Source organism: Kryptolebias marmoratus, linkage group LG9, assembly GCF_001649575.2.
Source record: "Kryptolebias marmoratus isolate JLee-2015 linkage group LG9, ASM164957v2, whole genome shotgun sequence".
NCBI lineage: Eukaryota > Metazoa > Chordata > Actinopteri > Cyprinodontiformes > Rivulidae > Kryptolebias > Kryptolebias marmoratus.
This window is the reverse complement of record NC_051438.1, coordinates 28871684-29015862: the sequence shown is the minus strand read 5'-3', so window position 1 is coordinate 29015862 and position 144179 is coordinate 28871684. Positions and strand designations below refer to the sequence as shown.

At 38.8% G+C, this 144179-nt stretch overlaps 2 protein-coding genes across 4 annotated transcripts; both read right to left on the bottom strand.

Annotated features, from left to right (window-relative positions):
• Window positions 1-4368: 4368 nt before the first annotated feature.
• Window positions 4369-20628, bottom strand: mtnr1al (melatonin receptor type 1A like). The gene is made up of 2 exons (XM_017429749.3): window positions 20176-20628; window positions 4369-6574 (listed from the first exon to the last, which is right to left on the bottom strand). Exons 1-2 carry the CDS (start codon window positions 20456-20458, stop codon window positions 5805-5807), a joined length of 1053 nt encoding a protein of 350 aa, XP_017285238.1. The 5' UTR covers window positions 20459-20628; the 3' UTR covers window positions 4369-5804.
• A 13988-nt stretch (window positions 20629-34616) lies between these two features.
• On the bottom strand, window positions 34617-131506 carry fat2 (FAT atypical cadherin 2). Of its 3 annotated transcripts, none has more exons than XM_017429751.3 (29): window positions 131300-131506; window positions 114250-117519; window positions 111729-112040; window positions 102973-103031; window positions 101862-102173; window positions 99178-99388; window positions 88842-88981; window positions 88090-88152; window positions 86627-86839; window positions 85821-86031; window positions 81545-85212; window positions 80103-80496; window positions 78488-78687; window positions 77953-78106; window positions 76972-77205; window positions 73648-74037; window positions 66878-67089; window positions 65655-65792; window positions 65436-65579; window positions 61420-61617; window positions 59748-60348; window positions 59464-59664; window positions 55255-55412; window positions 50359-50800; window positions 48256-48409; window positions 44961-45060; window positions 44731-44879; window positions 44179-44438; window positions 34617-37472 (listed from the first exon to the last, which is right to left on the bottom strand). In XM_017429751.3, the coding sequence occupies exons 2-29, from the start codon at window positions 117488-117490 to the stop codon at window positions 36976-36978; spliced, it is 13056 nt and encodes a 4351-aa protein (XP_017285240.1). In that variant the 5' UTR covers window positions 117491-117519; window positions 131300-131506; the 3' UTR covers window positions 34617-36975. The 3 variants fall into 3 exon arrangements, with proteins under 3 accessions (XP_017285240.1, XP_037833544.1, XP_017285239.1); XM_017429750.3 differs by having other exon boundaries at window positions 36976-37472; window positions 44179-44453; XM_037977616.1 differs by lacking the exon at window positions 131300-131506 and having other exon boundaries at window positions 44179-44453; window positions 114250-117490.
• Between the last annotated feature and the right edge of the window lie 12673 nt (window positions 131507-144179).

Genomic DNA, 144179 nt, shown 5'->3' with positions numbered 1-144179 from the left:
AGGGCCGACTGAGCCGATTATTCAACTCTTCCCATCAGGTGCTTTTTGTAAAGACAGCCTAACATCCTCTGTTTTACTTTCTAATTGTCTGTTTTCACTTCCATCCCTTCTCGTCTCCTGTTATCCTTCTCCTCATGTGTCTTCTGATTGTTTTTCTCCTCTCTTTGCCTCCTGATGGAGTCGGAGGCTGACTTGCAGTGTTGCCCCCAGCGACAGCTTGCCTGTCAGATTCTTCTGTTTCTGCAGCGCCTTCAGAGAAGACGGGATGCTGGGATGAGGTTTGCTCAGGTGTGTGAGTGTACCTGAGGAGGAACCCGACAGCCGTGAGGTTCATGTTGACTAAGAATCACAGAGAAACATGAGGAAGTTTGATTCTTGTTCGTCTTTATCTGTCAGCAGCCCGTCTGCGGCTGTAGACACTAAAACACATCGTGCATGTGGATGTTTTCTCTGCAGAATGAAAGAGTGAAACAAAGCAAAGAGGAAGTCGATTCACAGTGAATTTCCTTTATTAAGACAGGTTTTTTTCAGGGCTCGGTGAGTTTCTTTTGTCTCAACATTACAGACATTCAGATGAAACATTCTCCATGGCGATGTGCAAAACGGTGAACGAAAGGAAAACAGTTCTGTTCTCAGACTGAATACTCTTAAAGCTGGATCTCACCGGCTGCAGCTGCTGGCGACAAACTGCAAACTGTTCATGACCGAGTTTCCAAAATGTCTCAGTTTCCTCATGAGAGTCGCAGGGCCTCGCCCACAGGGACGTCTGATCTCATCTCATTTCACCAGGTGGGATCCTGGATCCACAGATTTTATCATTTTTAAGAAGAAAAAGCTCAACAGACCAGCAGCTCGTCTGTCTGATTTCTCACGAGTCTCTCCAGAACTTAAAATGCTTCTTGGACGTCTTCAGAGGTCATTTTCACCAGACAAAGTCACAAAACAGTCGCAGAATCGTTGTGGCCATCTTGAACCCTTCTGAGTTTAATTTGAAAGAAATAAGAGACAACTTTGGGAGGGGTTGGAGACCTATGAAGCTAAATTGTGACTAAATGGAGACAAAAACAACAAGAATCTGATAATGTTGGTGCCCTGAAAGCACAAGAAAATGAGAAACAAACTGCACACATATTGTGACAATTTGTGACTAATTTGCAACAAAATAATTTGCACCACATTTGGGGAAACGTATGCAAACTTCTGGTAAAGTTTGCTCAAATTTTGTATTAATTTAGGTAAAAATCTGGATTTTTTCTTTCACTCTTGTGTCTCCAACTTGTCACCATCAGCCACAGCCCAGAGAGATACAGTCTTTAGCTTCTTTTCTGACTGGAAAACTCCAAGCCCACAAAAACACAATGAGATTCACTGCGTTCATTTTTGGCACTAAAAATATATAAATAATCTGTTAATGCACATAGCAACAAACAAACAGACATCTGTTCTTATTAAATCCTCTGTAGGGCAAATAAATTAGCTTTTGGTTTCATTAAAAGACTAATCAGCTCAAACTGATGCTCTCTTCTCTGCAGAATGTGTGAAAGTTAATTCACTTCTATCTTTTGCTGGGAAACTCAAACTCAAGAAGGTAATCAGGGAAATAATTCCCACCTTGATGAGCATTTGATTGCATGGTACACAGATTGACAGGTGTGTTCATTTTCTGTTCAAACTTCTTCATTCAAAAATAAAAGGTGCAGTTTTAAATAAATAAAAAGACATTTGGATTCTTGCATGGATACAACTGTGTGGTAAATATAAATAAATATGAAGCTGATTAGCTCAAAGACCAGACTTTGCCTGGTTTTAAGTAAAAATCAGAGTTAGAAGAAGAGTTCACTTCAGTTTTCTCTGATGCACTTCATTTAAAAAATGTTAAATGAATGTTTTAAGACAAAGGCAACCAAAGTGCAGATGTAGTTAATGTTCTTTAATCATTTGGTTCTCACTGAAATAAACTGGGCTGAAGAAACGCTCTGAAAACATGAGCTGTAACAAAGGTGTTAAGGCTGGTCCATAAAGTGTGTTTCCTCTGTATTTGTTTAGATGTAAAGTTGGTGTTTTCACTGTAAAGTTTGCCATAAAAACCAGGACTGGAGCCAACGACAGTTTGGCGGGAATGAGCCCGACTTCACGTCCAGCTGCTGGCCTCGCTGCCCATTTAGGTGTCCTTATTGGAGCTTTAAACCAGAAACTAAACTGCTCCCAGAGCAGCTGGAGCCACAAACACACATTCAGTAAAATGAGGCTGAAGCAGACAAATAATCACAGCAGCAACACTCCTCATCAACAGAAATAAATCAACTTTTATCATCCCAGGAGTGTGAAACACAGTGATGTGGTCAAAGTACCGTTCAGAACAACAGTTTAATCTCATTTCCTGTTTGTTTTATTCTTTTTTTTTTAATTATAATGCTTAATATTCACATTTGAAATCAATGTTTTCACTGCTGGGAGGAGACTGAGCTCAGACTGATCTCTGTTTTTATACATTTTGGTAACTGATCAGTTTAATGTGTGAAGAATTGTTGGACTTTTTCTCACAATATTGCTTCAAAGATACGAGAACATTTTTAATGAATGTTTGTTAGAAGTAGAAACAGCTGGGCAGATGTGAAGTTTTGGATATAAATCTAAGGACCCATTTTATTTCCCATCTATGAAATGAGATTAAATAAGGAAAACTGAAGCTGTGGCCACTTTCAGACTCAAGTAAAGGCACGGTGCAGCAGCTCATTAACGAGGCTCATTGAGATATATATTTATAAAATACTGTCCAGACAGTTTAAAAGACTCAGACATGCTTTTACTGGCAGATCTATGTTTGCATTTGGTTAAAGGAACCATCTCACTGAGCTGAGACTGTTGGAGACTAGTTTGAGACTCTAAATTTAAAAAAAAAAGCAGACAGATTTTCTGTTGCAGCCTCAGTGAATTTTGAATGTTTTTATCAAACAGTTTTTTCAATCATGACTTACTCTTCTGTGCACAGATCGGAAAACTGCCTTCTTGGCCGTGCACATTATTAAACTTTTGTTTTTGCATTATTAACATAACACCCTAACAACTTGCTGATTGGTTGGGCTGAAACCTGTTCACCCTAATCAGGAGTTTTGTTTATTTGCCTGCTAGGTTTTAAATGCCAGTCTTTACTGTTGTTTTTACGGACACACAAGGTCCTCACACCCTTATAGTGTTATTTGACCTGACAGTCACACTATTATTAAAAGCTAAAAGCCAAAGTTTATTTTCCAGTGCTTCATCGTGATCAGACCCGAACCTCGTAGGGCAGCTGGAGGTGAGATGGAGGACAGGGATGAGGCCCACGGTTCCAGATCACCACTGTTAATACTTCATCTGCAATAACTTCACCGTTTTACGTACCATTTGGTTTTGTTTAGGGACCAAAATGAGCCCACTTGGTTAAGTTTATGAAGCTTGTGATCAGAGTATTTATCTGTGGAACGCCACCGCTGAGAAAATGTGGAAGCAGGCTCATATTTTGTGTTGTCAGCTTAAAGGATTAACACAGTGAGCTGTGATGTTGGCCTCTGGATACAGCTGGAAGCCAAGAATTGATGCAAAAGGTCACCTTTTTTCTTAAAAAAAAAACCCACTGGAATATGGTGGATAAACTAATATTTCCTAGAAAACATTATTAGTTTTGACTGGACAAATCCTAGAAATTTAAGAAATTGTGCCTTTACTTTAAATTTATTTTAAAAATCCTGATAAAACTTCATCATGACGACTGATTCTTGCTGCAGCAACAAAAACCAAACATCTTGGCATCATTTTACTCTGGTGTTTTGACAGCTGCAGAGTCTGGGAGGACACCCAGAATATTTCAGATTAAAAAGATGCTGTAAGGAGAGAAACTCTTGGACAATGAAGGAAGCTCATCTTTCAGTGACGCAGAAGTTGATCCCAAAGTGAAGTTCAATATTTAAACTTTTATTTAAATTTTATAAACAGCATATATGAGGCCATAATTCAGTTATTGCTTTTCTGCATTAAAAAAAACAGGCTTGTGTTGCTAATATCAATCTTTAGACATTTTTCTGGTCCTGTGATCGGAGGTTTGAGAGTTTTAATTTGTTCACATTACAGATTTCTCCAGATTTACCGTCCAGAGAGACCCTACGTTCTTCATCACACGTCTTAGTTTCTGTATTTCTGTTTCCTCCAGATTCCTCTAATCCAGGGGTGTCCAATCCTGGTCCTCAGGGCCACTATCCTGCATGTTTTACCTGTTCCTCTGCTCCAACCCACCTGATTTGAATCAATGGGTGATTAACAGGCTTCTGCAGAACATGAAGAGGTGATTTAACCTCTGAATCAGGTGTTGGAGCAGAGAAACAAGGAAAACCTGCAGGATGGAGACCCTGAGGACCAGGATTGGACACCACTGATCTAATCTTATAAATCATCTATTAGCCTCACTGACCACCTTTAATCTGGGGTTTTACTTTTCTGCTTAAAATTAGACAGTAAATTAAAAATCAGGGTTATGTTTATGTTTGGGTTTAAATCTTATTAATGGTTTTGTACGACCGTAGACACGCACACTAACTCTTTATGACGAATTGTAAACAGCGTTCATGAGGAAGTGTCCAAAATGTCTCCAGTCATTCCGGAGGATCCAGGTGAGTCAGGCGGCCTCGCTCTTGGAGCTGTGTTGGGCTTTTTACCTCAACTTTAACTTGTTTTCAGTAAATACAGTTTGGGGCTCCTTGCAGTGTGAGTGCAAGGCTGAAACAATAAAAACCAAAATAATAAAAAATGAGTATTCACCAAACTGATGCTGATTTGTCTCTCCAACCATTCCGAACCCAGAGAGATGGCTGCTCAACTGATTTCCTGTTGATTTGGTAAAACACAGATTTATTGTTTTATTGTCAGGAGATGAAGTTTGTAGGAACCAGCCTGCTCTTTGTGACACCAGTGAATTTTACTTGAGTCTCTGATTGTGGCATTTTTATTTTAAAAACACTAATTTTCACACTTTGTTTTGATGTTCCAAACCATAAAATAACCAAACCTGTGAACGCTGCCATTTTTGTAGTTTATTATGAGAAACTGTAGGTTCAGATGAAGTTTCCTTCAGGTACAGGAGGGGAAGTTCATCACTTCAGATCTCTGTTATTCTTTTAGTTAGTTTTTAAATTTGGCTCAGTGAATGTTTGACAGTCACCTTCAGTCAAAGTTTATCTTTGGTCAAATGGCTCGTCCCTTTAAAAAACTTAGTTTTTTTGTAAATTAAGTCAACTCAGGGGGTGAACGTTAGAGTTTGAGTTACATTTTGGTGTTCTTATTGTCTTTAAATTCAACGATTCTTAATTTCCCCCAGAAGCCCCCGTTTGTTCTGTTCAAACTCACAGAACTGCAGAAATTCAGCAGCACGTTTTGCATTAAAATGAATCATGATCACAAGATCTTTTATATCCCAACATCCAAATGAAGTATGACGCTGGTTTAAAACTAAAGCAAACGTAAAGTTTGTAATTTTGACAATAACTCATGACCCTGTTACCAAAGACAGTCATGAAAAAATGTATTACTAAGTTTGCACCAAACTCTGGACTCTTTCTGGCTCTCTTAAAGTCCCAGTTTCCCTGAAGGCATCACTGATAACTCATTTATTTCACTTTTCCTCCTCCAGCTGTTAAGTTTTCTTCTTTTCACAGCATTTCATTTTCTTTCCCCCATTAATTAGTCCTGTTTTGTTTTCTGTTGCTCATGGCTTTTTATTTGTGTTTTCTTGTCAGTGAAGTTAAAAATGAACCTTTTTCCCACGTTTCATCTCAGCAGTGGAACTTGAAGATAATCAGGACGATCCTTTTGTACTCCTTCCTGAAGTTGTGGTTCAGGACGCCGTAGACGACGGCGTTGAGGCAGCTGTTGAAGTAGGCCATGAAGTAGCTGGCTGTGAACAGCCACTCCGGTATGTTCCTGCTCAGCCTGGAGTCCAGCGCCACCGCCAGGCCGATCAGATTCAGCGGCGCCCAACACACAGCAAAGAGCACGAAAACCACGAACATGGTCAGGAAGTTGCGGAGGTCGTGCGGCTTGATTTTGGGCCTCGAGTCCGGCTTGACCCTCCGCCTTACCTGAATGACCAGGATCCAGATGCGCAGGTAGCAGTAGGTGACGATGGCGATGGGCAGGATGAAGTGCACCACCACCACTGTGATGGTGTACAGCGAGCTGACTGACTGCGCAAACGTGCAGGAATAAACCCGCGGGTCGTACTGCAAGGACTCCACGAACCAGTTGGGCACGATGGCGAGGACGGTGAGCGTCCAGACGAGCAGGACGTAGCACATGGTGTTGCTGTTGGAGAACAGTTTGTCGTATTTCAGGTTGTGGCAGATGTAGCAGTAGCGATTGATGGCGATCCCAGTGATGTTAAAGATGGAGCCGATGACGCTGAGGCCCATGAGGAAACCGCTGATCTGGCAGTGGATGTAGCCTGCGATCCAGCCATTGTGGAAAATGGCGGTCAGGACCAGAGGGTACGGATAGATGGCAACCACCAAGTCGGCGAGGGCCAGGCTCACCACAAAGGCATTTCCTGCCAAAACACAAGCAACAAAATGAGCATGAAAAAAGTCACCTGATTAAACATTTACACTGTTTCCTGTGTCTGTTTTTCTTTTTTACAATCTGCTCCTACTTTGAGCTATTTGAGCCAATCATCTCAAAACCTTCAGCTCATTCAGCAGATCATTGGTGACTTTTGGTTTTTGTAACTTTTATAAATCCTTTAACTTTATTTACAAATAAAGACAGAAATAAATTGAGATCTCTTTAAAACATTGTCCTCTGCTTCAGTGCACTGGTTTTATTTTTGTCTAATGCTACTTTTAGCTTCAGCTAATGTTCAGCTTCTTTTAGCTTCAACAACTCAGTTTCAGCTTCTTCAGAAAGTTTTAACAAAGTTATTCAGCTCTCAACAATAACTCTGTCATATCATGATCCAGCTGCAAAAATCTGCAGAAAGGAATAAAATATTTGGGAGCTGCTTGAAATCAGTTGAGACATTGTTAACATTTCTTTATTTTTTTTCACTCTGCAAAAACAACAAACATCTGTTCGCTGATTCTCCAGTGAGAGACTGAAACTGTAATTTAAAAACTTTCCAACTGTACTGGACCAAAACAATTTTTATTTTTCTTCAGTTGCATTTTCCTCTCCTGGGAAATATGATGGGATTTTAACTGACTGTTTAACACACTGTGTGTGTGTGTGTGTGTGTGTGTGTGTGTGTGTGTGTGTGGTGTTAAGGATGGGGAGAAGCCTGGGATGGTGGACCTCATTATGATCTTCACCTCTGTAGCATTTCTGTCAGCAAAAAGTATTTATTTATTTATTTATTTGTGAGCTTTGTTTTTTCTGTTGAATCGCTGATAAGGGATGGAAAAAGTGTAACAAAAACTAGTAAAATTCGTTTGTCTCTAATTTTGCATAAAAAAGTGGAATCTTAAATCAGAAGAAGAGCTGATCTGCAGGATGAAGTGGATCTGTGATTTTTGAGGCGACCTGGACGCGACCTGCAGCAGAAACCTCTTCAGGACTCGGGACGGTTTCATAAACGGATCTTTTTCATGGCTCCGTCAGTGAAAGACAAAGCACAGTTCACTCGGAGCTGCAGGTAAATGTTAAACTCCTAAATCAGAGCCTCAAATTTCATTTTCCCCTGTGGGACAGAGACCTTCGCAGCACATCGGCGGGTGAAAAGAATACAGTATTTGTGGAGCAAACCTACCTGCAACTGTAGACGGCAACCCCCCCCGGGAGCAACAACAGTACATGAGGTGTGAACAAAGTGTGTGTTTGAGTGGCTTAACGTGATTAAAATGCACATCGTGGTTCTGAATGACGGTCGTATTCATTAAACCATGATGGCGATAAAGACTTTAAAGCAGCACTGATGAGGTTTGGAGATTAAAGATCTGAATGGTATTAAAAAGAGCTGAAAGCTGCTTGAAGTTCTTCTTGAAAATGTGTTTTTTCTAAAAGTCAGAAAAAAATTCTCATGACAAAACCTTAAATCTGATCAGTTCCCATTAAAACTGTGTTGGACCCAAAGCAGCCCTTGGATCTTGACTGGACTAACGGTAATTATGCACCGACTGAACTGTCAGGATGAGCTGAAACCCGCCCGCTCACCGTTCAGCAGCTGCTGTAAGAAATATGTTTGGGCTGAAGCTTTTATCAAAGTGCAAACAGAGGGAGTGTGGCCATTAACCTTGTTAAACCTGAATTCAGTGTTTATCAACCCATGGCTCCATCTTCATTACGAGGACACCTGATTGTTAATATTCCGGATGATGCTCGTTTGTCTGCTGCACATCACAGGTTTGGAGGGAAGAGCGGAAACTGGGGACTTGTTAACCACCAGTCGATTCGGATTAGTTGGTGGTTCTGTCTTTATTACTCCGTTTGCCCTTGGCAGGAAAAAAAAACACCAACAACAAAAGAAACCTCCGTTTACTGGAGGTAAATATTAATGAGGCAGAAAGAATAATTGTGTTGGTTAACGGTTCAATTCTCTGTGTGGTTCAGTGATTTATTAGAGAATGATGGTCCCTAAAGTCGCCCGAATAGAAATGTCAGCTCTTTACAGTTACACTGAATAATAAAACAAAAGCTTTGTGGACTATCAGCATTCAGTATCTTACCTGTAGCAGACAACAGTCAGAAGGATTTTAGTTAGAAAAATCAGAGAGAAATTCAGTTATTCAGAGCAGAAAAGTGACCTAAAATAAATCCAAACTTTCCATCAAATACTTCATTTAATATTTACACCTTTTCGTATCGGACAGTTGTTTACTTTCTCACTGTTTCCTTTATAGAAATACTTTCTATTGTCTATTGTCTTTATTCTACTCCTGCCTGGAGGGGGCGGGGCCTATAAATCCAAGCTGAAGCACAGCAGAGAGTAAAGGGGCGGGGCCTATAAGCTGAAGCGTGGTTCCAGGAAGTTGCATTTACAAAAACGTTTGAAGTTACAGTTTCAAAAGTGTTAAATGTTTGAACAAACCTTCCTAACGAAGATGTTTTAGAGCCTTTTATAAGAAAGTTCTAGTCCTGCCTTTTCTACTTTTAAACTTCTGATGAATTTAATTTGTTTTAACATTTTTTGACTCCATGATAGATTTAGAGCCTGATCCTGTGTCACATTTCATTCTGATCACAACCAGGATGGTTTGAGACTCACCTTAGTTCCATTTTAAAATGTTATAAGTTTCATTGTTAAGTTGTTATTATTTTAACAGCAGTAATATTTATAAAACTTAAGGCTTTTCCCCTCAGCATTTAGAGTTTTTTCCAGTGTTTGCCACGTCCTTCTAAGTGATTGTACACCAAAGTACTTGTCTGATAAATAAATCAGTCTTATGCTAATCAACCTGTTCATTAAGACAAATGAAGACATCAGCTGGAAAGATTTTTATCAGTTGTGTGATCTTTGCCTCGTGAAGGTGCTGGAAAGTTACAGTAGTTTCAAAGTTATTGGTTTTCACACATTGAAATGCAAATGTATGCATGGAGTGACACCAGAATCTAATCAGATAACCGGCTCTGTTCCATCGTGAAGCTGTGAACTCTTCTTTTAGTGTTCCCGAGTTCACATGTTCGTCCCACACAAACAGGCCGATGCCAGCAGGGGGGAACTCGTGGTAACTGCACAGGGTTGGTTTGGAAATGTGAGTGTTTTAGCTGTTCCTCCCGGCGGAGTCGGCAGCTCTGACGGCTGCTGCTGGAGCCGTGGTGAAGTCAACACCCTCAGACACATTCCAGGTCACAGTCTGGAGGTAAAAATAGCCCCCCTCTTTGTCACCTGACGTCTTTTTGGACGTGGAATCCTGCACAGAGCCCGGAGTCTGGGGTTAGAAAAGTGAAGCTGGAAGCACCTAAAGAGCCATCTGATGCAAATCTAAGAAATACTGCCTGTCAACGCGGAACTCCTTCAGTGCTTTCAATTGGTTTCCATTTTTACTCATCCTAAAGAACCTAAAAAACAACTTTTACTTTAACTGATTAAATAAAATGGTCTCAAAGGTTTAGAGGACGTTAGGCTGAGAAGATGACAGAAGCAAAGATGAAGCTGCTTGGTCTGTTTTTGAGCTGTTGGAAAGATTGTAGACCTGAAATATTCTGTTTGCAGCTGTGATAACTAAAAAATCAAATTTTATAGGCCCATCTTTTATTTAAATGTGTTAAAATTTAACAAAATGAGGTTTAGGTTATTTGTTACAAAATACAAACTAATTCTAAGAGTGTTCTTGTGTTTTATCCTGCAGAAAATTGAAGTAAAAGCAGGCCTGTTGGTCAACCTGTAAGTTTGATTATTCTTTTAAAGTATGTCCTCATTGCCCCACTCCTGTTTGCAGTTTTTCACTCAAGTGTGGAGTCTCTTTGTGCACGGGGCAGCTGGAGCCACAGACAGAATACTTCCGCTTACAGGCAATTTGTATAATTACAGTGGCTCTTATTTCCTAAATAACCACTCAGTGAGAAGGGTTAAAGTGTCGTAATTAAACCATTTTAAGGAAACTTTTTTAACTCGAGGGCTCAGTCATAAAAAGTTCACTTCCTGCAAGCTGCTACAGCGGCCAATCAAATACAAGTGTGCACACTTGTGCTGGAGGAGTTTGTGACATTTTTACATTTGACTTCATGACAAAAAACTCGAATAAGTTAAAAAATCTATTAGTAATCTCAGTCTGCTCCTAAAACTGGACTTGTATCTCCGTGGCATTGTGAATGAGGGAGTTAATTCTGGTTGCTCCTTTTATGAAACAAATAATGAGGTACATGAGTTTTAACACCCTTTAATTGCTGCACATCACAGCGGGACGTCAGATCAGGCGGATGTAACCAAATGAACGAGGTGCATCAGCAGAGCCGCGGCGAGCCGAAGCCGCCGACGCTTTACGGCGTTTTGATGATGATGGCTTCAGCAATTAGGTGAAACATTAAGCAAAGCTTAAGAGGGTCGTAAAGAAACAGATGAAAATCCTAATAAAACAAAGCTAATAAAACATTTTTTTTACACATAATCAAAACTCTACAGTGTAGTTTTGCTGGATCAAATATTAAAATTCAAAATTTAACAAGAATAAAAACTCTTCTGTAATACAGATGCTCGTTGCTCAGCTGGAGTCTGTAAAAGGTTAAATAAAAACTGACTTTTGAGGACATCTGCAATAGATTTTAAAAAGCTGAAACAGAAAAAGTAGGCTGCACAGTCGAGGAGTTGTTACTGCTGCCTTGCTGCAGGAGCGTTCTGGGTTCAGTTCCTGGGTTTAGTTTCTGCATGTCGGGCTGACTGACCTCTCTAAATCTGCCTCATGTGTAAATCAGAGCCACAGACTGAATGTCAGGTCCTGCCGACCTGCTGGAGGTGCACCCTGCCTCTCATCCACTGAATGCTGGAGATCAGCACCAGCTTCTGGTGATCCTGAACAGGATCAAGCATTTACAGGAGGAGCCTGAAAACATCTAAAAACTTCTAAACCCCGGACAACTTGAAATCAAATCATCAACATTCATAATCCACCAAAAGCATGAAAGGGTATAAAAGAAATCCACAAAGTCTCTTCTCAGTGGAACATCTACATACTCAGAGCCTCAGGTTGCAGCCACATTAATCATAACTCAAAGCATGGACTTCAGACCTCTGAAGGTTTGCTGTAACATCTGCCTCAAACTGTCAGCAGCAGGTTCTGCAGGTCCTGCAGGTTCTGCAGATCCTTCATGGGCTGCACTTTTTTGTCTGAAACTTTCAGCAGAAACGAGCAGAATGAGATCTGGAGAAGTGAGATCATTCTGTCCAAACAGCTTCATACACCAACTGCAGAGCTCTGTGCACGCCTCTCTATCAGGACCAGCTTCAACCTTCCAACAGCTGTTTGGGTCAGACGAGCTGTTTCACCTCTCCTGCGTCTGTATGAACCCAGGAAATTGTTTGTCCTCCTTGTATCATCAGAGCGGACATGCAGGGAGACGTGTGATGATCCTGATCCTCCTGTCAGCAGTCACGCTGCTGCAGACAGTGTTTGCATCAATTATGGAGGTGAAAACATGAAAATATTATTAAAATGTCTTTTTTCTGCTTCCTGTCATGTCAGACTTGTAAATATGTGTGAAGCCAACTCTAAGGCTGTAATTATGTCTGAGAAGCTCTTTTCTAAAAGCTGTTAAGTGTCTGAAAACACATTATTAGATTTCACATCAGCCACACTGTTATTTTTGGTAATTAAACTTAAATATAATTGATCAAGTTTAATTAAACTCCTTTAGAATTGATGTATTATTAAGTATCTGTAAACTTTGAATCAGGAAATTCTGCAACACGAATGAATGATGACTGTTTTAACAAGTGGCTCATCATTAATTAATTGCTTTTTAAAGATGCTAAAGGTACTTTATTAAGAAAATGAACAGTCTTGTGGATTTAGACACATTTGATTGAAATGTCTGGAAAGTAGGAGAGACTGAAATGTCACAAGATTGTGCTTTTTTCTGTAATTTTAAGGTGAAATGTTAGAAATGTTCTTTGTTTCTTTGAATTCCACTCAACTGTTTGTTCTGACTAATAATTAGGATATAATAATAATTAGGTCAGGGAATGATATCAGAGAAATTTGGAGGAACTTTGGGAAAGAATCCAAGAATCCAACCAGACTGATAAACTGAGGCAGGTCAGAAATAATTAAACTACAGATGTTGAGAAAAGAAACATGCAGTAATTTTACTGATTCACTGAAAAAAAAAAACATCTACAGTTTAATATTTCTTCATGTTGCTCCTGACAACCTCATGATTATTTACAACATTTTGAAATATATGACCTCAGTAATTATAGGATAGAATTCTCTCATTTTATTAGGAATGGTTCAGGTTGTTTATGTTAAAGATTATAAATAAAGTACAAAACTTTCTTTTTCTTTCTTTCTAGTCAACTTTCAGAGGTAATCATGTATCTGCCTGTGTCTTTGTTTGAATACCTGCTGGTTGTAATTTAGCAAAACTTTCAAAAAGTAATCATTGGCTGTAAATCTACAACTGATTAATAACCAGATTCAAGATGGCCACCACAGCTAGTAGTAGTAGCTGAGAGTCCCCCCACACTGACAGTTTGTTTAAAACTTTAGCATGGAAGGTAAAACACTTTCCTTCATCCTCATTTAGAAAACTTCTGAAGCAAAGACAAAATCTTTATACCTGAATCTTTGGGATTTATTTGTTTTTACAGTGGGAGAACTCCACACAACTCCCCTGACGGAGAAAACAAAACTTTTTGCAGAATGTGCAATAAAATAAAGCCACAACAAGCAGACGGATTTGACCTGGATGGAATCGGAGGCACACTGAAGAAGCAAACTGCGGAGAAACATTTGAATGTTTGGAGCAGATTCTGGTCTCAGAGTTAAAGACGAGCCGTGCTGCCTCCAGCAGACGGAGTTACAGCGAATGATGAAGCATCTGAGCCTGTAAAGGAAATTAGATGAAATAAATCACAGCTCTGTGGTGTCTGACCCCTGGAGCTACGACGGCGTGACGAGGTCTGAGATCAGGTCAGCCTCGTTAGACGTGATGTCAGGAGGAAACGGGAGGCCGTGGCTCCGTGTTGTAAAAGCTGCAGCTCGCGCCCTCACACCACCTCGCACATCTGCTGGCTTGTTGTTGTCATCACAGCATCTGTCCTCTGCTCTCTGTGGATCAGAGCTTTACAGCCAAAAGTTGCACCAAAGTCCTCTGCAGCGCCGACGATCGGAACGCAGAGCAGATGTTTATTTCTGCTAACAATTAGGTTGCTTTTTTATTTTGAGTACATGTTTTCCTGATTTTATTAAATATGTTTGTAATAAGGGCTAAGATTTACTTTTTATTGCGGGTCTGATTTTTGTTATGTTTGAATAATTTTGAAGTATATGAACTTCCTATATTAATTAGTGTTTTTTGACAACATCCAAGTGGTTGCTTTTGCAAATATCAATTTAAAATTAAAGGATCCTTGAAGGGATGCATGCTGTCTGCTGCCTTTCATGCCAACATTTACAGAGCTGCAGCCATGTTGGTTAAACCTTTGAAATGTTTGCAGAATCTCATGCAAAATTATGAAATCTCACATAATCTGTTATGTACTGAAAATGATCTCAGCGCTCAGACTACGAGTTAGGAATGACTCTCAGCTACTATCACACCACATTTTAGCTACATATCTGTAACATTACTTCAGTTAAAGTCATGTGTTTGGTAAGGCTGCTTGGCTGTGGCAGCCATCTTGAATGGGACAGACACCAACAGTTAATCAGGTGTAGATGCACAACTAATTATTACTTCCTGTCATTCAAATTCCTCCAATGGTTCATGAAATATTTTGCTAACGGGACACCACCCCAGTGAGCAGTGATGAGATTTTACTGAAACTCTCAGAAGGTAATCATGGAATGAACATCTACAGCTCATCAACTCTGAGGTAATCTTAATCAAGATGGCTGCTTAGTAACACTGAGGTAGTAGCTGAGAGTCATTCCCAACAGACATTTTACTTTAACTCGTCTCAAAGATGCAGTTTCAAGCTTCACATCTGCAGAATTCAAAAGGTGAATTATCTAAACAGCCCGAGGAAGTTTCTATAAATATTTCTTGCGTCCGGCGGCCAGCTGCGACCTTACCGGGGAGAAGCAGTCACCCAAAACTAAAGCTGTAAAGCTTTAATGACGGGCTCCCTGTGCACATCTCCGACACATCCGTTACAATCCACAGCAGGATGCAAACAACAACAACAACAACTAAACAATCTGAATCTGATGAGGCGTTTCAAATGTTTCAGTTGGAATCAGCATCTATGTGGGACAGCAGCATTAAAATTGTAAAAACAAAACTTTAAAACATGGTTTTTAAAGCTCATTCATTTTGCATCAACAGCAATTACAGCAGATTTAAACCCAGACTCCGAGCAGAAACATTTAAATGCTGATTTACTCTGTGACCTTTTATATTTATTGTAATGGAGGAACTCATTTACCCCGTTTCCAAAACGGAATAATACTGGTTTAGTGTGTAAATTTGTTCATATTCTACAGTTTGTTTTAAATTTCACCAAATTTTATTTCAGTATGTAGTAATTTACCTAATTCAAACTTTATTTATTCTGTTTACAACAAGCTGATTTTGTTCTGAGTGTTTTTCATTAAAGTATTTTTATTTTGAGGAACAGAAACTTTATTTACTCAAAGTTTGTTTGTACAAACAAACAACCCAACTTAAAGTTTCAGTTAGGATGTGTAAAAATCACCATTTTTGTTTTTGTGTTGTGCCGTTGGCTTTGAGCCTTACAGAAATAACACATTTTTATATAAATTATGATTATAATAACATAAGCAGGTTTCAGAATCACACAGTAAACATGTTTAGTTCATAATGTAAAGCTGAGGAACAGGGTAAATTAAAGGGCTAGCATTCAGCTTCAAGCCAGAGTTTTAAACTAAAATCAAACAACAGGAAGAGGAAGAGCACTTCCTGGATTAATGTGTCTGAATGCGTTTTTTTGACGTGATAAACACAAACTTCTGTGTCAGGAAACTAAAATGTCTTATTTCTACAGCAGCCCTCTGGACCAGTAAACTCTGTTTCCAACACATTGAACCAGAACCGTGTTGTTCAGGAATCAAACAGATTCGAGTCAAACACGGAGTCCTTTTAAAGAAACGGTGGCTCCTCAGGAGCTGCACCTGCAGGGAATCTGCAATCAGCAGGACTCCGCCTCTGAGGCTTCATCAAACACTCAGTTTGGTTTTAAACCCCAACAATTATTTTCATGGGATATTTAACTTCACAAAATAAACTGGTTCCCAGTCATCTTCATATAAATAACCAATAAATGGATTTTCTTTTTAATCTGCAGGCCTAATTGAAGCTCTGCAGGCTTTAGAGGTGGAGTCCTGCTGATGTCAGATTAACTGCAGGTGCAGAACTAATGATGGACCGCTCCTTTAAAAGGACTTCATGCTTGGTTCAAACCTGTTTGACTCTCTGGGGAAGGCATGTGGGGCTGATTAGTTTTTACTGGAAAAAACAAAGACATTTTAATCATTTGAAGGGGTTTCTTGACGATCTTATGTTGAGAAATGATGGAGTTGTAGTTGTTTTGGTCAATTCTTGAAAATATAAACTCACACAATCTGAGTCTGTGTTGGGAATAACTCTCAGATACGACCACATCATATTTTACCTTAATATCTGCAGAACTGACTAAATTACAGCCAACCTGTTTCTCCATACATGCTGTCCGATAAGATCTTTAAAATAAAAAGATTTAAATGATTTTATGATGGTGGATTCATGTCTTCCAAAACTAATCATCGCAGCAGTCTGTGTGTTTGCTCATGTTTCTATAAATCTGATCATCAACTCTTGACCACCTTCTGCACGAGCAGAGATTTACATAAAAACCTCTGCTGACTAAGAGCTTCAGGCCTCAATCAGACACAACTCCAGTGACGTGTGGAGATGAGAATGAAAGTCAAAGAAGAATCATGAGATTATTTAACGAGTAAATCCCATCAGTCGGTGGCGTTTCCGTGTCAGACCCAACTTCCTGTTGTTTTCCAGCTGTCAGAATCAGCACAACACTTGGGTGTGAGTGACACCACCCGCATTCACAAGCCTTAAATCTGATCCAAACCTGAGGCGAGGAAGATGTAAATATGAAAGAATTCAGGATAAAGTGTTCTCCTGTTCCTCTGCAGCAAATTAGGTTTAAAATTACTGTCGATGCACAAAGCATTAGCTGATAATTCAAAACAAATATTAACCAATTTCTTACTGAAAAGCCTGTCAAAACTCGTAGTTGTATTTGATGTAAAAGGTTTGTTTGCAAGAAGCAAGACTTAAAGCATTTTTTCTGCTGGATGCCAGCAGGGGGCAGTAATCTGCTGAGAAACAGCTCGCAGCTACAAAGGAATAATAGAAGAAAAATACAGAAATAGTTGGGATATGCTCAGAAAACGAGATTTAGTGTTGCCAGATGTACAATAATTATCGTATTTATGGGATAGTTTAAGGGTCTACACAATATACCAGAAATAGTTTTTAAAAAACCCAAATATACGATACTTTTAGCCTTTCTGTGCACCATAAAAACTTTTTTCACATGAACACCCATACATCATACTACTACCCAGACCATGTGCTCACAACCTTCCCACCCTCCTGTGCCAGTTTGCCAATCACAACACACATTATTTATTGTTTTTGTTTTTTTGTATGGCTAAGACTGTATTTTTTATGAATCACAACTATATATCTATATATACAGCTCCATTTTATAAAATTTAACCTTTGATTGTGACACTTTATGTTTAGATAATCTTTTATTTGGATTCTGTGACGCTCAGAGGTGCCAGTAAAGGACAGAGATTTCAGAAATGCAGACTTATTGATGGATCTGGATGACATTTTGAGTTCATCACATTCCCAGTCTTCTATGGATTACTCCTCCGCCTCCTGATCGACTGATCAATGGAAGCAGTCGGAGTCATTCAAATTGATTGCCAGCTGGACACAGCTTGTAGTTTCAGAGTTTAATTTGGCGGGTTCGGGCAGCAAGCCAGCGATGCTAAACACAAAGCTGTCCTGCTCCTCCTCCTCCTCCTCCTCCTCCTCATTTCTGATTTCACGGTGAGCTGAGCACCGGTCTCTGAATCAGCGCTGACAGTATCTGTTTGTTCAAATGTAAACAATTACAGATTTAATTCTGTTGCCAGAATATTTCAGCAGGTTCTCAGGTGTTGTTTTTGTGCAGATGGAATGAAGGTGTGCGGATTAATACCAGTATGCTGTCAGTTCTGTGCAGATCTGCTGACAGCGACGTGATGAAGGCTAACAGCACTTCAGTGATGATGTGTGTCAGAAGAGACAGATAAGAGAGAGGAGGGAAGAAATGTTGGAACTGAGCAGAGAAGGGAAGGGGAGAGTGGTTAAAAAGAGTTGGAGAGTCATTGAAAAAAGGGGAAATGGAACACCTGAGAGAAAAGGTGAACAGAAGAGTCTTAAAAAGATGAATCAAACGGAAAGGAGAAGAAATGGAAAGGCAGGAGGTGAATTGAAAGGAGACTTGGGGAGATGGAGAACCTGAAGGAACAAAGGAAAGACGGGAAGGACAAAAGATGAGAGGACAGGAAGGAAGGGGTGGATATCTGAGGATGAGGCGAAACAAATACATGAAACAGGCGAACAGTTCAGTTTTCTGCCTTCGGCTTGTTGTTTTCCACTCTGGGATTTCAGGAGAATTGTCTGGAACATTTAGGATAACTGAGGGCTGCACAATATATCCCAAATTTATGGTCATCGCAAATCAATAAAGCAAAGAACTGCAAGAAAAGCAGTTATGTTTCAACCGTTTATTCACGTTTTGTTATTTGGACAATCCAAAGAACTCACTGGCCTTGATGCCCACACTTGGTTTAGACGGGAGAGAAAATGTGAGTTTATCACAACTGATGTCGCTACTGCAATCTTAAACAAAAATACCACACATTGTAAGCTTTTAATATTTTACAGCCCTATAAAAATATGAACTTTTAGTCTTTAAAAATGAATAATCTGAGTTGCAGATTTCTAATATTTTCTGAACCTCTGCCAGTCTTCAAACCCTGATTATTGTGATTCTGAAAGATTTATTTCAAGTTTACCAACAGTCTTAACATGTAGTTTATAAAAACATGAGAAGCAGCTTCAAACATCTGTTGATTAGACTGAAAACAGTTGTGTAGCTTTTTATGAATTTGGTGTTTAACCTTCATTCGTTCCAACTTCTGGAAAAAAAAAACATTTTGACTTTTTTATGAGGGGTGATCCAAAGTTGAGTTGGGGATGAAAACAAAAATTAGAAATTAGTAGTAGGTGTGAAAGTTCCTCTGAGATACTCTTTTGCATGAAGCATTTAAGTGAGATTTTATTTTTTAAAAAGCAGCTGGATCCAGGAGAAGTTCTGATCTTAGGAAGAAATTTCACATCTGCCAAATTCTCTGCTTTTTATGAGCTTTGATTTTAAAGATGTGATCACACAACAGGTGTGCAGCTCACACATCTTATCAGTAAAAAGTGCATAAATTTGTTAGTAATACCTGAACACACAAATGTTACTGGTGTACAAGTTTCCACGCTCACCTCTGCTTCTTGTGCTTTTATTTTTGGTGTTTATGGATCAGATCTTAATGTTTTAGTCAGAATTTTTAAGGAAACGCTTCTTTAAATCATAGGTGGAAATGTGAGCTGGAGAATGAGGGTAACTTTTTGCCCATGTCCGCCGCTGTACAACCTCCCGTTAATCTCCATTTACACAGATTGGGTCAAGTGCTTCACTAAGTGCCTCTTCATTTGAGCTTTCAGGGCAGAGATGTCGAGAAGCTGCATGACCTTTCAAAAGAACGTCCATCTGAGATTTATTTAACAGAAAAAGCAGGTTTGGTGAAATAATTTTGCTCAAACTTAAGCCTCACAACAAGCCCGACATGAAAAGAACTGATCAATATGCAGATATTGTCACACGAACCAATTAGCAGGTGAGAAGCTTTGATGAGCGCTTTTACTTCAGATGCAGAAACGTGCTGCAGAGTTCCAGATAACAATTAGAGTTGGTTTAATTTGGCATGCATGTGTGATTGCTCATGATGATTTGCTATTTTCATGCTCCGAGGTGTTTGTGAAGATTCACAATCAGGATGGGATTACAGAGCACATGTAACAAATTTATTACAGCGGCTGAAATCTAAATACTGGGACAGGAGTTTGAACTGTGAGCTGGATCACCTGCAGCTCTCAGCTGCTCAAAATGTTTCCTGCAGCAGAGAGGAGGGAAAGTTTAAAGGCTGCAGATCCAGAAAAGCTGAAGTGAGCAGATGAAGCAGCATCATTTTGATATAAAACACTTCAATAATTAAATCATATTAGTTACTAATTTACAGCAATGAAATTTTATTTTAAAAAGTTTTCTTGTCATAGGAGTTGATTTTATGTAGTTTTCTTTGTTAAAAGAACATCACAGGAAACAAGTTGGTGAAGAAAGATTTCTTCCTAATCTCTTGATTAATTGCTGAGCCAACTGAGGTTAATCTGAGCTGATGCTGCTGTCGAACACCTGGACAACATCTGTACCTGCTTTCCTGAGTTTCCTGTTCCTGAACACGGACACGATGACCAGCAGGTTCCCGATAACATCCACTACGATGGTGGTGATGAGGACGCCGGCCAGCACGGTGGCCACCCAGGGGAAGGCGTGGTGCTGCTGGCCCGGGGCCCCCTCCTGCCCCCCCGCCGGCGTGGAGTTGCGGGGCTCCAGGGTCCCTTCCACCATGGAGGGCTCATGGTCCTCCAAGGACATCAGTTGCGGGAGGTGCCGCGGGTCGACGAGTCGCATCGGGTCGGGTCCATTCAGCATGACGCGCGGGGGTCAGAGCTTCAAGCCGCGCGCATGGCTGCGCGCACGGATCCGAGGCGGCTTGTCCTTTAAGCGCCGAGGTGTCCAAAGAAGACGGCATGGCAGGACATTTTACAGGCAGGGGCCATTCAGTGTGTCGACCTCAGGGAGGGAACCTGCGCGTGACAGCCGGCTCTGAGGCTTCATTCATAAATCCTGATCCTGATCCGGGTTCAGATGTGCGCTCTGCCTGCTTCATTCAGCAAACTGCTTCATCTCAGCATCTGAGTCCGCCTGCAGGTTTTACGCGCCTTTAAGCGTCCAACCACATCCGCGCTTTCTCTCCTCTTCATCTCTCTCCGCGCGCTGATGCTCGTGAGTGCGCACGTGCTTCTGATATTTAGCGTCATCCTGAGGGGGAAGCGTTTCCCACAGACAGGTAAACACAAAGCATCTAAACACCTGAAATCTGATGCAAACATTCACTTTCAGAAAAAGCTGAAAAACATGAATGAGCAGCAGTTACAGAACTTATTGACAAAATCATATTCTAACAAAATATTTACTTTTAAAACCATATTTTTTATTTAACCTTCATTTATAAACGTTCTCCTCTTCCACAGAGTCCTGGTCAAGATAAATACAAACCAAGAATAATCCTATAAAAGTCTCAATACAAGACAGCTGAAGCTGAACTGTTTGGCCATGATAACAATCGTTTCATTTTCAGGGAAAAAGGTTGAAATTTGTAAATCTGAGGACACCATCCCAACTGTGAAGTACGGGGGTGGCAGCATCATGCTGTGGGGTGTTTTGCTGCTGGAGGGATTGGTGCTCTTCACCACACAGATGGCTTCATGAGGAAAGAACATTTTATATCTTTTTTCAGAACTGCATGAAGCTCTAGTGTAAAAACAGTAAAGTTGAGTGATACGAGTTTGAGCTTCTTTGTCCCTGAACATACGACATTAAGTGGAAAAGATGTTTTCCAAACAATACTTTTTACCCCTGGTTACAAATTAATCTGAGGGCTAAAAAGAAAATATTTAAAGCATTTTATTCCTCATATCCCCAGTCTGTTTAGTGGTGCTTTGTTTTCTGTTTTACCTGAGGCACGCCTCGCATTCCTCCAACATGTAGAGAAACTCACTCCATGTTTTATCACCTTTTATTTCCTAAAACACGTCCCCTCCAGAGCTGCAGACATAAATAATCAGCCTTTAGCTGCAGAGTGTGGGCTCGACTGTGTGTTAAGTGGCCGTGATGACATATTAGATTAAAAATATCATAGATTACAAAGACTACTGTTAACTCACTGCTGAGTGCTTCAGACACACAGGGATAAGATATTTGTCTCTCGGGTGACAGCAGGCACTTAAAGTTAATGTGGCTTTTTATTTAAAACTGCTCTTTACTGTAATCTCCTCTTAAAGAAGGCAAGAAAGTCACTTTGATCCCAAACTACCTTGTTTTGATGAATTATTCTGTCGTCACCTGTTACCGCTGACTTTCATCATCTCCGTCTGAACCATATGAGGATGACTACGCAGGTTTATTGGACTTTTACTTGATGCTGTTTTGATTTCCTGGATTTGTCTATAATGCCACAGAGATCCCTGTTTTCTGCGTTAGACCAGAAAGACAAATGGATAAGGAAAGTTTGGAAACTTTGTGTTGAATAGTAACAGTCCCTGGTTGGGGTTTAAATAAGAAAATGTAATAATTCATATTTCGTCCCTGAAGAGGAGCCATGACAGCAAACTATAACTTCTGTAAACATCTGGGAATGTAGGATCCATAAGTCCAAACGTCATGCAGTTATGACAGATAACTGATGCAGCCATGGTAAAGCATGTTGCTTTAACTTCTTCATATTTGCAGGAAATTAAGTTTTTTTATTTTAGCACAGAGGAGTGACTGTCACAGCTTTTGGATGATGGATGTGAAAACAAAGGTTTGGCCTCATCCACCTGATTTTGATGAAGATGCATCAGTTTTTTATTTGATTCTGAGCCTCTGAACTCCCAAAAGATTAGCTTCCCACAAGATTGTAACTTAGTCCCACATATAATTTTCTTTGGTGCAGATGATATAAATTATTCATCTTCTGGTGCTCAAAGGGGTTTCTAGGGTTGGCTAAAAGTTTGTTTTTAACTGGCGTTCTTGGCCAGAGACATGTGTTTGTGCCACTGGGTGTTGTGAAACTTCACTGATAAATCACTGATATCATATTAATCTCTTTTCCTTTTTCTAATTTCATTTGTCTAATCTCTGCAGCAAAGATAAAATATGTCCAAAAATACTAATAAAGATTAAAAACCGTGTGAATAAAATCCATAAATACAGCCAGCACGTAGTTTAATCTAAAGCAGGTACATGCAAATAATTTGTGACAAACTGCAAATAATTTAGAGTTTGTATCTAATAAAAATAGAACAAATTCATTGTTTATCATTTTAACAATGACACTTTTATTGCTTAAAATAAAATAGTAAGATAAGTTGTTTGTTATTCGAGAAAGTCCTTCAGAATTTAAGTTCTCTGTAATGTAAGAAAATGTTTAAAATTTATCTCTAGAAGCTTTTAGTTGTTAGTGGAAATAAAAAAGGAGCTGAAATGCAATAAAAAGTCATCAATGAGGCCTTCCATAATGACCTTTAACCTCTTTAGATAAGTTGACAACCTGACCTCGCAGCCAGTTTAGTATTTTAGTAACAGATATCCCATATTTCTAATAAAACAGGGTTTAATATGCTTAATAACTAATAAAATGCAGAATGAGTTAATGGCACTGTTTCCTTTTTAGCTGATTTTCTTCTTAAACTTGATCACATGACCAATCCTAAACCATAAACAACAACACTGTTTTATTTTTATTTTTTTGCAGCAAACTTAAACTACAAGTGTTTTAAAATTTATTGGTAATCATAATAAAAATATGAGAAACACCAGGCATCAGATTCTTGGGATGTTTCCTGACTTCCTTGTTCTGAAGGCTGTCTTGTTGAAACTTTTCCTTAGTGAAGTTTCAGATAAAAAGCTCAAGCAACAATAGAAATAGCTTTTATCTTTTTACCTGAACAGAACCTTAAATAGCCCAGAGATTTAGGAGACCTATAAATAACTCCACAGCACCTGGGATGGAGGACAAAACGAGGAGCTAGATGTGGACCACCGGCATCGGTCCGATGAAGAGGCAGGAACTGGGTAGAAAAAGACAAGATGGCGCCTGAAGAATCTGAATCATTTATTTCCACATGAAATGTAACATTTCATCCAAGCAGGGCAAAGAGCTCCCGTCTCACTCATCTGACGTGCACTTTGTTGGAGCCTGAAACTCACGTCTCTGCCGTGAATAATGAGTGTGTGTGTGAGCATGAACACACAGCTGAAATCTGAAAACACACCTGTGTTTCTGTGGGATGCTTGATCAAACACAGTGAAGCGTGTTTTATTGCTGTAAACTGGAAGCTCCATCAGTGAAGAAAAGCTGGTTGTTTCTGAACATATTCCATCTCTCCATGCATCACGCATAAATCAGCCCGTCACTGATTTCAGCGCACGTTCACAGCCAGCGTACCCGTGGAGGTTTATTTGGACCCTAAAGGCATTCTCTCCCTGAGCCGAGTCTGAAAAGGAGAAAAGGAGGAATTGATATGATGGGCAGCAGTCGGACACGATGGTGGAAATGTTCATTTTATTTGACTAAAGAGAAAAATATTTGGATTCTTATTCTAAAGTTTTGTTTCTTCTCAGTCAATAAAGGAAAAAAGTTGTTTCTTTCATCTCTGGATGTTTTTTATTTTCACTTTATTTAGAAAAACTCTGGGTGCCAGGTTTAGTTGGTGTTGAGCACTTTGAAAGCATTAGAATAATAAAAGACTGCTTCCTAACATGCAGATACTAAGTGGAGGTTAGTGATTGTCTCATCTGTATTTCTTTTTATTTACTTTAGCTAAATGTTTTATGACAGATTATAGAGACCCAAGTGTTCACAAGCCAAAATGTAAAATTATCCTGAGGCTTTTTGTCTGTAAGTTTATTTGTTCAGTTTATTAGTCGCTCTCTTCCTTGATTCAGATATTTATTCTGAGTTCGGCTCGTTCCAGCTGACGTTTTCTCCCGGTGGTGCTGATCATTTCTTCCCTCAGGTTTCCCGGGTCCAGTTTTTTTTACACACCTGCAGCGTCACCCTCTCAGGATGAACCGGCGCTGTGGAGGTCGACGGTTCTCTTCCTGACATCTTGACTGATTCTTTTCATTTTTCACAGGATGTCACAGAAGTAAAGCAGCTTTTGGTCGTCCTAAAATATGCTACTTGTATGGAAGCTGTAAGAAAAGAAGAATAAAGTTGTAGTAGAGACTAGAAAACACCATAAATAAGTCAAATATGTCACATTGTTACATATCTTAACCCACTCCTTTATCTGGACTTGGGAAAATGGACCTAAAGTCAAAGAAAAAAGTTAGTTTTTTATTTAGTTATGGTTTAGTTCTCTAGTCTGGTTTATTTATACTCATTATTTACAAGTTGTATAACTTTGCCTGAACCAGTGTTGGATTAAGCGGCTGCAGTCTTAGATGAGATTTATTAGCAGTTTGGACGCAGAGGGGTGACGCTGCGCCGGGCCCACAGCAGAACCTGCTGCTTGTTGACAAGATAAAGAACATTACATGCTTTTATAGCAGACTTTAAGTCTCCAGTAACACCAGAAACAAGTTTCTAGATCTGTTGCTTTTGTGAGGAAAACAAAGTCACTAGCGGGGTCTGAATACTCGCTAACTTTAGCCACAAAGTCACAAAACACCTGCTTTTTATCTGCTCATCAGCCAGCTGCTCTCTCTCTACAATCACACCTCAGTGTTTATATAATCCTCCTGCTTTCGTTGACATTTGTTGGATCCTGCTGTTTGTTAGCTCCTGGTGGTTCTGCTCATCCAGCCTCTGCTTCCTCCTTGGTATGTTTTTGTTGCTGCCTTGTTTATGTTCTCTGTCCTCATCACGCCAACCTGATATCCTTAAAACCTTTGCTGCTGGATTCTTCAGCTCTTTCAACAGGAGCAATGAAAAGTTGAAGTTGACTAAAGTGACCTTTTTTGCAGAAATGCTATAACTGTTCTTTAAATCTCAAATGTTTTTTTCCCCTAAGTTTAAATAATAACAGTCTGATTAGCTGCCATGTTTGAAACAAACAAACAAATGTTGATTAAAAGCCCAGCCTTCCAGAGCTCTCACATGAGGGGGAAAAACAACATTTTAGGATATTTTTATTTATGCTCCCTGAAAATAAATGACAGAAAGCAACAAAGTATGAAATTATTGGTTATGAAAGCCTTCATTTGTGCCTCTCTGAGTTTGGATTTGGCTCTTTTCTTAGAACGCACCAATCCACAGTCCCAGATTTCTGCTCCAATCAGTGTTCCCGAAGGACAGCAAAACATACGGGCAACTAATTGCAACCCTGTTATGCAGAAACATACGATGGAAGCGCTGGAAATTCTTCCCACCATTTGCACCGCTTGGCATTTTTTCATTTGAATTAATGAGGTGCAGATTTTGAATCCAGTTCTTGCATCCAGATGGTGTTAGGGGCACAAGGAGCCAGTCTGTAATCAAAAGCCAATGATTCCTTCATTTTCCATACCTGCTTTATCCTGCTCAGGGTCACTGGAGCCCGTCCAGGGCGTACCGGCTCCTTGGATATCTGCAGGAGGAGGCGGGGTCAATCCAGGACAGACAGCCGGTCCAGCATGGAGTCACATCCATGCATATTTACTAACATTAATATAGACTCTCTGCAAACCTGCAGCCAAGATCTGGAGAGGCTGGGAGGCGACAGGGTTAACCACTTTTCCCTAAGAGCCCAAAAGGTCAAAGTTGAGAGGAGGCGTTTTTGGGTGTTGGTTCAAACAAACTGGCCTGTGTGGTGTTTGTTGGTCCACAGTGGACTTTGACTGTATTTTTATGTAATTCAGGACATTTTTGCTGCAGTAAATCCCTTGTTGTTTCCATTGTTTTCAGTGCTATAGCCACAAAACAATGAGGTGCATTTTAGACCAATATTCCCAGAAATATCTGCAGCTAGAGTATTGAGCTGTGAATTAGGTTTTTATTTTCCACCTTTGACTCTTTCCCTTTTATTCCCTCCGGGGTTGTTACTGTTCAATGGCTGTGTTGTTTTCCAAATATTCGATGAAGCCCTGCAGTGAAGCTCTGATTTAAATCGCATGTGTGTGCAGGTATACACGTGCTCCGATAGTTACACGCCACTCTGAGGCTCTTTGGTCACATCAGGGATTTGTATCCAGGAACCAGAGCAGTCCAGGTTTATGAACAATCATTTTCAAACACCTAAAAGACACTTTTTATATCTGGGTTGAGATGAGCAGAACCAATATCTGCATATTCATGACAGTCATCATTTTATAAATTATTCATCTTTGGTTTTAAAAAAAACATATAATCAGGTGTGTGGATTTTTTTAATCCTTCATTGCCACACCAGGCACGTGTACGTACTTATCCCTCTGTAATAAAACTCAAGGAAAAACATGAATGAGTAATGAATAGATGTGAGAAGTCCTGCAGCATTCAGAGTCACCTTATCACATGTCCGGCAGTGATCTGCACCAATAAATGAGCAGAAAGTAGTTTTGTTTTACTTTTGGAGCTGTTTGAAAGTCTCACGGTGGTTCACATCTCCATATGACTTTGCATTTTCACGTGACGTAAATTAACATTTTTTCCAGCCGTTTTTTCTTGCTGGTAATAACCAGCAGTTAACACATATTTTTATTTATGCAGAGGAGAGTTTATGCCCACCGGAGAAACATTGAGCTCATTATATTTACTCCTCTTTACCTTTTAGTTTTGGTCTCCAAGGGAAACACCTGTCTCTCTTTAGCTAAAAAATGCTCCATGGTGTTCACCTGTTCGTCTCTAACTGCCTTCCTGCTGTTCGGTGCTCGCAAGCCTTTTGTTCAGAGGGGGGGTCTTTGTATGAAGCTTCCTGCTGTGGCTGAAAATGATGCTGCGAGCGGCTGATCAATGAGCTGAAACGTGGTTTAATGCTCGCTCGATTTTTAGATGAGTCACTTGAAACGGGGCTGAAAAACATTTATCATAAACTTTTCTGCTGCTTGATGCCGTTAATGTTTTATCCTTCTGTTTATTTTTTGAAATATCACTTCTGTGATATGATTATTACAACCCCAACTCTGAAAAAGTTGAGAAATAGTGTTAAATGTAAACAAAATGCAATGATTTGCAAATCTTATAAACTTATATTTTACTCACAACAGAACACAGGAAACATACTCGATGCTGAAACTAAGAAATTGTACAAATTTTGGAAAGACAAGACCACTTTGACATTTCTGAAGGCAACAAAAGTTAGAGTCAAGTTTCCCACTGTGAAGCATCCCCTCTTCTTTTAAAAACTGTCTGTAAAAGTTTAGGAAGGTCCAGTTTGGGTTCTACACACAGACAGTTTCCATTAAGCTGACGACCAAAAGATATTTTAGATGCAATCATACAGAGAAAGCATTAAAAAACTCCAGCTCTTTAATATGAAGAACCCTCAGTTTAAAGGGCTGAGATGTAAAAGAACTAATGACCATAACCATAAATAAAGTTTAAATATTTAATACTTTGTTGGGGATCCTTTGAAGCTCATGGAGATCAAAGAAAGTTTGGTCCTTTGTGAAGTTCTGTCAGATCTGTTTGATCAGCCCGAGATCAGATGAGTCATTCCAGATTATTTCATTTACTTAAAAAAATCCTGAGGTGCTGTTGCAGTTTTTTTATTATCCATTTAAACTATTAATTATTTTACTGTATTATTTTTCACTTCAGAGCTGCTTCTGTCTTTTTAACATGATGAATCAACACCAGATTATTGGAAGCTATCACACAGTTTCAGTGGGTTTTATGTTCAGATCTGGCTTTTTAAGATGTTTTTCAGCAAAGTTTGCCTGACCTTTATGAATGCTTTCACTTTGTATTTGCTTTTTAAAGTCTTCTCTTGTAGATAAAGAAATGTCTACTTCCTGGAGAGGGAAACCTTTATTGTAGGAACATAGAACCATAAATTCTGTACCTGTTATGTTCCCTGTAGGTACAGTAACAACTTCATGTTACAGCTTGGTCCCCATAGATACCAGCTGTGTAACAGATACGTATCCATAAGTACCCAGTACATACTTTGTGAGTACAGGATAAAACATCACTTCATAACAGCCCATATTCACAAGGAACATACTTAGTATGCAGGCTGTGAGTTTCAAGTAAAAAGTCACCTCATAATACAGCCTGGTGTCTGTAGGTATTAGAAATGTACACAAGTACATACAGGTATGCACCCAGTAAGTACTAAGTATATACCCTGTAATAACTCGGTAAATACCAGGCAAGTCTGTAAGTATTTACCTTGTAAATACAGAGTAAAATGTCACTTTATAATGCAACCCAGTCCCCCTAGGTACCAGGGTACACAGTAAATACACAGTAAATACACAGTAAGTACACAGTTAGTGTGTACCAAGTATGCACCTGGCTGTATTATGTATTGCTACCAATTTTAGCACTTTTTTCTGTTAAAGATGTTATGGTAAATGCTTTAAAGTTGCACAAAACCCATATTTTCTTTAAATAAACCAACATTTATGACATGGAGGTTCTGAAACTAACTGCAACAACTCATTAACAAAAAGAGACACACCTGCTCATGTTTACCTTCCTGCTGTCCTGTTAGAAACAATAAACTCAAACTTCTCAGGAAGAGTAGAAATGGTCACCCTGCAGGATATGGATCAATATCATCCATCTGTTGGGATTAATAACAACTAAAATGTGATAATCTGTGGTAAGTTTGGATCTATGTTAGCACTCAATGAGCTGAAGGCAGATGGAAAAATATTCAGCTTGTTGTTGTTTTTTATGTTTATATGAATTAAAAAAAATGTTCAGGAGTTTGGCTTTGATTTAAAAACAGCATCTTGTAGTTTTACAGCCTGAATATGGTGTTTTACTTGCACTGAGATCACCTTTAATAATCCAGATCAAAGCAACGGGTTTCGAATGTTACCGCCCATGTTTGAATCAATTCCAGATATTTTACTTGAGAAAAAATCTGCACCTGTCCATGAAATAACTTTAAATTATCACTAATTTCTAAGCTTTTCTCTTCAAGTTTGTCAGCAAAAAGCCTTTAATGAAAGAAGTCAAAATATTTCTTTTTTCCCCACTTAGTGTTGATTATTCTTTGAGGTAAAACCTTGTCAGTACTTGTGGATTTAATATGCTCAGGTTAGAAAAGCCCACCACGTTCCTTCATCTCGTTTTAAACTCTGCGCTTCTTCAGCTGCTGCAAACGAGGAGCCAAAAACCTTTTTACATGTCAGCTGTCAGAAGACTGGAAGTGGATATTCTGTGTCACTGTAAACAGAACTCAACCAGCTGGTTTTAACACGGCAGCAGTAAATTATAAATGTACACATGTAATACAAACAGGCCGAACAAAGGAAGCACTGAAGCACCCAAAACAGCAAAAATGTTTTTATTTTGGGATTGAACCAAGAAGTTTGGTCACCTGTAAGATATCAGTAATGGATTAGGCATAAATCACACTTCAAATATGATGTTTTGGGTAATAAAAACTAGGTTCTACAAATTACAGGTTATTATTTTTTGTTTCATACAAACTTTTAGTTTTAATTTCTGCTGTTTAGCTCACAAAATACATGAAAAACACGACGTTCTTAAACTGATCTTTTTGGAAAAAAAATTGGCTCTTTGATCAAGATTTAGGACAATTAAGAATCTGCAGCTTCAAAGTAAGAATAAAAAGAAAATAAACATCTTTGTGTATATTCTAGTACCCATCACAATGAGAATATTTTCTCATTTATAAGTTAAATGATCTCAAACTCTTTGTATGAATTTGCTGTGGTGGTAATGGGGTAAAAATGAACACAAACTCAGACACATATTTGGTCATTTTTGTCACGATCGGTGGAGATGACGGAGACAAACCCGGTGTGCAGATTCATCTTAAAGAAAACTAATTTATTTAACTAAAGAACAAACCAAAACAAAAGCTGACGGGGCAGCAAACAAATAGAAACATAAACTAAATCAAAACTAAGTAGAAAGTGAACATAAACAAGCGCAGGAACAGGAACAGGAACAGAACCAGGAACCAGGAACAAGACGGAAACATGTAACAAACAACAGACAAACAACAGACTAACAGCAAACAAACATCAAACAATGGACCAGTGAGGTATGGGAAGAATGACCGGGCTTTTAAGACTGGGGATAATGAGGTGAATGGGAACAGGTGCAATGATTACTGAGTCGGGACAGGTGAAGATGGGCGTGGCTGACAGAGAAGTGAATGACTGAGGGAGAGTGAAAATGAACATGAGACAGAATGAAAAGCAAATACAACCAAATAACACAAAAGAAACCACAAAAAACAAAGAACTAAAATCAAAATAAAACAAAAACAAAACCCAGAAAAAAGCCAAATCACCACAATTTTCAGTTTTTGACACTCAGTTATATGCTTTCTGTCACATAAACAGCATTTTTATTTTATTAATTTGTGCCGTTTATAACAGTTTGTTTATGACGTTCATATTAACTTTAAAACTGTTGCTTGAAATTGATTTTGAACATCTAGAATGACAAAAAAAGAGTAACTGTGTGAATATTTCCAGCCTGATTTGTATATTTGAGGGTAGTAAACATTTTTCTGCTGCGATCTGAAGCAGCTCGGGCGCACAGCGGGTTGCTATATTTGCCAAGCAGTAAACATTCAAGGCCTGGGGTCTCAGTGGAGGAGGCTTTTATTTTTCTTGTTTAGTGGAATAGCCTGATATAATTCCTCTGTGCTGCAGAGTCTAAAAACTGTTGGACTTGGCTTTCCTTTCATAAACATTACATCGTGAAGCACAAAATGTTGAGGGAAGCAGCACAAGCGGCTCCGGACCGAAGTCCCAGGCAAACGGACTTCTTTCTTCTTCCAGGTTTCCAGGGAGCCGGTTTCCAGCAGAACTTGGGCGAGAGGCTGGGGACATCCTGGACAGGTCCAAAGCTCATCAGAGGACCACACAGAAACAACCACTCACACTTTTTCTTGCACCTAGTGACATTTTATCACAGCCAGTCAACCAAACATGGATGTTTTTAGACTGTGGGAGGAAACTGGAGCACTGAAGGGATTTGGTTACAATGTGTGGGTGAAATATAAATATATATGGAGTAGTGTAGATGTGCTAAAAACACTGTTAACTTTCTTTACCTGCTCCTTTGTTCAGGCTCACGGGGAGCTGGCGTCTGTCTCTGGCGGCCATTGTGTGAGACACAGAGGACACCCTGGACGGATCACAAGTCCCTCGCAGGGCCACATGGAGACAAAAAAACATTCACCCTCTCACTCACACCTGGGGACAGTTTTAGATTCATCAGTTAGTCCAACATGAATGTTTTTGGTCTGTGGAAAGAAATCAAATTAAAGCCGGAGAAAACCTACTTGTGCAAAAGGAGAACATGTAAACTCCACACACACTCCGACCTCTGCTCTGTCGGGACAGTGCTCACAAAACACAAATACACACACACACACACACACACACACTCACCTACACACACATGCACGCAGAAAAACGCTTGTTGTAAGTAAATAACAGAGATGACACCTAAGGTACTGAAATAATTAAAGCTGTTTGAGGTCTCATCAAATATCATTCACACAGATGCTTACAGAACACTAAAACACACGAAAACCCAGCAGATCCACAACACACACACACACACACACACACACACACACACACACACACACACACACTAGATGTCTGATCATTAGTCTTCCAGGCGGAACCAATAAAAATACTTGTAACAAGGCTTGATAGAAGTGTGTAATAATGTGTTTACTTGTATTTCATTTATAAAAAGATGTAAACTTGAAACAAGTATCTGAAATATAACAACACATAAACAGACTTCACTACTGCAGCAATTATGAGTCTAATCTAAAATATCAGTGGCTCACAAAGGATGATTTCACTTAAAAATAGTTTAGAATTTTACCCCACACGTGTTAATTGTTGGTGGTAAAATGAGAGCTGTCTTTCGCTGATGTCCACACAATTTATAAGACACAAAACATCCCGAAAACTATGAAAAATACAAACGCAGGGTTTGCATTTGCAATGACTGCATTGTTACACAATCTTACACAAACTGCAAGCTTTCCCATTGTTTAGCTGAATGTTATTGGATGCATTCGTGAAAAAAGTTCCCTGTCCCACAAGCCTTTTGTTATTTTTTGGCACTTTCAACAAACTCTTATTGCATTTGAGAAAATATGCTCAAATAAATATCATTTTGGAAAATCCCTAATTTATGTTGCATCCAGCTGAGCTTGTTGGTTTAGAAAATAATGTGATTCTAGTCCTGCAGACTTCTTTTGGTAAGACATTTGATGGTGGCAAGCGATAACTACAGATCCTAGTGTTGGGTATGATAATGATAATGAGCTAGAAGTTCACCCCCTTCTGGAATACAGTTAAATCTTACTGCCTGAGGGGAAGCAGTGGGAGATGGGAGAATAAAGCAGCCCTGAGTGAAAACTGTCAGTTTATAAATCAGCATTTTAATTTGCAGTCAGCATTGTGGAGCGCGCTCAGTCCGTCTGTTACAATGTGAGATTTGATTCTGCTAAATGCTGAGAAAGAGTCAATAAAAAGCAATCATTTAAAATTAGTTCCACCACCATCCAGGAACCCATTAAAGCCTGCCTGTGACCTCCTGAGCACCGCCTGCCTGCATCCAATTCTGCTTGAGCCGCACCAAAAAACGAGCACTACAATCATGGAGGGATTTTACTGCAAGAGACAAGTAACCTCATGAAGTTCAGGCTTCACAAAGATGGAGGTTTTCTTTTTTCCCTACTCTCCCCCACAGAGCTGAAAAAGCTTGTCGTTATCATCATGTGGAATGGAGCCTCCTGATTCTCAGAAAGTCCTCTCCAGAAGTGACAAAAGAGCGCCGCAGTCCGAGAAAGCTTTTCAGCCCGAGGTGAACTGTTCAATTTCATTCAGCCAGAATGCAAAAAAACGTTTAACCTTGTTAAAAAGTAACAGGATAGCGCACGCTTTGACCATGTCTAAAGGCTCAGAGTGAAGAAAGTATGAAGCTGTAATCACAGAAAGCTAAAAGTGTTGCTTTAGAGTAAAATGTGTCTGAACACAACCAACGGCTGCATCAAGTTCTGCTGCAGAACCCGGAGAACAAAATGACATTTGTAGTCATTCTCCTTTTGTGTGTGCACATAAATCTTTGGGATTTAAACATAACCATGTCAGTGCTTTGGTCCTTTTTTCCCTCTTTCTGTGTGTATTTAAAAGCAAAAACTGTTTTTATTTTCGCTCCTGTTTTGATGGTTTCATCTGTATCGTCTGTCCTGCTGCTTTTAGTTTTTAGCTCATGTTTTGTTGCTTTTATTTACTCAGTTTCAGCCTCTGTAGCAGATTTCAACAAAGTTATACACCATGCAGCATTCCCATTATATTTCCACAGAAATGCAATTTCTTTAGTTGCATTTACCATTTTCCAAAAACTATCTTTATCTGAAACATTTCACTACTGCCAAAATCTTAAAATTCTGGTTATTTGATTGTTGTTTTTATTTATAGATCTTCACTAAGGTGAAAGATTTATTGACTGTTTGGTACAGATGTTAGTGCATGAGTGCAAACAGCACGATATTTACTAAACTGTCATATTGTGTTTTTGTAATAATATATATTTAAAATGAACTCTGTGCTTAAAACGTTTGCATCAGACAGTTACATACAGTAGTTGTCTGGTGTTGGAAAATGGTTCTGTAATACGTTCTTGTGACTAATTTTGGATTAGACTGCATTTCTTTTATCTACAGCAGGATGTTTCCACAAAAAGCCATCGATGCTTGTTGTCCTACTGAGGAGTCGATGGTTCAATCCCTGGCGCCTGTGAGCCGAAGTATTCCCGGGCACTGAGTCTGATATATCTGAAAGTCTGATGATTTTAGGTGTTTTATTCACATTATCTTTACAGTTTTATGAAACAAAAGAAGATGCATCTTAAAAAAAATCTCTTACAGAGAAATAACAGAAAAAACATGGAAGTCCACATTGATACAAAAATAAACTATTAATCAAACCAAAATATTTCTAACATACATTCAAGTGGTGTGTATTCTGCACAACAGCAACACAGAATTTTATTTACATCATGATATCTGACTATAGCATCTCTTTAATACAAATGAAATGTTAATGCAGGTAAAACAGCAATCAGTGTCCAGCCTCCAGACAGGAGTGGACATAAAACCAGTGTAGGACAAGATTAAAGTGTTCAGAGTCACAAAATCTGCAACTTTCTAAAAGTTTGCATGAGTTAGATGTAACAGTTGAAAGTTTGTTGGAGAAAACAAGGACGAGTTAAATCATAACTGTCAATCCTTTTGTGCCAAAAACAACAACTCATGATCTTCTAAATTAAAATGTTGTCGTTTAAAAGAATGTTTTAAATCTTGAAGGTACAAAAAAACGTCATTTGATACAGAAAACTGTTAAAGAGGGGCTGTTTTTCTAGAAATTCTAAAGGTATTTTCAGTTTTTATTGGTAATTTTGGTCTACCAAGAGTTGAAAAAAAAAAATTCAGGTTTAAAAACCAGACTGGTGATAAATAATAATGAATAAAAACTGGTCCAAATCTGCCTGTCTTCATCTCTAAAGTGAACAACCAGCAGATTGGATCATAAATGTGGTGGTGGACACAAAACGAGTCGGGGTGGGCTGTAAAATAATGTGCAAGGCCAAGAATGCAGTTTTGCAAACCATTTGCATGAAAGTAACCTCAAATGCTCCATGGTCGCTTGGTTGCAAACAATCAGAGTTCAGTGAGAAAATTTACATATTTTCACACAATTTTGAGGGATTTTTTTGTCTCCCATCAGTTCAGTGAGATGCCACCTTTACGGTTCATCAGATATTCTCAGTAAATGTGTAAAACAGTTAAAGGATCCAATAAATCATTGTTTTCACAATGTAAAACTCTTACTTGCAGAAGTAAGGAAAGTCATGACCAAATCGATGTTAGCTTCATGTTTACGTATCAGATAAGTCGAATAACTTCAACTTAATTGTGCGGCTCAGCTGAAGCTTACTGCGTCTAATTTATTGTAAAGAACACATCCTTCTCCTGATTCTTTGTTGTTTTTATAATTAACATTTGGTTCTTAAATGTAAAACTGTTGAACAAACTCTGATGGTCTTTTTGAACTTTTTGAAGAATGTAATAAATGAGTTAAATTTTTACAAGGATATAATTTCAGATAATTATCCTGTTTCATTTAAATGGCTCATCTTCTATTAAAAAATACTTTTGGGAAATATGAAGGACAGTCGAAATAATTTAATACTAAAATCTATAGTTCCTGCAGAGAAAGGTTTGTCAATAAAAGTGAAATTGACGTATTTTTTGAAGAATATGTGAAAACTGTAACCAGTCCAACAGTTGAGGATAGAAACTGCTGCTCTGGTTAAGCTTTCACTTTTTAATGTGCTGTTTGCAGCACAACCAGCTTTTACCTTAAACAAGATTTTTTCTATTTTTATTCAAAGAAATATCTGAGTGTTGTATCTTTTTGCACCATTTAAAATGGCTGCATAGGCTTTTCTTTACTGCTGCAGAAACTTCCTGATTCCCATTACCATCAAGGACAGCAGCACTGCTGAGAACCGGTTCATCACAAACACAATCTGGAATCTGTTCTGCTCTCATTAAAACCAGAAATAAGGTGGACTCCAAATCTGCAGAATCTATATTGTAACACATTTAAAAACACATCTACTTCACAAACAAATCTGCATTAAGTCACCTTTAATACATTGAAACCTGTGTTTTATTGGTATTAATGCAGTTGGAAAATATATATGAGCACAAATGCTGACATAGTGCAAAGCAGAGTGCAGACACTTTGTACAAAGTAGCTGCCTTGTCAGAGAAATGCAAGAACTGATGTGGTACACGTTCGTCTCCTGAGAGGCAGATTCCAGTCCCGCTGAAGATTAAAAAGTCTTATTTTGTCTTATTTTGATTTCCAAACAGTGCACAGACAAGTCAGTAATACTGCTCCTAATTTCCCGACCCCACGGAGTCGGTGAGCGCTCCTGGCAGAGTCTCTTCTACAAAAAGATGAACTTCTGCTGAACCTCTCCTGCAGAGGTAATTGAAGCGTCTTGAATTAGCTCCATCCGCACCGACATGGTGAGACGACATTGCTCTAAAAGTCACACAAATCAAAGATGTCTGAGCTGATTTTACCTTGTGCTTTCTTGTTCATTAGACTGCAGGGTAAAAGAAAAAGATTTGATCTCATAATAAGGCTCCTAAGCTCAGTTGGTGTAGAGATCCATCTCAGAAATGTTGAACACTAAGCTGCCTTGGAGTGGAGGGATAGTTGGGTAGTATAGGTGTTGCTTTAAAACATGACCTCTTCACAGCTTCCATAATCACTCCCCACCATGCTTGTCCCGTCGTAGTGACACGGGTTCTGCCCTGCGGCTCGAGTTTGAGGCTGGGCGGCGTTCGGTGCTGAAGGCGGGCTGGCCTGCTCTGCGTAAGACGGCATGGCCACGCTGAGACGCATGCTGAGCCTCTTGTAGCCTCCTGTGACGTTGTCGAGGCTGCGTGTGTGCTGCGTGGGGTAGTAGCTGATGGCGGTGTACTCGTTCGGACACTGAGAGCTGGGGAGAGGAAGCCCGTCCGGACCCAAGAAGTCGTCCAGATTCTGGTTGCTGTAGCACGGGGGCAGGGGTGCGCGGCGGTCACAGCGGTCCAGTGGGAATGGGAACCCACCAAACCGAGAGTTCCTGCGAGAATCCACAGTAGACGTGGAGTAGCTGTCCTCTACAATGTCAAACTGGGGGAACTCCTGGACCGTTGGACGTCCATAGTAGTCCGGGTCAGCTGGGTAGACTGGGGACAAAACATGATGTAGAGAAAGTTACAAATACTACTGAAACAAAGCAAATTCTTTTAGTGCTGTTGCATTGGGAAGCTGCAACAGTAATCTTTACTTTTATAATCAAGAGCAATACACACATGTACTTACAGAGTACATACCAGTACACGAAGGATGCATCATTCATTACTTCTAATTTTTAACAAGTGATTCTCTTAAACCTGAAGTAATCATTAGTGATCACATGCATGAAGGTGTGAATTAAAGTGAAAATCACAGGGACGCCTGCATGAATGTGACCAAAAACCAGGCTTACAAAGACTCTAATGACCCTCAGGAGGGAATAACCTGCATGGGATTTCAGCTGGCATTAAGACAACACCTCGAAGCTCTACACTTTTCCTTTGAATTGAAAAAGTTCCTTGAATGAAAGCAAAACGTCTTCAACTACAGACCCTGTTTACACGTAAACGATCTCCTGCAATTGTTATAGATTTTTTTCAATGTTAATTATGAAAACATAAGTTGCTTTTTAGGCAAGAACACAAAATAATTTTGAGTCTGATGTCGTTTCCACACCAGCTCACTGCCATGTGTAAACGGGGCCACAGAAACTCTGAGGATGTGTTTTAACAAAGTTTGCATCCAGTATAAATGGGTCCTTGAAGCAAATATACAGCTGGGCAAGAAAAGCAATAAGCCAAAAATATCAACAATAATCAACATTTGAAAATCTTTAACGTTTCCTCGTGTAAACAGAGTTTTTAAAAAGTGGAGGCTATAAAAAAGCTGTGACAATTTGCATGTTAAATCCTTCCCCACAGTTCCTTGCAGTGGTGTGGGTTTGACTTGGAATAAACGTCTCAGTGTGAAGTCGCCACGTTTTACCTAAAGGCAAACTGATCAAGAGGCACTTCTAAGAACTGCTGCAGTGAAATCCGTCTCATCCTCCTCCTGCAACCAATGTTATTTTACATTTCAATGGCAAGCTTAAACAAGCTCCTCTAGCTTTTCCTTCCTTCTTCTTCTTTTTTTGTAGCATACCTGCTTTCTGAAACAAATCACAAACTGGAAATACATATTTTGAAATAAAACCCTACTTGAATGTGGTAATCCTCAGCAAAAACTTTTAAATCATCTTCTGCTAAAATAAAAAAAAGAAAAGAGAATAAGGGGAAAGTTGTTTGAAATTGTAATCTCTGATGTTTCTCTTTGATACATATTTGTATTTTTTTTTCTCAGAATTCTTGGTTGACTTTATTTTGCTCAGTATTTAATCTAAATCAACACTTGTCAGTCCTTTTTTAAAATACATTTTCATTCAAAGGTTTAAAGCACAATCTTTTGTTGCAGAGCAGCAAACAGATTCTGTAAAACAAACAAAAGCAAATCTGGTTGAATTTGACTAAATCTGTTTTTAAGAAATTCAGAGGAATATAGTTAAGAGTTTGCAAAAACTGTGGAAAGTTTAGACAGATCAGAATATTCTGTAATTAAAATAATCAACATAAAGAGTAAAAACTGTTCAAGTTCAATTGTGGAAAGTCCAATTTTCTGTAATCTTTTTAAATTCTGAATGTTTCTACATGAAGGCTGAGTTTAGTCATATGTTTCTTCAAAATCTCATTTATATATATTCTATATTTATCCTGGTAAAAGCCTTATTGAAAAAAAAAATCCTGCCGATTGTTGAATAAGTGTAAATTTGTTGCCATATCTTATAAATTTCCTCTGCGTTGAGCCACTGAAAGTCATTGCACTTGATTTCTCGATTTCAGGATGATTTGATGTATTATTTTGAGTTGGTTTTTCCAAAGCTGCAGAAATTGTAACATGGCTGCTTTAGTGCATTTGTACTGGCACCCTTAATTAAAAATAAACACATAGAAAGCTCTGTCCTCAGTGTGACTGACGAGAAACACCCTGCAGCAATCCATGCTTCAAATTCCTGCAGTTTATCCTAAAACCTCAAACTAAGAAGACCGACGCAGACAATATTACAGTTTGTTCATTTAAAAGCCTCTCGTTGTCCCTGGAGATACGCAGACCTACATCTGTTGGTTCTGCAAGACACAGATGGATAAAGATACAAAATAAAATAATATTAATAATGGATGCAAAGGAAATAGTGGGAACTAAACAAATGAAACTATAAGTTTCTTTAAAGAAAGAAGGAGAAAATGAGGCTGAGACAGATTGTAAAGAAAGAGGCGAATCAGAAAAGTAACAAATGGTGGAAGAAGAAATTATGGCATGAGGAGCATGGAGCTGAAATATCTCAGCAGAAATCAAATGTGAAAGATGGAGTTAATAATGAGGGGAGAATAATGACAACTGACAAAAAAAACAAAACAAAGAAAATTCGGGAAGAAAATGTCGAGAGATGAGAGATTTGGGATGTTTTCAGAAAGAAGTGACAGTTTTATCTATAAACCTCAGCATGCATTTATTTACACCTAAAGTGTATTTTCACACACTGCACTGTTTAACGGTCTCTGTTAATAAACTCAACTGTTCCCATTCCTGTTCTGCAGACAATTAAAGGAGTTTGTTTCAGATTACTGCTACAGGCTCTAACATTGCTTACAAAAAGCTGTTCTAGTTTGGGTTTGAAGCACAAGATCATTATCTCTTTCCTCTCGTTCTGTGTACTGCATGCTGCCTAAATAATGTGTATGTTGTAGGATTTAAAATTTCCTGCTAATTCTGAGAATATCTGACCCACTCTAATTAAGATTGGATTAAGTAGGTTATTTGTATGTAAACCCCAAATCTGAAAAAGTTTGTACGATGTGAAAAATGTAAATTAAAAACAAAATGCAATGATTTGCAAATTCTATAAACCCATATTTTCTTCACGGCAGAACATATTAAAGATCAAATGTAGAAAATTGTTCCATTTTAGGAAAAAATAAGAACATTTTTAATCTGATGGCAGCAAGGCATCTTAAAGTTGGTCCAGGGGCAACAAAAGGCTGAAAAAGTAAGAAACAGCTGGAGGAGCGTTTTGCAAATATTTAGAATATTTAGGTTAATTAGCAACAAATCAATAAGAGGAAAGGGTATAAAAAGAGCATTTAAGAGAAGCTGAATCTCTCAGAGTAAACTGTTGAAAAACCTGCCTCTCTGATGGTATGGAGGTGCATTTGTGCCTCTAGAAATAAAGGCACCATCATAGCAAACAATAAAGAGGAGCCAGGACTGTCCATCAGAACCCTCAAAACGACGGTGCTTATTTGTGTCTGTAAAAGAGGCTTGCTGATTCCCTGTGGTTGGACTTAGCTGACGTGTTGGAGAGAAAATACAAGCAGGGAATCATAATCATTTGTAAATTTGCATAATTGTGGTTCTAACAGTGGCAGTTAACTTCCCAACAAACACAGAAAAAACAACTAAATGAAGAGCAATTTACTTTGATATTGAGTAATATTCTGGTAGCCAGGAAAGCACCACTTCAAGTCTGTCAGGTAATAAACAGAATTTAAATTTGATGGTTTTGGGGAATCATCGGAGCGCCTTGTGATTGCTCTGTTACCAAATCAGCAAAGGTTACACTGACAGAAGACTAACCTGCTTCTTTCACCTGTTATTTTTTATGTAAAGCACTTTAACACCAAGCCAACCAGTTTCTGAGTGTCTCCTCCAAAGACAGCTGAAGTCTGGCCAGAAGCCAAGGAGGATTTAAACCAAATCAAAAGTAAAGTGTTCAGGCTTCATTTGTTGTTCCCTTTAACAATAAGGTGGATAACTAGTGAAGGAGAGCTGGATTTGTCCTTTATTCTCACAGATAAGGTCAGGCAGATAAACGACCTGCCATCCTGGAGTTCCCTGAGGAGCAATAGCATGACGAACGCCTGATCTGCCTCTTTATCTGTCGCAGGAACATTTTCCTGCGACAGATAAAGAGAGGCATGGCTCAGTATTGATCAGCATGAGAACGGAGAAAAATGCAAAGGCTGCAGTGAAAGATTTACAGATAAAGGCACTGCAGACATCTCATTGAGCAATAAGAAATGCTTATCTGTGTCGCTCTGTGTTTGTCTGTTAGCAAAATATCTCTTGGTTTTAATGAAACTCTCATAAAAGCAACCAAGTAAATCTTCAGCTGAGTTACTTTCAGAGTCAACTCGATTCAAGTCAAACTGATCAGCCTAAACAAACATAAATAGCTATAACTCCATCATTTTTACAGATATTGAGCTACAGTTTGGTGTGGTAGTAGCTGAGGGTCAACTACAACATATACTCTGAGAGCTACCAGATTACATGACACCTTTATTTAAAACTAGACAATATGCCTTCCTTCAAGGAAGGCTAATTTTCATTCTGTTTTGGTGAGTGGCCGGTTGTAAAGTAACATCACTGTGTAGATGAGGAGGATTAATTCAGATTTATTTGATTACTAAATCTGATTTTGCCTCAAAACTGTGGCAACAAAATAACTTTTATGCTTATTTTCTCTAAATATCGGCCAATTAAAGCGAAACATTGTGTACCTTTATCTGGTAATTAAAATGAATTCCTAAATCAATTCACATCTAATCTATTTTTTAAAGGTCTTGACTCACAGTTTAAAGAGACATGACAGGAAAGAGACAAATCCACTAAAAAGTAACTTCTAAACTAAGACACAGTGAAGGTAAAAGGAGGCAGCATAAAAAGGTAAAGTATAAAAAAAGAGCTGAAAGCGAGCTTGGGGATACGTTTGGCTTCACGCAGGAACTCTTTCTACTCTAATCCTAAAATTCCTCTCGTCAGCATTTCCAACAGAGAAAAAGAGAGCACTTACATTCAGTGAATTCTTCCAAAAAGATTTCTTTTTTTAAATAAATACTACCACTAGCTGAGAGCAACACATTCAGGAGATTTACTCACAAGCTCAGCAGGTGAAAAAGCTACATAAGCGTACGAATACACCTGCAGTCTGACAGAAAAAGGACTGTAACCTTACATTTAGGATAAAGATCATCAATTATTATCTGTAATTACTCAAAAAATCGTCATATTTTTATTTAGTTTAATAGAAAATGAAATAAGAACAAGACAAAGGACAAAACTGACCAACAGAATGTGAGAAAAAGAGATTTCAATAAGTGACAGGCCAAAGGAGAATAACAGATGTGTGTGAATAAAGACGGGGTTTTCAGAAAAAGAGATGCATTAAATACAGACTAACAGGAGCCAAAATAAGGACAAACATGAGAGTGAAGCAGTCAGAAAAATCCTTTAGTGGAAAGGAGAAGCGGGTAAAGAAACTGGATGTTATTCCTTCCAGTCGACCTCGTCTACAAACGTTTCATCTTCCTGGGTTTCATCAGCATCTTGTCCTGACAAACCGTCTGCATCACGATTAAACACCCGTTTACTGAGAGAGACTGAATTATTTCATCTCCTCTAACGTTTTGGATCACAGCACAAGAAGCTGGGGCAACACATTTAAACTTTAACAATTAATACCTTGAATAAAACTAATAATAATGTTCCAGTCACACGGTCTAAACCTACGTGTGTCAAACGTAGGCTGCTGAACTTATTATTGTGTAACTTTGTGAAGCCAGTCAACTCAATCAGAGCCTGTGATGTTATAGAAACAAACTTTTGATCAAATGGCATCTCTACAAGATACAGAAAAGTTAATATTATTATAGCTTTTTCAACATTTTACATTAATAAAATGCATGTTTAAATGCGATACTGGCCTTGCTCGAAAGGTAGTAAAATGATTTTAAAAGCCAGAGGGACAAAGGGAGCAATTACTGAAGACTGAGTAAGGCATAAAGCATCATTTAAATAATCTTCCTTTTGGTTTGAAAGTTTTTGGAATAAATTGCCAACAGCGATAAAACGGTGAACTGATCTTAGAGTTTTTAATTCTTCTGTGAAACAAAGACTCAAAGACAAATCTGTAAACAGTATCACCAGTTATACAGCAGATCAACCAGCATGTGCAGCTGCAGAAATGTAATACATTCCTCATTAAAAGACCTTATCCAAGTCAAAATGTCTGCTGGGAAATAGGCCTATTATTGTTTGTTAGACAAAATTAGAGTTTAGCATCAGAAGTTTTAAAATAAAAGCCCAAAAAGGGACAAGGACGGCAAACTAGCTGGAAGTCCTTCATGCAAAGTATCGCTTGCATTGTTTGGGATCTAATGTTAGTTTGCAACTTTCCTGTTTTAAAACATTTAATTAAACTCATATTTTCCTCCTCAGACTGGAATAGGCCAAGATTTTCAGGCACAAGGTTTTAAATTGTGTTTAAATCTGTTTTGCTTTCAGCTGGAGGCCCTGCTAGTCTTATGATTTGAAATTATAGTTAAAATGGCAAAAGGTTAAAATAAAACCCAGTTACTTCAACAGGGACCTCAATGTCTGCACAGAGCTGTTATTAACCCTTTTTAAAAGTTAATTCCTTTAGTTTAACTTCTAAAGGTTTGGTAACAAAACTTATAACTGATTGATTACAAAGCTGTGATGAAACCCAGATCATCATTAATAACAGAGCACATGCTGAGCCAGTAGTCACACGGTTCTCCTGTTTTTAATTTCTGCATACTTTTAGATATATTAGTCATTTATATATCAAACTATTCAGCTCAGTCAGGAGAGGATTCCAATAACTTTTGGTCTGTTAATATCAGTGGCCCCAAGTGATCTGTTGGGTGAGTCTTAATTTCTTTAAACACAAACTCAAATCTTTCAAATCAGTTTCATACACACCTTCGTATTCCCTGTCCCAGTGGCCCTTCCTGATGGAGCCATTGTCTGAGCTTGACGGAGGTCTGGCAGGAAGGTTGGGGGCCACGCTGCACACAACCGGCCCCTGCGTCCTTGGGGATCCACTTCCTGATGATCCAATTTGGCTGCACGGCCTCAGAGACCTGAAGGGCGGGTGGTCCAGGTTGTTGGTTGGGGTGACCATGGAGTTCATCTCAACGGGTTTGCTGTCTTCGTCGTCTGCTTTCAAGCTCTTGGTCAGACTGGTTGGAAAATAGCTGTTAGTATCAACAAAGAAGTGTTTTTCAGTTTTACCATGTTAGTATACATCTAACAGGTCTATAGGTACTTTCACATCAGCCTCATTTGGACCGAACCTTCAGACTTTCTTCTTTAATCTGAACCAAGATTATAAGGGTGAAATGTTCCCAGAATAAATTCTGAACAAAGAGGCTGAAATTATGTCTAACAAAAAAACAGATTCTGCCATAGAAATGCAATGAAAACCTTCCTTTGAGACTTTTCTTTAGATGAAAAAGAAATAATCATGCGTACCCGTTTGAATCCTGGACACAGACGGGCATTTTCTTCTTCTGCCGAACATAACGCATCCTGATGCAAACAAAGATGCCAACCAAGAAGACTAATCCAAGCACCCCGGCACAGACCACCAACACATCGATGTAACCATTTATTGGAGATACCTGAAGAGGATGACAGCAGGTGAGGATGACTTCTGATGGACAGAAAGTTTTAACGTCCTGTAAAGTTTCCATAAAACTGACCAGAGGCAGCGGATCGCAGTGGATGGTGCCTTCAGTGACTTTACAGTCAAACCCTCCGGCACAGTGGTTGGGTGAACAGACTTCCACCTCGTTGTGGCATCTAAATGTTAAAGAAGAGACAGATTAGGACATCTGAGAAAAAGGAAAACACACATTTGCATCATCTTAAAGTTTACAAGCAGTGTTTGTGCCAACTATCCTCAGATAGGGTTTCAGGGTGCAGAGGTTTTAGAAGCCTAGTTGCTTTCTGCAACAAAACTCAAGACTTTTGACCATTCTGCGTGAGAATCTACACGAGCAGCGTGTCGTTTGTGTAGTTTGTGTTGTTTACATGGTTGTTTATTGAAGCTAAAACCCAAACCTCAGATTACTGTAATTTTTGGCTTCCCAACGTATCAAGTCAAAAAGAAATATGTAGTTTTCTCTGCAGGAGTCAGACATCACAGACACAGTTTGACAATTTCAGTTTCTAATACCTTAGGATTTTCAGTTTTAGGGTTTAACGGAGTGAGTTGTGTGTGGGTGTGTGTGTTTAGAAGATTTGTGTGAACAAATTTATGAAATCTAATGTAAATCAGATTAAGATGAATCACTTTTTTCAGAAAGAAAACTTCTAAAGTGGTCAAATTTGACCCGAATGCAACAGGAGGGTTAATGCAGCAACAGCTAACAGAAGATGTGAAAAATGTCTATTTTCCAAATGAAATATTCAGCTAAAGGTTAATGGGAAAGCAAGTAAATCCATAAAACCTCATTTGATAGTTTGTTTACTACAAATACCAGGAAAGTTGTGATATTTTTTTCTCCAAAACTAGAACAGAATTTAGGTGTTATGACAAGTGTCAGTGACAACAACGTTTATTCTTCATCATCTGAGCTTCCTTTTTATGCAGTCTGTCCAAATCAAACATTTTCTCTCTGAACAGTTCAGATAATCGTATTTAATCAGACTGCTTAAGACCAGTGTGTTTTTGAATACAAAATGTGAAAAAAGAAAGCAGCTACCGTCTAATCTGGGGAGAGAAGGTTACATTTGGCTGATGATGCTAAAAGCTTCACTTCAACCTTTTATGATCTCAGTCCAGGAAAGAAACGTCATTTCTCAGAGAGCTGGAGCTGATCTGCTATTTAAACTATCATTTGTGTTTCTATAAAACCTCCTGCTGTTCAGTGTTTCCCTCTTATTCCACAGACACTAAATTAACTTGATGCACTTACCTTAAATGATATTCAAACAGCACTTAAATAGATTCAATGCATTTTTTTCTTGGCCAGAATTTTGTAATTGCCTGTTTTGTGTCTGACACTAATGGACAGTAGGTCTATCTAGTTTAAAACATTTACAGCATGAATGCAATGTTATGTGCTGCATCCAGACATATAAAAACCTCCTCTCATGATTTTAAAGTCAGCAGAAAACTTCCACATCCTGCGATGACGACACCTGGAACAAAGATTACCGTCTATAGCTGCGAGGAGCAACACCATCCCAAAGACAAGTTTAATAAAAGGAAAATATGCAAATGTTTTTTACTTTTGTTTGACGTCCGTTGGTGGTGTGAGTGGAATAAAACTGTCTGTTTGAAGAGCGAAATTGTGTTTCCTTCTAAGTCTGTGTTAGTCCGACTGCATATACATGCTGATTCAAGGCTGTGCACAATGTTTGTTGTTGTTTTTTTTTAATTAAAGCAGGTTCTTCCAGGATGTTTCATATAATGAGGGCTGTGCTGTTTTCTTCAGTTTTTTGTTGTAATCACGATAAAAACCTCTGAGGATAAAATTACAATTTGTTTGTGTACTCTCCCTGTTTGACCACAATTCATTTGAAAATGTTGTTGTGGGCAGAATTTTTATTATTTCACTCTTTTCCTTCGCACCTTGTTGGTCTGTAACTATTAATTTTTGTTGTTTTTTTATTAACAGGTAATTAAATAGAAAAGCTAATAGGTGTGTTTCTTTGCTTTACTCTTATTTTGTGGTGATTAAAAAATATCTTAATGATAAATAATAATGTTTACTATCTGTCATTAAAAAAAAACCTCTTCATAAACATGACTTTCCTCCACCTATCTAATATCACTAAAATTAGAAATATCTTGTCCCAAAAAGGCACAGAAAATCTGGTCGATGAATTTATCTTTTCGAGGCTGGAGTATTGTAATTCTTAATTATCTGGGCATCAAAAATACCCAGATTAGTTGATCCAAAATGCTGCTGCCAGAGTTCTGATGAGAGTTAGAAGATTATATTTATCCAGTTTTAGTTTCTTTCCATAAGCTTCCTGTAAAAACAGAATAGCATTTAAACTCTTACTCCTAACATATAAATCTCTCAACAGCCAAGCTCCATCTTATATTAAAGATCTTATTGTTCTGTATTTTCCTATCAGAGCACTTCGCTCTCAGGCTGCAGGTTTATTTGTGGTTCCTAGAGTTTCTAAAAGTAGAACAGGAGGCGGAGCTTTCAGTTCTCAGGCTCCATGTTCCAGTTTCCTGTCTGCTTTTAAGACTAGACTTAAGACTTTCCTTTTTGATAAATCCTATAGTCAGGGTTGGCTTGGGTTTCTTGAACCATCCTTTAGTTATGCTGCTAAAGGCTCAGACTCCTGGAGGAAACTGAACACATTTCCTCTCTCTGCTGCTGTCTTTACTTGCTGTACTCTCTATGTTTATATTTGTAATTATTTCTCTCATTAACATGTGGTTTTCTTTGTCTTCCTTCCCATAGAAACTACACCTGAACCGATTCTGTGTTTGTCTGTGTCTCTTTCCTGACCCCTCAAACCCCAGCCGGTCAAGGCAGATGAGTGCTCAACCTGGTTCTGGTTCTGCTGGAGGTTTCTTCCCGTTAAAAGGGGATTATTTCTTTTCACTGTCACCAAGTGCTGCTCAGGATCAGGGATTACAACAGAATGACAATCTGCTGGCTTCCTTAGATTGCTTTTACTGAATGAATGTTTCAGAATTATGTATGCAAATGGATTATTTTATGAATCAATTGACAGTAATTGGATTTGAAACTGGAATTGATTTGGATTTATGATTTGGACTTGGTTCTTTTCCTTTGCATGATGCCCAGAGATGACTTTTATCAGCTGGTGTTATATGAATAAAGTGAACTGAGTTGAATTAGCCAGTTGGTTATTTCTAAAAGATGTTTAGAAATGATGGTTTGTGCTTGTTTAAACATTTAATCTGTTCAACATCCTGCTCACTGAAGTTGTCTTACAGTAAATGTCTTCAGGTAAAAATGGGATTAAAGTAGTGATGAACAAAGAATGTGTACACGTGTCTACCTTGCGTCCACGTTGTCCGTTGAGCAGTTGCACATGTAACCTTGAGCCTTTGGGACACACACCCTGCCGAGGGAACATGGTTGGGAGGCACATGGGTTGTCAGCCAGCTCGCAACGTTCGCCGTGGAATAGTCCCACGCAAGAGCAGTGGGGCTCTGCAAAATAAACAAAACGCACAGGACATCTGAGACGAGAGAGACCAATCAAAGGTCGCGGTGGACGTCCCCAACAGACAGGAATTAATCTCAGCAAAGGTCAATTTGATTCAGTCTGAAAACACACAAGTGTGTTTGATGGATAAGAAGAACAAATAAGAATATAATAAAGACAACACACATCCATGTCCAATAACAAAATGCTTGTTTTCAGCATACGAGACACTGTCATCATGGAAGTTACTTTATCTGCAGCTGTTAGAAGTGAAGATATGAGCCTTATTGTTTCCGTTTACTTCCAAGTGATTCAAGAAGAGAAAGCAGGAGAAACAAACCTTGTATTGTTTGTAAAACCTGCCCGGCCTTACCTGGGAAGATCTTGGGGAAATAAAATATATTTGCAGCATTTATACTTGAAGCATAACTAAAATGTGATTTGACACAATGATGACTAAAATCCTGAGCTGTGACCTTCCACCCAGTGCCCACAGAGCCACGGCGGCCAGTTTCATTTCGTGCAGAGAGAAGAATAAAACATGCTGCAGTTCTGTGGTTTGGAAAGCAGACCTGGTAAAGAAACTCCATCAGGTGGTGGGGGTTTGATAACCTGTTCCCACCTCTCTCCTGTCGTCACGTGTTTTATTTCTCGTCCACCTTTTAGTAAAAAGGTTGAACTTACCGCCTGCACTCTCACGGTCTCACTGTGAAACTCATGAGAATAATATTTAAAGCTCCTTTTATCTGTTAAACTGCAGGCGCGCTCATCTGCTGCTATTCCAGTAAATCAAAACTCTAAAACGTCCTCTTTTTTTTTACTTTGAAATCTTTTGTGTTTTGCCAGGAAATGACACATCTGTCCAGTTATAAATAAACTGATACTCTGATAAAGCATGCATGTCATAAAAAAATGCAGAAAGTGGATTACAAGAGAAAATAATTATTTAAATAAAGGCCTAGGATTCCTCTAAAGAATGCATATCACCCGCTATCTTTAATGGCAGAATTTTAGACAAAGATATTTCTATGTGTAGCTGTTTTTTGGTCAAACCTTGAGAACATCAATTTGTGCAATCTCATGCTTTATTGTGAGATTTTACCCCCAGATATGTGTTGTTAATCCTTTTGAGCTACAACTACATCAAGTTTCAGCTCATTATTTGTAAAATTGACTGTTATGGCCGTTTTCATGTTGGCTAAAGGTGATTAACTGTGGCTTTCATCTTGAACTGGATTCACTGCAAAAGTTAATCAGTTGTGGATGTACAGCCAGCGACTACTTTCTCAAAGTACCATTAAATTTAGTCAAGTGGTTCATGAACACACACACAAACAGTCACAGGTAAAAACTTTATCCCATGGCTTTGACTTTCCATTGCGGATGATGATAAATAAACCAAGCCTGCAGATGTTACAGCTCACTTTGGAAAAACTGAATAATTCTAGATTTTACCTGAGACCACCAGGCAAACCTCCCTGCAAAATAACCCCCCCAAAACAAACAATAAAATAAACACATTTACTTGAGTCTATGTGACCTAAATCCAGCTTTTCCTCGATGCATTTCCAGCTCTGTGTGAACATCCATGTTCCCTCCAATTATCTGAGCCTGCATGGCCACTAGAATACAAGGACAAAACTCTGCATGTACTGAAAAACCAAAAGAGACGGGAAATAAGACTGTGTGGCAAAAAAAGCATCATGTCTTTAAGTCAATTCCATTCAAGATGGCTGACTCCGTTAATTTGACAGATATTAACCTAAAATTTAGTTTGTATGATGTAAGAATTCTTTCAGCTGAAAAGTAGTTTTTTTAATGCATATGGATGCTGCTAAGTGTTTTGTAAACATGTTCATGTGTCCTGTTGCTGACTGCAGCAGTTTCTTTGTTGATTTGTTGTGTAAATGATGTAAAACAAAGTTTGTATGAGAAGTTCCACTCAGTCTCTCACCTCCAACAGCATCCTCTCTGCAGATTCCTCCGTTCTCACAGGGCTGGCTGTCACAGCCTCCGGTCCTGCTGCAGCACTGATACACCCCAAACACCCTCCTGCTCCCCGACCCCGTCCACGCCGCTGCGATCGGCTCCCCGTTCAGCTTCAGGCCCTCGAGGCAGCCAATGAAACTGTGTGCGTCCCGGCCCAAATCCTGAACGGAGTCCTTCTGGAGAGGAGCAAACAGCAGCGCACCGTGGAAACGCATCATCCTGCAGGGCTCCATCAGTCCGATGGAAGCCGGATGCTGCTGGTCCAGAGTCAGTTTCAGAGAGGTGGTGTTGACCTCCAGCAGGACGTCGTGCCAGCGGCCATCTGATACGGAGTCAGATCTGATCAGCAGAGTCTTCGGGGACAAGTTTCCACATCTGTATCTGAAGTGCAGCTCTCCTTTGGTCAGCTGGGGAAGACACAAAACTCTATTTTATAATGGAAAGAATTAAAAGCTAAATTTTATCATGAAAAAAAAGTTGCAGCTTGAAAAAAATCCTAAAATTTGAAATCACAGGTGAAATAACTCAGTCAAAACAGTTCTTTAAAAAGACCAAACTTCAAATATATCGGCAGAAAATATATTTTTGAAATCTTACAAGAAGTAACAATTGATATTTAATGCTTGTTTAAATGTGCAGTTTGTCTTAAGACATTTGAACAACCCAAACATTAATTGTAAAATGTTAACTTTAGATTATAAAAACACACTAAAAAAGAATTGCAGTTGTTGTATCTGGTTGCAGAGAAGCTGTACAGAGGGAGCCAAGTGTTCACGCTCACACCGAGCAGCGTTTCGTCTCTTTCACCAGAAACCTCTGAATGTTTCTGCACGCTCAGCACTCCCAAAAAGTAACAAGCCAGCAGCTTTTCTCCGCTTCCTTTTATCTGTTCATGTTTTTCTTTATGTAATAGAATCCTTTTTTTGCAGCTTCTGTATTAAATATACAAAAAGTGTGTATTTTACAAACAGCCTAGATTCACTCCATCCTACACTCAAGGGTGTGATGCATTATTGATAGCGAAGCGCTCAATGCCTAATACTTTAATCATAATGGATGATCAGCTCGTGGATTTAATTTCATACGTGTGTCCACTGAAAACTAGTTGTTTCACTGTCCCATGGGTGATGCTGCATTGCTTTCTGTTCCTGCCTCAGATTCCTCTTTGATTTCCTTGAGGGGCCAAAAATGAGGAACAAAGTAAATCAAAACAAATGATTCTTTGCGAAGAGATAAACCTGCAAAATCTCCCTCATGAATCGGTGACATTTCACAAGAGATAAGGGTAGCTCTTTCTCAGCCTTGTTGTGGGATGATGCTGACAGAGGAACAACAGAAAACCATCTTTTAATCTGTTTTACATGACTTGTGCTGAGGCCTTATATGATTCATGATAGATAATTGAAGAGAGATAGCAGAATTTGATGCATGGCCAATTTTACCGTATCAGCACAGCTGACGGAGATCCTGCCCTGTGTCAAGACAGACTCTGCTGGGATTAAAGCTCTCCAGATCAGAGATTTGTTACTCTATAAATCACAGCAAAACCAAACTTTAATGCTGCTGGAACAAAGGATGCAGCGATGGTGTCCGATCTCATATAGTCTGATGGTTTGTTGTTCATGAGCACACTCAAACCTGAGCAGTAGTTCTGTATTGAGTGAAGGCAAGAAGCAGTGCTGCTCTCCTGCAATGATCAAAGCATCTCTGATTACACCGCTTTAGTTTGTTGTGCGTAATAATCTGGCATCATGGGAATGGCTTTGTGGTTTTATCTGTATGCACACTAATAACAGCAAATTGAAGCTGAAGCATAGTTTTCACCTGGATAGACATTTGCCTATATGGAGATGGGACATGGCAATCATTTTCAAGCCCAATCAAAGTATTGCAGCTGTATGTTTCAATTATAAATATGTAAGAGTATATATGGCAAATTGTGGCTCACAGGTTGTCTGATTTTAAAATAAAGTCCAACTGAGAGAATAAAAGGTATCAAGCACTCAAACTTGACAGTTCCTGTGGAGTCTTAGTGGCCACAAATCAAACTGAGTAAACTCAAGGCTTTCACACAAGCGGGAGAGTTGTCAGCAGGATTACTCCACTTCAAAAAGATGACAACATGAAAACGCTTCGGTGAAAACAGGCTTTTGAACTTATGCAGCCATGTGGCATTGTGATTTCCTGATAATTATCAGGGATATTTGACATGTTTGTGACCTTCAGTTTAAACATTATTACATTTATTACAATGAAGCACAAAGTGCTTACTGAGGCTGATGATTGTTTGTTACATGCCACTGAAGGCAAACGCAGAGCGAGAATGTTTTTGCTCGTCTTGTGCATGGGTTTGTTTGTACCATTTGCAAATTATCTCATGAACCATTGTACAGATTTTAATGAAACTCTCAGAAACAACTGATTGACTTTGATTTGAGCAAATTGACTATAACCTGGTCCCTTCTCAGCATAAGATAATTTCACTCTGAATCTCTGGCATGAAAGGTGGTAGGCAATATGCAGTAATTCAAGGAATGCTAAGCCTTTAATTAGATTTTAAATTAGTCTATTTTGATGGCACTGCACAGACATGGATAGCATGGATGCTTCCACACAAAAACACTTTTTTCAATGGTTGCACATTTTTGCAAAAAATAATAAAAATTGCCCCTTTCTGGTGGCATATATATGGTCAGAGGACCAGCTAACCAAAGGCCAATTTTATGATCTAATAAGTCATATTGCTGTTAGGGCTGCAAACCAGAGGCAGATCAATACTGCTGAAATCTGATAAACGAGCCACCTCATCATCACAGAAGCCCCAGAGTGAAATATCACAGGTCCCTTCCTGCTGACCCACCAAAATAAAAGCCTGAGCTGACATACAAGTCAGCCAACACGTCACCTTTACTTGCTCGTCACAGCTTACTGCAGCAGCAAGTCATTCAAGCTGTCAGTTTTACAATAAGTGCAGAATAAAACAAATCAGCAGCAGCAAACAGATGTAACCTTAAGTTCGAAAAGCTGCCATCATATACTGTAATGTGCAGAGTAGTTCATGTTCCAGTGGGAACCAAGCTTACAAATGGTTCCTTATAACTGAAGGTCGTCTCAAGTCATCATAAAACCCAGACAACAGTCCGTGTCCATGTTAAGAAATTCTATTTGAAGCCTCGTCTGCTCGCACTAAATCAGACAGCGATACATTCCTACACGCTCAAGTTAGCGGAGAGGAGTCGGAACCTTGGGAAAATCTGAATGATGCTTCTGAAGTTTTCCAAGAATCAGAACGATTGAATATTCAACCCAGCAAGCGTTCAGATGTTTCACAAATGAAAAGCGCTCACAGGGGGAAACATCTCGCAGCATTTCAAGTCCATATCAGCTTTTCAAATAAAAATCTGTTCAGAGAATTATTCATGCCCTTCAAAGAACATGATTTGTTATTCTCTTTCATTGTTTCCATTTAATGGACCCAGTGGCAGAGAACAAATATGAATCCTTTGCTGCCGTGACTGTTCCTGGAAAACAGTGAATCTTGATGAAAACAAAGTTTTCATTCGGACTCCCGAAGAAGAGCTGCAGGTTCCATTCCTGCGCATTAAGAGGCCAGAAGGACAACATGTGGTTCAGAGGCTGCTAAAAGCTGGAGTCACTACAGCTTCAAGTAAAGCACCATTTATTTATTTATTTCCTTTCTTTGACCTTTAACCTCCTACATGAGGCCTGTAGAGTCTGATATGAAGCTCATTTCTTTGAGCGTTGCACGGTCTGACCTTGGGGTGAATTTGCTGAAACATCCACTAATGGGAAGTGTAAATGTTTTCCATTTGTAAATATTCTTCCTCTCTGTAAAATGACGGAGTCCAGTGTGAAAATGACCTTTGACCCTTCCCAGATTGATGGGCAGCAGCAGCTGCTTCTCTGAGGTCATTGCTGATGTCTTTCCATCTTGGTGTTGTGTTAACTCACACCTGGATGCTGCAGAGCAGCAGAACCTCCTGCTTTTCTACAGATGGTCAGTTAATCAGTGATTAATCAATACATCTGATCAGCAGCTCCTGGCTGATCCTGAAAGAGGGTGGACTTTGCAGTAAGCTCATAAAAAAACAGACTGCACACCAAATATGTCAAAACATGACCGCTTGCTCAAAGCAGCAAATAAAACCTCAACAATTAGGAACAAGTTTAGCAAGCCAGGTGTTTTGCACTGGGAGCTGGGAACATGTTGAACTGAAGGAATTCCCCCAGGAGAAATCCTTTTGATTAAATCAGCAGCCCCTTGATTTTATCTTTCTGGTTGTAAATTAGTGTCAAACAACAACATTACACTAACAGCAACTGAAAATAAGAAAGAGATTTAATCTCTCTGCAGCAGCAAAACTTGAAGAGCAGAATAAATTACCTCCCAGCTCAGGGGAGAACGCAGCAAATACGTACACTTCCTTCAGATTAATGAAAATAATGACTTTGTTTCCTTTAATTGCATATTGCAGCTTTTTTCTCATTTTATTTGTCTGTGCTGTCGTGGCGTTTCTAATGTAGAGACGATGATGCGTTCTCTTGTGGGCATAAAAACTGCTGGCATGCATGTTTTATCCTTCGGACCACTTTACATTAATGCTGCTGTGCCGAAAAAAAGTAAATTAAATAAATTAAAATACAACTGCAACAAGTAGATGCAAATGGGTTTAAGTATTTTGCTTTGAAATACATTTTCAGGAAATGATGCAAAGTTTTAACCTTAAATAAATCATTGTGAAATCTGAAATGTCTGTGTTTATTAAATAAAAAGAGCTGAATGCAGTAAGAACAGTACAAAGTCCTGTTATCTGACCCACAGCATCAGAAGAAGACAAACCTGTAAAACTCCCCAGTCGTTGGGACCGTTTGTGGACATGATGAGACCCTGCTGCTGGAAAGTCTTGAACCTCAGAGTGAGTCTGAACTCCTGGCTGTCTTCATCCATCCTGGGGAGAAACTTCAGGTAGGACTTACTGTCGAACCTCAGAGCCGACTCTGAAACACAGAAACAGCATGAAGAAGAATCATAAATATTTTTAATGGGTAAATCAGATGCAGGTACAATTTTACATCTACATCAGCGCTCATATAAACATTTCACATGGAAGTTTTATTTTCCAAAGTCAGAAATTTCTTTAACTTAAACCTAACCTTAAAACCCTTTCTTCTTTTCCTAAATGTGTTTGCCTTTTTTTATTGTATTTGAACTTTTTTTTTGACTAAAGTATAAAGCATTTGGGTCAGCCTCAGTTGTTTTTAATGTGTTATAGAAAATAAATTGACATTTGCATCAAAAAATAACATTTGTTTGGTGAGCCACTTTAAAAGTTGCTGTATTGCTTTTCTTTAAAAGCTGCACGAGATCTCTGTTTAAAACTTTGGCATGCAAGGTGACAAGCGATGTGCATTTACTTCTTCTGTTGTTTAATAAGTGTATTTATTGAACAAACGGTCATCAATTCAGCAGAGATGAAACAAAAATCAGTTTTTAGGTTTTTTAATTTGGTTCTAAGATTGTGCGTTTACATTTAAAACACATTCAGTGTCACAACACTAAATTAATATTTCTATAATTTTTTTTACTCAAAGATCAAAACTTACAGCAACTCTGTGCCTTGTGTTTTAAGACCAAAGGAGATTAAAGTCTCTAAATATGGTGGTAATATCAGTCAGAACCAAGCAAGACAATAAATGTCTGTCCTGTAGAAGTATCGCAGCACAGCAGCGTAATCCTCATAAGAATGACAACACACGTCCCTGATGGCGACCTGACATGGTGGCGCCGCCGCTCGGAGTTTGAGACGTCTGGAAGCTGCAGCTGAATCTGAGGGTATGTTCACAACTAAAAACAATCACAGAAATATGTGAGGCTTACTTCTAATCCACTTTATGTAATGAAGACGGTAAAAACCGCCCTGCTGGTGCCAAGCAGAGCAGATACAATCTTCTACAAATCGTCTCCCAGTAAAGCATTGAGACGGGTTGTTAAAATGAAAGGTCCTGGGACAGAACAGGTTTGGGATTTTAGCTGCTTCTTCTCGTCCTGTGAGTCCTACTAACCTCACGAGTCTCAGAGTCATGGCAGCAAAACGACTCAGAAGATTCTTTAAAAAGTGTTGATATAAAAGAGATAAAAGTCTCTTGTCATGCAATAATGTGAGACATCTCTCTCTCTCTCTCTCAGCTGCTATCACATCAGATTTGATCCTAAAATCTGTAAACATACCTGAGTTACTATGGGGCACCGTTTGTAAAGGAGCTTGTGCTCAAAATTCATGCCTAAATTTTGTCACATTTAGCTTCAAACACTGTTTAAAAATGTAGTGTTGATTTTCTGATGTCACTTTTTACAACATTTAGCTAATTACATGTAATTGTTACAGCTACATACTAAATATAAATCTAAATGGTAAATGTTAAATCTAAATGTTAAATTATAAATCTAAATGTTAAATGTTAAATCTAAATGTTAAATCTAAATGCTAAATGTTGAAACTAAATGTTTAGCTAATATGCAAATTTTTTACACCTGAAACAGGAAGTACCAAAATAAAAGCTTGACACTAGGCTGAAGTATGCTTCTGGTTTGAGGATCGGCTAAAGGGCGATTCATTCAGTTACAATCATTTAGCTATTGTTCTTTATGCATTTTGTGTTTTAGGTCTGCCAGACGTGACAAAGCTGAAACAATATTACTTCATGTCCATTACGTATCCTCAAACCAGAAGCATACTTCAGCCTAGTGTCATGCTTTTATTTTGGTACTTCCTGTTTCAGGCGTAAAAAATTTGCATATTAGCTAAAGATTTAGTTTCAACATTTAGCATTTAGATTTAACATTTAGATTTAATATTTAACATTTAGATTTAACATTTAACATTTAGATTTAACATTTAACATTTAGATTTAACATATAATATTTAGATTTAACATTTAACATTTAGATTTAACATTTAACATTTAGATTTAACATATAATATTTAGATTTAACATTTAACATTTAGATTTAACATTTAACATTTAGATTTAACATTTAGCATTTAGATTTATATTTAGCATGTAGCTGTAACAATTACATTTAACTAGCTAAATGTTGTAAAAAGTGACATCAGAAAATCAACACTACATTTTAAAACAGTGTTTGAAGCTAAATGTGACAAAATTTAGGCATGAATTTTGAGCACAAGTTACAGGTATGCCTGTGTTGAATACGGTTAATTAGTTGTGGCGCCATCTTGAATTGGATTGACTCAAAACGGTTGTAGAAGTTGTAGATGTTCATGCAGTTATTATTTCTAAAAGTTTCATTAAAGTTTGTCCAGTGGCTCATAGATAGTGATAAATTTCACCACAGATTGGCTCTTTGTGTTTTTTATTTTCTTACATGTTTAATTTTTCAGGGTTTGTGCAACTATTTACAGGTAATTGTTTGACTTGTTTCCTGTTTCCTCTTCTGCATTGAACAAAATCAACAATCTCTGGCTTCAGTTTGAGTAACAAGTTGTTCCACCTTTTCTGCTAACACGATAAGTGTCTGTAATAAAGAGGAGCCGGCATACACTGTAAGGTTGTCTCTACACAACAGTTTTCTGGCAGGAAAAGGCTGTAAGATTGCTGCAGATCACTTCCTGTCAACATTTGATCAAAACACAAAAACACTCTCTGACTCTCATGACAAAATCTTGGCAAAGGATTTCCAATTCTGTGGATGTTTTATAATAAACCTGCATTTCTGATCAACCTTGTTTTGCAACCATGAGCACCAACTGGAAGAGACCTGAGCTTCAAACAACTCAGCCTGGCATCATCATCATCATTTTGTGCAAGTGCCAGACTCCTTGGGCTTTATGTACAAAGATTTGTGCAGATTTTCTACTGAAACATGGCGTATGCACAAAAAAATCCATATGTTTGAAATGGTCTATGAGCATAAATTCAAGCACATTTCCTCTGTATGTCCCACATGTACCAAAACCCTAAACCCCTCTGTGCCTGAATTTAGCCCTCAGCTGCACTAAGAGCATCTGGCTGCAGGATCTCAGTGCTCCTGTGGGGTAATAAAGGTCCAGAAGTTCAGTAAAATAACTGGTGCAAAACCATTTAAAACATTAAAAGTGAGTATAAGGATTTTAAAATCATGATGAAAATGAACTGGCAGCCTGGGAAAACTGGATAAAACTGGGGTGATGTGGTCACAACGTCTGGTATCTGTTGAAAAGACGTGCAGCAGAGTTGTTTAAGTTTCCAAACTTATTTTCTTATTATTGTTGTGCTGAAAATCATGTAAGTAGAGTTCATAGGGTTAGTAAAGGGACTGAAGATCTCCAAAGCTAAAAAATGAGCTTTACAGAGAGTAAGGCTGGTTACCAAAAAGTTAACTTTCGTGTTTAGAACAAAAACATGACGACAAGCTTGTTTCTCATTGTGAACAGCAAAAAAACCAAAACCTGATTCTGCTTGGATTAAAACAAACTAAATGTAATGTGGACATAAGCCTTAAGAGGTTTGTAAAATTCAGCACGTTCAGTTTAATCAGCTCTCTGCCCTGATTTCTTGCCTAAATTTGTTCTCTGTAAACATTTTCCTAATTATATGGAGGCATGACAAAGAAGGAGCATCAGACTCTGGATTCATCCACATTTTCTCTCCAGCTGTTTCAGTTCTGCACCAGAGTCAGCTGAGGACAATGTACACGCTGTTCAGAGAGTCGGTGGTAATTACTCTGCAGGAGAACATGTAGAGCTCATTCTCTTATGTGATGCTGTGGTTTTGAACTGGATCAACCATTAAAGTTTCTGTGAACTCTGAGGCTGCAGACTCGTCCTGATCTTCAGAGCAGAAGACATTGAACTTTTGTGTTAGCGGACTCCTAACTTCTTATTCCTTTTCAAAAATACCACAGGTTCCTTTCTGCTTCACACATCCTCACATCAATACCCAGACAGACACTGATCAGTGGCTTTGTGAAGCTCAGACACACACACACACACACACACACACACACACACACACACACACAGACTGAGGCAGACAAGGATTGACGTACCGTTACAGGCGCAGACACTCTCCCAGGTGTGCTGCGGGGTGATGTAACCAGCTCTGGCTGTGGTGAAATGGTTGAGTCTCTCTCCTGACAGCAACACGGCATTCCTGCAGCCCCGCGGCGGACAGCCGGCACCCAGACACCCGTTGTGGCTCACCCTAAGGATACTGAGGCTCAGAGAGTCCTCCATGTCTGCCATAATCCCTGCATCAAAGGGTTTAGGTTCAGTTTGCATGCATCTGCATGAGCACTGCTTGTTTGAATAAGTAATGATGTTGATAGCTCACCTGAGAGTCTGCTTGTTGGCAGGGCCTTGTGGATCTGGTCCTGAGGCCTCCAGACCAGCAGGACCTCCAGGATCTGGGTGTGGGGCAGCTGCTGCAGGCTGGCCAGGTGGATCTCTTGTCTGGGCAGAGTCAGAGCTTGAGCCAGGCTGCGCTGAAGGCCTCTCCATTGATCGGCCAGGAACTCCTCAGGTGACATCTTGTCCAGCTGCAGCGTCAGGCCAGAGTCCAGCGCTCTCTGGTCGGCTTCCCACAGGTGAACTCTGACCCCGGCCCAGACACTGAACTTCCCGTCGCTCACGCTGACATTCAGCGCATACGACCCCCCCTCCAGGTGTTCATCTGCCCAAATTCTACCGTCATTTGAGTCTATGGAGAACCTCTTCCCGTCGGGGTTTTCTGACACCAGTTTGTAGGTGAGGATGTCCTGCAGGTCCTGGTCCGATGCGTGGAGTCTGCCGATGACCCGGTTTGCAAACAATCCTCCAGCAGTAGTGATGAAAACTTCAAGAGGCACAACACTGGGAGGGTATTTGCTCTGCTCAGTGACGTTAATGTTGACCACACAGATGGACGACAGGGGAGGGTGACCGCTGTCTGTCACCTGAAGAAAAAAAATGTTTGTTTTAAATATACTTGATCATTTATTCAAATAAAAACTAAATACATAAACTTTGATTAGCCTGGTTCCTGCAAAAAAAAAACACAGTAACTTCAAAATAATTTCTTCAAAGATATTTCTGGTGGGGAGATGCAACAAAATCTATTTTTCTTATCTTAGAGTCCAAATTAGGCAATTTGCACACAGTCTTTATATTTCGCTGTTACCAGAGGGAGGCTGTTGACTTAAACACTACTCACATAATAATAATATCATATGACAATTATGAGCTCTTTGAAGTGAGATTATTGGCTCATTGTTGGGCACTGAGCTGCTCAGAGAGGTCATTCGGCTCCAGACTCTCAGCACACAATGAAGCTGATTTTGTTTCTGTTTCCTCTCCTGTTAGCGGTGAATGCCAGCTCTCCTGACAGCTCTGTGAGCTGTAGACCTACAGCAGCGCTCAGCATGTCGGAGCTGCAGCAGGATTATGCTTCTCATGGTGGGACAACTTGAGACAACTAATTGTTTCGTCTGAAATTTAACAAGCATTTGTGTCTGAGATGAGACGTTTCGCAACATCGACTGTGAGTTTGTTTCTACCCTGTGGGATAAAAATAAAGCAAACAGCTTGAAAAGATGGTGAAAGACACAAGAACAAGGTCAAAGCAGACTAGCGTTCCTTGAAGGGATGCATATCGCTCTAAGACCATCTAATGTTGAGTAACTGTAACCGTTTTGCTCAAATATAAAAAAAAACCTTACATGCAATTTCATGCTCAGAGTTGTTGCAAATGACTTTCTGCAACTAACACATCAAATTTTACTTCAATATTTGTAATATTAACTAATTTATAGCTATTTTAGTGTTGACTAATATCGATTAGCTGTGGGGGCCATCTTGAACTGGATTGACTCCAAAATGTAATTTGTTGAAGAGATACAGCCAATGATTACTTTAAGAAAGTTTCATTGAAATCTGTTCTGTGGTTCATGAGATATTTTGCTAACACACAGAAGAAACCATTATCTCCAGCCTTTTGGCTGTGGGCAATAAAAATCTTTCTCTTTTACCTGAATCTTTAGCTGATGGAAGGGTTTGGTCTTCTTCCTGAGAGGAGCGGAGAGTGACAGCAGGCCGCCCTGGTCGACGTGGAAACGGCGCTCATTGTTGCCGCTGATGATGTGGAAGGAGAAAGGTGGGCCATTTTTCGGGGTGTCTCTATCTTTCACCACCAGCTGGAGGATGCTGCTGCCGATGGACTCGCCCTCCTGCAGGAAACAGCTTCATTATTTCAGTTTTTTTTTCTAAACTTAATCAGTTCTACATGAGGTGCCAATGAAAAACAGCAACCGAATTCAGTATTTCCATGTTCTGCTTTACAAACACAAACCTCATCAGCACCGTTTCCTTATATCTTTTCCTCTAATTTTATGTCCATCATGTTTGTAACTCCTGTACCAAAGGACGGAACCTTGGACTAATTTAATCAAAAAAGGATCTAAAACTGTTTGCTGTGATGAATTACCCATTTTATCTCATCTGAGAGGCTGCTGAGCTGGTTTGATATTAATAGAAACCAGTGGTCCTTTACAAAACAGGTTATCAATCTCAAAACACAACACGCCTCAGGAGATGGATGGCAGGAAGGTATACAAAGTATGGAGTTATGGGGCTAAAATATGAAACAGCCCTTATGAAGCCTTTGAAATTTAAATTACAGCACGCATCACAAGACACAGGCGGGTTTATCAAAGAAAAACTTCATCAGACTGAGGGATGTGGAGGTGGAGTCAGGCTGAAGTTGGAGGGACTCGGATGCAGGGCAACACTGAAAAAAAGGATTCATTTCCTCTGCACCGCAGTGACCACGTCAGAGCCAAAGCATCAAACCAGCACTATCAGACTTCTATCTATTCCTATTTCTACTTTCTCAGACTCCTCAACTCCACTGAGGTTTCAGAAACTAGAATCCCAACCTGCACGAATCACCTGTCCAACCCGTGGCCTGTCCCACAACTTAAACTGAACAAAACTGTCAGACCAGACATTTCAAAATGTCCTAATCTGAGGTCTTCAGTTTATATAACTGATCTCGTTTGACCAAAGTGATTAAAATACATTTCTTAGAAAGCTCCTTCCTGAAATGTCTAATTTGCTCTGAGTGGTTGGATCTGCCATTTTTAATCACGAATCCGGGTCAAGCAGTCAAAAAGTCCACCTTCTAATGACGTCACTAAATGCTGTTCTGCATAAAACCTTAAAAATCTTCATGAAGATAAAACTTCTTCCTTGAAGAAATGCATATTGCCCGCTGTCCTGCATGCCAAAGTTTAAAACAAAGATCTTGTGTGGTCTGTTAGTATCTGTTAAAGTGCTGTACTGTAAGGGGGAGGGCTCGACACAGGTACAAGATCTGCATCTGCAATATACAATCCTAATCTGATTGCTGCCCCTCTGATGAAGATTTATGCCATCTGTTGGTCTTCATTTCCACGCCGAGCTGCAGGCAGGATGGCAGCAGAGGATGTAATTCGGATGACTCCAGGCCTCACAAGACCGGCTACTTCTCATGCATCTAAATTTCTGTCATCGTTCCAAAGCAGTCCCAGCATGTAATTACCAGTTTCACTTTCAATTAAATATATTTAAATCATCAAGCTTATGTTTTCATATTGAAAGCAAAACAGTAAATATGTAACACTGGATGTTTTTCTCCAAAAACAATGTTTTTTTTATAAAACCTAAAGAATTCTCTCCCTGCTCTCAGAAACATTGATTTATATTTATTCATCCAGCTGATATTGTCAGATAGATCATTCTAAATAGATCTGTTGCTCAGGATTCTTTATAGACACCTATTATGAGGGAATTCTTTGCCTGGGTCAAAATGGATCTGGTTCATACTAAAAGCAGATTATAAAGGCAGCACGGGTGCTCCTTCCTTAGTAATTAAAAAAAATCAGACAGCTTTTATTACGGCTCCTGCTGAGACACTTCCTGTTAATTTCACGCGGCTAGGAACCTTCTGAAGCGAAAAAAAAAAAAAAGACCTCAGTTCTGCTAAAATTCAAGACATTTTAATTGGACAGAGTTAGAATCCCCTCACCCCATTTCCTCATTGAGTAACTGATGGCTCATCAGTTATTTTTCTCCAGGAAATAAACTCAACATACAGTGAAGGATTCTTCTTGATATTAAATTAATTAAAAACCCCTTTAATTTGATTTAATTTAGTCATAAATTTATTCATCTTAACTGAAACTCCACAAACATGCAGGATGTTCCTGAATAGAAGAGTGTAATCTTATTAAATCTGAGTGTGAAACTGCTGTGATTTTCTTATTGATAATACCTTTGAGTAAAGCCAATCCTTTCAGGTCATCCAGGACAGTTAGGCAACACAAATTTATTCTGATTTGTCACTTTGCTACAGAGCTGATTCATCCTCTGTAGATGTTCTGTGAAATAAATAAATTACCTGTTCATCTGTTGCTTTAGGTGAAGTTTTTCTAACTTCCTAATATGACACCTTTGGTTCGCTACAGCAGATGTGCCACTCATAAAGGTAGACGCTTAAGGGTGACAAATAGTCAAACAAAAGTCTGCAATTAAGAAGCAAAGAGAGAACCCAGGTTCCTGTGGACCTGCAGCACCTGTCTGAAAAATAACAACTCCTTTGCCTTGTTTCAGCTGCGTCCATCTGCTCCATGCAATCAGAGTTCCTTCATCAGGCAGAGCTGGCTGTGAAGACATCAGCAGATGGGACCATTTCAGAGAGTTTGGATTCATCGCCACACGTCTGGCGAAGTTTCGTCTTTTGCACAAGCTATTCTGTGACTGGATGGGAGTTTCTGAGCTGGCAGGTCTGTAGCAGTTAGTGATGGAGAGCTGGCAGAAAAACACGGGGGCATCAGTGAGCAACCAGCTGAAATGTTCTGATCATCCTGTCAGGAGCCCGCACACACAGGTGTGTGGTCACCCAAAAGCATTCAGAAACACAAGCTTTCACAGGCACAAAAGTGGAAGTAAATTGCCCGTTAAAGGTTTTTCCACACCAGCAGACAAGGCCAGGTAATAAGAGGTGTGAAGTGAGAGGGTGGCACTGATGTCCTACAAGTCACAGTCACACAGAAACCATTTGTGACAGCTGATCCTCACAGTCCTCTCTGAACTCAGCACCCACTTTAATGAGCGCTGAGCATCACCCTTATGACTCTTACAGGTCAGTTAGAGACGCACAACGAGGAACTGATCCAGGAGGTTTGATCCCGATTGATTTTCCTTTAATTTTCTCTGATCTTCGCTTCGTCTGTCTTCATTATCACTGTGTTGGGATGCAGGTGGAGCTTTACAGCCTCCTGCTCATCCTGGTCATCCTGATAAAATCCTGCCGTTCTCATTTTAACGTCAGAAAACACACATGAATGCAGCGGTCCCTGTTCAGGACACCAGAGGTCATTTATTCTAGGATGCGGTCGGCAGTTGGTTGTTTGTCGAAGCAGTGATTTGTGACTGCTTTAAGATGTGGACAAGGATGGTCTTTGGGCACAAAGCAGATGTTGAAAAAAACAATTTAAATACCTAAGAAAGAAATATGGTGTCCTGCAGAGGTCAAATGAAGGTCCAGTATAAAAAACGGCACAAATGTAACTTCTAAATGAAACACTGAAAAACAAAAAGTTACTAAAAGAGTGATGTTAATGTTTTGCATCATCTTAACAATGTTTTCTTCTTTGGTCTTTGATATAAATTGTGAGTTTTGTAACTTGCAGTCATTTTTTTAAATGTTTCTGTTGTAAAACCACTTGTGGAGCAGCACTGACTGCTGCGTAGGCCAGGCTTGTTTTTTCATGCCTGCAGCAAACTGGATGCATCATCCAGACAGAAATGTAGAGCAGCCAACACGAGCCTGCTCACGGCGAGAATAACACCTAAAATCTGGTGTCTGATATTCTGTGAACATTATGGATTATTACAACATGGATGACTAAGAGTCTGCATCAACATACTGCCAATTTGATGGAGTTGTTTCACAGAAAATCCACCATTTGTCACATGCGGAGTGTGAAATGTTTAGCTTGCGTACCTGCAGGTACAGGTTGTGGTTAACCTGAGAGAAAACGGGCTTGTTGTCGTTCACGTCCAGGACGGTGATGGTGATGAGGACGGCTGACAGCAGTGGAGGGTTTCCTTCGTCGGCTGCCTGCACCGTCAGCGAGTAATGAGGGATCTGCGGAGGGACAGTCAGGCTTTTAACAGAATGATTTTGAATCTAAATCTTCGGTTTGCCTGGACGCACACTGACCTCCTCTCTGTCCAGCGCAGTGCGGACAGTGATTTCACCGCTGCGAGGGTGGATGGAGAACTGCTGCTGAACGTCTCCACTCACAATGGAGTACCGCAGCAGGTTATTGATCGGCCCATCCAGGTCATTGGCTGTTACCTGGAGGTAGGTGAAAACAAGTAAAGGGATGAATCTTTTATCTTGTATGGGTGTAAGAGGTAAAAACAAACAGTAAACAGCCCAGAATAACTATCCAACACTGGATCCATACTGAAAACACAAGAAAACATTAAATTTTTTTATAATCTGTTTTGTTTTTCTGCAGCTAGAGAGTAAGTTTATTAAAGCTTCTAAATTTAAGATGCAGTTAATTTAATTCAGTCAGATAACTCACAGCATTTACATCCAAATGTTTATGTAGAAAATATTTTCACCTACTCTTCTCTTTATCCTGTTTTAATGTTGATTTAACAAAGACAAAAAAACAAAAAAGAAAGGAATTATCTTTTAAAGTTTGCTTTTAACTGCATAATAATTGATCTCCCATCTCACTGTAACAATAAAACCCTGTAACTGTGTCTCCTGATTGTTAAAAACATAAATACTGCTTATAAAAGTAAAATAGTGCTGAGAGGAAAATGTCAAATATGAAACACGATCATATGATTACAGACTCATCATGTAGCTGCTGAGTTGTGTTATTACCACTTTGTCAGCTGCTGACCGGACATTACACCCAACCTGTTGTATTTCTTCTGATTTTTACACAAAATTATGTAATGTTACTATATGTGTGCCGTTATCAGTGTGAGATGTTAGAAAAGTTCAACCTTTCTTGTGTTTTCCTGCCATGTTACAGATGTGTGTCCTGAGAAACAAACTAATCTGAGTGCATGTGCTTGCATGAAATATAAATATTACCAGGTTAAAAAAATCATAGTTTGTGTGTTGGGCTTTAAAAGCTCAACAATAAACTGATAAATGGTCTTTATTTCAACTAAAGAAAGTGCACTTCAGTTACTGATGTCTTTGTGTTGATGATGTGTTTAAGAAGTGTTTGGGATGTGGACTCTGTGTTTGTAGGTTACTATAATGAAGATTTAATTATTATAAGAACTTCTTTAATCTTGGAGGATGTGTAAAAGCTCCTTCCTGGTCAAGGAACATTTTTTCAAACAGAGTATCTCTAAAATACGTTCAGATGTTTGGTTTGACTTTATATTCTGGTGTTCTCTGGTTCTTACAGTCATCACCAGGCTTCCTGGAGTCAGATCCTCTGATATCTCGGTGCTGTAGACGCTCTGTGCGAACACCGGTGGGTTGTCGTTCGCATCTGTTACGTTGATGATGATCGTTGTGATGTCAGAGAGGGACGACTTGCCACGACTTCCCTCCACAGATAGGTAGTATTCCCGGAAAACTTCGAAATCCAGTGGGGCCACGAGAGTCAAAAGGCCTGCAAGAACACGAGGAAAAGAAGAGATTTGACCTGGTGTCGGATATAAATGACACTGAGATAATAAATAATTTCAAACAACTGATAAACAAGGAGAACCAAATAAGGAGAACCAGTTAAAGGTCCTGGACTGTTCCGGTCAAAGCCTGAACCTCGGTCCACCTGAGACCCTCTGGTTTGATTTAAAGATTGTTGGACACAAGCAGCACCGTCTGCAGCAGTTCAGTCACAGAAAGTCCAGGTTAGATGGACCAGGATCATGAAGACCTGATGATGAAACTTCTGCAGATTGAGTTTAGGGGGCTGAATACATCTGCATGTTCCTCTTTTTAATTTTATATATATTGTTTTAATATTTAAAACAAGTTGTTCTCTTGATTTAGCTTTTTAACCTGCAGTATTTAGTCCTACTTATTGCTTTAAAACCCAATTAAATTCCAGGTTATAGGGTAACAAAATAGAAAGACTACCAAGAGGGATGAATACTTTTGCACAACACTTTAATTGCTCAAACAGAGACCTGCTCAGAATTGTCAGGGACGGTTCTGTTTGTCTCTATTAGTTTCCTGCTTCAGTTGCTATTAATGTTCCAATTTGTGTGCACCCTGGTAAAATTTAATTTAATTTAATAAAGCCATTCCTGATTTGTACAGCAGCCAGCAAAGAGCTCATTGGTATATTTCCACAGGAACAAAATAAAGATCAGGACTCCTAAATAGCAGTAATTAATAACTGTTACTGTGAATAAATCCTCACTTTGACAGTATTTCATTTTAAGGTGAATCCAGTTTGTTAATAAGCTACCAAACAGGTGGAAGTGACATGTTTAAAAAGCGAAAACTGTGACTCGTTGGTGGTCCATAAATAGAAAGAAATCCATCAAATTTGACCACATGTTCAAATCTCAGTGACCCTATTCTTCAGTCAGACCTCGATCTGTTTTCCAGGCGTCGCTGTGACTGCACATCACAGGTTCTTATAGGGCAGACAAGGTTCTCTGGATGCTAATTTATCCACGTTGACTTGAACGCATCCTGTCTGAGTGGTAAGATGTCCCATACTCTGTGAGCTGACTGAAGCTGTGGCTTTAACCTTTCAGAAAGTATCTCTCCACAGCTGGCTGCTGTCTTCATGTGTTAGTTAGTTTATGGCAGCAATAAAAGAAGTCAGAGTCTGTTAATCTGAACAAAACAGCCTCTTCACTTCCTGCTTAACTAATTAAAACTAAAACAATAAGAGGAGGTGTCAAAACACAGCTCTATTGCTCATGAGATGGGTTGGAGACGCCTACGATGCCTTTATAACAATCTTACACGGACTCCACGGTTTGGAAATGAGGACCCTTACAACCGTCGAAGCTGCTGCCTTTTTCTGTGTTTGTTCCACTGAATAGGTCTGAAGCAACAGGATCTCTTCTGTGAGCTTATTATCCCACACAGAGCCGGAGCGTATCTGCCCGCCGCAGCTCGGCACATCCAGCAGTGTGTGTGAGTGTGTGTGTGGGTGAAACACACTCCCTGTTTCTGAGGCTGCCAGCCAGTGTGCTGAAATACTCTACATGGAAATAAAAGAAAAAGCAAGATCCAGCGTAAACAACCATCTACCTCCTCCCCTCGAACTGAACACCTCCAGGTTTCATGGAGAGAATTATCTGCAACACAAGTTTCACTTTATTGATTTTTCTGAGATCAAGGAGATTTCTGCAGCCAGTTTCAGTATGAATGATCCAACGTGTCCTATTCATTCACTTATTGGTTCTTTTTACACTTTTCTACTGTGAGAAAACTGACTGAGACTGTTCTTATTCAGATCTCATTGACTTTCATCTTTCTTACCACACCAACTTGTCCAAATTATCTTTTTTTTTACTTTTAGAAGCTCTACGATTTATTTATATACAGAATGTGGTTAAACAATAACTGTAGGTCAAGAGGTGTAAGAGCCATCATTTAATCTGATAAAACAAAAAAGCAAACGAAGATGTTGTCAATTACTGCTTTCTATCTGTTAAGAGACATATTATAAAACATTTTACTGTTTTCTGTGGGTTGTTAAGAACTGTCAGCCTGAAAACTGAGAGGTCTGTTAAAGGTTTTAAGTACGATGTTTGAATCACCACAAAAATGACTCCTTGAGAAAGAAAGTGCAGGAGTGATGTCGTAAGGGCTGCAACTGCTGGCTGCAACTGCTGGTAGTCTCTTCTCAGTTTCATCACTGGAGTCGCGAAGTTGCTTGAATTTTGAACATGTTCAAATAATTTGTGCAACAAATTTTCTCTGTCTCGTCACAGGATTTCACAGGTGTCTCAAACCCTTCTGAACCCTTCTCAGTTTAGTTGCAGGTGTCTGCAACTCATCTGAAGAGTGCAAGAGGAGTAACATGACAAGTGCACGGAGCTCTCCTCTGATAGAAATCATCATGTTCAGGTCTAACATCCTCGCTGCTGATAAATAGTTTTTAAATAAAAGGTCCTGCCTCTTTCTAAGGTCCAGTAGAATTAATCACAAATGTGGTGTGGCTGCCAAAGTGGGCATTGAAGTAATGTTTAAGCCATGCATATAAAAATAAGCTGTGAATTGCTGCAGCTAGACTTACTGGTTACTAAGAGTTCAGTGAGTCTGCAGCAGAAAATGTGCATATTTTTCTGCAATACTGAGTCAAGTTCGAGTTACCAACCAGTCTCATACAGTCGTAGCCCCAGAAACATAGGTTTAATGAGGCCCTAAAATCAGTGTCAAAGAAAAAAAGCTTAAAATACTAAATATATGAGAGGTTTTTTGTACTGTAATCTTGTTGTGCTTTGAGTAAAGTACATGACAAAGATATCTGAGGAACTCAAAGATTGTCTCAACATGTGGAAACAGGACATAATGTCTCCTTCAAACAGTATTTTATAGGAAGTCCAGAGAAGCTGATTTAAACTGAACAGACTTGTTTCCAAGGAGGAAGGTGGACTTTCAGATATAAGATTGCACAGCTTATCGTTCAAAACAGCACAATTATTGAACACTGATGCTAAACTGAAGCTCAGAGGAAGTGATGTTTAACGGTTCTTATCAGAGCTCAACAACAAATTCACACCAAGTGTCTCATTGTACAGAAAATACTTCTCCACCTGTTGTACAAACAACAATTTACTGAAGGCAGAGGCAAACTGGCAATAAATCAAAGTGGTAAATAATGTGTAGCCTTCAGGTTCAATGATTCTCCTTTCTTTAGAAAATCTGAATAAACCACAGAGGTTCATACTTCAAAGCCTGTTTCTGGTGTTTTCACACACAGGGATTCGTGCAGGTACAGTAAATACGTTCATGTGTGACAGCGACAGTTAAAATCCCGTAGATTCATCTTTGATACGAACACTCAGCTCGTCTTGGAGCTGGTTCTGCTCAGCAGGAGCCACTTCCCTCAGAGCGGGAACTGGGTGAGACTTGTTTGTCATTGTCAACCTGACTGCTTCCAGTTTTCACTTGTTTTATCGGGAACACAAACACGCAGTCAAGCGCCGCTTTTAGAAACTCAAAGAGAAGACTTCGCAAGATCTTTTAAAAGCTGCGGGGAATTTCATTTGATATCCGTTCAAAAGGCTTATTGTGCTTCAACTGGGCCACGGTGCTAAAAAAACACATACAGCTGCATAAAAACATACAAAAAAAGGTGTTTTCTGTTTGTTTTTACAAAACCGAAGTATAGTCTGTCTTCAGCAAAAAATGAGTGAAATAAAAAGAAAAGATTAGGTGTCTAATTAAGTTATTTAGTTATTTATTAAGACTATTATAGGTCAATAAATTAGTTATTGGTTCACTCAAATGTTATTGGAATGGCATTTATGATAAGAATTATCTAAATTATATCACAGAGTTGTTTTGTGCAATTTTTAAATAGGATTTTGTCAACAAAAGTGATAAATGTAACAGAAATAGCTTCTTTAATCTGTTAATATCTCATGCAGACGTGTTTGTGCAGGTGACTGAGAGAACCGCAGCGAGACGCATGCCGTTCAGGTGAAACTGAAAACTAAATCAGGTATATTACTGCTGTCAGTTTCCTCATGACAACTCATCATAATTCTCTGTAAAAGTTCCTGCTTGCTTGCTTGCTTTTATTAAGATGCAGTCATAAAAACTGGCTTTTTATACAAAAGGTAAACATAAATAATTGCAGTCAATTGCATAACAGAATCTACTATAAAAATTAATTATTTTGCAATAATTGCTTTGTTATTTTATCTTCTTTAAAACGACAAAAAAGATTCAAAAATAAAATTCTTATTTGTGAAGTTTACCTTATAAAATTAAATGCTAATTTTCACTTCGTAAAAACTGCAGAACACAGAACGAAAATGGTTGATAGTTTCAGAAATAAGGCAAATAAAAAACTAACGTAAAGTGATGATTTTCTCAGTAAACACAAAGGATTTTTTATCGTCGCCCAGAGATCAAACAGTTCATTGTTCAAAATTAAATTTTGTTGTTCATTAAAATATTAAAACATTAAAAACACATTATCTTGTTTGAATGGCTGAACTGATTTTATTTGGGGATTTTTTTTTGTTTAAAATCTTTCAGTTCTCAGTGTTTACCTTGGTTACAGTTAGCCGATGTTTCCTTTTCCATCATTATTCTCTGAGAAACAAACAGGACTGTGTTTCTGAGCTCTTTAAAAAGAAACGCCACCCTGTCTTCAATCGGATCATCCCTGCCACTCCTTTTTGTCAGATGATAAGTTTATCTCTCCTGATGACTCTTAACTTCCAGCTGCAGGCAGATTTGTGGACTGTCAAACACTTCGCTGTGATTCACGACACATCACGCTGCCACGATGGGTAAACCTCGTCCATCTGGCACCTGCAGTAAGATATGACAAACTACCGGCTGTCAAATGTTTAAACAACACCTCCTGATCCAGGAGCAGAGTGAGATTTACTCTCTGAAATCGTGTCCTGAACGACATCCTTGAAGCAAAGGATCCATAATTTATCTTTATTCTGAGTCACTCTGATGACATCTATGAATTATCTGTTGTGGTCTGAAGCAGCCAGTGAGCCAGCCTCTCTTCATGAAGTGGACCAAACAAATAAACTGATAATCTACTAACTCTGACCCACTCTCACAGCAGACTGAAGCCCACATCTTGTTTACAGCTTGTTGAGAAAGGCTGTTTTTAAAGATTCGGTGCAGAAGGTATCAAACACTTGAGCTCACACGTCTAACCCTTGGAAGATGTCTCCAGAAGATGTCCTACTGCTGTTCATGTGACTTATAAGCATCTGTCATCAATCATCCTGTGAGACTTCCAACGCTGCTACCTGTGGATGTGTACCTACCTGTCCAACCTGCGCCGCGTGCTGCGAACACAGGAACCCGCTGGTAATGGGGTCAGGGGTTACTGTCTAACTGCTTGCTTCTACCTCATTTTCACTTCGAAGGGAAAGTTTGGAACTTTGTTTTATAAACATTTAAGTTAATTTCTGGTGTGAAGCTAGTTCTCAGTGCGACCAGTAGGTGGCAGTGTGATTTCAAATAGTTGTGTCCTTGCAAAGTAATTAGTTTAAACTGGGAAAGTTGTGTTTATTCTTTCACTGTCAGCAAGATGTGGGCAGAAATAACCAGCTGATTAGTTTTGCTTTTAGTCGTGTGATTTTTACAGAATTTTCTGTAGATTTCTGTTTGCAAAACAACTTTTCGTTTTCTTTATTTTTGAATAACTGAAAGCTTTTAATATTGGATGTTTTGCAACCTTCCAGTTTAACATGGATGCTTATTTAGCTCAAACTGTCTCTGTCCAGAATGTGGATATAAATGTCCTCAGGACTGTCTTTAAACAAAGAGTGGACTCTTTCTTCCTCTCCTCTCTCTTTGATGCCAAAAGTTTGTTTTCTTTTATATTCTGTCTCTTAATTATGTGCCAAAATGTTAAAATGACATCTCACATTCATACCTGAGCCCAAAGCATTTCACACTGTTGTCATCACAGTGAATGAAAGCTGAAGCACATTAATACATTTAAGAAATTTATTAATTTAATATAAAACCTAAATGTTTTCAATCTGCGATGCATCAACTGAAGAAAGCTGCAGCCTTCAGAGAGGAAAATCAAATTAAAGCCCTTATCACATTTCTTTAGTTAGTTAGTGTTAAATTATGTTAAACACAAAGAAGAAGCAGGAGTTTCTCTCTGACAAAAAACTGAGACAATCAATATTTTCTTTCCAATAGTTTCAGCTTCAGAAGTGAAATCTTTAGGTCATTTATGATTTACTGATACAAAGATATTGTTACAGGAGTATATTTTGTATTAATCATGTGAAAAGAGATGCTTAAACATTTAAAAAGGGCACCAATAAACCATTATGACCCCCTTTATACATTTCCATATTTATGTGACTGTTCTTTGACAGATTTACTTTATTATTTATTATTTTATTCTACAGTTGCAGCTTCATGCAAAAAATAATAATACATCTTTACCTAAATATAACATTTATTTTGCCAAAGGGTTGTAAAAAGAGATCAAATGAAAGAATAAAAAAGCAGATTCAACAAACCGTTTTCCTACCTGTTCGAGAGTCCAGCAGGAACCTCCCGTCCTCATTTCCTGAGATGATGCGGTACACGATGGGATCCGGGCCGCCGCCCTCTCTGGTGAGGGCGGAGACGCTCAGCACCTCTGACCCGACCGCCAAGGATTCTGGGAGCTGGGCGGTGTACTCCGAGCTCAGGAAAACCGGCTGGTAGTCGTCCAGGGAGACCACGTCCACGGTCACCGTGGCAACGGAGTAAAGCTGAAGAGGCAGGCCGCGGTCGGTGGCCCTCACCTTCAGCTCAAAGGTTGGCGGGGTGTCAGAGGTCAGAGGTCGCTCCAGGCGCAGGACCCCCGAAACCTCGTCCAGAGAGAAGTAACCGTCGTCGCCTTCCAGCAGGGAGTACTTCACCTCCGAGTTTATTCCTGGAAAACAACAACAAGCATAAAGTCTCAGATTTAATACCTTAAATCCTAAATCTCACCTCTGTGGGCAGAAAGGATCAATAAAACGTTACAGAGCTCTGAACTGACTGTTGTTGAATGATCTGATTAAATGGTTTTATTTGAGATATTAGTCTTTGTAAATAATAATAATAATAAAATACAATAAAAGGAGCTGGTGGAATATCAGACAATATCATAATTTAATTTGTGACTTTTTTTCTTGGAAATGTTTGACTTTCCAACATAAAAGAATATCCAAGTTTTTACATAAATAAATATGTTTTCTCTGAATTTTGACCACAATTCCACACCTTTTTTTTATTTTGCTTTACTTTGAATAACCATAAATAAAGCCAGTTTTTGCACTACAAATGAACTTAGATTCAGATCACAAAAAAATATTTACTTTTATTAAGGATTAATTTTACAGGATAAAATATTATTTTATTCGTTTATTTTTCTGACAACCAAAGTTTTGCTGTTTGCTCTGAAAGTTTATCTGATGCACTCATGGGTCTGTAAAATAAATCTAAAACCTGCTTGTCGTTGCACAACATGAGGCGCCTCTAAATCAGCACCATTAACAAACAAAACATAATAGTGCATCATTCATCATTCACCTGCTCAGGTGTTATAAAAACTTCTAATATCTGTGAGGTTTAGTCCCACAGGCGGCGATTAGGAATCAACAGACGAAACGTAAACAGACGGTTTCAAATGAGCCAAGAAGGAAAATGTACTTTTGTCGTTTTCGTCAGAATTTAGATAACTATATCTAAAAAGAAAAAGACAAATCAGTTAAATGCCTGCAGAATTCAGCTGATGTTCTCTGCTGAGAAATAAATCAAGATGTGACAGGTGCAGAGACGCCAGCAGACAGATTAAATCCTCGCACAGATCTAACTCAGCGTCTCGTCTGTGAGAAAGTTGTGGGAAAACAAGCTGCTGCACATCTGAAGGAGTGGCTGAATGTGCCCCAGCTGTTTTTAGTTCTGCCTCCGTCTTGTTGCAGTACCGAAACTTCGGCTTGAATCAGTTTGCCTTGGATTACAGTCACTGAGTGAAACATTTGGCAGGTTATTATAAGAAGATGGTTTCCAGTTTCCACACAGCCAGGACTCGCTGATATGAAAAATGATAACAACATAACTAATTTACTTCCTGAAGATTTCATTTTTCGCTCATAAATAGCCAAGATGAGGTTTGCATTTTCTTTTTTATTTATGAGCCACTAATCAAGCCACTGACTCAATTTGTAAGGAAGATGATTTAGAAACTCAAAGAAACAAGACTATACTTTAAAAAAATAGATCACAACTTGAGATAAGGTTACAAAACTCTGACTTCCCAGGTTTCTTAAAGTTCTTTAGACGTGGCATCACTTGTTCACTAACAGAACTTTTACATGACGATATAACGCTTCAGTCGGGTGCAAAATGACATAAATGTCATTAGATGGTTTTGTTTTTTGATGATCTTCTATCAACTGTGATGCATTATGACTAAAATGCCAACAGGAGAGGCAGAGGACACCCTGGATAGGTCACAGGTCCATCACAGGGACACATAGAGACAAATAAGACAACCATTCACCCTCTCACTCACACTTAGGGACAAAAAAACATGCATATTTTTGGTCTGTGGGAGAAAAACCCTCTCATGCACACAGAAAAAGCAAACCTGTAACCTTCTTAATGTGAGGCGACAGCAAGCAAAAATATCTGTTATTTATCATTTTCTTTACTCTTTAGTCAATCATTTTGGTCCAACAGAGGCTAAAAGTTACTTTTGAGATTTAAAACCTTGAGTCAAATGTGGTGATATTTACTTTTAGTGCATTAAAATCCTAAAACAAAAAAAAAAAAAACAGGCGATGGTTAACTTTAAGATCAACCCGTATGGTTGTGTTTCCACTGATGTTTTATGGCACTCACTTCTAAGAAAAGCGTACAAATTGTTGTTTATCTTTCGCCTGCTTCTTCCTTCAGGGATCGCCACAGCAAGCAAACTTCGCACGAAAGATTTGGCAATTGTTTTTATGCCGGATGCCCCTCCTGATCCAACCTGGGCTCTAACCTACAAGACCCCCGAGCTACCACTGCCCTCATAAAAAGCATACAGCACACCTTTTTTCACATTTCCCAAGAAAGTGGGAATCTATAGCAATGCAAAACAACCTAAAAACACATTTAAATGACACAGTTTTATCCACAGATAGGTTTAATTATCACACAGAGATGAAAGAAGAGATTTTAAATAAAGCAGGAATTGGTGGTTAAAAACATGGTAATGCACCATGATGTTCCAAATGAACATCGTTAATAAGAGTTTAAACCTCTAACGCTGCTCGGATGTGGCCCTGTGTTGATTGTTTTAGTTTAAAACATCTGCAGTGTAAAATATGAGGAATGTATTTGGATAAATTAAGCTGAATAAACATGTTTGCTTCCAAAGTAAAGCTGTCGCTCTCGTTGTGCAGCTCTTGCTTTCCAGACGCTTCGAGGGGTTAAAACAAATTTACTGAGGGGGATGTCAGGATCTGCAGCTGAATGCTGATTATAAAGCACACTTAACAGTTGATAAACATGTAAAATTACAGTGAACTCATGTGTGAAGTGAGGTGCTAATGCTGCTGAGGTTAGGGGTAGATCATTACCAACACAGCTGGAACGGCACATAAAAAGGTATGAGATGGGAGTTTCAGAATTCAGAACTCTGTTAGGAATGGATTAGTGTTTTATTATAACTGGGATCAGTTAGATTCAGACAAATAAAGGCAGGTCTGTGTTTAACAGGGTAAAAAGAATTCTTGATACCAACATGTTGTGACCTGAGAGAAAACAATGTGGTGTTTTTACTGTCATAAATCCAACTGAACCCACAGAGATGTTAGAAACGTCGGCAGCAGCTCACCTGTGTCTGCGTCGGTGGCGTAAATGACCGAGATGGGTGTGCGCGCCGTCGTGTTGTCGAACACCGTGACCTCGTAGTGGCTGGTGGAGAAGTGAGGCGGGTTGTCGTTCATGTCCTGGATCATCAGCAGGACGTCGGCCTGACAGGACCGACCCCCGCCGTCTGTCGCCTTCACCACCAGGTTGTACTCCAAGTCCGCCTCCCGATCCAAAGCAGCCCAGGTGAACAGCTCACCTGGGGAGAGCGGATTCCCAGTCAGTCAACCACAGAAACACTAACAGCAGAAAACACATCCTTTATTCTGAAACAAATGAATTTAATTACATTATTCTTCTGTTAGAACTTCCTGCTGTAACCTGAATACACATCTTTTGATCTCAACACAACACTAATATCTTGGAACATACAATAACATCACAATAGAATTTATTCTCAGATATGCTGCACATTTGTTACCCTTTTTCATTAATTGTTAGCTGTTTAAATGCTTCCTCTTAGAGGAAAGTCTATTTATGTTTAAATGGTCTATTAGGTTATACATCACTGACCAACTTACAGATTGTTAGTTTACTCAAATTACCTGTTATATACCAATCATACTATTAACTAAAACATAGTACTTTGTTCAAATGTTTCCTCTTAGAGGAAAGTTTATTCATGTTTGTGTCAACATTACTCTGTTATAGTTATACCAATCATACTATTAGCTAAAATTACTTTTGTTTTGTTAAATTTTGATAAATAAATTTCACTTCACTTCACTTAATTAATTTAAGAACTAAAGAAAAAAGGTTGACACAAAACAATTTTCAACTTTCAGAGATAGAGCCATAAAAAAGGGTCAATAAAAAAGTGATATAAAGTAAAGACGAGATGTTTTTGCTTCTCATCGGCTGAGATCAGCTACAGATGGATGATAGGAACACCATCCCAAACAATCCTGGAGTGACTGAGCACATTTAACTCCAAACACCATCATACCTGTTCTTTGTTCCAGATGAAATTTGTTAGCGTCTGGACCGTGGAGTGTGTACGAGATCTCGCCGTTCACGCCAACATCTGAATCTGAAGCTGAAACTTTGAGCACGAACATCCTGGGTGGCAAGTTCTCCATCACCCCCTCCGTGTACATCAGCTGGAACCAGAGGAACAGGAGATCAGATCTTCATCAGACCTGTTCAAGGTGGTCTCTGAGTGTCTGACAAATCAAAGATTTATAGCAGGAAGGGTAAACACAGCTGCTGGGCTCCAACGATGAGGAGAGAGGATGGAGTTTTAAAACTAGTCAGGATTTACTATGAAGGAGAAGATCTTCACATGACGTCACGGTAACAGAAAAACTGGTAAAAATACACAACTTTAAGAGCTTAACAAATCAACAGAGGACAAAAATGCCAATAAAAGCTCAATCTGAGACAACAAACAAGATAAATTATAAGTTTAAAAACAAGAAAGTATTATTTTTTTATTGATTCTCTGTCTAAATGAATGTGAGTGACAGGTTGAAACCAGTTACCTGTTCGCACACCGGACTGTTGTCGTTGATGTCTAGCACGTGGACATCCACGGTGACCGGAGCCTCGAACTTCCCGTCCGTGGCCGTCACTTTCAGGGTGTACCGGTCTTTGGTCTCTCGGTCCAGAGTCTCCTTCACTATCAGACCCCACTGACCCTCGTCCTCCTGGATGATGGCAAACTGACCCAACGGGTCGCCATCTGTGGGTACGACAAAGAACCGAGTCACGGCTTAAAACTAACTGGATAAGTTTCCAACACAGCAGCTTCCTTGTTTTTGGATGAAAAATAAATTATTTCTGCTCCCTGTCCTGCAGGTTGTTTAGAGGCGGCATGGTGGGGCAGTGGTAAGAGCTGTTGCCTCACAGCAAAAAGTGGAGTTTACATGTTTTCCCTGTGTGCACCCACATGGGTTTACTCCGGGTACTCTGGTTCCCTCCCAAAGACCAAAAACATCCATGTTAGATTAACTGGTAACTCAAAAATGTCCATAGGTGTGAGTGAGAGTTTAAATGGTCTTTATGTGTCTCTGTGATGGACATGTGACCTGTACAGGGTGTCCCCTGTCTCTCACACAGTGACTGCTGGAGATCGGCACCAGCTGCCTGTGACTTGGAAAGAAGAAGTGGGTAAAGAAAATGGATAGATGGATTGTTGTTTTTACTGTTTTGCCTAAAACCATTCCTGCATTTATTTTCTTTGTGTGCTTAGCTTTTTCATTAATCACCTGAAAAGTTACAATTATCAGTGAGACTGTTGGAAACTCAAACTCCAATATTCCTCAAAAACAAAAAAACAAACATGTCAACCTGCAGACTGAAGCTAAATTTGGGAACAAGTTGTAACATCAGTATTTACCGATATGTTGTGCATTCAGAATGTCACAAAAATTGCTTTGGGCATCATCCAGATTTACATTATTGCTTCTGAGCAACAATCAGAAAACTATGGTTTAATTTTACAAACATATGAATAAATAAATAAATAAAAAAACAATTTATAACGGTTGGAGACTCTTGTCTGTGAAGAAAACCTATTGAAATCAATAGTAATGAATATTAAACCCTTTAGTGCTCTGAATAAACAATATTTTCAAAAAAGTCACATTGGCAGAGGGCAACTTTAATTTGCATTTGTTTCTGTTTGTGTTTCGGTGACGAGTCAGTGTCAGCATGAGCCGAGCCCTGCCATTATAAATAATTCCAACACAAACACTTCTCTCCTGCAAAGAAGGGTGTTGTGACAGAGAGCTCCTTTAGAACAGTTTAACTGTCTGAGATTTGCATTAATTGAAGGCTTTGTTTGTGTTGTTAGCTGCAGGGCATCCAGTTGGTATTCTTGTATTGTCATCTTGCTCCTCTCTGGGATTAATCTGAAGCTGAATAATATGACACAGTTGAGGATGATTAACAACGATTTCATTTCACCTCATTAGTGTCTTGATAAATCCCACAGTACTGCAGAACTCTGATTTCACTGATTAAAACATGCTTGCACAGATAAACACAAACTAGATCATAGGTAAGTACTGCAAGGCGGAATTACACAAACTTAATGCCCTCCAAGAGATACCAAAAACACACGAGAGGAACAAACACACGTGCAGACATACACACCTGTGATGTAACACGTCACAAGGCGGTTCTCCAGAGAAACGTCAGCATCTGTGGTTGTCATGGAAACGATAGGTTCGAACGGGGTCAAGTTCTCCACCACGGAGCCACGGTATACGCCGTCAGTGAACTTCGGTGGGTTGTCGTTCTGGTCGGTCACCATCACCTCCACCAGGACGCTGGACGACAGCTTGACGTCTCCGCCGTGGTCGGTGGCCACCACGTTAAACCTGTAGACCCTGGTGGCCTCGCAGTCCGTCTCCTGCACCGTGGTGATCCAGCCACTGTCTCCATCGATGGTGAACACCTCGGTGATGGGCAGGGTGTCATCAGGCAGGGACTCCAAGGTGTAGGTCACCAGGCCATTGGTGTCTGTGTCAGGGTCATTGGCCGTCACCTGAAAGTTCAAACATGCAGGGGTTGTCAGTCAAATTAATTAATTAATTTTTAACATATTTGGGAAAAAAATCAAACAAAATATTATGTTGTGCTATATTATTGATCATTATTTCATTTGCATGATTTCAGGTGAGATACCGAAGCAACCATAGCCCAACAGATGTAGAAGAAAATCCAATTATTTAGACTTGAATCTTTTTTCAAGATAGTTGCACTGACTGGATAAAAAGAAGGTGTTATGTTGTGTTACATATTGGTAAAGAATTGTTAACAGATAAAGCCAGATTCAAACAAAGATGGTGATCACTTGTTCACTTAACGGGATCAAAGCATTTTTAATTTACTTTACATAAAAAAAGCTGACTGCAATTCTGCAGCTGGAAAATAAAGGTACAACAAATTGATGGATAAAACAAAACATTTAAAATGTTTAGATTGTGTCTCAGTAGTAAATATTGATTCAGTTCATTGTAATTTGTATTTCCAGCAGAAAACTAAAGGAGAATTTAAACAAATGAATCCTGCTGTGTATCAACAATGTTTCAAAGCCTACAAAGAGTTTTCTACTGCAAAAACAGACACCGATGTGTGGAGTTTGTTGTTAGTTCGACTGTTCTCACATCTTCTTGGATCCTCACTCTTGTTGCCAGCTAAAAGTAAACCTTGTATTTGCCCTGGCAATAAAAAATATTACATAATTCTATAACATGCAGACTGTCAAGTAAAGATTTCTGAACTTTTACAGATTATTGCCTACCCAACAAGTTTTTAAGTTACAACAATGTCCTGAAACTTGACTCAGACCCTAGTTCCTTTCTATTCTTTTATGTGTAGAAAAAGTTTTAATCTACTGATATAAGAAGTTGAAAACGGATATTGTTTGACTACTGTAATTATTGAATTGTACACATTTCTTTTAGTATAAATGACAAGCATTCTTTTATATTAAAAGATTAAGATTGAGTCTTAGTAAACCTCACTGTCTTAAGATTATTCTGTGCTTTAGAAAGCAGCAAATCAATGGAATAAAAGTTTCTTTGTCTCACCTGGATGACAGTGGTACCAGCAGGCATGTTTTCAGCCAGGAACGCCCTGTATGGGCTTGCATCAAACACTGGCTGGTTGTCGTTCACATCCTGGACTTCAATTTTGACAGAAACCAATGACGCAACGTCTGTCCCATTATGATTCCCCTGAGCAAGCACATCTACCTGGTACCACTTTCTCTTTTCATAGTCAATGGGCTTCTGCAACAGCAAAGTTCCACTTTCTTTGTCAATGCTGAACTCTTTGTCTTTGTTGCTTTCAATCGTGTTCCCATTGACTAGGCTGTAAATGACAGGGATGTCAGAGTCAGCTCTCACAAAACCAATTTCTGTCCCGATAAGAAAGTCTTCTGCAGCTGAGAAATGGTAGAGAGGTTCTGTGAACTTCGGCAGGGGAACCTCAGGAGGAACCACTTTCATCTGAACAGGCACAGTGGAGTTGTAAAAAGGAAGGCTGCCGTCACGAGCCTTGACTTTAAAATTAAAGATCTTGTTCTCCATCCCAACGAGACTCTCCTTGACACTCACTACTCCGGTGAGAGGGTTGATCTCAATGATGTCTTCTGTGACCTCTTCAGCTTCTTCTACAGTGTAGGTGACATCTCCATTTTTGCCGTCATCTGCATCATAAGCCAAGACCGTAATAACAGGGGAGCCTTTATTTACAGTAGACTGGATAGAAACTTGATAATCTGTTGCTTTAAACTGAGGCACATTGTCATTCTCATCTGTAAGAATAATTTTGACAGTGCAAAAGGCCACTTTTCCACCACCGTCTTTAGCCATCACTTTGATTGCTATGACTCTCTGGGTGGAGTTTTCTCTGTCCAGTGGTTGAGTCGTCACAACCTGCCCATCTTTGTGTATGGCAAACTTCTCATCAGCTAGTTTGTTGATGATGGTGTAGTCAACGCTTCCGTGTGGTCCATCATCAGGGTCTATGGCCGCCAGTCGGATCACTCGAGTTCCTGGCTCTGCATTTTCAGCCAGCTCTGCTTCATAAATGCTCTGCTTGAAATATGGACTGCGCTTGTTGCTGTTAATCATGTCGATATTGACTGGTGCAGTTTTCTGAAACACTCCGTCAGATACAGCCACAGTCAGGTTGTAATAAGGGTCCAAATTCTTCCTACAGACGTTCGAAAAGGAAATGATTCCTGAGGATTCATTGATGTTGAAGTATCGGTCTTCATTTCCTGAGATGATTTTGTATTTGAGATTACTGAGATCAGCAGAATCAGGATCTGAAGCCTGGATTCTAATTACTATGTGGCCACATTTTGCCATTTCATCTAGAGTAGCTTTATAATGAGGATTGACGAAGTCTGGAGTATTGTCATTGACATCAGTGACATTTACATAAACCAATGCCTCACAGCTGAGAGGAACAGTCCCATTGTCAATGGCTTTGATTTTTAAATTAAAGTGCTTTATGTCTTCATGATCCAGCACCTGTTTTGTGACAATCAACCCAGAGTTTGGGTTTATCTGAAAGAAATCAGCATCACTCCCTTCTGTTTTAACTATGTGATAAGTTAGGTCTTTGTTTCTTCCAGAGTCTTTGTCAGTAGCAGAGAGTTGTATCACCGAGGTGTTGATTGGAAGACCTTCAGCAATGTTCACGCTGTATGTTAGTTGTGAGAAAACTGGTGCATTGTCATTTACATCCTCCACTTCTATTTCAATTGAAGCTTCTGATGAAGCTCCTGACACAGAGTCAGTAGCTTGAACTGTCAACACATGCAATGTTTGGCTTTCAAAGTCGAGGGGGTTGATGACGGTCAGTACACCAGTTTTGAAATCAATGTGAAAATGTTTTGAAGCATTTTCCTCCTTGAGATTGTAGATGAGACGATAACCTTCTGGGTTCCTGGCCTGCACGTGCAGGATGGTGGTGAATGGGGGAACATTTTCAGGGACTTTCAATGGGTAAAGAAGAGTTTGGAAAATTGGGTTGGTTCGATTCCTCACTTGAATGGTGAGTTGAGCCATGGTGATCAGACTGGGCTCTCCATCATCTGAAGCTAAAACTATTAACTCATATTTATTCAAGGCTTCAAAATCAAGGGGTCTTTGAAGGGAAATATCACCTACATTAGGATCGATCCTAAAGAGGCCGTAGTCCTCTTCCAGGGAGTAGAAGATGGACCCATTTTCTGCCAGATCTTTGTCAATGGCAGTGACTTGATACAAAACATCTCCTGGCTCTGTGTCTTCAGAAATCATCATGGAAAAAGGCAGGTTCAGAAACTGTGGAGCGTTGTCATTAACGTCGTCTATAAAAACCTTGACCTGGGCTGTGGCTGTTCTTGGTGGACGTCTCATGTCTTGTACTTTTACAATTATGTCATAGACATCTTTCTCCTCTCTGTCAAAAGGGATACCTGTGGTTTCAAGAACACCTGATGTCTGGGAAACTGCAAACTTGCCCATGGGGTTTATGACAGAAAATACAAGAGGCTCATTTAAATAGCATCCTAAAACATTGAGTGCTGCCAAAGTTTTGATCATATTTAGGTTTTCTTTAACATTCGTCAAGTAAACGTTCTGCTCAAATCTAAAATCACTTGGTATCAGTTTTGTTGCATTTATCTTGACTGTGGCTGAATCTTTAAACAGGCCATCTGAGGCTCTGATGCCCAGCTGGTAAAATTGCCTGAATTCAGACACATTGGTCACTGTGATGACTCCAGTATTGGGATGAATTGAAAAGGCATTATGAAGATTTCCCTCTGTGATGCTGTATGAGACTGCTGAGTCGGCATCATGAGCTGTGACACGCACAACCTCTGTATCTCTGATAACTGGAAAGATGAAGGATGGCTCGTACACTGGAGCGGTGAATTGTGGCGGGCAGTCATTCAGGTCCAGGACACGAACAATGACCTTGGCAGGCTCTGCTGCATACAGCGATGGCTCCCCAGAGTCCTTCACCTGCACTGTCAGGTGGTACTCTGTCTTAGTTTCAAAGTCAACTGGTGAAATTAAAGAGATGGTGCCCATACTTGGGTCAATCTTGAAGATCTTTAGAGCCTCAGGTTCAAGGATCTGATATGTCAGCAGGGAATTTGAATCTCGATCTGCGTCTGATGCTTGAATGACCAGCGGTGTGTTTCTTTTTCCCATCACCATGCTGTTAATATGTGCCGACTCACTGATTTGTCCCAAGTACTCTGTCTGCTGAAAGACAGGAGCGTTATCGTTATCATCAACCACATAGATATGAACAAGTGTCTTGGACATGGCTCCCATTGTGGTGGAAGCTGTAACTTTGAGCTTGTAGGATTCACAGTTCTCAAAATCAAGGTACTTGTTGGTGGAAATCATCCCGGTGTAGGGGTTGATGTAAAATGTCCCATTTACATTGCCACTTTCTATCCCATAATGCACTGCAGCTGGGCTGGAGGCTGAGATGGTGATCACTGGGGTACCAGGAGGGCTTGATTCATTGACTTCAATTAGGTATTCTTCGGAGGGGAAGGTGGGAGGAGTTTGGTCAGAAATACGGACGCGAATGTGGACGGAGCAAACATCAGAGCGTTGAGGGAAGCCCTGGTCTGTGGCCTTTACTGTGAGGTGGAACTGGTCCTGAGGGTGAAGGTCCAAAGGTTTGGATAAACTGATGGAGCCCAGCTCTGAATCGATGGAGAAGATGTTGTCAATATTTCCTGCAGGGAAAAAGGAAGTCATGTGTTAAACTTAACTTGTATAAATGACAGCGTCATGAACAACTGACATCTAAAATATTCAAACTTTGTTCTCAAACAAGTGTTTAAGTTTACACATCAAAATATCTTTTTCTTCACTAAAAGAACTGCAGGACAAAAATTCAAGTTTACTTTGGTATCAATTTTTGTCAAGTTGTCAGCTGTTAAAGAATTATCTTTGTGATTCTGCTGCAGTAATATAAACAAGAGAAACTGTTCTGGGAACAGCGACATTTATTTCACTTCATGGATCATTTTTTACCTTCAGAGACAAAATAAGTGTTTAAGCAGAGACTGAGACAAATCATTTATAAAGATGGATATTCCTTGCTGTATAAAACACTCTGAGTCGACACAAAGTGTTCAGCTGGAGCATTTGGGTTCAGGCACCATGCTCTGTCACAAAATGTCCCACATTTAAGGTCTTTGGTCAAAGCGAGGGAGCTTCCAGTCTTCAAAATAAGAAGGTGGTGGCAGCTCTTAGTAAATATTATAGAACTGAATAAATTAGCATTAGGTGATAAAAGGTGAGTGTAGATAAAATGTAAAAATAGAGCTGAGTTGCTCACCAGAGTGCAGCGAGTAGCTGATGTCTGCATTGCTTCCCATGTCCTTGTCCAGGGCCTTGACCCGGATGACCTCGGAGCCTGCGGGGGCCAGGTTAGAAATGCTGGCCTGGTAGCGGGGGCTCAGGAAAGCTGGTGAGTGGTCGTTACAGTCCTCCACCTGAATCACCACCTTTGCAAAATTCCTCTTCACTGGGATCTCCTGGTCAAGCACCTGAAGAGTTCATGAAGAGGTTAAAGACTAATGAGGCTGTTTTACTTTACAAAACCTGAATAATTCCAAACAGAAAACTCAGCACTTTGGCTTCTCTGCAAGCATTTTTTTATTTTATTCTGTTAATGCTGTTATGATACAAAGTGTGTCAATGTGTTTGCTTCCTTTCATTAGTTATAATGTTTTTTTAATGCCAGAAATAACTCTGCAAAATGTTTAATCTTTACCAGTTCAGAAAGTTTACAGTGAATGCAATCTTTTTTATATTTTTGGTATATTATTTACTTCATGCAAACACATGAAGATTGGTTAAATTTATTTATTTGTTTTATTTAACACACTGTTTAGGGAGAAGAACCTTTATTCCTGAGTGGAGTGGACCAATCAGAGCAAAGAAAAGTGCCATTGCTCTAATTTCTGCGTTTATAGAAACAATGAGGAAACGTTCTCCACCAGTTCTTTTATACAAAGAAAACCAGTTATGACAATAAATAAGTACTTAATATATTCTTATTTTTAAGTTGCTGTGTTTTGTTTGTTCTTTCTAAGCATATTATACTCTCATGTTTTCTGTTGACACAAATGAAATGGTTACCGTGACGATGAGCGTATGGACAGAAATGGTCTCGAAGTCCAGCTCCTCTTTCATCACCAGGACACCGCTCTTCGGGTCCAGGTGAAATAAGTTGGCGCTGTCCGGAGGAAGGCTGCTGTGGATGGAGAACACCAGCTTGCTTTTAGGGTCAGCGTCCTGAGCGCTGATCTGCAGGATGTCCTTCCATGGGGAGGTATCTTCAGGAACCCTCACCTTAAAGACACAAGGAGAGGACCACAGAACCAGACGTAAACAACGAAACAATGTGTGTTTTGGCTGATGAAAGTGATAAAAAAATAGACAATGACTCTAAGTAATCCAAAATATGGAACATCTTTAAAAAATCTGGTGCAGAAAAATGAAAGCATCTCGAGCAGAATGACTCAGCTTCTTCCCAGACAGCAAACAAAAATAAAAAATAAATAAAAAACTTTGGAGGGTTAAGAGAGAACAGAGGTCACAGCACTTTAAAATCTGGTTTTATCTGAACAAAAAGACAAGAGTTTCCCTGCACTTTCTAATATTACCATCATCTGTGTGGATCTAACCAAGGAACATCCAGAAATATATCCACACGCATTTTTAGGCCACAGAACCAGGTTCTGCACTGCCTGGTGGGTTTTGTCTTCTAGTTTTCTCTGCTCTCACCCACAAAAACAGCTATTAGAAGTGTTTTTATGCATGACTGAATAAATATCACAATGCATGACAAAACAAGCAAACAGGGAAGTTTATGTCATAATAGAAGCCGAGACCTTGTGTTCCCTGGTGTTTGGATGAAAAGCTTCTTTTGTTTTGTTTTTTTGTGCACAAAATAAAAATGTGAACTAAACAACTACAAGGGGTTTAATTATATCTCATGTGCTCTATGATTTTTTTTTTTTCAGTTTGTTTCTCCTTTCAGGGTTTTTAAATGGTGATCTTTAACTCCAAAACCTGAGGGGAAATCTGACATTTTGTTAGTTTAGTAAGAAACATTTCTTCATCAGTTGGTGAAGTGTTGACAAAAAATCTACAGCAATGTGCAAAATGTTTAAACTACTTATATTTCTTTCATTTTCCTTCCTAGAAGACAAACATTTTGTAACTTGATCTTGAGCTGCTGTTTCTAGACTTTTGCTGCCTTTTCACTCAGTTGAAGTCCTCATGTTTGACCCTGACAGCACATTGTTTCATGTAAGTTAAAAGTAATAAAAATTACTACATCATAGTTCCCTTTAAAACAAATCACAGATCTTATTTCTTCCATCTTTACTTTTACTAAAAATGTTCAGTAAAAGTTCCACCGTCAGCAGATTGTTTAGACGTTTTATGAGTCGTGATTAAAAAGTGTTGACACATCTCTGCTGGTTTTCCCATCTGCTCGCATTCCAGTATCTCCATAATTATTTCCCTCAGAGTATTACTTCTGCAGTGACTCACCTTTACAACCCCAAGTTCTACAATTACAGATCTGCTCTCACCTCGTAAAGCGACTTCAGGAAGGCGGGCCGGTGTTCGTTCATGTCCACAACAAGGATGTAGGCCTGCAGAGCGGAGACACAACACACAGAGTTTGAGAAAATAAAGACATAAAATATGGAAGTGCTTCAAAGAATCAGCACCCGCGGACTCCAGGACGCAAAAAGACTTAAAAATTTTTTATAAATGAAGATATAGATCAACATTGTTGAAGGTTTTATTGCTTTTTGTTCATGTCTGTCAGCAGGTTTGGTTTGCACTGAGTTTAAAGTGACACCACATCCAATCTTTATTTTCTTTGATCTCAGCTATGAAGGAAAGCATATTTTAATTCTCTGTTGCTAGTTTGAGTTCATGAAACAAAACCACAAGTCATCTAACGCTTGAAAAAGAGGAAAAAAAATAGTAAAATGAGCCAATTAAAAGTAGCTATTTTTACTGTCATGAAAGTCGTTTATGGTAGTAGAACAGAAAGTTTGAGTATTTTCTTGACATTTTTACCCAACTAGTTTCCAACAGTCACAAAGTTAAATGTAGCATCAGGTTAGTTGCTGATATCGTTTGGTTTTTTACTGAACGTTCAGTTATTTTTATTAAAAAGTTCTCTGAGTTTGTAGAAAAAAGATGGTTCAGATCACCCGGCTGCAACTGAACACAATAACATTTATCTGTTTCTATTCCTATTTTTAAACGGATTTAAATGATAAATTGTCACTCCTGAGTCTCCTCACTTCATCTGAACTTGGTTCCTGACCTGCGTGGTGACCTTTTGGTGTCCGTCTGTGACCTCCACCGTCAGGTTGTAGTTTGAGTGTCGAGCTGCATCGAGCCGCCGGGCGATTGAGATGGTTCCTACGTTCCTCTGGATGGTAAAGTCTTTGTCCTCATCCCCTCCTGAGAGACAAAAAAAGGAAAAATAAAGACTGTGAAGAATATGGTAAGGATGGAGGTTTATTCTGCCAGGTTCTGAAGCTTCATCGATCATCTTCAGATGACATTTATGTAACTTTTTCTTCAGCGTCAGAGCTCAGAAACCACCTGAAACATCAACACTGCGTATTACTTCTACTACCTGCCTCATTTTTAAGTTCAACACGGACTTTGTTCCCTTTTTGACCTCGGGACAAAAATAATGATGAAATGTTGAACCCGGGTGAGCTTTGATTAATAACAGAAGATGCCTGATTTAAGATGTTCTGATAGCATTAAAGAACTCTGATCAATAGATGAAAATCTGGAGAAAGATTTAAATAATTTATAAGTTAGCTGAACACTGATTTTAGAGTTCTTTTGCAAGTTTTTAAAATACCTTTAAGCAACCCATTAATAAACAGGTGGAGCACATTCTGCATTAAAACAAGGCAAAGAGATAAACTGATACAGATGTGTGTTGAAACATAAGAAAGTCCAGTTTAATAACAGACAGAAACTGATCAGAGGCCTCAAAACTTTTTCATGGTTTATTACATGTTTTATTTTCATTTTAAAAACTAGCCTATAAGTGGACGGATGACATTTAGTTAAAGCCAAATAATGAATAACGGCTGTATTTTTCATCGGCTTTAAGTCCGTTTAAACACACCCACAGTTTGTCTGGTCGGATTTCTTTGTTTGCTGTGGGAGTCAGAACCAGAAAATCTTTACACGCATGATCAGGCAAACATACAGGAACCACTTTCTGTAAAAATGTTAATGGGATAAGAATTAGTGCAGCTAATCTCAGGATGAAAGTTGTCCTAGTTGGAGACATTTAAGTTTTTATCTACAGCAGGAGGGTCAGACTCCAGGCTTCAAGGCTCCACAGTACGGGAGGTTTTAGGTGTTTCTGCTCCAACACACCTGATTCAGATGGTTTAATTACCTCCTCACCAAATCATCAAGATCTCCAGCAGCACGTCCACAAATCATCCATTTAAACCAGGTGATTTAAAGCAAGAATGCATCTAAAACATGCAGGAAAACGGCCCCCGAGGAATGGAGTTGGACATGTGTGGTCCTACAGGTACGGATATTTAATGTATATTTTTCTGTCTGCAAAACAAAAGATGGTGTGCATCATTTTAAGTGTTTCTTTTTAGAGTTTTACAATGTCAAAAGAAATAACTGCATCTGCCCCTCATGTTATATAAGATGTTTGCTGCAAATCAGCATTCTTTAAAAGCTTATTATCTCCTATTTAAAAAGGAGAGGCAAAACTAAAGGTTAAACCACAAGGATCTATTTATTTGCAGCTGTCTCAGCTTCTTAGTTTTAAAAAGTTAACAGTAGTTGTTTGGTGTTCGTTGCTTCCACAGATGTTTTATTTTATTTTTAACATGCATGGCAGTTCTCCAGACTCAGCTTTAATCCTGGCTGTATCCTGACTTATCTGTGCACGCATTTTATGACACAAATAAACTAATATTCAAACATACTGTGCTTTTAATCTCCAGTCCTTCTGACTCACTCTGACCATCTGCTGCCATCTCACTTCTTTTTGATATCCTTGTCTTTTTGCTTCTCCTCCTTTCCTTTTTAATCTTTCTCCTGCAGCCCCCTCATCCCGCCCCCTATGATTTGTCTTTTCTCATATCTTTGTCTCAGCAGGTTGTGTGTACATACGTGACAAAGGTAAATCTCATGCCTGCTCAGCCAGATGGTGTTTATTAGGATGTCAAAGGTGGTTTCTCACTGAGCCGCGACTGTTGGGAGATGAGTTGGTAGAAAAAAATCCCTCAAATTTGCAGGAAAATTGCAAGAAAATATGTAAATTTTCTGCTGCAGTTTCACTGAACTTTGAGTGTTTGCAATAAAGAGACCACCAAGCTGTGCAGCCACGTTTTGTGCAGCCAGTCTTTGAAAATCACAGCCTATTTCTGTGTGCACTGATTGCAAAACTGCATTATTTTGCTGTCCATGTCCATCCACCTTGGTTCAATTTGTTCCCACCTTGGCAGCCAACCCCAGGTTTAGGATTTAATCTGCTGGAGTACAATTTTGAAATGAAGACAGGCAGATTAGGACCAGTTTTTTAATAATTATTGTTTATCTACAGCATTATTTCTTCGACCTGAACATTTGCTTCAGGGTTTTTTTTGTCAGAGAACTCCCATAGGAGGCAAAGAACGACTCTAGAGATGAGCTGAAGATGCCTGCAGCAACTTTGTGACTATTTTGAGAGAAAAGTTGTTGCACAATTTTTTTTGAACATGTTCAAAACTCAAACGATGAAGCTGCATGCCTCTGAAGTTAAGAACCTCCCAAAAAATTCAGAATTCAACTTCTTGGCCTGTTTACATTTATTAGTAAAGAAAATGTGACATAAATCACATTAGCACAATATTTTTTTCATCCTGTACTTTTCTCTATAAATTTTATTATTCATTTTTTCATCTTGTTTTGACTTTGGCTCAGTGGAAGGGCGGTTGTCATCCAACCAGAGGATCGCAGGTTTGATCCCCCATCCACGCACAGTGCCAGTGTCCTTGGACAACACGCTGAATCCTGATGCGTCTGTGAGATTCGAAAGGTGCTTTATGAGTATAGACCACTCTTCCTGTTCAGCTCAGATTCATCAATAGCTGAGCCATCCAGAGGAATGTTTCTTTTACATCAAACCGGGAACACTGACAGCTTTGTGGCAGAGATTTAAATTTAGAAACCTTTTGTGAATCGACACCTTCGCACATCCCAGCAAACAGAGAAGATGTACTGTGAAGGCAATTTTTCACTTTACTGATCATCCCCAGCAACAAAATCATATCCCTGCCACGGTTGGAGAACCCTTTACTCCGAGAGCCAGCCATGCAAAAGGCATCTTTTACTCGTGTTACTCAGTGGGCATCAAAAATGCTCCACAGGAAGTGAGAATCTGCAGCGTGAGAGTCTCACTCACATTTTTTATCCATCTATCCTCCCATTCATCCTCTTAATGTTTATCTGGGTCAAGGCCCCGGTGGCAACAAGGCAAGCTGAGCGGCTGGGAGCCCATCAGTCATCTGACTCACCATCTTTGGCTCCAACTTAGCCGTTACAAACGTGGAGTGTTGAGGACCGGGAAACAGAAGGCTAAACCTGGAGACCTAAATTACCCCAGACCACAACAAACAACGATTTTTCTTTTTACGTATTAACAGAAATGAGAAATCGTCCTGCTCTACAACCAGCAGACAAAAGCAAGATTCACTTTCAAGAGAATCTGGAGAAAAAACTTTTTAAATGCCACATAACAAAAGCAGATGAACCGCTGAAATATGTTTGTTTTGGACTAAAATAAATGGAAGATTTCTTTGTCAGGTTTGTATAATTATTGGTTGTTTTGACAGGAAGAGACTGAAGAAGATGCTTCATGAAATGAATAAAAAGATTCCACATTTAGTTTTTATTTAACAGCTGACAAGTTGACTTACTGTCGCAAATTGTTATTTGTGACAATAAAAAAATACTAAAAAGAATATTTTATTAATTTCTTTTTGACAAAACAACTTCTTTGTTTTTAAAACAGAAAAGTTTCTAAAAGTGTCTTTTATTACATCTACAAACAAAAACAGTCACAAATAAAATCCGTCTAACAAGCATCGACAGTGAAGCTGAGCTGGCCTTTTACTTCCTCTCCACAGCCTTGATGATTTTGCTTTTTATTGCTTTTAAACAGAGATAAACAAAGAAAGTGTTGCTGCAGAATCCAGTCAGTAAACGCTGTAACTGCTGTCCATCTCCGGCTGCAAAATGAGTGGAAAAATATCTGCAGCTGAATGAAGGATTGTGCTTTTTGTGTTTTTTTACAGGTTGATGTTATAAACTTCATTTTCAGCAACTAAATAATGTCCTCAGATGTTTACAAACCAATCTTTTCAAAATAAGAGTAAAGAAAACTTGGATTGTTTCAGGATGCTTTACTGACTTTTTTTTTTGGTTGCCTGTGTTAAGACTATAAATTGGATATATTTAGACACTTCTTTCAGGAGTTATTTAGGATGTATGTATGTGTAAATGTATAGATGTGTTTATAACTGCAAATATGTGGATTTCTTGAAGTGTTACTATGATTACATAACCAAAATGTTTTGTAAAAAAGGAGTGATAACTGGATAAAACAGAAAGAAAACAATTATTAGGTTTTAAAGAAAAGGAAAGGGTTGGGTCAAATATGCTACTTCTTTTTAAACATGTTAAGCATGTATTCTTTGTTTGTTCTGCTTTTTTGTCATATTATTTCCTCATATTAAAAATAAATCTTATCACTGAAAAAGGATAAAAGTGGGGTTATTACGAGCCTCAGTGTTGGAATCTCATTTATTAATCAGCAGGGAGTCGTTCTAAATACTCATTATGACAGAATAATACACGGAAGGACCACAGAATGTTCCTCAGTTCAGCTTCGCAGCTGAAGCTCAAACCGAAAAGGATGTAAATTGTTTCTGAGAACAGCTGAGTTTGCAGCAGACGTTCCCTTCAGGGCAAGTTGAGGAGGATGAGCTGAAGCGGCCGTGAGAAAGACGACATTTTCAGCTGCATCTCCCACCATTACTTCCTCCTCGCCACAACAGCCTGACCCTCCGGAAAGTCTCGGTACGAACGAAGGAGGACGTCCTCATGTTAACCTCAGCCTGAATCCGATCAGCTCTCCTGCTGAGAAAACATCATTTTCTCTGATCAGATCTGAGATTGTTTTCTAAAAAGGCTGAGACTCCAGGAGAGGGTCAGAAATTAAGTTTAACTGAAGTTGTTTCATCAAATATCTTCAAATATGACCAGAACTTCTACTGAAACTATGTGGACATTAATGTTTACAAGCTATTATAAAAGATTTTTTACTTAATCTATAGGTTCATATCTCACTATTAGCCTAAAATCAATTAAAATATATTAAATACAAAAAGTAAAATATACTTTAAAGTCAGTACCTCAGAAAGAAACAAATAATAATAATAAAATAATATGTTATTTCTTATTATTTTCAGTCAAATTAAGAAGAAAAGCTCCAAGGTGAAGAAGTGAAACTGAATTTAAAAAGAACAAGTGCTTCTGATTTCTTAAAGTGACCCAAATTATTCTCACAGAAGCTCTTCAAGGTTATGAATCTGTGTGCTGTGAACATGCCAAGCAGGAAGGAGGTTTAAGTTCTCACGCTGCTTCATTTTTATTGTTTTAGAAGCCCAGAGAAGGAAAACAACTTTGTAGTTCACCACCAGAAACAAATGAAGGAGAAATGGGTTTTTTGCTCGTTGCTATCATTTTAAACATCTAACAGTCCTGATTAATCTCGCAGCTCCTCGAGGGCTGAAGACACCAGTGTCAGGAGCAACCGGGGAGCGGCGTGAAAGATTGATGAATTAATGTTAACTCAAGGTCTTCTGTATTGAATTATGTTAAATTGTTCAACCTGATCTCACAGTCTTCATCAATGATTCATTCCTCAGGTTTTCCCTCCGATAACGGAGGTGAAAAGTGGCTGAGAAGTTCAGAAAAAGTCTGTTTTCACAAAAATACTTTGGGACATGTTATTACTTTATGACCATGACCTCCACCTCAGACAGGTCTGTCAAGATTAAACTAATTGTGTTTGTGTCTCAGCAGGTCCTGACCCTCATCCCGACCCAGCTGGGACCCACTGCGGCGAATAACACGGAGCTCACAGGCCAGTGGAGCCGAAAGGCTCTGGATCCACAAACAGCTCGCCTGCCTTCTTATGATGGCGCATTAGGGACACTCGGAACAAGAAAAATACGGACAGAGTTCTTTTTGTTTTAGTTTTGAGATCAATCTCAACATTTATACTTTAAAGTTTAATTTTATTGGCATAAAAAAGCTGCAATATTTGAGAAAAAAGTCATCTTTCAAGACTTAAAGGAAGAATTTAGTCAACTTTAACGTGATGTTCTAACAGTTATCAATAGTTTTTACCTCATCAGTTCGAATAAAGAGGCAAAAGTCTTGGTCCAGACTAAGTTGATGGCCAGCCAAATGAGGGCCTGATTTAAAAAAAAATCATTTTTCAGGCACATAAAATATTTATTTTCTTAACACCAACAATTCTTTGTGAAAGAACGCAACATGAGCTCATATTAAACCTCTACACTTTTGCCTACAACCGTCTGTTTTGATTGTCAGTGTTTTCATGACTGAATAACTTCTGTGTTACTAACCTAATCTACGTGTGAGGAGCATATATATCGTTTGGTTGGTGCTGAGGCTGCTGAATGTATCGGTCCACTGGAAGTTAACTTTTGACTGACCTGGTATGCTGATCAGCAGATTTCGTGTCACAATCTCACTTTGGGTCTAAATGCAGCATTCTGTTTTTGAGTGGATTCACAGGACGTGTTTGAGTTATTTTGACAGCGAAGAAGCGTTCATTTTCCCCCCTTTGAGTTATTGCAGTGCCGGAGAACGCCGATAGGAATCTGTGTTCTGTTGTTGGAGAGGAGGAAGGCAAACTAGGGCAATAAAACCCTGATGGTATCTGCCTGGGAGAGGAGCTCTGTGACACACCAGGGATGAGGGTCAGTGATACACGGCGGTGGAGGAATTATAATGGAGTGAAACAGAACAGAGACATGACAGCCTGTCTTGTCATGTGGAGATAGTGATAAAAGAGCAAATTAGAGATGAGAGGGGAGGCGACTGGTTGATCTGATGGTTGACAGGCCTTCAGTGATAATTCCAGAGGTATCTCTGCTGACCACACAGGGAAATTATTTCATGCAGCACAAGAATCCATCAATGAAACAAACTCTTCAGCTCTGAAAGATTAAAAACTCTGCAAACACATTCTGATTGAAACAACTTTTCCCCTTTTTGCACACCTTCCACGTACAGCTCTATAGTTATGTAAACGCTTCATGACAAGCTAACACAGGAAGTAATTCAGAAACTCAACCTGCAACTCAGTATTTTTCCACAGCAGTTACATAAAAACAGCTGAGATTAAAGAATAGATGTGCTCATGGAGACAGGAAGCTGATTTAACATCTACTACCTTGGTCACGCAGTGAAGCCCAAACACAAAACAAGATTAGATTTAATCATAATGTAATTTCCACTCAGCTGGTTATTCTATCAGTCAGAATAATGTTCTGATTTGTTTGTCAAACAGAGACTCCATGAATTCAGGTTTTTGGAGCTTAACATGGAGATTTATTGATTTTACCGCCACATTTTAAACAATAATAAATCAGCGTCTCACCCAATGAGAAAGGTGAGAGGTATATTATCCTCCTGCCAACCAGAACAGCTTAATAAATTACATAAGTTTCAAATTTAGAAGACTTCATTCCAAAAACATGATATTTTAAGTTAGCAGTGGAATCAGACTCAAAAATAGATGCTCTTATAGAAATAGAAAAGTCCCCCTAAACTGTGCAAAGACAAGTTGAGAGTCCAAACAATATACTCAATAAATTTAACCTAAAAATCAGGACCTTTACAACCAAACTGTTTACGTCTTCAGCTCTGTACCAAGCAAACAGATCTGTGAATCCTGCATCGATGAGGTGTGACCCGTTGAAGCACGCACTTACTGTGCATGTCCATGTTTCTGGTTTGTTACAGTGCATCCACGTTAGTCTGGATGATTAAAACTTATTTTCTGTATTACAAACAGCACCTGAAAATGTCAGCAGCTCTGAGACCTGGGAGTGCCCCCTGCGGGCCGCAGCAGGACTCTGTGGAGTCGTGGCACAGATTGAGCTTCGATCAGCAAAGCGAACAGGAGGAGCTTTCCATCTCTGGACACACGCCGCCTCGCCTGGCAGCAGACCGCCAGCAAACCCTGACATGTTTGCCTGCGAGGCTCAAAGCAAACGGCATGCAGGCACACTTCTGCAGTCAAAGGGTTGATTTCCACTTCAACGGGAAATAATTTCACACTTTTTATTCTCTGTAAAGCTCTGTCTGTGATATTCCTCCTCACAATGCTCGGATGAGAAAGGAGAGGAAGACGAGGAGGAATGGCTGATCCTCCCTCCTGTGTTGACCTGGCAGTTGATGAGAAAAAACGCTGCTGATTTGTTTCCAACTGGAAGAAACATCCCGGTGATGCAGCTGACACCAAGACCTTTTCTTAATCTAGACTCCACCTTGTTTTCCCTCTTCTCATCCACCCCTATATATGTGTTACGGAGGATTTGTTAGTAAATGAATCAAATATGAGCTAAACAGAAAACATAGTTAAGGTGTGGACATGTATGATGAGCCAAAGCCAAACAGTTTGTACCCTTTTGTGTCATGAAAGAAATGTCCTGGAAATTTTTTTAGAAAACAGGCAATAATGTCAAAATCATTTTAAAAGGATTCCTAATTTTCAGCTATTTCTGGTTCCTGAGTTTGCCTTTTCAAAAAGATTTTTATCTCAGCGACAGGATAAGATGATTGCAAAGAGAACAAACTGCACATGCTGCTATAAATAAGTGTTTTATCCACCTGAGCAGCAACATTTCCTCTTTTTTTACATCTAAAGGCTAGTGTTTTTTCCAACAACAGAAGAAAAACTGTAAAAACTACAGAACTGACCTGTTTCTGTCAGACAGTAGAAGGCAGCAAAAGCAGAAATAAAATGAAAACATCACATGAACACGGCACCGATTGTCTGTAAAGGAGATGTCTACCTGATTGTAACATTTGCTATAAAGAACAAACAAAACTTAGAAATTATATGTTGAGTAGAGTAACACTTACAGAGAGAAACCATATTTTCTTTTACTGGAAACATAAGCCTTTCTCATATAAGAATTTACAGAAACTTAAGAAAAACGAGTACACTTTTGATGCGTTAAGCAGCAGAAATGAAGGATTGTCAGACTGAAAGTGAGGTCATAATTCACATGCAAAGACACAATTGCAGCTCGGTCAGGAGAATGCTGAAACCATGCAAACAAAACAGACAGCAAAGTAAATTTTAATCTCAAACTACGCAGATGGCAGCACACAATATGATCCTAAAACTCCAGAGTTTAGGCCAACTTTGTGACCAACATGCACCGTGCACTCCATGACTGCACCCTATGTGCACATTAATGACACCAAAACTAAAATAAATATGTGAACACATTAATCACACGATGGTTTTATTTTTTTCTGTTCATCGTTTGCACTCATGCTACCTCTGCAGACTTTGCACTGTTTCAGCTGCTCATATATCAAAACATTTAAATCATTTAGGAAATGGGTGATATGATTTTTGTTTTTTGTAACCTTTATACTTTATATATTTAGTTGTATTTATAAACATTCTTCTCTTTGAAAATCTGGCTCTATTTTTGTCTTTTTATTTTACTTTTAGCTAGCCTTTTGTTAGTTTTAGCTCTCACCCAGTCTTTTTGCTACTTTTAGCCTCTAACTAGCCTTGTTATACTTTTATCTAGTGTTTCTCTACTTCTAGCTTTTACTTAACCTTTTGCTACTTTAACTTTTATCTGAACTTTTGTTGGTTTTAGTCAGGGTTTTGCTACTTTAAAGTTTTAGGTAACTTTATTCTGACAAACCTCTGAGCAAAGCAGCACATTGGTGAAAAGTAAGATAAATAAAAACATAATTTCAATAATTCCTTGCACCTTTGAAACTCACACATTTTTTTTTACTGCCTTTAAGACACCTGACTGTGTTAAAAGGGGTCAAAAACACGTAGTTAGTGCACCTCTAAACTCACTAAATATGTTTTTTCCCCCTTTTAACACAGAGTCAGGCGGTGTATCGTCTCTTTGCTCAGACTCACACAACTTGGCTGACATTTTGAAAAGTTGTTCAGTTTATATGAGGCTCCTAAAGATGGATGGTGACTGTGACCTGTTTGTTTTTTACTCCATGAGTTAGCACTCACTTTTCCTTTAGTTTAACGCCACCCAGCAGCAGAAAAAACAAAACTCTTGGTGATTTATGAGGAGTCGTTACTCAGTAATCAGTAAACGCTCATTTCAGGTGCTGCTCGAGGTTTCGCTTCTTTTTTGACAAATTGTGGAAACAAATATTAATAGTATTTTAAAACATTGTTTGTCTTCTTTTAGAGATCATTACCCTCATTCCTGGGATGGTTATTCTTCATCACAGCTTTAAGTTTATTTTGTTTTTCTCTCAGCACTCGATCAATACTCTGTTTTTGTCTGTTCACTCACCGATGATGTCGTACCACAGCAGCGGTTGGTGTGTCTCCATCATGATGATGCCCACCAAGTGAGTGACATGATCCGTTTCCATGACAGCAAAGGGGAAGTGAGGCTCCACGAACGTCAGTGGTTCCGTGGAGGCCGGTGGGCGGGGCACCCACTCAACGTCGAGTCGAGATGTGGATGAGCGTGGCGGGTTGCCCTGGTCTGTAGCTTTGATCTGGAAAAACAAACAATAAAACTTTTAAATGAGAGTTTTATGACACTGAAATCTGTGAGGTTCTTACAGTGCTATTTTCGTGCTATTTTCTTGGAAAAGAATATATTTCAAAAATTCTGATGGCAGAACTCAGTCATCACAAACCAGACTGGACTTTCATTTCTTTAAACAAAAGTTTTTCTATCCATCCATCCATCCATCCATCCATCCATCCATCCATCCATCCATCCATCCATCCATCCATCCATCCATCCATCCATCTCATCCAAGCCAACAGGTCCAGGAGGGAAACCCAGACCTTCCTCTCCAGCTCCTCCTGAGGGGTCCTAGGGTGTTCCCAGACCAAAGGGGGTACATAAAACCTCCAGAAAGTTCTGAGTCTGCTCTGTGGGGAGAAAAACTTCCAGAGGGAGGCGTCCTGGAGGCATCTTAATCAGATGCTCGAACCACCTCAGCTGCCTTTTTTTGAGCAGCAGCTCTACTCCGAGCTCCACCCTGGATGATGGAGGTTCTCTTATTTCTAAGACTGAGCCCAGCCACCCTATGGAGGAAGCTCATTTTGGTCGGTTGGATCTGGGTTTTTGTTCTTTTGGTCTTGATCCCTATCTCATGACCAGTGGTGATGGTTGGAATGTAAATGAACCCAAAAAACAAAGATTTTCCTTTGAACTCAGCTCCATGAATGAATACAAACATCTGGCTGAAGGTACAGGGTTCCACAGTTTAAGAAGGTTAAACAGAAAAATGCTTTTGTTCACCAGTCAGTCCTGAAACTAAACATGGAGCATCAACAACCTTGGATCCCCATTGTTGGCTCATATTATAATAAGTGTTTTTTGTTTATGATCTTCAAGAAAGTTTTTGGGTGACTGTATATGTTGTAGTTCAATGTTTTGGAGTCTTTTTATGTTTTTGTTTGGTATGTTCTTTGGCAAACAAAGCTGCTGTGATGCAAAACAAAATTTCAGACATGTTTTGACAATAAAGTACTATTTTGTATTGTGTCCTTCTTCACCCTCATTACTGCGGACAAATCCATCAGTCCATCTCTGTTTCCATCCTTCCATTACTTGAGAACAAGACACCCAGATACTGGAACTCCTCCACTTGAGGCTCAACCCGTCTTGTGAAAAGAAGTTTCATTCAAGACCAACTGATGATTATCAAGAGCTCAGAACTGGATATTCTGAGCTGATAATGACAGTTAACAACTGAATACGAAGCCAATACATCAAGGTTTGTTTGCCTTAAATGATTAGAACAGACAGAATATGAAGGATCAACCAACCTGCTTCAACCAGCAGCTGCTCAAATAAAACCTGACTGCTGAAGACATCCTGTTTGCCAACTGACTCTTTCTGCTTCTGTCATCTGTGCAAGCCAGCGTGGCATTCCTGATGTCTGATAACCCTGACAGGAAACCCTGATGTTTGCTTGTGATTACAAACAAATTAACTTATCACGAGAAATTTATTCCCGTGATAATGAAATAATGACAGCTTGACAAAATGAGCTTTATTATTCGGAGATAATGAAACCATTTCTCAATTTAATCCTTGTTATTTTAGTAATAACATCATTCTGCCACTATTAGTCAAACATTTAGGATGAGCACTGTGAAAGTATTTAAGCAAAATTATTATATTTGTTTGTAAATCCATTACAAGGCAGTCTAAATTAAAATAAATAATACACATTGTCTGCATGAACTTTTCTAACTGTTCTGTTTGTCATAAAAAGTCTGAAAATTTCAGCACGAAGCTCTGAAGTTCATTTCACGGTTTAAAGCACAGAGAGACATTAGGCTTATTTAAGTGTCTCCAAATCTTCTAAACATGAACTCAAATGAAACACGGCTCTTTAGAGAATTAATAAATATTTGCTGAGCTGGAAAGTCAGCAAATATCAGTGCTGCTATATATCATGATCCTTTTTCATGCAATCAGAAATCAATGCCTGAGACCCAAACAATGGTGTTTTAATTTGGAAAATTTGGTTTTGGTCACACGAATAAATGGAAATAAACTAGCTGCAGAAAAACAAAAAATAAATTCTGCTGCAGAACTTACATTAGAACAGTGGTCTCCAGTCCTGGTCCTGGAGGGCCACCATCCTGCATGTTTTCCTTGTTTCCCTGCTCCAACACACCTGATTCAGAGGTTAAATCACCTCTTCATGTTCTGCAGAAGCCTGTTAATCACCCATTGATTCAGATCAGGTGTGTTGGAGCAGAGGAACAAGTAAAACCTGCAGGATGGTGGTCCTCCAGGACCATGGAGAGCACTGCAATAGAACATAGCAAACATCAAATTCTGATGTTTTTTTAGACATTCTTTCAAATTTTATAGCAGCAACAAACAGCTGGAGCTGCAACAAATCTGCTGTGAGGACAAATGTCCTGTGATTCCAACCCCCATTTCTCTATGATGTAAAATTAAAAATTAATGTAAAAAATGTCGGCTGATCCACCTACCGTGAGAATATTGTAGCTTCCTGCCCGGAAGTCTCCATGCACCGTCACCACTCCCGTCCCATTGTCGATCTGAAACCCGTCATTGTTGCTGTTTTCCAGCTCGTACGTCACAACAGCGTTCGAGCCTTCATCGTTGTCCCCTGCGACCATCCTGCAGACCTCCTTTCTCCCGGCTTGTCGGTCCTGCTCCAACAGCTTGACTTGGAAAAGTCTTTCCGTGAACTTTGGCTGGTTGTCGTTTGCATCCAGAACCTGGATCACGACTGTGGCAGTGGACCGCAACGATGGAGATCCGTTATCTGATACAACTACCTGAAATTTAAAAAGGTTGTCAAGGTCTTGATATTTTTATTATTTAAACAAAGAAGATGAAATACAGCTCTGAAATATGACAATACAACTTCACATGACTCTAATATATATGTAATGTAAACACAGCTCAAACATTTATAATTAATCTGGAAAAAGTTGATGTAACTGTTTTAATATCTAAATAGTGTAAAGATCTTTCTAAACTTACAGATAAAATTGGAGAAAAACATTAAGGGAAGATTAAATGATGATGAAATAAATATTTTCCGTGAGCAATGGAGAAATTATCATTAAAAACAAGATCAAACTGCCTCTAGTTCATTAATTTATCAGCTGTTTAATCTGAACCCACCTGCAGTTAGAAGCAGAGAGAGGAACAATAAAACTGGAAACAGGTTTAGTCGGATAGTCTGCCTTTTTCATCAATACACAAAGAAAAGGTGGGAGTATTTCTAATTGAGAAAACTTTTCTTGTACATCTTCTGCTCCTTTGAGAGAAGAAACTGTCCTCTGATGGATTTCTGAGCATGTTGCTGAATATTAACTGAATGCTGCTCTCAGACCTTCCTGCAGTAAATTAAAACATCCCAACCTGACAACATGTTTTCTGCACGCAGAGCGCCTCCAAACCTGGGATTACAAAGAGGAGGTGAAACAGCCTTTAACAGCTTGTTGAATGTCTGCCGTTATAGATTTATTGATACTCTGAACCTCGGATGCATTTCAGAGCAGCAGGATTTGTTTTTCCTGTTTCTGCATCGGCTTGAAGGTGAAAAATGGTTGTTTATGAGAGTCTGACCTCGATGCTGTGCTCGGGTTTATCCTCTCGGTCCAGAGCTGAGTGAGTGCTGATAACACCTGCAAACACACACACACACACACATGACCAGTGCAGTTAGGGTTATTCCCAAGAAGTGAGAGTACTAATTACACCTAAATAAACAAACTAACATGAGTAGAAGCTGTGTGTGTCGCCCTGGGGTAATGACACACCACACCTGAGAAAACACCTCGGAGTTCATGTTTGTTGTCTCTGCTGTTTTGAGAACTGTGTGAAAGTTTGACTGTAAAGTTTGCTGTTATTTTGGGTGCAGTTTATATGTTTATATTTGCATAAACCTGAGCCATAAAAATGCAGCAGATCATTAAAACTGAACATTTCACTAATTTATTTTTACTCAAAGTAGAAAAATCTCAGTAACAAGGAAAGAACAATGGTTAAAATTAATAAACTATTAGTCACCAGAAATGTTACAGTTTTACTTTGATGCTGTAGCATAAATAGATTTCTCTGTCAATGACTTCATTGTTTTTAAGTCTTTACTCAGCTGATGGATTGTTTGATGGAAGCTTCTTTAAACCACACAGTACATTCATCTGTGAGCAGTTAGTGAAACATTGCTTTTTATCATCTGCCGCCAAAAAGCAAAAGTGGGTAATAATGTTTTTGCCAGTGATTGTTTCATGACCAGCTGGACAGAATATAATGAAACATTCAGGAAATATTCTCTGTAGCTGAGCCAACCCACTTTAAAATAGCTGCCAGTTAATGAACCTTAGCAATCATAAATTAGCTATAAATCAGTTGATTAAACAAATATTGATGTAAACTTTGATGTGGTGGTAGCTGAGAGTCATTAACGACACATACTCTGAGTGTGACACCTCACAATATTACACAAGATTAGGCATATTTTTATAAAGTTTAACAAAAACTTTTTCAATCTGTCAATTCTTAACACAATAAGTTGATTTCAGTCTAAACGTGGGTGACAAGCATTCTTTGAAGGAAACTTTAGTTTGTCACATCTTTACTTTCAGAGCCGTTTTTTATATGAGCTGAAAGCACGGGTCCAGCTTGTTTAAAACAGCATACTTTAAGACTTATCTGAATGTTTTAAACAAGATTTATGATAAACATTATGAACTGTAAAAATTTAAATTTCACTCAGTTAATTACAGAAATGATTACCTGCAGTAAAATCTTTATTTATAAAACAAATAAAAGCAATGAGGAAATAGCCTTTTTTTTTCTTTGGGTCGTCAACGTTTAATTATTCATTTTTATTTTATACAAGGATGAAAATAATTACGTCCAAGGTAGATTTTGAGTTGGTGTTTTTTCATTAAATAAAAGCCTTTGTGTGTTTTTGTTTGTACATGAGTCACAACATTTAATTTTCCTTCACAATGTCCTCATCAAATATGTTTTAATGTTTAAATCGCAACATTTGTTTCGTTGGTGTATCTTTTCCTTTCTGGTTTGCTTAATTTCAAAGTCAGACACATTGAGTTTAATGTTTTACAGCAGCTGTTTAGTTTGCTTCAGCAGAGATTTGGCGGCGGGAAGAAACACTAAGCGTGTGTTAGAACGATCAGACTCAGGTGTGAAAATCTTTCAAACCAACTGTGTGTATCTGTCCCCTTCAGAAATAAAGCAAAGCCAAAGAAATATATTTCTTGCTCTATCTTTTAAAGAAAAACTTCTCTTGCTGGGCATAAAATTCCCTGAATTTATCCAGTTTCTCTCTTAACCTTTGAAGAAACACCACCGTGGCTCTGAAATGACGCCACACTGATAGTTCATTTAAAGTCTTGAATAACAGACAGTCATTTGTGCTATATGACTGTGAAAAATATCAAATATATTCTGATCACAGGATCAGGGGATAATTATAGAAGGTTTACCTTTAAAATGTTTAAGGCCCGAACAACAATAACAACATGCATCTCTACTTGTAGAGTTAAACTATGGAACCCACTTATGGCTGAAATAAAAGAATCTGCAGCACCATCAACCTCTTTGCAGTCGTGGCATTCAGCTGCTTGTGTTGCAAATACAAACAGAAAGTTGTCAGCAGCAGCTGCCCTCAGAGAGTGTTTGGTCAGGCAGCATCTAATGAGGTGCAGGAGCTGTTGTGTGTAGACAGAGCTGGGAGTCGTAAATGGAGTGAAAGACCCCGCTGAGGGTCGTTCTGTTGTTTTACGACAGGCCCTGCTGAGAGGACACCGCCAAGGACAGGTGGGACACACGGGAAAGTGTGTGTCTGTCATCGGTTTGGACGTGGCATTCAGGGGTAAAGCCTCGTCTCTCCCACATCGCCTGTTTTCACTCAGCCGTGCCGAAGGCTTGTCAAATCCACGTGAAGATAAACAGAGCCGTCTGACATGTCAGGGCCCAGTTTGTTTCCTTCTTTTCTTCCTCCTTCAATTCACCAGCAGTCTGCAACTCCAGCTTTGACTTTTTTTAATAGGATTAGTCAAAATCACGTTTTGCAGACAGACATTTTAAATTTCTGAGTAACATTTCAGTCATATCAATAGATGTGAGAAAGATTAGCAAACAAGAGAAGCCATGCAAACACATTAAGATTCCAGAGCGAGTGTACAAACACACTCAGATTGGTTCAAGAAGAGAAATTCTTTGTTAGGCTGAGCATGCAGGTGTTTTTTTTTTTCAATAAGAAATGTATGCAAATCCAGTCGTGCAGGTAAACAAGTGTCTGAAAAGAGACTCAAACAAGCCAAATCACTGCTGACTGCAGGAGGAAGCGATTCAAACCGAATGAAGCTGAGCTGCTGCCCCTGAGCCTCAAAACGTCCGCAGTTTGATTACAACCTGATCTGCTCTGAGCCACAATCCCTCAGCCTCCGTTTTCTGATTTATTATAGATGACATGATCAGTGCAGTCATTTTGAACACACAAAGTGTTTCAAGGTGAGTTCTGAAACACACGATGGAGTTTACGGGCTTTAAAACTGCAGAGGGACAGATCTCCTTCACTAAACAGAGATCACGTCAGCTTGAAAAGAAAAGTTAACCCTTAGAGGGGTTTTTAGGTATTAAGTATAAAGAAACAATGAGCCGCTGTCTGACAGACACCAACAGTTTATAAAAAGGGCAGGTATATGGAAGTCGTGTTGTATGTAACTGTAATAAACTAAAACACATTTTTTCTAAAAATGAATGGCAGCAGCTGAAATCCGCATGTCTGTGGATGTTTAGGCTCAACAAACATTGACTTCCTCCCTTGAAACGATTTACTACATTTACAGTTTATTTACCTGAGTCAGATGCCTTCATGGCTGCTTTTTGACACTGTTTTGAGAATCAGTCATGGGAAAAAGGTTGCAAACTTTATGCAGAACATTCAGGATAGCTCTGCATCGCTTTTTCCTTTTCATTTGGCTCAGGCGTTGTTCCAAAAGGCATTCAGTAGATTATTTTTAATAAAATGGCAGGAAAAAACATGTAAAGAATCTGTTGCTACTCATCAAATGATACAGTCTGTCAATTTTCTCTGTAAATACAAATCATTTACCAAATTACATGTTAAATTGATATCCATCCTGGTTATTTATCTTCCTTCATCTTAGGCATCTAAGGCTTCCTTAAACTGACTTTGGCACTGAGCCCAAAACTTTGAACTCTTGAGGGAATGTGAGAATATGTAAACTGTTATCAAGTGCAGATTATTTAAACCCTGAGGAGAAACTGACCCTAGCCCAGGGCAAAAAGTCCCTATCCCCTTAAACCCTTTAGAGACCCTAACCCTAGCCCTGGGTCAAAAGGCCCTAATCGATTAAACCCTGAGGAGACCCTAACCCTAGCCCAGGGCCAAAATGCCGTACAATGCTGTGCAATTATATTTTTCCACATCATTTCTACTGAATGCTTACTGTGGGGTTGAATGATAACACGTGTGCTCCTGATACTGACATGTGTTCATGACAGAAAATCATTTTTATGCAGGCTAATATTCAGAGTGACTGGTACAAAAAGCATCAGGATTCCCATTTTATCAATTTAACATCTCTTAAACGTTGACTAAAATTCTGACGAATATGCCGTTACAAAACGCAAACGACATTGGTACATTCCTTCCTTGTCTGGTCTTGTCAACACCTAACTGTTTTATGTAGCCAATAATGAAACCTATCCTAAAATCTTCGACACACTGGTTTTTGGGGGAAAAAGCAGCTCAGATAAAAAAAAAATAAAAAAAAAATCTTGGAGAGGCTTTTTGCTTCTAAGCACAAATCATTGGCTGCTACTCCAAGTGATTCTTTCAGGGTGAATCTGACAGACAATGCTGCAGCAGAATGTCTCAGTCAAAAGCAGAAAGCTGTGAGTCATTTTTATCTTGTCAGAACATGAGCAGTTTCTACACCAGTCACCCCACACATTGGTAATCAGTGGTTTATTGGTGAAAATGAGACGGGGTGGGTCATATTCAAAGGGTCTGCTCTCAGCAGAGTGTTTATGTTGTTCACAGTGATACAATCTTCCTATTTTAAATGGATTATTTGGATCTACGAATGTATGACTTTCCATTTTAGGTTTTTATAATCTGATATAAATCTCTTTTAGATTGAATCTAATCTGACTCATGTGTACAGATGATTAAAATAAAACAATGTGACCAGTGAACACGCCTTCCTGAAACCAACAGAGGCTGTGTTTGCAACATAACTAAACATATTTTACTTCTATTCAGTTAATGATGAGGCACGGATAGAGACAAGAATGGACCGGTGCAAACTTGTATTCACCTAATCAGCCTTCCAGTTTTCATTATGATATAAAAAAAAAATCCAAATAATTGCTAAACTTATCTAATCTACTGTACTGCAGCCAGCCACTAGGGGGGCGCTCGATTTTTCCTGGCTTCAACTTCCGGCGTCTGGTACTTTCTGTATAGTTAGAATATATTTCAGTGAGTTCAAACAGGGTAAATAAATACAGGAAGATGTGACAAAGAAAGGGGCTGACCCATCAGCATCAAGCCATGTCTGAACCTGCAGCTATAAAATCACAGACTCAAGGAATTTAGCCTTTTTATTAGCTTTATAGAACAGCTGGAGTAAAACAAAAAAACATCATACTCCCACTACCTATGCTGTGTTTCCTAATTTCTGCTGAGGTTTAATATCATCTCAGAAAATTAACTTTACCTAGTTTACCTTAGAGCTTTTATCCAATGAACTTATTTCCACAAGAGTCACTAAAGTCAGTGGTTTGATACAACAATGTTGCTCAAACATTTTAGCTTTACAGAAAATAAAAAACAAAGTTCTCAATAACTTGAAAAAGGAAACTTCCTGGACAAAATAATTCCCCTTCCTACTTTAATTGTTGAACTATGTAGAGTGTTTGGGGTTTACTGGTGGCATTAAATATACAACAATATGCAATCATATTATGATAATTTGTTTTGTTTTCATTCATTTTTTAAATATTTTTTGTAGATATTGTTTCTGTTTGAGAGTTAAAGAGAGACATTACACCAGAATGTCCTCCAAGGCCATGAGCGTCATGAACTCGTCTGAGGCCTCTCGTCTGGCTCATTACAACAAGCACCCCACCATCACCTCCAGGGAGATTCAGGCTGATGTGCACCTCCTGCTGTCCAGCGAGCTGGCAGAGCCTGCTGTGCCCGAGGACACCAAGGTCATCACCAAGGTCATCAACTCCAACTTAACTGCTCTGCTGCTAAATGAAATCCTGTTTTTCGTAGGTTTTATCACCACAGTTCTATACCACCATCATGAAAGGATGTTTGATTGTGATTTTAGGTGGATGTTGGTGTAGATTGTCAGTCATGCAGGACATGATTATTAACTAACTAACTGGTTCAACAGAAGGCAACTGAACGTCTTCTCTGGTTTCTTTAAGATACTTCACCTTTCATCCAAAAAGCTTCTGCAGTTCTGATTGTGAGTTAGAAGTTTTGGGTTTTTAAATCCTTGATATTACAACTACAGTACAGGCTGATCCACGCCTCCATCCTGTGAGTTGGTTGGGTTAGTGTCACTAGTTAAATGCTTCCTAATGACACCAGCATTTAAGGTTCCATCCTTAAGGGAACATCTTTTTTTGTTTGTTTTTAATCATTTCAGCCTTGCTTCAATACATAAACAAGACTTTAGGAGCCCTCAAACGTCAATTTTCTTTACCTAGGCTGCAGGGAACTGGTGTCTGTCTCCAACAATAACTGTGCGAGAGTTTGGGTACACCTTGGACAGTTTGCAAGTCCATCACAGGGCCATCACAGCCATTCACAAACTCACTCACACCTAGGGACAATTTAGAGTTACCAACTAATCTAACATGCATAGTTTTGTCTAACCCAAGACCCCAGTGATGACAGATTAAATGCTTGTATTTTTGTTACAAATTTCAGTTTCTTAACTGCAACAAAACCTTAGTATCCTGCATTATGTCATTATGAACAGACAAGGCTGATGAATAATAACATTGCCTTGAACAGACAAGAACAAACCCCCATGATTATTACACCAAATAATCTAAGTCCAACAAGGTTTTTATCTCCTAAGCTGTCAACAATACTAAAGCAAACACTGCAGAAACACATCTACAGTGTACATCAAGCATATGTTAAAAAAATGGGAAATGAATTCGGTTTTAAAAGGCAGACATCCCTCACTGGATGCTGAGCCTGAATTCATCCATTATATTCTGTGTTTGGACCCCCATGACTCCCAGTCATGAGTAGTTTAATGTGGCACAAAGTTCCACTTTGTTGTCAGCCCAAAGAAGGTTTTTGGTTCTTGTGTTTACAGTTTAAAGAGACTGCTAGACATCTTCTATCCTGTTTCTGGTGGCAGCATCACAGTGCCACATACAAGCCTGGCATAGTTACTATATTTGGTTAATTTTCTGTGTTTCTGTGTGGATGAAAAACCTTTCTAGAAATGATGCCGACTTTACAAGGAAAAACAATGTTTTAGAAAAGCAGCATTCACGTATGGGGGTGGCCTTAGGTTCGAAAGCTAATAATGTGTTAGCATCTGAGTTCATCGTCTCTTTGGGTCACAAGCAGTTAAATGATTTCACACAACATGTGTGACCCGAATTTAGGATATCCACAAAGTACAAAAATACACAGAGAGACAATACCTGTCTTTTCACCAAATACATTCCATCCTGCACTTAATGTGCATGAGTAACTGAATATCAAATACAGCTGCATTTAGACAAAAAAAACTTCCTTTTAGACAATGCTTGGGGGCTGTTTCAACACCTTCTGCCGGGCCTGGCTTGTCTTTGTGTGACGTCTCTCTCTCTCAACACAACTGGCCTTCTGTAATCCTTCGGTACATTGGCCTTAGGGTGTGGACAAACAACACAGCAGATAATAGGAGGAGGACAGGACCTGTAGAGGCTTGTAGTTTCAGAACTAATGCTGCGCTCATGTGCCTAAACTTCAAAGTCCTCAGCAGGTCATTTAGTTGTAACTATCATCAAGCACACACGTACCTGAGGGCTTTCAAGCACTTTTGTCAAGATTTTTACTCTTCATTGAGACATAGGTTTCTAAGTGACTTCTCAAAGGTTTTCTTGTATTTTATTTTTTTTAATTTTCAGCTCTGCTTTCTTTGAAACACACCCACTTGCTCTGCTCAAACTTGTATTGGGAGAAATTCTTCAGCATCTCTCCTTGTAAATATCCAAACTCATGTCAGTCTTTAAAGGTGCACTGACAGCCGTGAATCAGAAAGAAGCACACATATGTGATGAATTCTGCTGAAACAGTTTGCTAAAGAGAAATAACAAGCTTTCCTAAAGAGAAAGAAAAGCACGCTCATCTAGATGCCTTACGACCACAAAGGGAGTTTTAATAAAAACGTACATCAATCAAAACAAATCATGCAGCCTGTGTTCATGTTCAAACTGTGTGTGAAATTGACTGATGACACACATTCATGATCTCAGAGTTGCTGTAAATCAGCTTGCACTTACTATGAGTCACAAAACAGCTTCAACTGAATTCAGTGTATACCAGCTTATTAATCTCTGTGATGGTGCCGGTAGGTCTACTTCGCAGTGCTGCAGTCCCCTTTTCTAGCAGGCTTTCTAAAGGCACTTAGTCATTTAGCCTTGACAAGAGATGCAAGTCATATAGGTGCCTAGCTTTGCCACAATTTTTATTCTTAGGTCAGCTGCTGAGTTTAGCTCAAATGCAACTACATGGAACGGTCTTTCTCTGCTGTTTTAACAAACGGAAAGATGAATTCTCAGACCAAACTGGAAAGTTTCATGCAAGACAGAGATGTGCTCTTTAAAAAACTGCCCCTCTGAAATCTCTCTTAGTTTTGGTATGGGATATATTTAGTTTCTGTAATTTACTATGATTATTTATAGCCACTGTAGGATGAAAACAGAGATTTGCAGACTTAATGTCTCTACAGTGAACTAAGCTCACATATTAAAACTATAATATCACCTTAGTTATAGTCCAAGGACATTTTTGTTTGTCTCCTGTGTTGAGTAAATGTTGGGATGCCAGTAATTTGCTAGTTAGTAAGACAGATTTACTGTTAGAGACTTGAGGTCTTGACTGCAAACTGAGATAATCCAGCTGACATCACTGCTGTTATTTCATGTTAAAAAAAAGTCCCATCAGAGCAACAGAGAATGTGTTTTTACAATCCCTCTTAGGAGTAACCTGATGTTCCTGTCTGTTTCCTTAGCCATATAATTAACTTACTAAACCACTGTAGTTAGCAAACCTTGGTCAGATGTGTTTTTACCTGTTTTTGGATCTATGTTGAAGAACGTCTTGTGAGATTCCTGCATCTGGAAGGAGAGCTTCCCCTCAGAGGACGTGTCCACGTCTGAGGCTGACACTTGGATGACAGAGCTTACTTTATCCACGTTCTCTTGGACTGATGCAAAATACACCAGCTGGGAAAGCTCCGGAGCGTTGTCATTAACATCCAGGACTTTCAGGAAGACATGAGTCCAAGAGATCAGAGGCTCAGTCCCCAAATCGGTGGCGTAAACAGAAAGCCAGTAGTGCTGTACCATCTCTCGGTCCAAGGTTTTTGATGTACGAATCACACCTGACAAACATCAAAAGGACAAAAGAACATATATTTTATATGAAATGTATTAGTTCAATAATTATAATTAATGAAACTCTTATAAAGTAGTCACTGGATGTTCATCTACATCTCACTAACCTTTGGAGTTAACCTGATTCCAGATGGCTGCCAAAGCTCACTGAGCTTAGAAATGTGAGGATTTGGGCTTTTTGTGTTTTCAGTTTGTTGTTTTTATTATCTTGTTTCTATTTTGAGTTATTTTTTCAGTTTAGTTTTTCCTGTTTGTGTCACTATTCACTCCTCCCTAGTAACTCCTTTGCCTTCCTGCCACGCCCATCTACACCTGTCTCTAATCTTGTCAATTGGTTCACCTGTGCCCACTTGCCAATTACCTTCTGTTTAAAAACCCGGTCATTTCTCCCACACGCTGCTGGTTCATTGATCTCTGTTCCCTGTCATGCTCTTGTTGGCTTGGATTTATGTTTTGCTCCTCACCTGGTCATTTTATGTTTAACCGTAGTTTCTTTTTGCTGCCACATCAGCGTTTTGTTTTTGTTTATTTGTTTTAATAAATTAGTTTTCTTTAACATTCGGGGTTCACCTCCTTCCCCACTCTCCGACCTGACATGTAAACACAATTCTTGGTCAATTTTATATATACTGAGCAAAAATTTGATGTGGTAGTTGCTGAGAGTCATCTCTAATCTATATTCTGATCTCTAACAGATTGCTCAAGATCTTTGTTTAAAACTTTGGCATGCAAGGTAGCAGGAGATATGCATTCCTTTAAAGAATGTCACTTTCTTAATATCTTAATGTTGATTATTTAAATGCAAATAAAAACTACTTTCATCTCTCTTATAGTGTCAATTTTCTATTTACAAAATACCTGCTGGACTCAAATAGCTGGACAAGAAATCCAACAAGTCCCTGCTCAGTAATGTGGGGAATAAATCTGTGCTGTGAAAACCCACTTATTTTTTACGACAGTCTATCAAAGGCTGGCTGAGAGGAAAGCAGAGTTGTAAACAAAGCAAACCGACTTCTCAGCTTGTCTTTAGAAGCAGTTTAGGTTTAATTCCCCAGAGGGAGAATTCAAAACTAGGCAGCACAGAGAAAGGGGCTATATTTCAGCACAGTTCCACTATGACAGAGAACTCCATTTGCTCAGATTTGATCTGAGCCTTAAGTGCTGCAGCAGGCTAATGGAATGCAGGACAGTATGCTGCGGGGTCACGGGGGATCCTCCACAAACGATTTACTGATGGAAAAATACCTCAACCCCCACCCAGGAGGAACCACGGATGTGTCTCATCTTATCATAAGCTCAGGCAGACAACATGAGGAAATGTAATGCTGTAAAAGGCCTTTGAGTTTGTCAACTGTCAAAGTTAGAGAATAAATCTTTTTATGCAAAATTGTTTTTAAATATTTTCTAACAAAATTTACACTTCGGTAATGGTTATACCTGAGTCTGACTTTTGACTTTGTGGTGAACTAATACTGATAAATGTGTTCATATTTCACCTCTAAAAGAGCTGCCACAAAAACATCCTCACTGAAAGCTCCATTTAGAAACTATTCTGGGGTTTTTAATCATATGACAGGATCTGTGTCAGGACAAGCAGAAACCTGGAGCTCCACGGGCAGGTGAAACGCCGTATAAAATCTCGTCTGAAACTGATTTGTAGCTTCTACATGTCGACTTTTTAATAAGTTATAAAATGTGTCATGTTTGCAAGCAAAATTTATGATAAATTATTTAATTAAATAACTTCATTAAACAATCAGAAATACATAAAAAAAGATCAATCTTATGCCTATGGAGCTTCATCCGTACTATAAAAAGCTTTACCAACAAACACGAAACGTTCACAGTTTAAAGTAATGTCATGAGTCTCTTAAAATATATTCACTCTGTTTACTTTTCAATATTTCTTCTTGGCTGTGAAGATGCAGAAGATTAAATGTACAACTTTATGTATATGGCAAAGTGTACATGGTAAACACAGCTGATTCAGAAGCTGTTAAAATAATAAAAAAAGCTTTCCAAGAAGCAGAAAGTGTGGAGTTTCAAGCTTTTAAACTGAGAGGTTATGTAAGTAAGATCCACAAGCCGATTACACTCACTCTCCTTACAAGAGGCTTGTTAGGGTCTTTGTTTGCCTTGCTCTATTATTTGTTTGAAAATTAAAATAACTTTACCTTTCATAAAAAAATTCTTTACCTGTTTCTTCATCGATGGAGAACAGTCCAAGGCCAGAGCCATCACTGATGTGGTATCTGACAACTCCATCTCTGCTTAGATCCTTGTCTGAAGCTGTGAGAGTCACCACAGAAGTCCCCACAGCTGAATCCTCCATCACTGTAGCCTCATACACAAACTTTGTGAAAACTGGTTTGTGGAGGTTCTCGTTAACGTCCAAAACTTCAATCTCCACAAAGCAGGATGAAGAGAGGGAGCGAGGAAAGCCGTGGTCCACAGCTCTAACTGTGAGGTTGTAAGCTGGCCGTCTCTCAAAGTCCAGCTCTCGCTCAAGGGTCAAAGCTCCGGTGGAGGAATCCAGACGAAAGATCCCACCCTCTGTGTTCGGAAGGTTGTATGTGACAAGGCCTCCACTACCCAAATCTAAGTCTATACTCTCCACCCAGACAAGCAGAGTTCCCACAGGAACATCCTCTGCAACTTTTCTGTGGTAAACTTTAGGTTCAAATTTTGGTGGGTTGTCATTTATGTCTTGCAGAATTACCAGTAGGTGGACAATGGAGAACAACTGGGGGTCGTGTTTGGCCTGGTCTCTTGCTTTGATCCAGAGGTCATGCCTGGGGGAATTTTCTCGATCCAGATGACCCATCACAATCACATCCCCAGTCAACTCATCGACTCTGAACATGTCAGTAGACGTCAGCAAAGAGTATTGCACTTTTCCGTTCATATTTGTGTCTACGTCTACCGCTCGACATGTAAAAACGACTGTGTCTTTTACTGTGTTTTCAGGAACGTGGATCACATATCTGGGTTGGTCAAAAACAGGAGGGTTGTCATTGACATCAATGACATTAACAACTATAAATTTCCATGCAGATGTTTGTGGGATCCCCAAGTCATAAACTGTAATGTTCAGAAAGTACAACCCTTTACTTTCTCTGTCCAGAGGGCAAACTAAATAAAGCTCCCCAGAAAAAGTGTCAATGGAAAAACAACCATCTTCATTCCCACTTGATATGGCAAACACCAACTTACTATTAAACCCTGAGTCATTGTCTGTGGCCTTGAACTGAAGAATGTTGGAATTCAATGGATGGTTTTCCGCAATATCAATAGAACTGGGAATGCTTGTAACAAACTTGGGGGAATGTCTGTTAGTGATGTGGATATCTGAGAACGACTCTTCCACCTGATTAATTAAAACTGGCTTTATTGACTCTATCAGTTTATCGGTGAGCTGTTTAAGAATGCCTGTTTCTAAACAGCGGAGCGTTGCATCGTCACCTTTGTTTGTAACGGTTATCCTGACAACTGAAGCCTCAGAATGATGTTTACCATCTTTGGCTACAACTCTCAAAGTAAATGAGCCCTCTTGTGGGGGAATTGACTGTTTAAGAGTGATAACTCCAGTAACAGCATCAATGATAAAGACTTGGAGCTCATTCCCCGATTCGATGATGTACCGCAGCTGCTGCAACTCATCTAAATCAATGGCAGACAATTCAGCAATCGTGTGTCCCACAGGTAAATCTAGTGGGACAGTGATGTTGCAGTCCACCCTCTCAAACAGAGGAATGTTGTCATTCATGTTGGTCAGAGTTATAGTCACAGGGCATTCGCTGACCTGGCTAAAAGGGCTGCCACTGTCTGAGGCCCAAACTCTCAGGTGATACCGCCTTTTCATCAACTCATAATCCAAATGTTCAGAGGTCGAGATGACGCCTGTGAATGGGTCTATTGTGAAAGGTAAAGGGTCAGAGTTTGCAATTGCATACGTCACAAAGCCGTTTTTACCTTTATCAATATCTGAAGCCATAACTTTGAGAACACTGCTGCCAACAGGGGTGTTTTCAGCCACTGTTTCCTGATAGGATGCCTGTTTGAACTGTGGGCTGTTGTCATTTTCATCTATTATCTTGACCACAATATGTGTCTCTGCTTCACCGTGATTGGCTACCACATCAAATTCAAATCGATTTTTTCTCTCATAGTCAAATTTCTTTGTTGTCACAATAATCCCTGATTTTCCATGAATCTTGAAATTTGAACTGTCTGGGTTACTTTTGATGCTAAAGGTAACATTATTATGAAAGGAGGTGACAGAGACTTTAACAACATGAGTTTTAGGGGGTGAAAACTCACTCAGGGTGACAATGTAAGTGTCCTCCAAAAATGCCAAAGGGGTATAATGATTGGCTGTAATGTGAATTTGTCTAATTGGAGAGAGTAAACTTGGCAAACTTCTGTCTTTAGCTTGTAGGGACAGGTTGAGCCCAAAAGGACTTTGAGACCACGCAATCCTCTTAGTAGATATCACTTGGAAGTCAGTGCCCTGCACACCTAAAGGAATTACTTCAAAACAGTTGTGGGGATCCCCGGCAACAATATTAAGAGATTCCACAGGCTTAACTCCTGCTTCCACATGGGCATTGATATCTACATTTCCATCTGCAGACACAGTAGGTTTGAGAGGAGGCGTGATAAGCGGAGCTCCCTTAAACACATTTTGAATGTTTACTATGACACGGGCAGAATTACCAAATTTCTGAACACCTGAAATCTTTTTCGTCCTGTCCTCGGCTAAAACAGTAAGGTCGTATTTCTGCGTCAGGGTGTGATTTAGCTTCTTGATGAGGATGACTGTGCCAGTGAAAGGGTCTACAGCAAAAGGATGAGCTCTGCTGGTGAAGGAGTAATAAAACTCAGCGTTGCTGCCAACGTCTGCATCTGTAGCACTGACTCTGACCACGCTTGACTTGAGCGGAGTGTCCTCTCTGAGGTTCACGTTGTATGATGCAGGGTAGAACAGGGGCTTTAAGTCATTAGTGTCAAGTACATGAACAAACACCTTGGTTTTTGCCTGGAAACCTAAAGTGCTTTCTTTTGCCTCTACAGTGAGAGTGTAACTGTCTCTGACCTCCCTGTTGAGAAGAGCTGAGTTACTACTACGAGTTTTAATCCTGAGAAAGCAGAAATCCCCCACCGATAGTGATTCTGCTTGGAATAACTCGTCCTCATCGCCAGAAACAATGTTATATTTGATGTCCCACACCGGATCTGTGAGTTGAATGCCCATCTTAATGGGTGTGTCAACATACATTCGTGGGGCAGAGTTTTCATTGATGGTGACATTGTAGAGATAGTGTGTGAAGCTTAATGAAGAGCCATCTTTCTCTTTTTCCATTGCCCTATGACACCTTGCCAAAGGTAATAGGAGAAATGTGAGCAAAATAAGGTGCGTTGATCCTGAAGCTGCCATCTTTAGGACTTCCAGGCCTAGCCTCCAACCTGCGAGAGGAAAGAACAGAAGACAAATTAATGCAATACAGTAAGCTGCAAATCAGGAACAAAAGAAGCCTTTAAGGGAAAACAATGGAGGTTTTTACTGATGTCTGTATCAACTTGTACATCTGCACAAGAACACATAATACACTTGTACTCATAACTAATACCCACACTATTGTGTATACACAGTACACAGTCACACAGCACCAGAGGGAGGACTGAATCTGATTTGTCCCAACTTGTCCCTTAAAAAAATAGTAAAACAAGTAAAACGGCACACTGTTTCAGAACCAACAAATTGCCCCCAAGCCATTTCAGACAGGTGGAAGCCAGATCCTTTCCTCATAATTATTTCTTTGTAGAGTGAACCCTAGAAACAAGCAGTCTTCAAACTTATTACTTCTAAGCTCTTACTTTGGCAGAGGTATAAGTAGGGATTCGAACACTGATGGCTTGATAGCATGCAAATGACAGCAGGTGGCTCAGGCCTGATCTGAAAGCAAACGGTTGTCATGTGCGCTGACTGTCAGTGTCGGTAACTCCTGGTATGAGTCACCAAACTACTGCATTCACACAGTCTTACAAGGACATGGCCTGGCATAAAATTTGTGATGATGATTCTTGTCTGATTCATTTAAATACATATTTAAACAGCAGTTTTTACAATGTTGTTCTAAAAACAGACAAATGAACTTTGGTACAGATGGATGATTTAGACAAACCTTGATTGGGTGGAAATAACAGTTTAATAGAATTATCATTTATTTTCCAAAATATAAATAAATGAGTATATGATGCTGCATTGAACAAATTTTGGAGTTTAGTATTATTTTTAATTTTTTTTAATACCCCAGTGTGAGACAATGTTTTTACAACATTATGCCACTGAAGCCTATCTCTATCCTAACCAATATTTTTTCATTTTGCTGTTGCTGCTAAAATTGCAAAACCTATGTTATCAAAATCATCAGAACTATTACTTAGTATTCTAAAGATTTACTTAAAGTTTTTCTTTGGTCAAGTAAAGTTTGCTTACAGAGATAAAAAAAAGTTCAAGAATTAAAGTTATTGATAAATTTAAAAAAAGGACCAATGCCTAAAGTCATGGGGATATATTTCTGAGAATTTATTTAACCTCAATAATTTAATACTTATTCATTAATATAACATGTTTTTAGTTTTTTCACATTAAACAAATTATCTTGTGCTTTAAATAGCTGAGAGAACAGTTGCAAAGTTTGTTTGTTTCTGAAGACAGTGACTTATGAAACCCAAAAAACACATGTATTTGGCCATGCTTCATTCTCTCAGCCATCACTGTTTTAATATGTTTCTTCTTGGAAATCAAAGCTTAAAGATGAATATAAGGTTAAGAGTATCCATCCATTTTCTTCTACCTGCTTTTTTTTGTCCAGGGTCATGGGGGACAACTCTAGAGGCCTATTCAAAGCTAGCTGCACAAGTCGGCATCTACCAAGGCGGTGCTTTTGAGAGCCCCCGATGATGATCTGCTAAGTGAATGTCTCAGGCATCAGAAACCCAAAGAGGAAGAGGAGAAAGAGGACTCATCATGAAAAAATAAGCCCCTGCTCTGCATGTACCACCGGCAGATTGAAGAAGTGGCTGATATCAACAAATTCTATCGGTGGCTAGAAAGGACCGGACTGAAGGACAGACAGATGCCTTAATCATGGCAGCACAAGAGCAACAGAGGCTGGGGTCCATTATACCAGGCAGGAGCCAAGATGGAGGCTGGGTAAAGATGCCCCTGAGACAGTCCAGCACATAAAAAATGTAAAATGATAGCAATCTGTACATAATGCTGGGGTTTAAGATATGAGGCTCCCTGACAACTTCTTGAATTCCAGCCTTTATTATCATAATAATATTATCTTTAACATATGACACCACTGTTAGACTCCTGGACCATCCAGGTGTATAGAAATGGTGGAAAAAGGCAGACAAAAGATGTTTATAAATACCTGTGTCATATTTTATCAGGAAATTATGTGAGCGTTGATAAAAGTTCTGATACACAATGTTTTGAGTGTGCAGGTTTGTGTAGACTGGAGCTGGTGGCTGTTTTAATAGAGGGTGAAAGGTATGTTGAATTTTATCTCTGTTCAATTGATGTCAGGAGTAAAGATTGCATCAGTCAGGGTGCTGGTTGGATTTCAACAGAGATTCAAAGGATTTTGTAAATTTGCCAAAGGTGGGACATTTTACATGAAAGAAAATGTTCTTGTCTTTTCAAGACATACATAAAAGATGTTCATAGAGGTTTCTTTTAATACTACAGAGAGCACACACTTCTAATTTACAGATTTGTATCAAATGTCATACTAAGATCCTTTTCAAGAATATGGATTAGCAGTTCTGTCATGATGATGTATGAAGAAATCTCTGATGTACTAATTACAGGTTGAAAAGGGATTTTGTCTTCAGAAACATCCTAATATTTTTATCTCTGTGTGGACATAACAAATCCATGTAATTTGATATCTATATAAGCTCTTGAATCTGCTTAAAGGATAATTTCACAAAAACTGCAACAAAACTTACTTTTTTCCATTAAGTTATTGCTGTAAATATTTTGTGATTTGTTACAGTTAAATGTATTTCTTTTTTCTCATCTCATAGAATGGTGAGAAGCAAAGACAAATCCAAAAAGTAGCCGTCTGAAATAATCGGTTCCCCCTCCATAACATGGGAACAAATTAATTTACCAACAAGTCCTTAACTGTGTTTATTCCTCTCATCATGGACAACAAGTCCTGTGAATTTGAAAACATTTGCTCTTTTTTTGCCAAAGTTACCAGGGGGAAACAAATACTTCAGCAGTCTGAAATAATCCATTCCCCCTCCATAACATGGGAACAAATTAATTTACCAACAAGTCCTTAACTGTTGCTTCAATCCCACATTTCTCTCTGAACTTTATAAGAAGGGCAGAGATGCAAAGTTGCAGCAATATCACCTTAGAAGTACTTGTTGAGAAGAGCTAAAATAGGGGAGTTTCTACATGTGCGTGACAGAAGTTGGACACGCCTGGTTAAAAACTGACACTAAAAATATTAATAGGAACAAAAATGTGAGCAACATAAACTGTGATTTTTTTATGTTATTAAAATAGGCACTGCAGTGGAGTGATCATGCTTTAGGACATGGGTTGCAGACAGTTGCAATGTGATGCTTTCATTTGGATTTCTGGCCTTATTTAGTTATTCCAGTAAATGTTGCATGCAGATACACCACATTTACAGAAAGAACAAAAGTGAAACATTGTGAGCTTCTCCAACAGAACATCTCAAATCTAAAATTACTAAGTGCAAAATTAATTGCATTAAGTTCTGCAAGCTGAAGGTTTTTTCAGTCATGTGGTGTTAGCATAATTCAATGTGTATTCAAACAGAACTCCAAAGAAACTTTTTGCTTTCTCCAGGAAAATGGCACACAAACAAAAAAACTTGAAAAAAAATAAAATGAATAACTTCTAAACATATATTTTATATTATTTTACAAAATACTTTTTTGACAAATTACCTGTGAACCATAAATCATTGGTAAATTTGTAGTAAAACATTCTCACTCCTTGGTTCAGCTAAAATCTGCACATTAAACAATTTAAACTGGATTTTTTTAAGGTAAATAAATCACACTTCAAGAATTTAGTCTGCATGATGATACAAGATGGAGCTTTTGGTGTTCTTTGGCAACATCATATGTCAGAGAACAAAAAAAAAAGTGTTGAACTAATGCTAAAATAAAGCTAAATCCTTTAATGACCTTCCAGAGGAGAGTGGTTTAAGAGGAATATAAGGATGGATTACTGCCTGGCTAAAAACACCTAAATATAATGGATTCTATTTGAATCTAATGCACTCTGCATCAGACATGTAATGAACCTCACAAATCAGTCTGATTTGCTGTCATCACTTGTAAATTCCTATCATACACTTAACATCCAAAGATATATGACCTTTGTGTTATAGCCTGATTGCCTGTAGTTTATATTAAACATTATGTTCAGGATTTTCAATACACCCAAAGTCTGATGGAATGAAACTGAATTGATTTTCTTTCCTGAGGTGAAAAGATTAGTTTCTAGCATGTCAGCCAACATCACATCGTTTCATGACTCCGTTGCTGTCTGACGGGTGTCACAGCGTCTCTGCAGTCACTCTGAATGTGAAAGAAAGTTTTCCGCTGCAGGGCAGAAGCTTCAGGGTATGACTGTGGGGTCAGCTCACACACATTCTCACCAACACCTCCCTCCTGCTGTGTGTTCCAGAGATCAACCTGCAGCCACATGTTCAGCTTCAGCTTGCTGGATCACATTTCGACATCACCCCTATGGGTTCCAGCGCAGACAGGGAATAGATTTTGCAGCATTTTTCCCCCTTTCATCAACCTCTGTCTGTCATCAGCACCATGATGGATCTGCACTTTCTGCTGTGTTGAAATCTGCATCAAACTCACACATTTCTCTACACAATTCAGACAGGTTCTGTGAAGTTTTACAGCTCCCGGCTGTTCTTGTCCTGACAGATAGTTCTTGCAATGAGGACTGATAAACACAGTCAGGTTTATTTTTTAATCTTACGCATACCTATATATACATATTTATCTTTTCTACAGCCACCTCTTCCAGCTTTTCTGAGAAGATTTCAAGGCGTTCCCAAGCCAGCCGAGAGATATAGTCTCCTCAGCGTGTCCTGATCTTCCCTGAGGTCTCCTCCCACTTGAACATCCAGGACACCTCCTTAGGAAGCCGTCCTGGGTGCGTCCTTACCAGATACCCCCACCATGTCAACTGGCTCTTCTCGACGTGGAGGAGCAGCAGCGAGAGCAGTCCATCTTTTTCAGAATGTGGACCATGGCCTCAGATTTGAAAGTGGGGGACTTCGATGCAACAGTGTAACCTGGAGGGGCATGATTGGGAGCATTGGCCTCTCTGATCTGAACCTAAGTACTGTTCTGTTATTGTACGTCTGTGCTCGTCAAACGAATATGTAATTCTAAACATTTTTCTGAAAACACAATTTTACTATCAATAACCATGATTTTATTAACCCTGCTGACTTGTATTCTCTGCTAGTTACTGTCATTAAGCAGCACAAGATAAATTTCAGTGGCATGCAGATGAGACTCTGCAAACTTATCTTTGAAGTCACCTAAGATCAATTATGTAGTTTGACTGTTAGGATGTCAAAAAGACCAAATCTGATGTCTTTACACTTTAATGAAACACACTGCCAAGCCCGTTAGTGCTACTAACTCACCCCGGGCCACACTAACTTTGTCTTCACCCTGACAGAAGAAATTTTGTGTTTATTTTTTTTACCAATATTGATTTTTAACCTTAAACATGAAATCAGTTTTTAGAACTGCTTTCTTTTCTGTGCAAAATTAATTACTTTTAGTTTTCTGTATACATCTTTTTACTTTGTCAGTGAGTCTGCTTATAAATAGTATCATATAATAAAAAAAGCAGCTTCATTCTTGTTAGATTGTATTTCTGTGGGCTCCTAGAAGTATTTTTCCTGCTTCTCAACGCTCGGATGAAGACTTGTTTTTATGACATTATTGTAACGGCTCACAGATTTGGAGGGAGCCCAAAAAAGAAGAATTACCAGACTACAGTCTTGCTTTGAGTGTTTTTTCTTCAGGTTTAGGTTTGCAAGTTCACTTTTACAGCTGTGTGAAAAAGTATTTACACATTCTGAAATATTTGACAGGTTTACTGCATGGTCATGATCCAGTCTGGCCTAAAAGGAAGAGGGAAGGATTTCTAACATATGACCAATTTATGTTTTTTTACTTCCTGTGCACAATAAAGTTAGCTATTCAAAGAAATCAGTCAACCATTATCATGTTGAAAAACCTCAGCGTAATTAGTAATCCAACCCTTAGATTCATCTGTCTGATTGGAAATATACACAACTGTGTGTCCAAAGCAGCTTTACATTCAAACCACTCAACTGTTCTTCAAACAGAAACAAGTTAAACAGATGTTTCCAAAACACATGTAATTATAAAAAAAGTTTGTTTATTTAACCTTTTTATGAAGGTGTTGAAACATTCTTTGATGATTGAATTAAGAGTGATTTCATCTCACTGAACTTGTCTTTTGAGACAACACACTGAAGACTTGAAAAAGATTTGAGTAGTATATGTGCACTAAATAAATAAATACACTCAAAGCACTCAGAGAGTTTAAATGTCCACCAAGGCCAAAGGATCATTAAAAAATTGTAAGATACGTATTGTGATCAGGATCGCCACCAAAACTTTGTGATGACCCCAACATTTCCTGGAAATTTAATTAAAATCTGTTGATTAGTTTTTAAGTGATCTTGCTTACAGACAGATGAACAAATTTGGTGCATGGTTTGTAAACGTGAGGTTTCAGTAGACTCACTGAATAGTCAGCCATTTCCTGTCTGATGACAGCAACATGTCTGTCAGTCTGGCTTTGAAAACCCAGAGAAGTGTGGCGTAGGAGGGGCGTTCTGAGCCATACAGGTATTATTATCTTCAGTGTATGCAAAAGTTCTTTATCAGTACTGAGGGGGTTTAAAAGTGAATGAAAGGATTCATGTTTTTTCTTTTGTCACAATAAAACTAAACGTTATTCTTCTTCCTGCTTTCTCTGTGAATACATTCATGCCGTCAACCTTGTTCCTGTTTTTTGTCAAGTCATTACGCCCCCATCCTTCAAAAAAAAAAAAAAAAAAAGAATGGGGGATTTGGCTGCCATGTAACACGTCTGTAATCACATCAAGGTGCTGTTTGGGATGTGGGTGTTTGAAAAGAATCATAAACAGGAAGAAAAAAAGGAATGAGGTGAATTTCCATAAATTAAAATTCAGCTTTGGTTATCTGATAAACAGTCTTTTCAGTTTTACTACCTGTACCAACCTACAAACACGTTGTTTTATTTTTTTACCCTGACTTCATGTTCTGCTTATACGTTTGTGGGACGCCTCTCAGCTACTACCACGTCAAGTATTTTCAATTCTTGTGTTTACTATGATTGATTATGGTTGACTCTAAAAGTTAATTTGCTACAACTTTGTCAGCATTGAATAAAGTGCAAACAAAGTCTTTACTCTGACTGCATTATACCCAAAAACCCATACTCCTAAAGTACTCCCCAAAGGTCACTACAAGGGGCATAATCAGAATTCTTCTTTAAGCACACAAAGACTGAGAAACTCAAATGTTTTTCCAGGGTAAAGAGCTGAATCAGAGGTTCAACCATCAGCCAGACGCTCCTCTTTTAGGAAAGCTGCGTGATCTCCCTTTCGTTGGAGCAGAACCTCTTTTACCCCTCGTTAAAGGAGACGATCCCAGTTTGCCAGGCCAGGAGCATCATACCTGACCTCCATGCACGAGTACACATCGAATCATTCAAGTCAGTCCAACAACAGCCTGAGCCTCGAGTCACTCCGAGCCAACCGCTCCTTTCTTTGGGGCTCAACAACTTCAGCTTCCAGTGACAAGACTCCGGATAAGTGGTAGAAATAGACAGATGCATCAGTCCTTCACAAGTTAGCAGCAAACGTTGGTAAGTCTGTCTTCAACAAGTGTTTTTCAAAGATGCTTGATTTTATTTATGAAAAAAAAAACAGAATTTTGTAGGTTTTACTGACTGAAAATGGTAGTCTAGAAAAATTAAGTTGCCCAGCTATTATCTAGTACATAATTATTGAAATATGATGTGAATATTTGTCATTTGAATTTATTTATTTATTATTGTCTTTTGTAAACCTTTAACTTTCTTCTTATTGGACATAGACTATAATAAATTATTAGCTTTAATTGTCCTTTCTCGGCTAACTACTACTTTTTAATTGATGTTAATTATGTATCCAGTGTTTTTTATTGTAATTTAAGTACAAAATGAAGTTTTTTCCTTTAATATCAGTCATGAAGATGAGAAGTTGTTTTCTGTATAACTTTCTTTACTTTCAGGGACTTGTTTGCATAATTACAGAGTTCAATTTCCTTTCTATCCATTTTAAAAACCCAAACAAAACAAAACAAGAAAAGCCACCTTTGAGCATACACAGGTAGAATCTGAGACAGTAATGAGTCTGTGTCAGAGATGGATGGGGAGCCTTCACCTTGTGTCAGTCTATTAAGGGCTCGCTTTGTATTCTGGTTAGAAAAAAACTGTTACAAATCTGTCGACTACAAAGCACAAGTAATCTTTCCTTTTTTCTGTGAAGATTTACAGAAAAAAATGACCCCAAAATGTCAGTTTTGACAACCAAGAGTCACAGCAAGGTCTGCCAGCAGCTGGTTCTATTCAGATAAAAACGTGTAACAAGAAAATCTACTTGACACACGCAGGTCTTTATCTTTTTCAGCCTTGTCCAACTTTTCTGACACCCAAAAAAAACATATAGAAAAGAAAGTAGCAAATATTTAAAAGGGCCAAAACATAAATCTAGTAAAGCTGCACAAAAAGATGACAAAGAAAAGATCCGATAAGTAAATATTTAGATATTTAAAGAAGAAACAAATATCTTTAGACACATGATGTTAGTTTGTCTGAAATGGCTTCAGGATGAGTTGTTTTACCTTTGAAAACAACACATTATGATACCTGCGGATCACGTTTTGGATGCAAAGCTGTAAACTGTTGGAGGAAATTCAATTTCCTGCTGTCTTGTTTCATCTTCTGTGAAGATTTAAAGCTTTAACCTCTTGCCTTCTTCCCTCATGGGAACTATTTTACAGAAAGTAGCCCTTAAACAGCCAGATAAGACTTCCACTTTCCAAGCTTTTGAACTGTGGATGTTTTAGATAATATTTTGTTTAAATGAATATCAGTAAAGCTTCCAAACTGGTGTTGGACTTTAGTAAAATAGATAAATGAATGTGAATTGAGATTAAATGAGAGCTTGGTTGGTAAAATGAAACCAATTAAATGTATCTGTCGTGACAATGCTATTGGCTGCTGAATTAATGAATTTTTTTAAATGTAAGACAGCAAAATGTTAAGGTTCTTGGCATTTTGTCGGACGTTCTGGAAACAATCTCTCTCTTTTTATTTGTCTTTTCAAATCCAAAATGAGAAAGGTCAGACAGGTAAGGTTACTGAAGATCAGCATGAAATCACTGATGACCGTAATTGTGTTTAATCAGTGGAATAATTCACAGGTTGGTGCAAAAACTGAAAGGAAAATGTTTGGTTTTTAGAAAGGAACATTTCTCTTTTGAGTTCTAATAAAATGGCATCATCTGCCTTGTGTTTTATCTGTTTTTTTTTCTTTGGTTAGCTGCCACAGTTATTATTAATTGTTTCTATTGTTTTTATGATTTCATGTATTCTTTTGTTTGTCAGGATGTACTCGTTCAGCTTGTGTACCTGAGTATTGTGTGGTTACTGCTGGCTGCGCAGTAATTTGCCTCTCAGGGATAACAAAGACAATAAATCTTGATGAAACCATGAGACAAGCCTCACAGTGACTCATGCCCGAGCCCTAAACCTACAGAGAAAAGTTCACCTGCTGAAACATTTGAAGCTCCTTAAAACTGAAAACTCAACTTATTGATACGTCAGAACACAACACAACCATTTTTACTGATGTTTGTATAAAGTTAGACTTCAGCTCATTTTCACTCAGATCTTTTTCTCTCCTGTTTGGTTCCGTTACACGTTTCCTGCAAAAACTGTCTGACTTTACTGATGGTTAAATTCCAGTTTGAGACATTTGGCCATATCTGAAGCTTTGTTATATAGATTAAATGTGAGCTGATGTGTTCAGTTATGGTCCGGAGAGCTATAAAGTTTCACTTCTTCCTAATAAGTCTTTCCTTTTTCAGACTGCAATTAAAACCAGGCTCGGGGGGTTCTGGAGGGTTAGAGGTGGCCGTGGAAAGACCTGGATGAGTTGCTCAGAGTTCATAGAAACTGCCTCCCAACGCTCTGTTCTGTTCTCACTTTATTACTTTTTTCTGCACGACTGTCATCCCTCATTGACTCTGACCTTTGACATATGAGTAAGTGACTCCATTTAGCAGTTTAATTTATTCTCCTGTTGTCACAAATGCATAAATGACTGTATTAGTAAAAGAATGTTACAACTCTGCTGAAGATTTAATCCGTGTTGACACATTTTCCCTCACAGCTCTGTCTAAATTCAAGTTTAGTGTAAGCTTATCGAGCTGTAAGAGTGTGTTTTGATCTGTTTTCTGCACAACAGCAAAAGTTGAACCATTGTTTTATTGGTAGTAAAAGCTCCTGAGCTCCACTGTTTTAACTTTCACAGCTAATGTTTTTGCAGAGCTGTAATGTCAGATCAAACCTCTGGGATTAAGTTAGGGTGAGGTTATGATGCTAACTCTTGTCTGGGGCTGGGAAGGGCGCGGCCACCACACTAACCTCACACCCAGAGCACGAAGGCTTTAACTGAAGCTTCGAGATTTTGTTGAGATGTTGCTCTGGCCTCCGAAGAAACCCTGAGGACACAGACGGTAAGTGTCTGTCTTTAAGAGCTGCGAAACTGAAACGTCCAGCATCTGAAACCCAACATCATCACCACAACGCCGTTTATTGCCTGCGCATTTCATGCAAATGTTGTTAAATGTTATAAAGTGTCATTGTTCTTCATGGTGGGCTTTTTATTTCTTTCTGCTGTGATAAACTCGGCACAAAAAGCCACAGCATGATACAATTTACACAACAGTCCATGAACTGTGAAATTGAATATTTAAAAACAAAAAAATCCAGATAGAAAGTCTGACAGGTACTTTATCACATTATCAGGATTGTTTTCTCCAAACACACAATGACATTTTGCACATTAATACATCAAGTTTGAGTCAAATAACCTATGCAGAATCCCCCAGGTGAAAGATTTCCAGAGATAAATATCTATAATTTTACAAACGATAAGTCAGCATTGTTTAATGATGCTTTAAGTGACTCCCCTTCAACTCAGCACTCAGTAACCACAATTTATTCACTGGTAAAACGATTCTGAAAGATTCTCCTCGGGCTCTGTTATCACAGCAGGTATTAAATGAGCATCTGTAGAAGTTCTGGTCCCATCAAACACAGAAAATGTTACGAGATGAAAATAATCGAGAGAACCCATACAGTTTGCTGACGTGCAGAGGCCAGATTAAAGGCTGTTCAACTTTTAAAATGTTTGGAAAACAGTTTGCTTTTCTACTGGACACCAATTTATTCTATAGAGCAGTGGTCCACAAACCTTTTGGCTTCCAACCCACAAAATGATCGTGAACGAAGCTTGTGACCCCATCTATTCCTGATTTAAATACACAAACTGTGCTAATAACCCTGTTTAATGAGGATATAATCCCAACACAGACCACGATACCACAATACAGTTTTTACTCATTTATGATTATACTGTTGTGTTATTTGCAACAGTTATAGTGAAAATATATCATATCCAATCATTTTTAAATGGAAGTTTATGTCTGGAGATTATTTAAGGATCCACAGTTGGGTCACAGAAGACCAAAGTTTAGGATGATATTTTGTCTTCTCTACAGATTACCAACTAAGTCTAATGTTTTTAATTTTGCTTTGCCTTTACTGCTGATGTTTATATACTTCTCCCTTGTTTCCCTTTTTATTTTATTTGGAACATCAAGAAAAATCTTGTCTCTCACCTCAAATGTAAACAATATTTGGAAGCAGTTTCTCTAAACAAGAATGAATTTGAAGATCGCTTGTTCTGTGCAGCAGAATTGCCTTGATCCACAGACTGTCGAGCTGAGTTCACATCACTTTTAAAGGGCAGACACATCAGATCTCTGATTCTGAAATGAGTGCATCATGCCTGGGCAGTAATAAAACATGAGCTCTGTGTGAAATGGACTGCTGTCTGCAGGGTTAGGTCACATCAAGTGAAGGGTGAAGGGTTGAGTGGAGAGGTCGAGAGCATCCCTTTAAGTTAAAGGGGTCCTCCACACCCAATCACGCAGCAAATACCATAATTACAGGAGGTTCAGAGATGCCTGAGCAGCGCTCCCAGTCAGCGGCTCGTCACTCATTCAGTCAGGCTGAGGTTCTGACTCAGAGAGGTCAGCTGCTGTGGACGGGTTACAGAAGTGTCTATGAAACAATTTGAACTCAACTCAAGATAGTTCTGTTTTCTCATTTTCTGCTTTGACTGATGTCTGCGCTTCATGGCATGTTCATTTTTCTTTTTGGTGCTCTGACACAGACAGTAATACAGTCAGTGACTTCAGGAGCCTGGAAACTTGGTTTAATTACTGAACGTCCATCTCTCCTTCCAGCTGCACTGCCTTTAAAAGTTCAACTCGCTCAAATGTTTTATGCTTTTATTAGTGTCATAAATCAATCATTGTCAATATAAATAGATATTTTAAACATATCATCTTCAATGTCTAAATGAAATCAAATAGAGTAACACCAATTAAATAAAAATATGTAATGTAAAATAAGTGACTGCATAAATATTCACCCAATCCAAAGTGACTGTCCTAATTCCACTAAGAGAAAGGTTTGTTGGAAAGTACAAATCAGGGGATGGATGCAAAGAGATTTCCAAGGCCCTAAACATCTCCAGGACTTCTATTAACTCCATCATCAATAAATGGAAGGACTACAGGAGGTGTAAATCTACCAAGAGGTGGCCGTCCTCACAAACTGAGCGACGGAGAAGAAGAATAGTGAGAGAAACCACCAGGACACATGTGAGCTCTCTGAAGAAGAACAGATAACCACTGCTTCCTGGGTTCTTCACCAGTCTGAGCTTTATGGGAGAGTGGCAAAGAGAAAGCATCTGTTGAAGAAAACACATTAAATCTTCACTACAGTTTGCCAAAAAAAGATTGCCAAACTCTTCAAAAGGAGCTTTCTTTTTGCCACTCTCCCAAAAAGTTTAGGACAACATCTCAACAACCATGTTATGAGTCATTAATAATGTCCAGCTTTTAAAAAAGTACTTGCTTTTACCCCAGAATTTATACATATATATTCAGTTGTATTGATTTTTCTTTTTTTTTACTTTCAGGTTAAACAACAAGAGTGATTGACCTTTAAAATATTTACTCAGTTTTCACTTTCCAAAAAAAACAAAAACCTGTCTATTAAAAAAATAAATCAGTAGTTGTTTTAAAGTTATCTTGCAGTCCATCCATCACAAACACCTCCATCAGTGTGTTTGTGCCATAAAGACAGAATCCAGTGGATCTACTTTCAGCCTTGAGGCCAAAACTAACTTCTGACCTGAAAAATGTTCATCTCCTCCTTCCGATGCACAGCAAACGATTTGTGCACTTGTATTTTCATGGTTATGCAATTCATCCAACTCAGTCGAGAGTAGAAAAAACGAAGGGAGGGTTTACTGCAGAAGTTTCAAACATCAAGAGCTCAGCTGCATGCACTGACATGTGCTCCTTACCTTTTTCACTTAAGTGTCAACTTCTACAAAACTCACATTCTTCTTTTCTTTTATTTTGACATCTTTCTTTGCTCAAGTATTTCCATTTACTCTCTGACAGCAAGCAGTCATAAAAGCATTAAAAACTTCACTGCAATTGAAAACTATCATTCTAAAAGTGTAAGAAAAGAAACAGTGAGTAAAAATGCAACAGTTTACCAGCATGTTTCTGAGTTCTGAGTGAAAAAAATAAAGTTTCGGTGCTGTTGTAAACACGTTGACTGTTTACACATCCTCCAGTTAGTGTTTAGTAATACTGTAAAACTAAATAGTGGTGTTTTTCTTCACAATAAACGGCTGTGTGAAATGGAGTGAAGCACAAAACCTACCTGAGGTCCAGTTAGGTGACTCTTCCAGGAATTTTGTCTCTCCAATCAACACTTTAGGAACTTAAACGATCCATGGAGACAAACCTGCATACTTTTATAGTGGTTTGCTGACAAATCCACAAGGAAAAAGAAAAAAAAGTGTTTAAAAGTAACACACACATACAGAACTGTAGAAGTGTGTCTCAGCTGCCACTATGCGCCCTGAAAGGTGCTGCACCAAAATGTTGCTGAAACACTTCAACACTTCCTCAGGAGTCCCATCTCCACCCACTTCTTACACCGCCCCTCCTCCTTTTTGTTTCACACACACATACCAACACACACCAGCAAACCAAAACACACTCTCTCCATGTGCACAGATTGTGGGCTGCCCCCCTCCACACACACACACACACACACACACACACACACACACACACTTCTGCCTGTAGGCCCAAGGCCTTTGGGCCTCAGCCAAACTAGCTTCTGTGGGTGTGTACATGTGTGTGTGTGTGTTGACACTGTACATCTCAACTGATCATGTGGCCTGAACTTTAAATTTATTAATTTTAATTTGAAAGAGTTCTTTATGACTAAACACTTACTCGATGAAACATTCTGCAGACAAACAACAATAATCTACCAAACATGCATGATGAGTTTCTGACTTTGCAGAAGTGTAATGTCTGCATATTACACCTTCACTAATGTTCATTTGGTGATTTTTTATTATTGGAAGTTGACTTAGGTTTAACTTCACTCCAACAGCCCACTTTTTTTTTACAGAACTGTCAGATTATGGAGCGTTCCCAGAAGTTAGCAACACAATGTCATTTCAATGGCATCGCAGCACAAATAGAATATGTTACACGTTTAAAAGGTAAGATCTCTATGAAATATAATTTAATTTTATTTGAACCTCTGATTTAAATGACCACTTGGATTTTCCCCGACACCGTGCTGGTTGACGGTACCAGAGGAGGTTGTTTTTAACCTGGGCCCTGACTGAGTCATGAAGGCTGTCATAGAGCCACATATTTGTTTTGGCACAAGTTTTACTCCTGATGCTCTTCCTGGCACAACTCTCAACATTTACCAGATTTGGGTCTGGCACTAGAAGCACACAGAAAGGACCATTCAAATGGCAAATGGCTGATTTGTTAATTATACATCTTTATTTGTTCACATTTAAGCATTTTCTAGGACCTATTTTCTGCTACATGTTGTCAGTACTCTCCATCTTGAGCATACTACATTAAACAAAATAAAACTGCAAAAATGAATATATGATTTGATGTGGGTAATATTACATTAATATATAATATAACATAAAATAACTTAATTTCATGTAAGAAACAACATAAATTGGTGTGTAAGGCACTCATGACTCCAAAGCTGGGGACACACTTCACAACATTCAAAGTTTTTAGATATTTTAAAAACTGTAGAGCGTACTAACGTACTGATTTCTGCAGATTTATTGTATGTATTTATTTAAAGACAGCGGATCACAGTCCTAACAGCTGTGCCTGATGTGGGAGGGAGTCACCCTCTCTTTTATAATGGATGTTAGCAACATGTGTTCACAGTTGGGTCACTAATCAGTTCACGTGACTTGAATTCGATCAGATTCAGCTCCAGAAATCCAAACATGTCTGAGGTCGTGTTGGGTTTGTTCTCCTCACATGTTAACAGATTTTTATGTCTACCAGCCGACTGGCTGCATCTTTGCAGACTGGTGCAGACTTTCCAACTGGAAATTGTTGGTAAAATCTGGTAAAAAAATTGTGTAGGGTGTCCTCAGCCAAACAAACCGTTTTTCTTTTAATTTTTATTCACTTCGTCTTTGAGAAAGTTGGAGGCTTTCAGGCCTTTACAAAACAAGAGGAAGAAAATCTTCACACGACAAACACAAACAACGAACTGACTGCAAACAAACTGAGTTGTAGCCAGTTTCATAACAACTGGGACAATCAGATTTCTGTGGTGTTGAAAGACCTTTGAGCTGCAGAAAGACTTTATCTCGCTCTGATTGAAGATTATTTCACCCATAACTACAATCCTCCTGTAAGACGAAAGAGTAAGTTTGTTAAAACGTGAATAATCTCTCATATTGAATATTTGCACGCAAGTAATGATCAATAACAATTTCTCATATTTCAACAAAGAATCGTGTTCTTCTTCACAAGCCTTAGAAAAGCATGTAAACAATCTGTGAATAACTGATTAGACTTCTAAAAGTGTGTACATGTGTCCCAAAAGAATCAAGATTCACTCAAGTCAGAATGAACTTTTCAGTGAACAGTTGCTGACAGACGACATGAGGTCAGAGGTCGTGGAAAAGCGGTGCCAGATATATTTATATTACTTGATCAGGACAGTAAGACAGTCAGTCACGTGTGATCAGGCATACTTTTCTTACAAGAGAAAAGGTTAAGAGGTAAACAAGTATGGGTGTAACTTTGTGTTTTTATGTCAGACTAATGGAGGAGGGGGTAATCAGCTGTTTGTCTGCAGAGGCAGCAGACTCAACGGGCTTTTGTGCTATCTGTTGTGTAAACGCTACAAATAAACAATGCATGCAGCTCCCTAACGCTGAGCCCTGGGCACGAATGGTCAGGATTGAGGGGAAGAACAATGGAGGTGGTGTGGGTGGTGTCTAATCTGCAGTACATGGCCAAATCAAGAGCATTAAGTCATTTTGGTCTAATAACAGACTAAAAAATGGCTTGTCCATTGACTAACACATCTTATGTTTAAGGACATTTGATTACTTTGATTACTGTCACTACGCCATCAAAAGAAACTAGGGCTCCAGTGCAACTAAATAATATTAAACTCAGAAAGAAGGCCTTATTGTGCAACAAATGACAGCACTTTAAATCCATATATAATGGCTCTGTCATTTCTGTCTTTCAGCAGTAAGAAAGTACTTTGATTTTTCCTTTAATCTCAAGATTTTTCTTTTAATTACAGTCATCTATAGAGGATCCAGTAACTGCATATGTTCTTAAACCAGTTTTAAAAGAGAATCAGACAAAGAAAGCAAGTTTTTTTGGATAGTTTAATTTAAACATTGAATAACTGGACAGTTATATATTTCTGGATCATGTTTATACATTTTTAACTTTTGGAGCGCACACGTTTGGTTAATATTAGTTGTGAAACTTTGCTGCAGTTTATTGTGTAATTTTCAGTGAGGTAACTTTTGTTTCTTTGAGTTATTAGTTCGTTTGGAGATGATGGAGTTGCCCTACCAGTCACTGAAACGAGTCTCAGCTGGATCAGATCTGCTTAAAGAAGGATCCAAACCTTATTGGGTCGTATCATGTTTCCTGTCAGAGGGAACAGTTGAGTTTTTGTCCATTTCCTTACATTGTAAATATTCATCTTTTCATAGATTACTGCTTACCACTGTTTTGATAAATCTTTGTTGTTGTTGCCAATAATTTTACAATTTGTTTATTTATTTTTGTTCCCCTCTTTAAGTGTCAGAATGGCCTGTAAGTTTCCCTCCTGTCAGATATCGTGTTGTGCCTGAGTTTAAGTTTATGTTGACCTCTTTTATCGGCCCAAATAAAGATCATTTTGGAAATAAATTTGGTATTATCTTTGCAACGTTTCTGTTGTCTCTCTTGCTGGTTTGTGTAGCCTCTGACAGAAAATGATTGAGAGCAGTAGTAAGGTAGGTAAGCCAAAATGACAAAACATTTAGATTTTATCATTTGCTTTTGTTTCTGATTTATTTGCACTTGCTAAAAATAAATAAATAAAAACGTTTTTTTTTAATTCCACTGGGTTTTGATTATAGCTGGACTGGACTTCACATATATTTTAACAAACACAAACACATATTTGATTTTATATTTGCTGTACAGCATAACTAACAAATAAAAGTAAGCTCATAAGTTATTTATGTTTACAACAGGTTGGAGTCAACTTCAAATTCTTCACGTTCTGCACTTAAAAAGCAACTAATGACCTCAAAAAGGTTTCTGGATTGGAAAGGTAAAATATGGGATGTTCAACCAGTTTCCACCAGAAGTCCCCAAAGAAAAAAAAGATCTGGAGAAACAAAATAAATAGTTTCAAATTTTAAATCTACCGTAATCATAAACGGATAAAAACACTGAAATTTTTGTCATTGTCATTTCTAGACTCAACATGTTAGACCTATAATTTCCTGTGTTCATGGCTTATTTATTGTTCTTTGTCTTTAAAGTTGCACCAGAAGGTTCCCAAGAAAAAGAGAATTTCTGTTTAGTTAAAGAAATGACAAAAAGAGCAATGGATGGAATGAAATAAATGGAGAGAACAAAGAAAGAAAGTTAGAAATTAAGAAGTTGGAGAACAATTGAGGCCAAGAGAGCAACAAACATATCAGGGGAGACCGAGGAAGGTAAACAACACGTGAAACAAATGCTGATGAAGGAGGAGTGACAATGAGAAATGTTGGGAAATTGATGGAGTTGGAAAACAAAGACAAATTGGAAAATGGGAAACAGAAGGGGGCAAGAGTTGATAAGGGGGGAAAATGAGACGTAAAACAAAGCTGTGACGTGAAGACTGAAAACGTGAGCTACAAGGAGGTGGAGATGTTGATAAAGGAGACGAGAGGGAAACAGATGAACGGGAGAGAAGAAGGGAGGAGGCTTGATCTAGAAATAAACACCAACAGAAGGTGGGCATGAAGCCACCAGCAGCAGGTGAACCTGAGCTGGGAGCAGGAGAGCCTGGAGGAAATGAAAGCTGAAATCCACTTTATATAACCTGCTGCTGCCGCCTCAAGCTGCTCCATCCATACTGCTCAACATTTGCATTTCCACCGGGGGTCACTCGGCTGATGCTTTCGTCCTGACTGACTTTCAGTGGGACAGATATCACCAATAATCTCAATATTGTCAGTTTTACGCATCAGACTCATGCACTTTCCTTTTGCTTTTTAAATTTTTACCAATCCCACAATGAGAAATCTGTCAGTGAGCTGAATGAAACTCTACAGGCATTAGAAACGGGGGCTGAGATTGACCAAATTTGAAGAATAAAAGACCTTTAATTTTCTTTTTGTTTTAAGTTATGCTCAGTGTAGCAGAGACAAGGCTTTATACAGATTTACACTCACAGTTATAGCATTTAAAATGTCATGTAAGTAGGAAGATGCAATTCAAAAGCAGCCAGGCAGAAACATCTTGGGGAAAACAAATCAGATCAGATTTATTTTCTAAGCAAACATGGATCAGTTTGGTGGCAGGAGGACATAACTAACACAGCACGACTAAAAAATATACAGTAATTTTGATTTTTAAGGAAGCAACACATCTTAAAACAGTTGTTCCAGGTCCATGTTTCCCACTGAGAAGCATCCCTCTTCTTTTAACAAAACTCCACAAACAGAGTTAACATCACTCTGCAGTCCTGACCGAATCTCTCAAACTCTAAACAGGACATCTATGTAGGAGCTGCCAGAAGGTTCACATCATGCACAGAGAAAAACAGACAGTAATTCCACAAGCTGACACTCAGGCTAACATGTCATGGCTAATAAAGACTTCATTGTCAGGGAAGGCCTTCTTTTTCCCTGTGCTTTGGTTAATTTGTGTGCACAGGTTAAGTGTGTCTACAGGGGGTCAGGCTCAAGCTCAAAGGCTCAGCTTCAAGACAGTCAAAGATTAAAACTAAATGAATCATTAACTCACAGGCAAAATGTTGTTCAAATATTTAAAACCATGGGGTGGTAAATAAGACAAGAGGATTTTTGTGCTGAAGAGCTGTAGACAGTTTTAAACAACTAACTCTTTTTGAACTCTTGTGAAATGAATGTGCAGAAAAGAGTAATTTATGATATTATAAATGAGTATATTTCAATTATCAGCTGCTTAAAACCAGCTGATCCTGAATGATGTTCAGTTTGAGCATCTTGTCCGAGCAAGTGGAGTCAGAAAAAGGCTGAAGAAAACTAAAACTTGAGGAACTGTTTAACTCAAAGTCAATCATAAATTGCTGAGTCTTAAAATTTCTAGGAAAGGAGAAAGATTCTTTGGATGTTGCTGTCTGTTGCACATCAACTATTTTGGCCCACGGTTCACTGCTTCTCAGGTGAGCTGACTGTCAGGATATCATGTTACTTTTGTCTAAACGGGTTTAGTCTTGAAACATCAGTCTTTGTATTACAGATAAGTTGTGTCAAACTAACAAAAATGCATTAAAAAATTCAGACAAAGAATGTAAAAATGCTAAGATTTGGTGTAGGCCTGGACAATATAAAAAACATTTATCATCATCGCAATATTAGTGAGCACAATAATAATATTTAATGTTTAAATCACTGCCTATTATATTTAAATGTTTGCATTTATGTTCTGCATGCTAATAATCTATGACTTCCACTAACCTTGATGCCCACACCTGGTTCAGATAAAAGTGATAACAGAAGAGCAAGTGAGGAAAATGTGGGTTTATTGTAAATTATGTCATTTTTGCAATTATATCACAAGGTTTTTGGAATATTGTTTCTAATTCTATTCCCTAGATTGTAAAAAATGCACCTCTCATTATTTGGGGTATAACAAGAGATTTATTCTACTCGACGGGGAGAGACAAAATCCTGTGTCCACAGAGTGAGATGGGACGTTATTTTAACATTTTTAAAGTAAAATGATTGCTTTTGCCATCAACTTATCCGACTTCAGACTTTAGAGGAGGGTTAAATTTATTTAAAGAAGGGGACAAAATTAAAACCTTGATAAAGGGCCAACCTCATTTTCAATAATTTTCTTGAAAACATAAAAACAGTTTATTATATAGTTTTTTTTTTAAATACTCAACATTGGATGGAGACTAATCCGTGCTTCAGAGTGCATTCATACACTTCAGCATGTCCCTGCTGCCAGGAATCGAACCTCTGACTCGATCGTTGGAGGACAACTGCTCCATTGATCCATTAATATTATTTTTCACTTATTTGATTACTTGTAAAAATCATCTGGGTTGTATTTTTGTCTGACACTATTTTAAACCTAATCATTGTGGTCATCATGTTTTATTACAATGTTATAATATATAAAAAATAAATCAAATGAAGCTCCAGCCTTTGCCAGAAGTAGTCACTGAGAAAAGCAGCTCCTCATCAGTGTTTGCTCAGTTCTGGGACGTTCTGCTCATGTTCCACCCTGTCACCTCCTGATCGATGGTGAGTGAAAGGAGGACTGTCGCCACATGTCTGCCACAACAGTCTGCAGGTAAAGTAATGGACTCCGGCTGCAGGGCTTTCAATGGGCCCCAGCTGACCTGTTCCTAAAATCTGTCAGAATGTCTTTCAGCAATTTCTACTCTTCGTTCTCTCTCGTGACAAAAGGAATTTGAGGTTGAAAGGAGGACAGGAACTAAAAGAAGAAAAAAAAGTAGTCTTAATTAAAGTAAAAGACAAGGTGTAGTTAACTCCAAATTAATCAAACTAACAGGACAATTAATTTCTATTCATATAATCTGGGGTCATTTAAGTTCTCTGAGAGACAAGAATCTCGGGACATTTCTGAAGTTGATTTATTTAACCGCACTGACAGAAGGATTGCCAGAGATTCCTCCCAGTGGATGTTGACAGATTACGTGACGCACTGCTTCACCAGTATAATGTTTAAGATCCTGAAGCAGTTCAACTGTAAACTCCCATGAGATGAAGGTCGATAACCATTACAGAAATGTTGGTGAAAATTCCTCCAAGCAGCAGCATGACATTCGTGGCAACGCGTTGTCTTTTCATGGTTGGGATTTCTTTTATTGTGCAAACAAACTGTGATAAAAAGCAGTGATAAAAAACGGAGAAAGGCATGCATCTGATCCGCCTCATGATGGTGCGTCTAAAATAGAAATGTTTATCTTTAACACTTTCAAGCTAAATTATGCAAGTGATAAAAAGTACTAAGGTTTTATAAAAACAAGCATTTTTAATTGAATTTTCTCTGCAGTTTTTGATGCCCTTCACCTTGACTCGTTGAAAATAGCCCTCAGTGATGGAGCTTTGATTTACAGTGTTCCCCACCTCACCTCACACCTACCCTGACCGGCAGATAAGAATCATGCAGGCAGCGGGAGGATGAAACGGTCCGGTTCATCCAACATGAAGAGGATCTGTGTCTAAATCTGAGTTTTACTCAGTGTAGGTTTTCAAATGATTTAACTTGTGCACAGTTGTGCAGTTTGAGTTAACATGACTGTATTTTTGTGCTAAAACTGTCTTTGGTTTAACTAATAAACTTACTTCAGGGTGGTTGTAATTAATGCCAACATTGGGAAGAAATTTGCTCCGTCAGATTTCACTTTTTTAACACAATCTTACAAAGCTGTTATTTATTTTAGCCACCCCTCTGCAGTGCTGTATTTGTGTGTCAGTATATTTCATGTACAGCAATAAGCTGCTCATTTGTCTCTACATTTATGACTGGTGTTGCCACAACCAATCATCTCTGGGTGTTAGTATCACATCGGGAGGTGGCATTTAGTGTCTCTGAGGTTATTAAACATGTCAGTGTGGCATACAGTTTTAATTATCTGCAGACTGGAAGGATGACATCTGAATAACAACATCAAGATTTACACATATTGTTATCTGTGGAATTTGGATTTGCAGGTCCATGCACCAGGAAACATGACATGGATATTTACTAAAGGTAACCTAATTGAGTTTTGAACTTAACATTCATATGAGCTTTCCTGGAAGATCACAATCTTTCTGCTGCCGGCTCTGAGGGACGGCTGGCACTGAAGGGTGAAAAGGAAAAAATGAGAGAAAAATGAGATTAAAACAACTCAAAGGAGAAAGATTATTGTTTCTTTTTCTAACAAATTTATAGATTAATAATATAATTAAATCATGACTTCAAATAAAGGCCTAGGATTCCTTCAATCCTTGAAGGAATGCATATCGCCTGCCGCCTTTCATGCTAGAGTTATAGTCTGAGATCGTCTAATGTTAACTTTGAAGATAATTGAAAATAATTCCACAATTCCATGGGATATCTCACATGATCTGTTAGTTCTCAGAGTATATATCAAGGAAGGCTCTCAGGTTCTCTGGTTCACATTTTGCTAACTCTGCAGACAAACAATCACACAGAAATGACAAACATATCACTTTTTCTCCTTTATTGGCAGGCGATACCAAAGACCAGAAAACCTCTGTTAGTTTCTAACCAAACCTTTAAAAATCACACTTCATCATCCTGTTTGGTAGATTATTGCTTCTTGTGTTTCTGTGTGTGGATGAGTTTTTAGAAATGGCTTGCAGCAAATACAAAAGTTACTTATTTATGACCAGATTTATCATGCAGGTGTGACACAACATGTAGCTGAGTTTCCAACAAACAGAAGCACAAAGACAAGAAAACCACAACAATGAAACAGGTGTCTGGTCATTGTCCTCCTCAAACACAGTTTTTTTTCTCCTTGTTGGGTGGAATATTGCTGGAAACCTTGAAAAACTAGAAGTGATACTATCAGCCCACCGAGATTTTGAGTTTTTTTTCCAGTTTCCTCCCTCACATCAAACAAAGCCCTCCTTTCACAGTTTTACAGTTTTTACGTCAGTTGTCTGCACTTGCACTGAGAAATTCAATCAGAATGTCAACTAAAAAGACTTTAAAAATATAAAAATTCTTAATTTAATGCTCATGCATCTACTCTACTCTGAAACAATTCATATATTATTAAAGAGACTCAAAAAGAAAGGGACAGATTTGATGCTGTGGTACATCTAGTCAGCAATGAACAACACAACATTTAATCTTTTACACAGTTCAAAAAGTCAGCCTACCTGCTTCAGGTGTGCTGTGTGAGCATTAAAATGACAAAAAGCACAAATCTAGAAAAAAAACAATGTTAAAAGTTGTTGACTATTTAAAAAACAACCTTGTCTTTGAGAAAACAAATTACCTTATAACAGGAGTACAATTTCATGGATTCAGCATCTCATCAGAAAAAAAAGATCACAAAATGAAACCAATGTAAAATAAATGTTTTGAAGTAAAATTTAACAAAATGTTTTGGACATGTTTCAAGAGAAGAGTCGTCAGGTCCACTCTGGAAAACGTACGTTTGTTGTCTGGTCAGGGAACGCCTCTCCATGACCCTCTGGATGAGCTGGATGTGGCAGCAGGTGGTTAAAGCTGTAACACTTGCACCAGATAATACATGAATGGATATAACACTGGTTGATAGTAACATATTAACAGGTTAAATGGTGACTAAATTGGCTCTTATGGTGTTGATGGTCTTCATGTGGCCCTGTGAAAAACAGACTTTCACTCATCTTGCATCTGAAGAGTTTTACTGCTCCTGTGTTTTGTGTGTAAATTGTGCAGAAAAGGTTGGTTACTGTTTAAGATGATAAGATCTATAATTCAATAATTCAGGACAAGCTATCCAAACTTAATGATGAAGCTCGGAGCCCTAAACTCAAAGATGGTCACAGCTCGCAGTGGCTCTGTAGTGTAACGGTGTTTGTGGAGGAGGAGTCGGCTGCAGTAAATGTCCGACACACTCATATGTAGCTCCTGAGCAGCACATCTACTCTGGGACAAGATAATAAGGCTTTCCACATTTTCCCACTCTGATAAAAACAAAATCATGTTGTTATATTCTCTTCTTCTGTCACACTGTGTATCTGAGGAAATTAGCCTCAATCATTGTTTGAATGGTTATAATACAGCAAACATCATCATGATTTGTCCTCTAATAGTCTTTTTTTCATGCACAATGGCTTTCTGTATTTGTTGTAGTCATTTATGTGTTAAAAATATTTCTTTGTAACAAATTAACTTTACAAAAAGAAGAAACAAAATTAAAAGTTCCAATAACAGCAGTTACAGCTTCACTTATTCTAACAGCAACCTCGGTACGGAATAGTCATGATTATTTGACATTATTGTTCTTTGAAGCACTAAAAGTTGCTTTCTGATGGTCTTTTTGCTGTGAAGAGGCTCAGGACAGAGAATAACACAGATGGAGGAAAGGACAGAGTGTCATGTGTGTTAGTGGAACACAACTGTGTCTGAAACAGCAGAGCTGCTGGGATTGTGCTCCTTGTTTCCTGAAACCTGCTGTGTTCACACACATGCAAACACACACACCAAACATAGGGTGTATGCTCTCACACACACACATAATGGAGGTTTGGGCGGTCCTATACCTCCTGCTTCAGCACCATCTGCTAATTGGATCTATGAGCAGACCAACTTGGCTCCTCACAGTTTCATAATGTACACATTATGTGATAACGCAACAACTACCTACTAAATCACTTACATATATATATATATATATATATATATATTGTCTTTAAACCACATTTGCAGCTCATTATTTGCTTCTTTTGCCACATTAAAGTGGATTTGAAAAGTGAATCTGGCTGCAGTGGTGCTCATTTCTTGAGGGTGTGAGTGTGTTTTGTACTGTTTCTATTAATGTTTTACATAACTGTTTTTTATGATAAAAGCTTTAGTATTTTCTCCTAACTATAAAAAGGTATTTTCTGTACTACTCTGTCCAGCAGAATTAGACGTTAACCTTAAACTTATCACCTGCTGCCATGAAAGGCAGGAGGTCATGCAGTCACCTGTGTGTGTGATTAACCTTTTTGAGTTAATGATCCAAGATGGCTACCGCAGATATTGAGCTAAACTTTGGTGTGGTAGTAGCTTAGAGTCATCCACAACACAGACTCTGAGTGCTAACAGATTGAACAAGATTTTTGTCTAAAATTTTGGCATCAATTTCTTCAAGAAATGCTTGTTTCATACTTTTGCTTTTTAATTTTAAGGTATAACATGCTGTGGTACACCAAAAGAGTTTGACAACAACTCATGTACTCAATCTATAACTCAGCTAAGTTTTATTTAGAGAGCACTACAACTGTGTCTTCCTGTCTCAGTGGCAAAGAGCAACTAATATGTTGTCAAAAAGCAGAACTATGACTGATCAGCATTTAGTTTTATTACCAGGTAACAGCTCTGCTTGAAGCACCAAAGTGTGTATTCTTCCTGTGCACCAGACAACACTAAACCAATCAGCTTTTGACAATTTTAAAGGCTTGTCTTGACCTGAGTCCCCTGTTACACAAGAGCTCCACACCCATTATCAGCAGCACCCTCAGCCCGGTCTAGAAGATGTTGACATTTTCCTTCAGAGAGCCAAAGCAGTTTTTAAAGGTCAAAGTAAGAGGCAAAGTTCAAAGGAAGCTGTAACTCCCTCTCATCATTCCATTAATTAAGATTTCCTTTGCTCTAACCTTTCGTGTCCTGAGCAAACAAAAAGTCAGAGAATATCTTTCACATCTCCAGCAACACAGACGAGACAAAAGTCTGAAGCTGGAAGTTTGGTTCTGTGTTCTACAGATGGATACCCTTTGACAAAACCAGTGTAAGACAGGAGGAATGAGCTGTTACACACAGTTTAGGGCTGGACAGGATGTCCTGAAGCTGCCTCAGTCTATGCTGAAAGAAAACAAATTATTGTTTCTTTCAGTTAAACACAGTTATCACTAAGTTACAATTTAAATGCTGGTTATGAAAAATGAGAGCATATTTTTTCGTCAGCCCCAAGTGATCTTAGTTTAGCTTAAAAAGTCCTCAATGAAATGAATTATTTTAGCTTCCAGTCCTCCTGTAACATATTTCATGAATAAGGGATAAAGTGTTTGGGAGGCAAAGAAACAATAAACCCCTGTAACTTTTAGTGAAATTACTATAACAGAGAAAAAGAGAGTTGGAATGCTCAATCAATGAAACAAGCCTTTACAAGTACTGGCAAAACCTGAAAACAGAATGGCTGTTATTGTGTTCACTTTATGAGAAAATCTGATTCAATTACAGCACATTCCTGATCCACAGTGACGTTTTATTTGGTGTAA

Excerpts from the sequence above, each read along its gene's own strand:
- mtnr1al (XM_017429749.3), bottom strand. The coding sequence starts at position 20,458 with ATGCTGAATGGACCCGACCCGATGCGACTCGTCGACCCGCGGCACCTC. Across the intron at positions 6,575-20,175 it reads CAGGAAACTCAGGAAAGCAG|GAAATGCCTTTGTGGTGAGC; the intron begins GTACAGATGTTG and ends GTGTTTTGGCAG.
- fat2 (XM_017429750.3), bottom strand. The coding sequence starts at position 117,490 with ATGGCAGCTTCAGGATCAACGCACCTTATTTTGCTCACATTTCTCCTA. Across the intron at positions 112,041-114,249 it reads CTCCATCGATGAAGAAACAG|GTGTGATTCGTACATCAAAA; the intron begins GTAAAGAATTTT and ends GATGTTTGTCAG. Across the intron at positions 103,032-111,728 it reads CAACATAGATCCAAAAACAG|GTGTTATCAGCACTCACTCA; the intron begins GTAAAAACACAT and ends GTGTGTTTGCAG.